General features: G+C 39.8%; 3 protein-coding genes and 1 pseudogene across 5 annotated transcripts; 2 read left to right on the forward strand and 2 right to left on the reverse strand.

Moving 5' to 3' along the window:
- Positions 1–9112: 9112 nt before the first annotated feature.
- On the reverse strand, positions 9113–26862 carry TRMT10A (tRNA methyltransferase 10A). 3 transcript variants are annotated; one of them, XM_036279581.1, is made up of 8 exons: positions 26756–26862; positions 18923–19119; positions 17888–18050; positions 16589–16660; positions 14983–15057; positions 12529–12678; positions 10644–10749; positions 9117–9462 (listed from the first exon to the last, which is right to left on the reverse strand). In XM_036279581.1, the coding sequence occupies exons 2-8, from the start codon at positions 19105–19107 to the stop codon at positions 9197–9199; spliced, it is 1017 nt and encodes a 338-aa protein (XP_036135474.1). In that variant the 5' UTR covers positions 19108–19119; positions 26756–26862; the 3' UTR covers positions 9117–9196. The 3 variants fall into 3 exon arrangements, with proteins under 3 accessions (XP_036135467.1, XP_036135458.1, XP_036135474.1); XM_036279574.1 differs by lacking the exon at positions 26756–26862 and having other exon boundaries at positions 9113–9462; positions 17897–18050; XM_036279565.1 differs by lacking the exon at positions 26756–26862 and having other exon boundaries at positions 9116–9462.
- A 6603-nt stretch (positions 26863–33465) lies between these two features.
- LOC118641935 lies at positions 33466–33993 on the forward strand (annotated as a pseudogene).
- Positions 33994–37990: 3997 nt separating this feature from the next.
- Positions 37991–85151, forward strand: LOC118641910 (microsomal triglyceride transfer protein). Its single transcript, XM_036279554.1, has 18 exons — positions 37991–38054; positions 44072–44259; positions 46019–46162; positions 52059–52166; positions 53362–53478; positions 53776–53915; positions 56094–56244; positions 58553–58710; positions 62057–62225; positions 63261–63368; positions 68294–68506; positions 70718–70929; positions 72912–73009; positions 73125–73246; positions 74830–75057; positions 80219–80343; positions 83462–83632; positions 84785–85151. The coding sequence occupies exons 1-18, from the start codon at positions 37994–37996 to the stop codon at positions 84960–84962; spliced, it is 2691 nt and encodes an 896-aa protein (XP_036135447.1). The 5' UTR covers positions 37991–37993; the 3' UTR covers positions 84963–85151.
- An 18360-nt stretch (positions 85152–103511) lies between these two features.
- On the reverse strand, positions 103512–119119 carry CUNH4orf54 (chromosome unknown C4orf54 homolog). Its single transcript, XM_036261814.1, has 4 exons — positions 119047–119119; positions 118191–118308; positions 112268–117717; positions 103512–104078 (listed from the first exon to the last, which is right to left on the reverse strand). The coding sequence occupies exons 1-3, from the start codon at positions 119117–119119 to the stop codon at positions 112305–112307; spliced, it is 5604 nt and encodes a 1867-aa protein (XP_036117707.1). The 3' UTR covers positions 103512–104078; positions 112268–112304.
- Between the last annotated feature and the right edge of the window lie 25060 nt (positions 119120–144179).

Below are 144179 nucleotides of genomic sequence, written 5' to 3' on the forward strand. Positions count from 1 at the left end.
CACTGGTTCCTTCCTTCACCTTCCTTAAGAACCTACTCTCTGTCTGGCAAGGTGCTAGGAAAACAGATAAACACTGCTATGCTAATTGAGACCCATTTAATAAGCGCTATAGGCCACTGCTCTCATTAATTCTAACCCCCGCCATTATTCTTCTTTTTAACAACTGCCGTCTATACACGTTCTCGGGTGCTCTGTGGACAAGCTTACCTTTTACCTGTTTCATCAGTGACCCTTTTCATATATAAAGTGAAATGATGCATCACATTACTTTGCAATTGTCAGGAACTGGTGGGTTTCATAACTATTCATTCATTAAAAGACATTCCTTCAGAATTTCTTTCTGTTTTCCTTTTTGCTTTTTCAGTTTCCCATATTTTCAAATGCTCCAAGATGGCAACACAGTGATCTCTCAGAGTCGGTCTAAAGCAGTGATTTTAAACTCGTGTGCCGCAAGAAATTTTTAAAACATGCAATACCTGACTATTTAGTCAAGGGCATGACCACTTTTCCTTTAGCTTGTCAAATAAAAAAAATGACAACAGCCAATACAACAATAGCTGTCCAGTGTGAATCAAAATTATATCAGTTATTCTGTCAGGTCAGCAAAATATATATTTTTTGGTGTTCCACAGAATTTTAGTAATTATTGTGTGCCATGAGAGGAAAAGGGTTGAAAATCACTGGTCTAAAGAATGCCCCTTCCCTTAAGAATGAGCTTGCTTTACGAAGACTAGATTTTTAAGAAATGAGAGAAAATCCTATTATTTCAGCAGGCACATCTCCTTTTGGCATACTTATTTAAATACTAACTGAATTTCCGACCTTTATTATGTTCCAATACAAGCGACTTTAATATTTATGAAGTTTTAAATAAAAAGGTACCTCAATAAACCAAAACAATGTTGAGAGAAAATACATAAAAAAAAAAAAAAAAAATTACGATTACTCGAAAAGAAACAAAACAGCGTTTTAAATGCCTCAGAAATTATTTCTAATTGTAATCTTCGCCTTCTTGTCATCAAGAGCCTAAATAACATAGGGACTTGTAGTGGAGAGAACTGTGTCCACCTGAAAGGTGTGTTCAAACCCTACTATCTGGTACTTGTGGACACAACCTTATTTGGAAAACAGGGTCTTTGTAGATGTAATGAAGTTAAGAAGAGGTCATGCTGGATTAGGGTGAAACCGAATCCAATGATTGGTATCCTTATAAGAGGGACACTGCCCTGATCGGCTTGGCTCAGCAGTTAGAGCGTTAGCTGTAGAGTCTCGGGTTCGATTCCTAATAGGGGTCGTGCAGGAGACAACCAATCAATGTGTTTTTTTCACATCAATGTTTCTTTCTCTCTCCCCCTCTCCCTTTCACTCTATCTAAAAGTCAATGGAAAACTATCCTCAGATGAGGATTAAAAAAAGAAAAAGAGGGACCCAGGAGACAGAGGGTAAAGGCCATGTGACAACGAAGCAGACTGGTGTGATGTAGCTGCAAGCCGAGGAACAGCGAAGATTGCTGACAACCACAGAATGCTAGGAAGACTACAAATAATTCTCTGCTATAGCTTTTGGAAGGAACATAATCAAACCGACATCTTGAGTGGTATTGTAAGAGAATACATTTCTGTTGTTTTAAGCCACCCAACCTGTGGTAATTTGTAATGGCAGTACTAGCAAACTAATATAGAGCCTTTATAATTAGTGAAAATTAAACTACCTGACATGATTTTTCCTACCTTTCCAAATTAAACTGTGCCTATTCCCTAGGAAACAAGTAAAAGGTATAGTATTTCATGCTATCGAACCCTATTTACTTAGAAAAACATGAACCTTTGAAAAATAAAACTTAAGGTGAAAAAAATGGCACCACAGTGAATGGAAGCTACACAAACAATCTCTCAGGACCAAAGGGAAATTACAACTAAAATAAAATCAAATCCTCGGAAAAAAGCAACAGAAAAGCAGCAGGATAGGACCATATAACCAGGGACACTGGTAGGATCTGCAGAGGCGCGAGAGGGTTGCTAGCTGGGAGCCCACAGACAGCAGTAGTCTTAGCTGTGAGCAGCCCCCTTGGGGATAAAATACCAAGTCTGCTCCACAGCGCAGAGGACCAGAACAGAGCACTGAATTGGCTACAGCCACTCACCTGGGACTCCGTCAGAAGGAGGGCCAACTGGACTGGAACTCTGTGGGGATACCTAAGATGTGGAGGATGCTCAGAGTTTTTGCTGAGTCGTGGCCACACAGGATGGTGGCCAGCTTGCTCCTTCCCAGAGCTGTGGGGAAAAGCAGCATCCCCTCCCTTGGAGATTCAACCCATCCCCTCCCTTGGAGATTCAACCTCTTCCAGGTGAGGCAACGAAATGCAAATGAGACTCATTACACCAGCATATGACCCACCCTCTGGAAATCCTCTTACACAGAACACCAGGGCTACATTCCAAGGCACTAAGTAACTGAGACTAATAGCCCCCAGGCAAAAACCTAGAGGATAACTGGACCTTTCTGGGCTTGCAATTCTACCCAGGAAAGTAAGACTAGACAGTGGTGTTTAACGTGGGCCCTCCCAGGCTCATCCAAACCCAATAGAGAGAGCCAAAAACATGAGAACACGAACACCCACAGGGAAAATTTGGCAGGCTCCAAAACCCACTGAAATAGCCAAAATGGTGAAACAAAGAAATAAATCCCAAATGAAAGAACAAGAGAACTCTATCGAAGATGTGATAAATGAAATGCAGTTAAGCAAGTTATCAGAGGTAGAGTTCAGAGCCGTGATCTTGAGGAAGCTCAAAAGTATGAAAAGGACATTAACACCATGAGTAAAGATAAAGAAACACTGAAAATCAACCAAGTGGAAATGAAGAATGACATAGCAGAAATAAAGAATACATTAGAAGAACTAACCAGCAGAGGAGAGAAAACTGAGGACCGGATCAGTGAATTAGAAGACAGGGTAGAAAAAACATCAACCAATCAGAAAACCAAAAGGAAAAAACAATTAAAAAAACAGGAAGACAGCTCAAGAGAAATGTGGGACAACTGGAAACGTAATAATATTCGCATCATAGGAGAAAATGAGCAAGGGTTAGAGAATATATTTGAAGAAACAGTGACGGAAAACTTCCCTAACTTGGTGAAGGAAGAAGGCATTCAAGTTCAAAAAGCACAGAGAGCCCCAAACAAGCCCACACCAAGACACAGTAATTAAAATGCCAAAAGTTAAAGACAGAGAATCCTAAAGGCAGCAAAAGATAAGCAACAGGTAACCTACAAAGGAACACCCATAAGGCTATCAGCTGACTTCTCAACAGAAACACTACAGGCAAGAAGGGAATGGCACGAAGTAATCAAGGTCATGAAAAACAAGGATCTGAATCCAAGACTACTCTACTCAGCAAGGCTATCATTCAAAATAGAAGGTAAAATAAAGGGCTTCCCAGACAAAAAAAGGCTAAGGGAATACATTAGCACCAAACCAGCACTGCAAGAAATGTTAAAAGGACTGCTGTAATTAGAAGAAGAAATAGGAAGAAAAATATAACCACACTAAACAAAAATGGCAATAAGTACATATCAATGATCACCTTAAATGTAAATGGTTTGAATGCTCCCATAAAAAGACACAGAGTAGCTGATTGGATAAGAAAGCATGACTCACATATATGTTGTTTACAAGATACACACCTCACAACATAAGACTCACATAGGTTGAAAGTGAAGGGATGGGAAAAAATCTTCCAAGCAAAGTGAAAGCTGAAAAAAGCTGGGGTAGCAATACTCATATCTGATAAAGTAGAATTCAAAATGAAGACCATAACTAGAGACAAAGAAGGCCACTACATAATATTGAAAGGATCTATCCAACAGGAAGATATAACCTGGGTAAACATATATGCACCCAATATAGGAGCACCAAAATATATTAAGTCTCCTGGAGGACTTCAAAGGAGAAATTGACAGCAATACAATCATAGCAGGGGACATCAAAATCCTGCTGACATCACTGGATAGGTGATCTAGAAAAAATTTAACAAGAAAACAGAGACTTTAAATGAAGCACTAGATCAAATGGATTTAATATCTACAGAGAATTACACACCAAAACTGCAGAATTCACATTATTTTCAAGTGCACATGGGACATTCTCAAAGATAGACTACATGTTAGGACACAAACTGAGTCTCTACAAGTACAAGAAGACTGAAATCATATTAAGCATCTTCTCATATCACAATGGCATGCAACTAGAAATCGACTGCAACAAGAACATACAAAAACATTTGAACACATGGAAGCTAAACAGCATGTTATTAAACAATGAATGGGTTACTGAGGAGATCAGAAAGAAATTTAAAATTTCCTGAAAACCAATGAAAATGAACACACAACAACACAAAATCTGTGGGATGCAGTGAAGGCAGTTCTGAGAGGGAAGTTCATAGCATTACAGGCTTACCTCAAAAAACAAGAAAAATTTCTAATAGACTATTTAACTCCACAACTTAAAGAACTAGAAAGCAAACAAAAAGAAACCCCCAGAGCCAGTAGGAAGGAAGGAAACAGTAAAGATCAGAGCAGAAATAAATGACATAGAGATCAAAAAAAACAATTCAAAGGATCAATGAAACAAAGAGCTGGTTTTTCAAAAGATAACAAGATTGATGGACCCTTAGCAAGACTCACCAAGAAACAAAGAGAACCCAAATACACAAAATCAGAAATGAAAAAGAAGTAACAACTCACACCACAGAAATACAAAGGAATGTTAACAAATACTATGAACAATTATACGGCAACAAATTCAACAATCTAAGCGAAATGGACAAATTTCTAGAAACACATAGTCTCCCAAAACTGGACTGGGAAGAGATAGAAAACTTGAAAAGACCAATAACAACAGAAGAAATTGAAGATGTAATCAAGACTCTCCCAGCAAACGAAAGCCCAGGCCCAGATGTCTTCACAGGGGGGTTTTACCAAACACTCAAAGAAGAACTAACACCCATTCTCCTCAAACTATTTTTAAAAATTCAAGAAGAAGGAAGACTTCCAAACTCGTTTTATGAGGTCAGCATAATTCTAATTCCAAAACCAGAAAAAGACACTACAAAGAAAACTACAGGCCAATATCCCTCATGAACATAGATGCCAAAATCCTGAACAAAATACTAGCAAATTGGATCCAGCAATACATCAAAAAAATTATTCACCATGACCAAGTGGGATTCATTCCAGGGATTCAAGGCTGGTACAATATTCGCAAATCAATAAATGTCATACACCACATAAACAAATGAAAGATAAAAATCATATGATCATATCAATAGATGCTGAAAAAGCATTTGACAAAATCCAGCATCCATTTCTGATAAAAACACTCAGCAATTTGGGAATGGAGGGATCATATCTTGACATAATAAAGGCCATATATGAAAAACCTACAGCCAACATCATACTCAAAGGACAAAAACTAGAAGCATTTCCCTTAAGAACAGGAACAAGACAAGGATGCCCACTTTTGCCACTCTTATTTAACATAGTACTGGAAGTCTTAGCCATAGCAATCAGACAGGAAGAAAAAATAAAAGGGATCCAAATTGGAAAGTAGGAAGTGTAACTGTCATTATTCGCAGATGACATATTATACATAAAAAACCCTAAAGACTCCATCAAAAATCTACTAGACTTAATAAATGAATTTGGCAAAGAAGCAGGATACAAAATTAACGTCAAGAAATTGATGGCATTCTTATACACCAAAGATGAACTCAGAGGAAGAGAAACTAAAAAAACAATCCCATTTACCATCATAGCAAAAAAATTAAGGTACCTAGGAATAAACTTAACCAAAGAAGTTAAGGACCTATTTGCAGAAAACTACAGGACATTAAAAAAAGAAATAAAGGAAGATATAGAAAAGTGGAAGCACATACCTTGTTCACGGATTGGAAGAATTAACATGAATAAAATGTCCATATTACCCAAAGCAATCTATAGATTTAATGCAATCCTCATCAAAATACCAACGACATTACTTCACAGAAATAGAACAAATACTTCAAAAGTTCATATGGAACCAAAAAAGATCCCGAATAGTCAAAGCAATCTTGAAAAAGAGGACAAAGTAGCTGGGATCACAATACCAGGTATCAGGTTATACTACAAAGCTGTAATCAAAGCAGCTTGGAACTGGCACAAGAACAGGCACATGTAGATCAATAAAATAGAACAGAGAACCCAGAAATGGATCCAAAACATTAGGCTCAATTAATATTTGACAGAGGTGGCAAGAGCACACAGTGAAGTAAAGACAGCCTCTTTAATAAATGGTGTTGGGAAAATTGGACGGCTACGTGCAAAAAAAAAAAAAAAAATTAAACTTACACCATATGCAATAAACTCAAAATGGATAAAAGACTTAAATGTGACTCATGAATCCATAAAAACCCTAGAAGAAAATGTAGGCAACAAAATTTCAGACATCATACGCAGCAGAATTTTCACTGATACATCACCTAAGGCAACAGAAACAAAGGAGAAAATGAACACATGGGACTAAAAAGTTTCTGCACTGCAAAGAAACCACCACCAAAATGGAAAGGCAACCCAGTCTATGGGAGAGCATAATTGCCAATGATACATCAGATAAGGGGTTAATTTCCAATATATGTAGAGTGCTCATACAGCTCAACAAAAGGAAGACAAAGAACCCAATTAAAAAATGGGCAGAGAAACTAAATAGACACCTCTCCAAACAGGACATACAAATGGCTAAGAGACATATGAAGAAATGCTCAACATCACTAATCATCAGAGAGATGCAAATTAAAACAACAATGAGGTATCACCTCACACCTGTCAGAATGGCCGCCATCAACAAGTCATCAAACAACAAGTGTTGGCAAGGGTGTGGAGAAAAGGGGACTTTAGTACACTGCTGGTGGTAATGCAGACTGGTGCAGCCACTATGGAAAACAATATGGTGTTACCTCAAAAAATTAAAAATTGAACTTCCATTTCACCCAATGATCCCACTTCTAAGAAAATACCCTAAGAAGCCTGAAACACCAATCAAAAAGAACCTATGTACTCCCATGTTCATAGCAGCACTATTTATAATAGCTAAGATCTGGAAACAGCCCAAATGTCCATCAGTAGACGAATGGATAAAAAAGCAGTGGTACATATACACAATGGAGTACTATGCAGCTGTAAGAAAGAAAGATCTCTTATCCTTTGAGACGATATAGAGGGACCTGGAAAGTATTATCCTAAGCTAAACAAGCCAAGCAGAGAAAGACAAGTATCATATGATCTCACTTATTTGTGGAATATAATGAACAGTCTGAAGAACAGGGTAGTCCCAGAGATGTGGAAGTGGGGTACAGACTGACAATTCCCAGAAGATGGGGTGGTGGGGAAGAGATAAACCACAGAACTTATATGCATGTACACATAACCAATGGACATGGACAACAAAACTGGGGACAGGGTGGAGGGAGGGGGAGGAGGGTGTCAATGGGGGAAAAAAGGAAAAACATCTGTAACAAAAATAAAAAAGAAAAATACAACTTAAAACATAAGCTGTGTTCTAGAACTGTAGGCACTTTTTATTTATGTACCTTGCTCACAGACTGTACTAAGAATAAAGCAACAAAAAATATGAGACAGAGAACACTTAATACTAAATCCAATAAACTTTCAACCAAATGTGTATATAATTTAAGATGCTAATGAAACTTCATTCCTCCACTCAGTGAAGGCTTCTGAAATCTTACTATAGCTGTGGCAAAGAACAATCACTTACTTTAAACATAACTGCTCTCCAGTTACTGGTAGGAAACCAAAACATCTCATTTAGCCCCATATTCCCTTGCCAACATCCTTATACAATATTTAGTTATAGGTTTTGTACTTTATGAAATTCTAATTCCTTAGTACTATTGGACACAATCATTCACACAAATAATACACATATACAGCAACTCAATCCTGTTTACTGTTAATTGAGAATCATACATGATGTGGACAAATGTATATACAGTTATATGCATATTTCCATACATGCTTATATTATTTACAGAAATATACATTTACATTCGCTTGCTTATATGATAGTAGGCAGATGCACATATAAATTTAACTTTATTTACTTTAACAACCAATGGATTTTTTAAAATATGTTTTTATTGATTTTTTAGAATGAGAGGAAGGGAGAGAGAGAAACATGGGTTGGCTGACTCCTGCATGCCCTCCACTGAGGATCAAGCCTGCAACCCGGGCATGTGCCCTGACCGGGAATTGAACGGGGACCTCTCAGTCCATAGGATGACGCTCAACCACTGAGCCACACCAGCCAGGGCAGATGTTTTTTTAAAAATGAAAGTATGTATGCAATGAAAAGATAGTTGTTGAGAGCTATTCCTTTTCTTTTCTTTTTTTTTTTTTAGGTAAAGATAAAACTGATCCTTGAAGAGCCTTTTAAAATAATCTAGCCTGAAAAATTAAACTTTGTAATTGAAATAATTTACCGCCATTGTTTAAGAAAATATATTAAAAAGTAAAAAATATATTAAACAGTTTAACTCTTCAGTGATTGCATCAGAACCACCAAAAGGCATCAAAAGGAGAAATGGAGACAGATCCATAGTCCAAAAAAATAAATTGCTGAGTTTATCAAGCTGATACTTCTTCCTAAAATCACTATGTTCCTTTGAAGTTATTAAATTGAACATAAAAGCTGCAAATATAAAACCTCTCATACTGAAAATGCTGGTAAACTTACAGGGAATTTATGAATATCTGCCTCCACAAAAAAGTAGGCAATAAATCAGAAAGACATTGATATAAACATAAAATAAGAAAACTAAAGGATCAAAAGGCACATTCTAAAGAATACAACCCAGTAAATAACAGAATGGTTTACTATTAAAGTAAAATCCTCAAAAACTCTTACTTAAGGCTTAGAAAACTATTTTTTTATTACATGTTTGAATCTTATGCAAAAACAAAAAGTGCTTTCTTACAAGAACTTTTTTATCTGCTGTATAAGTTTTAAAAAGTCACAACAGAAGTGAGAAAATAAAATTTTCTTCCAGTTTGAATATTCTTTGAAGCACCTCATTTTCTCCTAGTTTTTCCTTAACCAAAAAAAACGACAACATAAAAACAAGAAACCAACCAACCCAGGTGACTACTATGGTACTGAGTTCACTGCAGATTCAGTGCTGTTTTCTTTATCCTGCTTTTCTTCTTCGTGTGGTGAATCTAGTTCATTTCTGCTCGTTTCTTCGTCACTGGAATCACTGTCAAATCCACCTTCAACCCCGGCAGACTTCTTGTCTTGTGAAGAACTTTCACATACTTTGTCTGTGGGAACAGCTCCTTTCCTTTGGGGTAAGACAGTAAAAAAAGCTTCTTGCCAGTCTCTTGTTTCCAGGTATTCCAGAATAATCTCAAACACTGAAACAAAGACAAACTGTATACATTTCTTAGCCAAGTTCATCACAGTGTTGCATACGTATTTTAAAATGCATTGCCTTTGTGTTAAGAGTGCTAGTATATTCTAATAATTACTTTGTTCTTATCACTTTCTTCCCCTATTAGCTATCAGAGCCAATTCGCCCCAAAGCTCTCCTGTTACGTTTTCTTTAGTTCTTCCTCAATTCAGTTCTTAAGCACTCAGAAGTTTACCATTGTTCTTTGTCAATAATAATCATAGACAGAGAATCTTTTTGCTTCCTCCCTTTCACTTCTTTATCCTTCATGTGCTATCATAAAACTAAAAAAATAAATCAAAAGGTTAGGATTAACCTAAATTTCTTCTATCTGTCCTATAAAGGGCCTGGGGAGCATCTTGACTGCTTTTTTTTCCCACATTGGAGTTAAAATTTAATACTGTCTCCAAAGTACTATGATTATTACGTTGCTGAAGGGTTAATTTGGATTACTTCATAGAAAAGTAATTTCCACAGTCTATCAAAGGTCTTAGAGGAAGTTCAGTCCTTGAATCAGCAAATACATTTCTATAACTCCCTAGAGCATACTAAAGAGAAAGTTCTTAGCACATAAAAAGAGCTCAATAAACAGTTGTGTACCAACAAAAATCTCTACTAAAAAAACTCCAGGCAAATACTTAGGGTCTAAGAATATCTATTACAATGTTATTTACAATAGTTAAAAAAAAAAATCATCAACAAGAGAATGGTTACATTATATATTCAGATAATGAAATACTACATAGCCATTAACAATAATTAATTGACATGGAAAAATATAATTATAAATGGGGAAAACACCCAGATTTATAATATTTTATGTAATAGAGTAAGAATCCAATTGTTATAAATAATATTATATATGCATAGGAAAAGAACTGGAAGAACATACACCAAAAAGTTGATACCAAGTATCTCTGGGTAGTAAAATTATAGCTTATTTATTTTTCTTTGTTTTTATGAATTTTCAAATTTTTCTAAAATATGCATGTATTATGTCTATTTTCAAACAAATTATAAATCATTACATTGTATAATTTTGTCTCCAGCAAGGTATATATTTTCTATTTCTCCAAACATAAATGTAATGTTACTTTTCACAATGTTCACTCAGATATATTTTCACCTTATCCCCTTATAGCTTACCATGATTAATTGCCAAAACTTTTCTACTATTCATCTTCACAAAATTTCCAAGGGGGAGCTGTGCATGATCAATTCCATGATCTGATGCTTGTTTATATGTGAATCCCTAAAACAAAGACACTATAACTTGAACTAGAACATTAAATTGTTTTAAAGTCAATGACAGAATAAATCACTTTTAGGAAAAGACTTTAGTTCAAAGAATATTATCTGAAGTATGTGTGTTTGTGTGTGTCTGTGTTTAGCTGCTAATTTGGAAATATTCTCTTGACAATGAGGATAGTCAGAATGTTTAGGTATTTGTTTTAACCAATTTAAAAGTGAGGAAACTAAAGACATTATGTTCCCTACTCTGTCACAAAGTTCCTCAGTGGCAGAACCACAGAAAACACTTGGCTCATGCCTCCTGGCTCAAATACCTTCCCACCATTGCACACTGCCTTTCTCTTAGCTTAAAATACTCAAACGGATTTCCTAGAAGTACCATCATTCTTCCCATGAATACAAAAGAAACAGAGATAAAATTGTTTTAGTTATATAACACTAACAGGTACAAATGACAAAAACAAATCCTATGAAAAGTTGAATTGAAAAAAGTGTAAATGGTCTATAAATTTAATTTTTCCCTTTCTGTCAAAAGAATAGAGTATGAATTTTCTTTCTCCTCAAAATTAAAATCCTTAAACCCTGGGTGTAACTAGAACTGAAATAGTCAAAAGACAGAAAGAACTTAATTTTTGAACCGTAGTTTGCATATTTTAGGGACAAATAATTAATAATGATTGAGGCAGGTGCTTTTGAAAACAATTTTTTTTTAGTTCAAAGACACAACAAAGATAAAAATTTGGTTCTACATAAATAACAAAATATAATATTTCCACTAAGAAAACAATAAAAAGGCTAAAGATCATTCTGATAAAATGTCCTTTGATGCTACAGAGATGCACTGTCCAAGTAGAGTCACACGTGACTACTTAAATTTAAATTGATTACAATATTTTAAAATTCTGTTTCTCAATTATACTATATACATTTCATGCACTCAACAGCCAGAGGGCTACCACACTGGAGAGAATGATATAAATATGTCCAACTTTGGAGAAAGTTCTACTGCATAGTGGTGCTGTACAAGAATAATGAATTTGTATTATACTGCTGACAATATTTCCTTAGACACTTAGTAAACATGGTTTTTCTTTAGTTGGGTTGAATTTAACATATTGCAAAGTAAAAAATGATGTTTTCTGTTAGAAACTCTATTTCTGTAATTTTTCATTCAAATGAGAATAAGAAGGTGAAAAGAGACAAAAGTAGAAATATGAGAAAACAGAAAATACATCCCATGAAAATCACATATATAAGTTATAAATTTATCAGTTTTGTTATAAATTTTACCAGTGGCCTAGAAATTGATTAGTAGCAGCATCTGCTATCAATACAGCATATCATTTAAGCATCTGGCTCCAGAACAATCTGCCAGGTTTCAAATATCTGCTTTACCACCTACTACTATTGATCTTAGACTTAGTTTCTCTAGGCCTCCAGTTCCTCAGCTGTAAATGTACATAATAATGGCACTGACCTCACTGATTTATAGTGAGGATTAAGCATATTAATATACAGGATGAGGCAAAAGTAGGTTTACAGATGTGAGTGTGTGCAAGTTTTTTCTTGTATTATTAATTATTATATTATTTTCCATACAAACAACTGTAAACCTAATTTTGCCCCACCTTGTATATGAAATGCTTTGCTTAGCAGGCCCTCAATAGAGATCAGCTATCATCAGTATTGTTGCTACTGTCAAGAAGTATTATTTTTACTATTGAGAAAACTAATATATCAATTTTAAGTACAAGCAAAAGTAAAAATAAAAACTTAGTACCTTGTGATGATTGTGATCTACTAATCCTCCAATCACATAAGCCTTTGATTCATCTAATTCCTTCAGTACATTAGGTGAATCTGACGTAAGATAAATCAGGTCTTCTTTCTTTATGAATTCACTATAGTGTTCTGGTTTAATGTGGATATCCTTTAAGACACATTGGGACAGATGTTATTAACTAATAGGATTTTGTGAAAATTGGTTAATAATCATTTTGAAAGGAAGTAAATCATAAGAAAGGAAGTCTAGAAGAATGTTGTTACAGTGCATTATTTATAACCTACACTACTTTAACTCCTTATCACCTCACACCTCAATTATTTAAGTGGCCTCTTACTGCTATTTCCCAGTCTCTAGCCTCAGATCCCTCCCATTTACTTCCATACACTAAAGGCAAACTCATTTTTAAAAAACACCACTTTAAATGTTTTATCTTCACCTGTAGGATAAACTTGAAACTCCCTAACTTAGTAACTCTTTCCTGAATATGGCACTAGCCTACCATTTAACTTTATCTCTGCTCCAACAAAACAAACCCATTTTGTCACATATTTGCTCACATTGTTTCCTTTTTTTAAATTTATTAATTTGTTTTTGTTACAGATGTTTCTCATTTTTCCCCCATTGACACCCTCCTCCCCTTCCCACCCAGCCCCATCTCCAGCTTTGTTGTCTATGTTCATTGGTCATGCATACATACATGCATGTAAGTTCTGTGGTTTATCTCTTCCCCCACAAACCCCCTCTCCTCTGAGGCCTGTCAGTCTGTACCCCACCTCTATGTCTCTGGGTTAATTTTGTTCAGCAGTTTGTTTAGTTCATTATATTCCGCAAAGCAGTTTGTTTAGTTCATTATATTCCGCAAATAAGATCATGTGATATTTGTCTTTCTCTGCTTGGCTTGTTTCACTTAGCATAATACTCTCCAGGTCCTTCCATGCCATTTGAAAGGATAAGAGATCTTTCTTACAGCTGCATAGTATTCCATTGTGTACATGTAGAGAGTGAGAAGCTGTGGTGTTCACATTGTTTTCTGGCTAAATAATGCCTTGTCCAATTACTTCCTCTCCATCTACATGAATCATCAAAAGGGAGTGGATTATAGATTTATAAATTCCGTGCATCCATTCCTACAAAGATACACGTTTGAAATCTTCTTCATCAAAACTGTTGGGTCAGAGGTACAAAACCAAACAAGAGTTGGCAGTCAGAATTTTGCAAACTGTATCAATAAAATAAAATACATCACCAAGCTCAGATAACATTCAACTGGTGATTTTTTAAGGAAACCAAAAATGAAGCAGGATTTGCCTCACCTAAAATGTATAACCTACCAATTAGTCAACAGCCACTTTTCTGGAAATTATTATATCATAATTTTGGCCCCTACGCTTAATAAAGGCCCCAAGAGGGACTTAAAATTAGAGACCAGTGAACTTGTGTTTCTCTGGAAAGCTGATGGTATAAATAATAAATTTAACAAGCCAAAAAATAATGAAAGTATGGCTACTCGAACTTTATACATAATTTCTTAAGAAAATTGGCATGATCATAAAACTTGGTAAATATATTGTACTGTAAAACTTTAAAAAGCCTTTAAAAATGTTTTACACTATAGGCTATTAATAAAATAAATGTAGTCACTATGGGATTAGTTAGTGTAAGAGGAAACATTTGTCATGGTAAGAATGGGCTTTGAGAAAGAAAAGTACAGAAAAAACCCAGTACTTCTCTGAACAGGAAGGATTCCTCACAGATTGGTACTAATGCCAATCTATTAGTCATTTTTGCAAATGACTGAGAATGGTTTGGTCCTATAAAAAAAGTGAGCCACATATGTCATTTTAAATCTTCTGGTAGCCAGATTTTTTTAAAAAGGGGAAAGAAATAAGTGAAATTAATTTCAATAATATATTGCATTCAACACAATATACCCAAAATGTTATCATTTCAAAATATAATACTTTTTACATTTCAAGGAGATTTTTTTGGTACTAAGTCTTTGAAATCCAATGTATATTCACATTTATAGCACATCTCAATTCAAACCAATCACATTTCAACAGTTCAACAGCTACATGTGAACATGGGAGAGCACAGATTTAGAAGAAACAATGCAAGTACATTTTCAAATTTTAAAGTGACTTCACCCTTATAAATAATGCACAGCCAGTTTGCTAGGTAGAGACTGAATAAACACCTTTAAAATTTTTCATTTAAAAAAATATATGTTTTGAGGTTAGAGGCAAAATAGCAAGTGCAAATAGACATCTCCGTCTCTTTAGCCTCTCCCATTATTACCCTTAAACTTAGGAACGGTGATACTCAGGGTTTGGAGACTGGTGACTCCTGTATTTATTAACATTATGTAGAACTTAGGTAAAAAAAAAATGTAGACCTTCAAGCTTAAAACTACTTGGAATTATGGGAAAGTTAATCTACTTTAATTACCTTCCAGTTGATCCATCCTTTGTCATTTTCATCCATGTTCTTTTTCAACTGGCCTCCATGGCTTGTCAAGTAAAACTGATAGAGATTCACAGGCACAGAAAGAGAGAGCAAATGACTATTAAAGTACAATATTTTATTTCCCTCATACAATAATATGATCAATGAAACACAAAACATTTTCATTCTAGAAAAAAATAAATTTTGGCATGCTTTAAAAAGTGTAAGAATAAATTTGTGGTAGAACTGACATATTTTGTGTATTTCGTAACCCACTAACTTCCTTATTCCATCTACATTTTCATCTCATCTTTTCAAGCAGCTGTAATCTGCCTTTCCCTCAATGATCACTGCTCTACAAACTCCCTGCTCCCATGTCAAGTTTCAATTCCCTTTCTTTTGCCGCCATGGTTTTTTTTTTTTTAACCAATCCAGCCTCCATAATTCTTTGATTATAAAACCTGACACTATTTCGAGTCTAAACAAAGATGAGAAAAATATAAAATGTAAAAATATAAACTTACTATCACTTGATAACACAATATCTAACCAAAAATATATTAAGAATTTCTAGTTCTCAACATCAGTGAGCCAGTGTTAATTAGGTCACCTAGAATTCAAATAGCAGGCAACTCCTAATAGCAGGCAGGTAGTCTCACAAAGCATTCCTTCGCTCTAGCTAAGGAAGTACTTTTCAAAATTATCAGTGACTCAGAATCATTTAAGTAGAATAAATTTACAATAGGTAACACAGCACACATCACACAACACAGCACACATCAGTTCCCCCTACTCCTCAGAATGGAAGGAATGAGAGCTAAGAAACTAGTATGAAAATATGTGTATATCCTTTAATGAAGATGTTCAGCTTCGCAGAAATGAGTAAGTCAATGTGTGCAAGACTGATGATGACTAGGCAGTGTCTGAGAACAATATATTTGAAAAAATGTTTTAAAATATTTTACTATCTTTGTAGAAAACCTGTTTCAAACAGACATTTTGTTCTCTCAGGAGGATTATCTGTAAGACTCTTGTAACAAGGAAAATATAAGAAACCACAGTCTGTTTTATTTTTTTATTTTTATTTTTTTATCTTCACCTGAGGACTTTTTCTTTTTGGCAGATAGAGCAGGAGGGAGAAAAAGGGGAAGAGAAAGACAGAAACATCAATGTGAGAGAGACACATCAACTGGTTGCCACCCACACACCCCCAACTGGGGCCAGAGACAAACTGCAACCAAGGTAAGTGTCCTTAGCGGGAACCAAACCTGGGTATGTGGGTCAATGCTCTAACCGCTGAGCCAAACCAGCCAGGTCAGACACAGTCTGTTTTGTTTTTTTTTTTATCCTCACCCGAGGACATTTTTCGATATTTTTGTTCAGATACAGTGAGAGGGAGAGAGAGAGAGAGAAACATCGACGTGAAAGCGATACATTGAGTGGTTGCCACCCACACGACCCAACCAGGACTGGGGACAAACTGCAACCAAGGTACGTGCCCTCAGCGGGAACCGAACCCGGGTCTCTCCGGACCGCAGGCCGATGCTCTAACTGCTGAGCCAAACCGGCCAGGGCAAGACACAGTCTGTTTTAAATCTCTCAAACACACCTGTACAGGATGCAGTGCCCGTCGATTTTCTGCATAACATCGTTGAATCTGCTTATGAAGTTTCTTAATGTCCTATAAAAGAGTGCAATTTTTAAAGTAGCATTTGCAAAGTCATCTATGGCAATTCTACATTCTTAGTGGGACAGAATAAGGAAAAGGAATGACTAGACAGGTACATTTTTTTTCTTTTAAAATACAAGTCCTTTCTAATAATTTCCATTCAACTTCCTTATATAACTAACAAAATACTTACTATAAATTCAATACTCTGTAAGTGAACCATTTTCTCATAATTTGTATCCACTTAAAATGCTAGTTCATTAAAACATTTACTCTTCTTAAGAGTTAACAAAAGGGAAAAAAAAACTCTTAGAGCCATACTATTACTATTACTATTTTCCTATTACTATACTATTACTATTACCAATGACTTGGAAACTAATTAAAGCATGTTCTCTTCACTGGCATTGTTTAAACAACCAGACTTCTCAAACTATTAAATAAGAATTAATTCTATTAAGACAATCATATTTCTTCTTTTCTTTTTAAATGTTTTTATTGATTTTAGAGGAAGGGAAAGGGAGAGAGAGATGGAAACATTGATGAAAGAGAAACGTCAAGTAGCTGCCTCCTGCACGCCAGCCACTAGGGATCAAGCCCACAATGCTGGCATGTGCCTTGCCTATGACTCAAACCGGTGACTTCCTGGTGCATGGGACGATGCCCAACCAACCAGCCATACCAGCCGGGCATATTTCTTATTTTCTTAATTTTGATTAGGACAAATAAAAACACTCACTGATCTTTATGATTAATGGGTAGCTACTGAATTTTATAATCTAATCATTGTGTTTGTCTCTCCTTCTGTCAACATATATACATACACATAAAAGGAATTTATAATCTAGTTTAACTTAGGGGCTACAGAGTTTGAAAAACCTGATTTAAGATGCTTCCGAGGACATTTTTCCATTTTTTGTTCAGGTAGAATGGGAGGGAGAGAGAGTAACAGAGAGAGAGAGAGAGAGAGAGAGAAACATCGATGTGAAAGGAACACATCGAGTGGCTGCCACCCGCACAACCAACCAGGGCCGGGGACAAACTGCAGCCGAGGTACGCGCCCTTAGCGGGAACCGAACCCGGGTCTCTCCGGACCGCAGGCCGACGCTCTAACCGCTGAGCCAAACCGGCCAGGGCTAGTACATAAATTTATATGGAAGTGATATTAATTACATATTAAAGCAAGAATTATTTAGCCTAGTTTACCTACAGGATTTTTCTGACAATCACTCATGATACCTTTAATACCATCAAGCTGTCGAAACTGCAGTCAATGATAAGGCGAAGTGTGCTGTGAACAACATCTCTTCGAATACGTTTTCTATCATTTCCATCTGAGTTTGATTCCAGCTGACACTGTCGCTCTAATTGCTTTCTCTTGCGTTTTTCCTTCCGCTTTTGTCTAAAATTAGTAATTGAAATAATTTTTTATTGTTATTTATATTCAGATATTTACAACTCTTCTAAGTAGACAAAGAAACAATTACTTTTTGTGCTCAGCAGGCTGAACTACATAAAATCACCACTTCCGTGGATCAAAATTGGTTAAACAGCAGCAATTTTACATAGTCCATCTAAAAGTTTTAGAAAGGAAGAAAATGGGTTTGTAAAAAACAATATAATGCCCTTTACATAAATCCGAACTATACTACTAATAAATTCATTTATTATTGGTATCATACTATAATAAGAAAACTTTTTATAAATACTTAATTTGAGAGTTGTGATAAATTTTACTTTTATCATTCTTCCCTACATGATTTTCAAGCAACATTTATATGAAAAAGCAAAGTAAAATTGTTAGTGAAAAAAACTCATATACTTTTTTTTCCTTATCTACATCAACTGGAGTTTATTTTCTCCCAGTAAATTTTAGCATTATATATACAGTAACAACTTCGGCTTCTGTTCTCAACAAAACCTGCAACAGTTCTAGAAAAATCAATGTTAGGCCCAAATTTGATCTTTCTGAGGTGGTTATTTTCGTGCCACATCTAGGACAAGGATGCTACTTATATACCCTTTCTAAGTCAGTTATTTCAGAAATTGTGCTGCTACTCACAATAGATTTTGGGTGAGAAAAAGTGTGCAGTGTAAATTCATTAACACTGCTAAAATAATAATTCAAAATAAAGTTTTAACAGCCAAACTGACTGTTAGCTAACAATATACAGTCCCAGTTTTAATTAACACAACTTTAATGCGCTAAAAAACTATGAAAGGTCTAACATTCAATATTTAATAGGGGTAGAATATACGCATTTTGAAACATACTTGCGAAGTTCTCGTTGTTCTTCCCATTGTTTCTGCTTTATTAGTTTCTTCATTTGTCGTTTAGATATTGGTTCAAACTCTTCACCTAATCTTGGCTTCTGGCTCTCCTCTTGATCTTCACTTAAGTCTTGCTTTATTTCAACATTAGAAGTCTCAAAAAATGCTGGCAACATTTCAGATGACATTATTTGATGCCTCTGAAAAATTGAAAAGCAACTTTTGACATAGATGATTCATACAAAAGAGTAAACACCAAATGTCCAATATATGTGATTAAAATTAAACCATATCAGAAATGAATAATGAAAATTTAGCCCTGGCCAGGTGGCTCAGTTGGCTGGAGGGTCCCACATACCAAAAGGTTGCAGGTTTGATTCTGGTCAGGGCACATACCTAGGTTGTGGGTTCGATCCTGATCAGAGTGTACAGGAGGCAACCAATTGATGTTTCTCTCTTTCAATTTATCTTTCTCTCTCTCTCTCTCTAAAAATCAATAAACATATCCTCAGATGAGGAGTAAATAAAAAATGAAAAGTTAGACAATAATATGTAATTTACTGGCAAAGACCATGTGCTTTCATATTCTATTGGTAGTCATGGCACAATTTTTCCAGAAGGCTACACAGATCTGTTTCAAGAGCTTTAATATATTGATACCCTTGACTCAGTAATTTATTTCCTTAGAATAAATCCTGTAAATGAATCAGAAATATACACAAAATTAATGCAAAATGGTATACAGTAGTCCCCCCTTATTTGCAGTGGATACATTCTAAGATCCACAGTAGATGCCCAAAAAACAGATAGTACTGAACCCTATATATACTATGTTTTCCTATACATACATACAAAATTTAATTTATAATTTGTAGGCATTATATATTCATATTATATTTATGTTTATATTATACTTATAATATTTATAAATATCAGCATTTCTAAATGTTATATAATGGAATTAACAATAACTAGTAAAATAAAACAAGTATTACAATACAGTATAATAAAAGTTATGTGAATATGGTTTATTTTTCTCTCTGATAACTGAGGTGTTAAGTGACTAATGGTTGGGTAAACAGCAAGAATACGCTGGACAAAGGGATGATTCACATTCCGGGTGAGATGGATCAGGAAGGCCTTAGATTTTATCACACTATTCAGAACAGTGTGCAATTTAAAACTTATGAATTGTTTAATTCTGAATTTTCCCATTTAATATTTTTAGACTGGTTGACCAAAGGTAACAGAAACCATGGAAATCAAAACAGTGGATTGGGAGCAAGGGGAGAACCACTGTATGTACTGCAGTGTTATTTTTAATGATGAAAAATTAGAAACTACTTGAAAGTCAGCGAAAGGGATTAAATAAATCAGGTTATCTATGACAATGGCTGGGAATACTAAGCAGCCAGTAAAAATCATGTTTCCCAAATTTATTTAGTGATAAAGAAAAATGGTTATGTTAGATAAGAAAATAAAAACAAGAAATATATACATTACATCCAATTTTGTTTTTAAAAGTATATACACAAACATGCTTAATTCTTACCCATGGTATTCTGCATTTTCTAAATTTTATATATTGTTTTATAATATAAAAATATTATTTTTTAAAAAGAGATGAAAAGCACTTTTTTTAGTTGTCTTTAATGCCTAAATATGAGAGAAAGCTTACTTTCATTTTCTGGGTGTACACCCATAATTGGTTTTTGACAAAAAATATGCTATAGATCTGTATAGTTGGGATAGTGCAGAAAACAAACCTGGTTGTCCTCCTCCATATATTTCATTGTAAATATATAATTGTAAATATTCCACTTTAGTCATGGCTAAAACACAAATACTTAAGTTGATTCTGTAATCAGTTGTGTGATGCTTAGGGCCATCTCAAACATCTTTATTTGGATTTAACCACCCACATCTTTATATCTATTGCCTAGAACTGAACTTCCCTTCACATTAGTGAAAGGGGCTAGAAATACTGAGATTTCTCTTTAATAGATTATTAACATCAAAGCTTAAAATGTATTTATTATTTATTCCTACCAAAGACTAAGCATGAAGCTTGCAAATATTCTAATGGCCTGAAAGAAAATTGTATGATTCCTCCCACTTACAGAAACAGCTAAGAAGTCTGTGCAGAGAAGCTAACATCTAAACGAAAAAAGAAAAAAGCCCCACAATTCAGATAATGAAAGGACAAAACCTTTGCAGAACATAATTTAAGCAGCAGTTTTATTATATGGTTCTCGTTTCCTTTAAAAGAGTAATGTTGTAATACGACATATGGGGATAACTGAGCACATTTGGAAAGTTTACCAAATTTTGACTGAGAGACAAGAAATTTTAAGATGTGCTTTGGGAGCTACAGCAAAAACCCTGGCATTTTACCAGGTCACAAAATTACTAAGAAGGAGAAAGAATCATCTAGTAATCCAAGTAAGAATTCACATTTTCCTTAAACCACTAACCAAAGAGTATCCTTAGTTTACAGGAACACCTTCTAGGTATGACAAGTCACCTGTATGACTCTACACTGAAAACTCTACATGGTCAGGGATGATGGCTGCTTTTGCATTATATTGTCAGTACTAACATGTTGCCTGGCACTTAGCTACTTATTATATATTGGAGAAATAAATGAGTGAACATATTACAAAGAATTTTTTTTAAATAATGAAAATAGGCCCGGCTGGTATGGCTCAGTGCTTGAGCACTGACCCGTGCACCAAGAGGTTACCAGTTCAATTCCCAGTCAGGGCACATGCCCAGGTTGTGGGCCCAGCCCCCATTGAGGGGCATGCAGGAGGCGGCCAATCGATGTTCTCTCATCAATGTTTCTCTCTCTCTCCTCTCTCTTTAAAATCAATAAAGAAAAACTGTATTAAAAAATTAATAATGAAAATAGTAATAATAGCAAACATTAATTCTTACTGTGCTTAATAAAATATATTATTTAATTTTAATCCTTAAAACCAACCCTATGAGGTGGACAGTATTATGCCTACTTTACAAAGGAAGAAGGCACAGTGAGGTTAAATAGCTTGCTCCAAATTACAAAGCTACTCAATAATTCCTAAGAAAAAAGGCAGCTAGAACTAATTTACCACAAAATACTTGTTGGATGAATAGACAAATGAAATAATGTAGTTAAGATTCAAACCCAGATTTAACTCTATCTCCCAAGAATCCAAAATCTTATTTAGAAAATAAGGGTTTCCGAAGAACATAAAAGAGTTATGTTGTTTCAACCTTACTGTTGGAGGGCTCCGAAATTTGTGTCACTGAAAGATAAGAAGAAAAAAATAGCTCCAGTTTTATTCATATGCTAGTGAACCAAGAAACTGGGACAGATGTCCTAGAGGGGACTGCCTAAAGTTCATGTTTTGAGGCACCCTGCCTCCCAGTCTTGAAATACATGACAATAGTAGATAAAATATAAAACGGAAAAAATAAAAAAGGTATAGCTGATACAGTTAATAATCTGGTTAGTAAATAACAGGAGAGGAGCAAAAGGGAGGATTAGATAATATAGGCATGCCATTAATTTTGCCAGGAAACTGCAGTTAACATTCTCCAAGTCTGTTCCTCACAGATCAGTGGGGAAAAGGATTGGACAAAGGCAGTCTAGATGCATGTCCAGTTAGGTCTGGGTGATGTAGGAGTATACTTACCTGTCAGTCACATCTGGGAATAAGTCAGTGGCCAGAACATGCATGGCCACTGCAATGGTGCAAAATCTGAGATACATAAGTTCCTAAACAAAGAAAGTTCCCTCTCTTGGTGCTCTTGGCTCTTGACCCTCTTGCGCTCTTGGCTCTCCTACTGCAGAGGGCATGCTCCCCTGCCTTCGTCCACATGGCTCACAGCTACGTGGCACCCACACGATGGACTAATGGACTGAAGTAGCCTGATGCCTGATACATCAGACTCAGCTTCACATGGAACAGAAACCCTGCACACTGGCCTTGCTTCTAGCTCTGCTGAATCTACAACTGCCCCCTTTCCAGGACTGGAGTAAGGGAACTGGGACTTTACAACCCAAGGAGTTTAACTCCATGAAAATAAAGCTTTTTACCACATCTCATTCTCTGGTGTGAGTCTTAGAAAATTCATTTTCTCAAGATACTGCAAGAATCCCAATCTCACCAGTGACAGGGACATTCATTTCTCCAGCAATATAGCCTCTCTCAAAACCAAAAATAAGAACTAGAATGCACACTGTTCCTGCTAGGTCTGCTGTGCAAAGGCAACTGGGAGTTTCCCTAGCTTTAAAGTAGGGAGAATAATAATAACAAAAGACAGAAGGTAGGAGAGAGATGGGAGATAGTTTAAGATGAACCTTTAACCTAGTGTTGGGAGTGGGGCTCCTTCATGAAAAAAGCCTGAAAACAGGGAAAATGAGACTGGCTTATAGGAAACTGAGTAATTAGGGGAAACCTGAAGGCAGCAGACATAGCCTCTGTGCTACAACCTGGGCCAAGCCACTGCGGTGACATATGAACTTATAACAAACACTACATGATTAGAATTCTGAATCATCTGTATAAACTCTACTGTGGACTGAAGGCCATGAGCAAGAGCTACCACAAAATCAGTACTAAACAAGTGGTTTGCAAAGAGGAAATGCTAATTCCATTCAAGATTAATCTGCAAAGCAAAATTACAAAAAAAAAAAAGTAAAAATAAAAACAAAATCAACAATCAGGAATAAATTCATTCTATATAAATTGAAACTAATAGGGTGATATGAAAATGGCTTTAAAATAAGTTTGGTTAGGCTCTGGCCGGTTTGGCTCAGCACTTAGTGTCGGCCCGCAGTCCAGAGAGATCCGGGTTTGGTTCCTGCTAAGGGCACGTACCTCGGTTGCAGTTTGTCCCCGGCCCTGGTTGGTCGTGCAGGTGGCAGCCACTCAATGTCCCTTTTATGTCAATGTTCTCTCTCCTTCTCTCCCTCCCACTCTATCTGAACAAAAAATAAAAAAAATGTCCTTGGGTGAGGATAAAAAATAAAATAAATAAGTTTGGTTGAAATCTTTCGGAGACTATAACGAGTAAGAGCCATAAAAACAAAAGAGGAAATTGGGACACAAAAGCAGGCATAACAAAGACAAAAAGGAATCCATGAAAAAGAACCCATTTGGAAACCAAGAAATGAAGATATAAAAATTTCAATAGATAAGACTAACTCCAGATTTCCTGGAGTCCAAGAGGTAATTGATTAGAAGACATCCCGACTATCTGACTCAATTCTGACAAAGAAATAAAATTAAAAAAAAAAAAAAATGGCACAGCAGTTAAAAGACCTGAATTACAAAATGAGAGAAATAGAGGCAAAAAAGATAGAGATAAATGTTTAATCTTGAGTATATTCATTAACCATTTTTTTTTAAAGCTGGAAAATAAAGTAAGCATTCAATTTAAGAACAGAGATAGCCTTGGCTGGTTTGGCTCAGTGGTTAGATCCGTCAGCCCGCAGACCAGTGAGTCTCAGGTTCGATTCCAGACAAGGGCACATACCTTGGTTGCGGTTCGGTCCCTGGCCCTGGTCTGGGTCATGCAGGAGGCAACCAGCCGATGTGTCTCTTTCACATCGATGTCTCTCTCTCCCTTCTTCTTCCCTTCCTCCCATTCTGTCTAAGGATAAATGGAAAATATTCTCAGGCCAGGATTAAAAAAAAAAAAAAAAAAACAGAGACAGAGCAACTCAGTTAAGCCTGAAAATTAGAAGAAAAAATTAATATAAATATTAGGATCTCCAGGATCACTTTTATTTTACTTCCTTTCCAGAGGTAGTACATTAAATAAAAGTCAGCAATGCATGTATCCAAAACAATGTAAGGTGGAGAAAACATAAGCTAAACCTGCCCATTAAGCGAAACATGCAAACTTAAAAACACAGTTAAAATTCACAGGAAACAAAATGCTCTCTTTATGAAACAATAATTAACATTTTAAGAGAGACTATATCCATTATCACTGACATCATTTTTACTAGTTCTCTATCATGTTCAAAAACTGTTGACTGGCTCTGTAAGAAAAATTTTAAAAGCACATTATAGCAATATTTTACAACTCACGTACACCAGGGGGAGCTTTCGCCTTTCCTATCTAAGAAGTCTGAGTTGAATTTAACGTGGCCTATCACTGCATAGTAATGTTACAAACACCTTGTCAAATATATTGCAAGATCATATGCTAGTCAATGTCATTATCATTTTTAAAGCTCTCTTTCCAATTAAGAAAATGCACTGCAGTAAGTGAATTTTTTAAAGCTTTGAATAAGCTAGATACATTGAGGCACAGAATATAACAAAAACAATGCTGGCTTGAGATCCTACATATTATTGCTTACAGCACACTGTACATACAAGGATATGTACCAACTCCCACCACCTAACCTACAATAAGCAGTCCACTATGTACTAGCTTTTTCAGAATACATGTTAAGCAAAACATAAGAATATTTACTAGGTATACTTGCTTTCTAATTTTAGTGTTGACCAGTTTACAAGCTCCATGGCAAAGTTTTGTGTTCCTCCCTTACATGCAGTGACACTCTCACAGTACATTTTCATTCATTAACCACGTGCCACAAATATTTATGAACAGTGTGTTGTAGCAATCATAGAAATATTTGCGTGAAATTTCGGTTAGCACAGAATTTTTAAAAATGGTTCATTTAGTCACAAAGTAGGTTGTCAGGTGGTCTTATAAGTCTAAGAACTGGATAAATATGTCTAAGGCCATTTGGTGTGAGATGTATACACAAAAAAGTGTTTCAATATTTCTTGTATTTCCACTTCTTAACGCAGATTTCGGCAGGAAGAACACACTTTTAAAAAAAGAAGTCAGTGAATGGCCAAAGAAAAATTAAAAAAAAAACAAAAAAAACACAACTCATGGATTTTATTGATTGGGCTAAAATAAACAGTCTTCATAAATTATGCCACAGATTCCCTTCCAGGAAGATCCAAAAGAATGTTGAAATAACTGCAGAATGGAATTAAATGATCTGAAGGTGACAGGGAAGGAATAGATTTTTAAAACGCGCCGGCCAAACCTACAGTAGCAAAAGAGCTTGGTTCAGCTGTCTGGCCCCTTGGGCGGAGGACTGGGCAGGGATGGGAAGAGAGGGGCGGATTTAAAAACCAAGAAGTGAGAAAATCATCTGTTGCTATTCTCTTTATATCTCTACAAAAATGCCCGAATTTTAACACTTAAAATATTTCAGTGAAATCAAGTAACATCCCGCTCTTCTTAAAATCGTCCTGAGCTTGCCACGATGGGACCTCAAAGCACCTGCAACAACTGTGCTCTCTGCACTGCGGGACGCTCCGCTACGTCCGCCTCTCCTCGGGGCCACGACATAAGGAGGTTTCAAGTAAAGCGACTTGCCCACTGTCTCTAGTCTCAGTGGCAAAACCATAACTCGTTTCCCGACCCTTCAGACTCAAGGTTTCCCTCTCCCTTCGGTCTTTGAAAACTCACACTCTTCACAAACTAGGGCCCGGATCCCGACCCCCAAACAGACATCGACAGCTGCCGCCCCACCGTGGGAAGACAGAGACTCGTCCCACTCTCCCCTCTAGGGCACACGCCGACGGACGCATTCTAAACCAGCCAATCAGGAAGCTTCTTGGCGGGCCGCGGAGGCGCATTTTACCTGACGTCACTTCCTTCGGGAAGAGGGTCGCGGCTGCCATTTCCACAGCCTCCCTCTCTTCCCCGGAAGCCCTTATTGCTAATCGAGGGCGGCATTGGCTGAGCGCCCTTTTTGTGGACCGACAATACCAAAGGGTAGGCGAGGGCTAGCCTCTGCAGGGGACTTACCGAGCTGAGGAGTTTGCGGGGAACCAGAGAGCACGCGCAGAAAGCGTTTTTGGAGTGGCCTTCATACCACTCACGAGTCCTCCTTCGGAAACTTCAACTCCCAGAGGCAGGGATGGAAGCTGCACGTCAGAGGCTTCGGCGGTTACGCCTTACGTCATGTAACTGCGCCAGCTTCGGCCTCGCACGCGGAGAAGCGGGGCGGGGGAGTTTGTGTAGGGCGGGGTCAGGATTAGGGATTTTAGAGTGGGAGGTAGTTACGGTGATGTCTGTTTTTCCACGTTATGGCACGTGTGTACCTCCGGGCATGTATTCATTCATATATTCCTGTGGGGATATTGAGGGTGGTGGGTGGGGATTAAGACATTCCTACTCTTAAAAATGCGAAACAGTGGCAAAGGGCTCTTAATTCTTCTGTTAGAGATGAAAGGAAAGCATCACTTTCTTGCCTAAATTTATATAGAAAAAGGTGGTCATGATTTTACACAATTAAAATGGAAAATCAAAATGTAAAAGTGAGTCAAATTCCCAATGAGATGCTATTAAAGTAGAATGTTAAGACTTTTTTCTTGCTTAGAGCTGGAAATCTTACTCTCCATTCATTCGTTGAGTTATTTTTCCTGTGCTGTTTTTGCAAAACATCAGCTGATATTTCATTGTTTATAATACTTGACCTTATGTAATCTTTTTGCTATATATAGACCAAGTCAACTGAGAGAAAACTGAAACATAATCCTGTAGATTGTTGTCTTCTGTTTAGTTTTTTTTTTTTTTTTTTTGCTCCTACTTTTAACAAGTGATTATTGCAAACTTTGAAGAATAAAGTTTGAAGATTGCTATCAGTATGAAAACAATTCTGAAGCAAAGTTTTCTTGATATTTAAAAACATACTTGAATATGTTTAAAGGTTTCAGTGAATAAAAATTAAATTCAGAATTTGAGTTTTCTAAAAGAATTGAAATTTATCTAAATTTAATCACAAAAAATGAAGTTTCCCCTGCTTTAAACCCTCAAATATTTCTTGAAAAACTATGTCAGCTGTAACACTGTTGTGAGTCACTCTGTGTTTCTTCCTCATCTCAAATCTAAAAGATCTCTTAATTGAGCCTTGGATCCATTTCAGATTTGTTAGTAGGGCATCTTTTTTCAGCTGCCTCCATATCAGGGCAAAGAGTAGCTGAGGGAGGATTAGTAATTGGATATGTAGCCCTTCACATGTAGGTCATTAAACTCAGGTTGGCATAGTGATGTGCCAAATCTTTTAACAGCTGTTCAGTTCCTCAGGGATCTGTTTTATGAATAATTATATATAATTTTTTTTTCAGAATTAATACCTGGCATCCTTTGATATGTTTTAAAATTTAAGTTACTTTAAAAACCCTCTTAGAAGTCAATACGTTGTCTTTTGACAAAGCCATTTAACTTTGTAGCCATGGTGCAAAATTTGAAATTCTAGTATCCAAAGCAAACACTAAAAAAAAAAAAAAAAAAAAAATACCAGCAAAACAAACAAAAAAACGTGGGAGAAAGTAAAATCGTGATATGAAATAATCTCATTTTTATTGATTTGTAAAATTCATGTGTTTAACATACTTGTTGAGTTTCATATTTTTTGTCTTGATACTCTTGATACAAAGATAACTAAATCATGATTGGTATCTTTAAGGAATCCCTAGTCTAGTGAGAGAACCAGTAGCAAATAAATACCATGCAACATATAATATACTTGAGATGCTTGTACATGGAAAGGAGTATCTAAATGCTCTGGAAACAGGAGACATCGTTTCAGAAGTTTAATAAGTTTGTTCCCTCTTGGAAAGTAAGTAGATAGGAAGAAGAGAAAGATCTTTAAAATACTGGGAACAGTGAAAGCAAAGACATAGTTTGGCACATGATTGAAAAGTTTTGGTAGGATGTGGAAGAAGGAGAAAAGAGGAGCCCTAAGGCTTGGACAACAGGAATGTAATTGTGTTAGCTGGGTCATTTAGAGAGTAGTGGAAGAAAAATGGGTTTTGAAAAAAATAGTTTGGTTTTGAATGGGTGCGTTCTGGGAGTCTGTAGGACATTTAAGTAGAAAGAGGTTTAGAAATCACATATTTGGTAGTTTAAGCCAACATAAGAGTTGGAAAATCAAAGAGGTGTTAGTCCATGGTTACAAACCTATAAGACTTACAAGGACTAGAAGATAAGGAAAGACAAAAGCTATCTGGGTGACCATTGTCACAAACATGAGAGTACATTCCCTATTTAATCAGGGTACAAGTTCCAAGTAGGAATGTGGGCCTAATGACATGAGATCTTATTTTTTTTAGAGCAGCCAGAAATCTGAATCTTTATGTGAAACCTGGTTTTTAAGTGTTGGCAATGATTTTTTTTTTTAATACTGAGCAGGCTAAACAAAGCGTGCCTGTGAACCACATTCAGAAAATTGGTAGCCAATCTGTTAAATGAGACTATGGAGTGAGAAAGGAGCTACAGATAGAACCAGAATTTTAGAACACAAAAACATACTAATAAATAATTATGAGCTCCTCTAAATGTTTAACTTGAGAACATTGGGCAGTCATCACAAATTTCATTATGTTAAGCCTAATTCTGATACCTCATTAAGTTTGAGAGTACTCTGCAGCAAGTTGGGAGTGGGGAAGTGTGGGAATAGAGCAATACCTGTGAGTAGACTTGGCCTTCTGGATCATAGGTTCTGCATCCCCAGTGGGGGGTTGAAAATGTATATTTTTTAAGTTACATTTTTGCCCTGGCCAGTTTGGCTCGGGGGTTAGAGCTTCAGCCCTGGTCGGAGTCATGCAGGAGGCAACCAGTCGGTGTGTCTCTCTCTCATTGATGTTTCTCTCTCCCCTTTCCTTTCTCTCTAACCATTAGTGGAAAAAAATCCTGGGGTGAGGATTAACAAGAACAACAAAAAGTTACATTGTTGCTGATGGGTGGGTGAAAGTAGGTTTACAGTTGTGAGTACACAAAACAATTCATTCTTATTATTTATTCCTTATTGTATTTTCCATATTAAAACTGTAAACCTACTTTTGCCCCATTCTGTATGTAGTTAGGTCTGCGATGGTTGTGCTTTGCTGAACATGTACAGATGTTTTTTTCTTGTGATTATTCCTGAACAGTACAGTGTAACAACTGTTCACACAGTGTTTATATTGTACTAGGTATTAAAAGTAATCTAAAGATTATTTAAAGTATATAGGAGGATGTGCATTGGTTATATGCAGATACTATCTCATTTTATATAAGGGACTTGAGTACCCTTGGATTTTGGTGTCTGCAGGGTGTCCTGGAACTAATCCTCTGTGGATACCAAGGGACAACTGTATATTAATTTCCAGCTAGGAAAACCAAACATAAACTAATTTTAAAACATGACTTGAAAGGTATCTAAAAGCAGAATCAACTTATCATTTATAGTCATTTCAACTTGCATTTTGATTGATTTCAAAAGTATAGGAAAAGTTTAAAATGTTTTTTGTTTTTGTTTAATTCCTTATTCACCCCCTTCCAAGTAATACATGAATATCAAAGACTCTAGAAAGGTGACTGCAGAGGCATTGTAGTCTGAATCTCCTCATAAAAACAGGTGAAGCATCTAGGATAGAAAAAAAACACTAATGACAATATGCTCAGATCATAGCTACAACATAACTAAATGAAAAAGAATTCTTATAAAGCTCAAAATATGAGTGGGTGTAGAAAGAAATAGTGGGAAGACAACATAGCATCTGAAGGCTATAAGAATGGGAGGACCCAAAACTGCTAACAGGTATTCTCTGGAAAGCAAGGAAGACTAATGTGAAATCAGCAAAACTGTCAGACTATAATTTCAGGCTGGGTACAAAGGGATGAGCAGGAAAATCTGACAGTGTTAGAAAGGTGTATGGGGTTGGGGAGCAGGCTATGAATTCTCAAAAATTCAACGTGAACTCCCTTCTTGGACAAAGCCCAACAGTAAGGAGAAACTTCTGGGAGGAGAATTCAAATTTATCAGGACATGGACAACAGAGACAAAGGAAAAAAATGAAATAGGTCCAGATAAACATGGGAGAGAAGAAACAGAGCTCAGAAATAACAAGAAAACAGAAAAGGAAGCTCTAGAACCGCGAGACTAGATAATTCACCCCTCCCTCTTAAATGTACAGAATAACTTATTTAGCCTAAAAATATACCACAAAGTAGGATTATAGTTGAGTCCTATTAAAAGTTGTTATAATAAAAATGAATATGAAGCAGAGCAAAAAAAGATGAAAAGTATAGCCCAGTATTTCAAAATGAGAAACTTTTTAAATGATAGACAATGAAAAGAACAAACAACAACAAAAAACCTCATAAAGTGATTGGAGAAAAGATCGGAAGAGGAGTGACAGAATTCAAACAGAATATATAGCCCTGGCCGGTTTGGCTCAGCGGTTAGAGCGTCCGCCTGCGGTCTAGAGAGACCCGGGTTCGGTTCCCGCTAAGGGCATGTACCTTGGTTGCAGTTTGTCCCCGGCCCTGGTTGGTCGTGCGGGTGGCAGCCACTCGATGTGTCCCTTTCACATCGAAGTTTCCCTCTCTCTCTCTTCCTCTCTCTCCCTCCCACTCTGTCTGTATAAAAAATGGAAAAATGTCCTCGGGTGAGGATTAAAAAATAAATAAATAAAAATAATAATAAAAAAACCCAGAATATATAATATAACAAATACACAAATATACTCAACATCACACTGGCAGTCCAAGCTGTGCAATAAGGGAAGAAATGGAAATAAAAAGAAGTAAAACTGTTCTCAAATGACATGATTGTCTTTGTAAAAAATCCCCCAAAACCAACAACAACAAAAATTCTTATGAAACATAAGTGAGCCTGGCCAGTGTGGCTCTGTGATTGAGCATGGACCCGTGTACCAGGAGGTCACCAATTCAATTCCTGGTAATATAACAAATACACAAATATACTCAACATCACACTGGCAGTCCAAGCTGTGCAATAAGGGAAGAAATGGAGATAAAAAGAAGTAAAACTGTTCTCAAATGACATGATTGTCTTTGTAAAAAATCCCCCAAAACCAACAACAACAAAAATTCTTATGAAACATAAGTGAGCCTGGCCGGTGTGGCTCTGTGATTGAGCATGGACCCGTGTATCAGGAGGTCACCAGTTCAATTCCTGGTCGGGGCACATGCCCAGGTTGTGGGCCAAATCACCAGTGGGGAACATGCAGGAGGTGGCCAATTGATGTTCTCTCTCATCGATGTTTCTCTCTATATATTCTTCTTCCTTCTTCTCTCTCTAAAATTAATAAAGAAAAAAATTAAAAAGCTAGTAAGTGATTATAACAAGGTCAAAGGATACAAGTTTAACATACAAAAGTCAATTGATTTCCTATCTACCATCAGTGAACAATTGAAACTTGAAATGTAAAATAAATTAGAACCCAAAATAGAAATACCTAGGTATAAATCTAACAAAACATATATAGGATCTATATGAAGGAAACTACAAACTCTGAAATAAAGATCTAAATAAACATGTTCTATATTCGTGGGTGGGAAGACTTCATATAGACATAGTGCACTCTGTGCCCAGGTCTTGGTTTTTAATACCATTCTTCAATAAGAGAAACCAGAGCTTCTTGGAGAAATAATAAGATGAAAATGGAGCATTTTGTAGTGCCGGAAATTAAGAGTACACACACACAGATGGGATATGTCAAAGGAACACAGGAACCAATTGAAAGAACTCCCAACGGCCTGTAACAACTGTAAAAACATTAAATAAAGTAGTATTGAGTTATAACCCAAAATATAAAATACTAATGAATCCATACTCAAATAAAGGATAAGTAAATGGGGGAAGAAGAGACAAATCTCTCATGTAGAGGAATTCCAAATAATTTATGTATAGAGACACTCCCCCCTTAAGGAGGAGGAATATAACTCCCTAATCCTTAATATTGGCTGCACATAGTACTTCCTTGCAAAGAGTATAGTATAAAAATGTGAAAAAAGAGTAACTTTACAGCCCTGGCCAGTTTTCTCAGCGGTTAGAGCGTCGGCCCACAGACCAGAGAGACCTGGGTTCAGTTCCCGCTAGGGGCACATGCCTTGGTTGCAGTTTGTTCCTGGCCCCTGTTGGAGTCATGCAGGTGGCCACCAATCAATGTGTCTTGCTCACATCGATGTTTTTCTCTCTCTCTCTCTCTTCCTTCCTCTCTCCCTCCCGCTCTATCTGAAGATAAATGCAAAGATGTCCTCAGGTGAGGATATGAATTAAAAAAAAAAGAGTAACTTTATACTGGAGAAAGCTGACAATACTGCTTAGCCAGGTGATCAAGGTCAACATCAAGTTGATAATATGTACCTTTGAAAGGATATGATGAAAATGGCACCTCTGTAGTCTTCCTCCCCCAACCATATAAGCCCAGTCAAATAAGCCCAGTCAAATCATGGCAAAAACATTCCACAATTCCAGTAGAAGTCATAACCAAGAGGCACTTAAGAATATATGACAACTAAATGTAGTAGTATGTTCTAGATGGGATCTTGGAACAGAAAAAAAAAGCATTAGGTAAGAACTAAGGAAATCTAAATAATGTATGGGTTTTAGTTAATATAGTGATATTGGTTTCTTATTATTAATGAATCTACTACACTAATGTAAGATATTAAAATATGGGGCCTTGCAGACACCGTCGTACCGGAACCGCTCGAGCCCAACCATGGTGAACCCCATCGTGTACTTCGACATCGCTGTCAGTGGCGATCCCTTGGGCCATGTCACCTTCGAGCTGTTTGCGGACAAAGTTCCAAAGACAGCAGAAAACTTTCGTGTTCTGAGCACTGGGGAGAAAGGATTTGGTTATAAAGGTTCCTCCTTTCACAGAATTATTCCAGGATTTATGTGCCAGGGTGGTGACTTCACACGCCATAATGACACAGGTGGCAAGTCCATCTATGGGGAGAAATTTGATGATGAGAATTTCATCCTGAAGCACACAGGTCCTGGCATCTTGTCCATGGCAAATGCTGGACCCAACACAAACGGTTCCTAGTTTTTCATCTGCACTGCCAAGACTGAGTGGTGGGATGGCAAGCATGTGGTCTTGGGCCAGGTGAAAGATGGCACGGATGTTGTGACAACTATGGAGAGCTTTGGGTCCAGGAATGGGAAGACTGGCAAAAAGGTCACCATTGCTGACTGTGGACAACTCTCATAAATTTGACTTGTGTTTTATCTTAACTACCAGACCATTTCTTCTGTAGCTCAGGAGAGCCACCCCTTCACCCCCATCTGCTTGGAATGTCTGTAATATTCATGCTCTTGCCGCAGTTTGTTGAGTTCCATGTTTTCTTTACTCTTTCCAAGTCTAGCTGGATTGCAGAGTTGAGTTTATGAATAGGAAATAAAAACTAAACAATTGTCAAAAAATAAAAATAAAATATGGGACATGTCTGGACTATCTTTATAAATGAAATTATTCTGATCAAAATTTAAATTTTATTTTATTTACAAAACAAAAGAGAAAGAGAGCCATCTGTTCTCTCCTTTAAATGCTAGAAATTCAGTTTTGTGTGACTAAAGATAATATAAAGTTAGAGTCCTCTTAGGGTGGCTGTTATTGACCCATAAGACCCATTGACTGTTATTGACCCATAAGGTATTTTTGGTTGTTGGAAAAAATCACTATCTTTTCTAGAGAGTCTTTGATTACAACTGTTTTAAACCTAAGTCTGAAGTTGACTCTTGTTAAGGAAAGACATTTAGTGAGTATTTATTTCCTCAAACAGAATTCTTAAACAATACTTTTAAAATAATATGTGTATTCTATAACTTTGCCATGGTATAAAATATTTCATCACATCATAGGAATATTCCTAACCTAACACACTTTTTAGTAGCATTCCTTAAAAATGCTCATTCCCTCACTGAATTTAAACTAATATTTTATTGAGACCACTTAAGGATAACTTGAAGTGCCCCTCTAAAATATTTTTTTCATTGATTCTTTCTAAGAACAGAGTAAAGTGGCTTTGATGCTATAAAGACTTTTTATTCCTGTATTGCTATCATACATCCTGATTTACTGCATCTATATCTAGTTAGATAATACATTTTCTTCCACCTTTAGTGGGGTGAAATTCATTTATCTTCTAATCAAGGAAAATGAGTTAACTCCTAATAACCTCTGATACTTTACAACAACTGTACTTTGGAATTAGTCATCCATCTTTATTTCATAGTCTCTTATTTATCATTGCAATATAGTAGTACAGCAGTATTCTACAGTGACATGTACTACCAGTGGAATTTCATTGTAATAGCATTGTTTTAAAATCTATTATTTGATTTTGACCTGGCTAGCACAGATCAATATTTTCCCCTGTAATTTCAGCCAGGCACATCTAACCACAACAGTCAAGTGCTCTGTTAGCTTCCTTACAAAATTGTGATGGGCTTATCAAAGAACATACCAATTAATAATTCGATGTCATCCATAAAGGATCAATTTTTCCATTTTTTATCTCAAATATTTTTAAGTAAAGGAGAATATTGGGTCTAGATTTCAAGGTTTGTTTTTCTGTACTCCTTAAATAATTTTACTGAACCTGAGTCTCATTTTTCTAATATGTAAAATGATTGTTATGAGGATATACTACAAAAAAATGTAGTGCTTAGCATAGTAGTCATTCTAAGTGATTACATAGTAATCATTCCACAGAGGCAGCTCTTGTTATTTTTGTTATGTGCAGTGCTCTGTGTTGCTTCAGATGCTATGTGAAATAGCTGTGTCTTGGGAGGTAACCCACATATATTGTACAAGGTTTGCTCTGCTTGATTAACAAAGCAGCAGAGAGAATGCCTCTTCTTTGGTACCCAACATTCACTGAATATGGAGAGTGTTTGGCATTAATCCTAAGTCTTTCAAGTGTCTTTGTAAATAGAAAAAGTTATAAGCAAAATATAAAAGGATGATGTTATTTATCGCTAACAGAAGCAGCCGTATTTTAGCAATCTGTATTGAAACTAGTTGAAATGACTAATACAGTGACTTATAGGAGCTTTCCGGTGGAAAGCTAATGCACAAGTGAAATAGTATTTATTAGGCAATAGTGATATGCCTTTTATTGGTTGGACTCTGGTACCTGACAACAAATGGTACTTTTACCCGAGAGACACGTGTCATGCACCACTTAGTCTAACCACAAGCATTAAACGTCTATGTAACTGTAAGCCACAAATGAAAATACAAAAGACAGTTCTCATAGAATCACATAAGATTCAAACTACTTCTTAATTTAAATATATAAGAATGTAAAGTTTAAGTGACTATAATGGTTTTATATCCCTATGTATGTAACGCAGAAATTGTGGAAACACATATAATCTATTCAAATGTAAAGCAATGAAGGACTTTTACATCACCTTGTATTTATAATACCTACTATTCATAAAATCTTACATTTCCTCACCAAATATATTTTTCTAAGAATGGCCTTGCCTATTTACCCCAGAAAAACATACTGTTTATAACTTGAATGTGATAGTCACAACCAAACATTTTCTTTTTGTATAGGTACTTTGGCCATAATTTATACACAAAACTTATGCCAGCAAGTGCAGTTCTGATCTCAATAGATAATAAACATGAACAATGTTCAACTTCCAGTTTTTTATGTAAACTTTGCAGATTTAAAATCTTATATTTCATTTTGTGGCCCTACTGAGTTGGCTATCTTTTACTTGGGTTGCCTAAACTTAAGGTTAAGATTCCACAAAAGCATTTTGAGAATGATGAGGGTAAATTTAAGAACCCATTTTATAATGAAACATGGCGTTAAGTATTTTCAAGTTCATCCATACAGCTTTTCACCAAGTACTTTATTTCCCCTTTGCCAAAACCCACCCCACATGCCACCCATACCACCTCATTTTAGTAAGTTTCGTCCATATCAGGTCTCTTGCAGGAGTTTGCAAGGATAAATAAGTGTTGGTTCAGTTAGTGTGGCCATAGCCATACTAAGGTATTGGCTTTGATTCTAGATATGTTTCCTAACTAATTTTCTGTAGCAAAAGTGCTAAGGACTGGAATTCCCCCTCTGAATCTCTTTCTAAAAATGGGGTTCAGAAAGCACAGGGAATTCCATCCAGTCCATTTGGGGACTCAGACAACTAACTGTGTCTTGTCATAGATATAGCTAGAGGCCTACTATGATACACATAATCAACTGGCCTTCTAGCGTGTTAATAATAGGCAATGCTGATTTACTATAACCCAATACAGTTTCACACATAAGGAGAATCATTAAGGTTTCAGAAATGAAAGTTCTATCTGCTCTAACAGTATTTTGAAGTGATCAGTAGTGGTACAACTTAAAAATTTTAAATTTAATCCCTAAAATTCAAAGTGATTTCTTTTAATACCACGCACATACCTAGTATTAAAAAATTGAAAGATGAGCCCTGGCCGGTTTGGCTCAGCGGTTAGAGCGTCGGCCTGCAGTCCTGAGAGACCCGGGTTCGGTTCCCGCTAAGGGCACGTACTTCGGTTGCAGTTTGTCCCCGGCCCTGGTTGGTCGTGCGGGTGGCAGCCACTCGATGTGTCCCTTTCACGTCGATGTTTCTCTCTTTCTCTCCCTTCCTCTCTCTCCCTCCCACTCTATCTGTACAAAAAATATCCTCGGGTGAGGATTAAAAAATAAATAAATAAATAAATAAATAAAGCCAGAATCCTCTTTAAAAAAAAAAAAAAAAAAAAATTGAAAGATGAGCATGCAAAACGAAATAAAATTTAATTAAGTTTAGCTGAGTTTGGGAATCCTCACTACCCTCCCACATAAAGCGGTAAAACATGATGACAGGCATTTAATATCATAGGCGTGATTATTATTGAGCAGAAAATATCACCACCATTTATTTTCTGACATATCCCTAGTTATTTCTGAATTTACAAGAAGATACACTGGTTTAATTTAGCTCTGAAAATTTTCTTGATTTTCCTTATTGAGTAAAAAAAAATTGAAGTGTGAAAGACTGAAAACTATAGCCCACCAATGTTTAATCATTAATAGTGAGCCCTTTGGTGAACTTAGGTCCTGATTTTGGAGTTTGGAATCTGACCTTTCCCCAAAGATAAACATTATCATTGCAGGTTCTAAGGAGGGACATTCCCTCTCTGCCATCAGGAGAGTCCACATCTTAGTGACTCCTTGCTGGGTGCTGAATGCATTAGAGGGTGGCTGGTCAATATGATTCTTCTTGCTGTGCTTTTTCTCTGCTTTATTTCCTCATATTCGGCTTCTGTTAAAGGTAAGTTGGTGTTGCCTTTTGCCAAACTTTAGTTTTAATCACTGAGGGGAAAGTGTGTGTGTCTGTATGAATAAAGAGTGTCTAACTAAACCATCTTCAAAACCATGTAACTATGGAATGTTTGTGAAGGCATGACTGGGTTAGAATGAGAACCAAGTTCAGATTCCTCCATACATTAAGAAAACAGAGGTTTCTTTTAGTTTCAGTTCTCAGATTAGCGTGCTTCTTGCTTCAATTTCTCATTCAGGGTTGATTTTTAAAAGGGAGAAAAAGATGCCAGCTATTGTTACCTGCTGCTGCTGGTCCCTCACTGAATGCAGCTCCTTCATTTGAATTGTAAAAGAGGATTTAAAAAAAAAACAAAAACCCTTCTTAAATTTTCTTCTAGTTGCTTAGCAATGTGACATCAAGAAGAATTAGACCCAATAAAACACATTTAACTTACCAAAGAATTATGAATGAAATGGTAAAGCATGTATTTAATTTCACTACTCTTTAGAAGTGATCAAATCATCATAGTTGGTGAATTACAGAAAGTAAAACTACGTGATATAGGTTTAAGAAGATTAGTTATCTTGGGAAAAATAGTGTTGCTTGTTATCGTTTCTACTTTAAGATAAATTTTACTTTTAAAAACACCTATGACTTGAGACCTTTGAGAGAAGAAGACATTTTATGAATTGCAGTTTCAAAGAAAAGTATAAATTGTATGGAAGCTACAAAAAGTGTGGAATCTAGTTCATGCACTCCTTGGATTTGTAAATGTTGCACCTGTAAAATTACTACTTTTTTAGAGTCTCATAAGAGGGTGCACTCTCAAAGCTAATTGAGCTAACACATAACTTAGCATGATAAGGTCCAATTTTAATAACTAAGTACTCTGAGTAATTGATAGAAAACAGTGCATTTGTAAACTTCTAAAACCCTTTTGGGATAACTGTGGCTTTTGATGGTAAAGTGAAGTTTTTCTCAAGATTTCTTGCATGGAAAATTTCCACATGAGGAAAAGGCAGTCTTTGCAATTGGAACAATAAGCGGAGGGCTATATTTAAATGATTTTCCATTAGCAAATGACACTTTATGATTTTGAATTAAAGACAGCATTTCTCACCAGTGCCTAAAATGTTTGATATTTAAAGATACAGTCTTTACATGGATGAAAAAAATTTTCAGAAAAAAGTAAAGATTTGTAAATTATATCTGACTGAGAATTGTTACATAGAGAGCTTACTATTTTATCATCTGTCAAATAAACTCTTGTGTATTTGAAATGAGTAATTTTTTACAACATAGTATCAAACCTAAACCTAATATTATGATTATTTTGAGAAAAAATAATTGAGATATAGTAGTTATTCTCTTTTTCCCCACCCTATAAATAAGAAAATTAGATAACTTGATATTTTCAAATATATGCACTTATAAAGATTTAAAAATACACTCAGGCAACAATAACATGCAGGTTTAGAAGATGACAGATAGCTACAGTTTGTTGTGTACAAGTTCCATGGTAAATCCAGATTTTTAGAAACTGAAAATTATGCTACTTAGGGACCATTTTTGAGATAAGATTACAAAAACATCTTACTTTTGCAAATGTTACTGAAAGAAAGATTTGCCATCTGTACACATTGCTCGGGTCCCCGTCCAAGACCTTGAAATGAGCCCGGGCACGTGAAGGCCCCGGAGCTTACATGTCGTTAGCTTCGTGGCACGAGCTGCTGAGGCCAGATATCAGAAATAAAAAGCACAGGACTTGATGGCTCTCTCGCTTCCTAGATGTGATCACTTTTTGCATTATAGTACCTTGATTTAATAATGAACTCCTTGCTCTCTGTAATGATTTACATGTAACATGCAAACTACTTGTGAAGAATTTACTTTAAAATTGGAGCATTATACATTTTTGGAATCCTAGGCATCACCTCAAAACTCACCTCAGATTTAATTGTCAATACAGCTGGTTAGCAGATCCCCGGATTTGGAAAGATTTTGAGTGCAGGTTGGACTGTGAAGAGAATGGAGGAGGGGATTCTGATTAATATAGGAGAGGGTCTACTTAGAAGACACATGCTAAGTGTGAACTTTCTGGAAACTCAGGTTTTCCCTACTTTTCCTGAGACATGTTTTGTAATGGTGGATCTATTCTCAGTGCCTTCTTCAGATTTTCTTTATAGCACGTTTACTTTCGATAACCCGCACATAAACTTTCTGTTTAATCTTGTCGCCTCCAAACCTGAACTGTTTCCTCACTTCCCATCTTCCTCTCAGTCCCTGGCCTAATGCATACTTTTTTAACTCATTCACATTAATCATCTTCCCTTTTTCCCCTTCTCTTTCATCCCACGCCTACTTCCAGCCCTACAGTTTCCTGTTGGGATCCTAAATCCCATGACCTATCATCATTATCGCTATTACATGTCTCTTCAAACCTCACCTTTAATTCTTCTCTACTTTGTCTTCTTGCATAAGCCCATTAAATGTGCTATTGGATTCATCTAAGTATGATAGAAGATTATTTTAAGATATTTCCTAAAAGGTTTGAAACTATGTTTTGTTGCTTTTAAGTCACTTAAAAATCTAGATGCACTTGAAGGGGAGCATTGAAGAGGTACTGACTCTTTCTCTTCTGGTTTTATCTAACATCAGCTTCAAAAAAATGCCATTCTGCATACTCTAAAAAGCAACACCTTAAGAAAAAATATAAGTCAACCATATAAATAGAATATGTCCCCATTGCCCAGTGTTGCCAGATCTCTGAACAAATAAACAGAAATGTTTATCAAAGAGGCAAGGATAACAGGGACAGCTACAGCACAGTCCACTTATTTGAACCATTTGAGGTTTATCTCCTGTTGAAAGAGGTAGAAAAAGGCTCTAGGAGAACAAGACATTCTTCCCTGTGCTTTATTACTTCTGAGTCATAATAAAAAACTGATCTATTACCTGGGCGGTGTGGCTCAGTGATTGAGCATCGACCCATGCACCAAGAGGTCACCAGTTTGATTCCCAGTCAGGGCATATGCCCAGGTTGTGGGTCCGATACCCAGTAGGGGATATGCAGGAGACAGCCAGTCAATGTTCTCTTTCATCCATGTCTCTCCCTCTCCTTTCCTCTCTTAAAATCAATAAAGAAAAAAACAAAAAAAAAAACCCTGATCTATTATATGTTGTCCCTTTGCACATTCTATTGAACAGTAAAGTAAAAGTAAGAAAAAATGGTTGACATGATAGTTTGGAAAGCTTCAGAACTTTTCATAGTAACTTTGATCAGAAGACACGTTCACGTAGGCCACAGAACTCGGATCTCAGGAAATTTTAAATATCAGATTCTGCATTATATCTGCTGTGTTGAGTTGAACGCAGAGTCAGCTTCTTTCAGCTGCCATATAATGCTTATCTTTCAGAATTACTGTGAGGATTAGATAAGAAAACATGTATTTCCTGTATGCCTTATGTGGAACTTGATAGGTGTTATTAAAATAAGGCCAAAATATCTTTCCTGGTCAGAAAGTCAATGTTTGAACTTGCAGCGTGCCCCCAGTTAAACTGTAGAAGAGGTGGATGTAGGAGAGGCTGGAGGGGTCACAGACTTCATCTCCTCCAAGGTTTCTCCTAACCTTTTCTGCCTTCTGTACCTGAGGTTCTGCCTGACTTGTTGCTTGGACACAGTCTGTTGTGTGTCCATAGGCTTGGATACCAATTTCCACTCTTCCTTCTCCTGTTTTTTCCAGATTCCTAGTTCTTATTTCCTTATCCTTTTTCTTTGAAGCTTTATCAGATTATATAACTTTGCCACACAGTTACTCGGAGCCAAATTTGAAGTCTATGCAAAGGCCCCCCAGGTCTGCCTGCCACCCGTAGGTACCTGTTTGACCTCATCTCCTTCTGCTGTCTCCCACTTACTCAGTTCCAGCCTCTTTGGCCTCCCTGCTGTTCCTCCATTACACCTGCAGCAGCTCTCCTCAGAGCCTTTACCCTTGCTGTTCCTTCTGTGGGCGGTGGGGAGGTTGGAGTGTGGGAATGCTGTTCCCACAGACATCCATGTGGCTGCCTAAAACCTTTGCCCAGAATGTTACCTTCTCACACAGGTCTTTCTCTCGTTATCTCCATTTCCTTTTCTGTTTCATTTTTCTTTATATACGTACTTATATGACTTATAAGTATATAAGCTTATTGCCCGTCTCCTCCTCATAAACTCCATGAAGGCAGACATTTTGTCTGTTTGTTAACTGGTATAGTCTCAGAGCCTAAAAAGGTGCCCACCACCCAGTGGGTGCTCAGTACATCCTTACTGAATGAATGAATAAATTCCTAACTCACTCCCTAGAAATAGGAAAGAGTTCAACCTAAAGGTTTAGATGTTTAAGATATAGGTAAGAGCATGATCTCTAAAGCCAGACTGCCTGGGTTCACATCTGACTCCACCACTATTTGGGTGATCTTGGATAAAATGTGTAACACTTATGTCCTTTGGTTTCTTTATCGATGACATGCAATTAATAGTGGTACATACCCCATTCAGTTTTTGTGAGGATTAAATATATTGATGCACATAAGACTCTTAGTTTATTAGAGACAATGTATTTTGACCATTTTTTCCTCTGGGCAGTAGGTGCTGTAGTAGGTGGTAAAGACTTTTCAGAGGTTTTCTTAATTTTTGACTTTGCAGAGTAATTTTACTTTTTTTCTCAGCTGCCTCACGTCTGACCTACTCATCTCAACCTCCTTTCCTGACCTCCCCTCATATGCATATTTCCTGAGGGGGCGGAGTTACAGTTGCTAATTATTGTTAACTAGGCAATGAAACCTCACTAGCACTGGAGAAAAATGTATACTGATTTTTTTTTTTACCACTCCTGAGAGCTATAGATAGAAAATATCCAAAGAAAAAGTAGGTAGGACTGTAAACTCCCAGTCATCTCTAAGAAAGACTTGATCCTCCTCCCATATGTTTCTTTGGGAAAAATTAAATTGAATTAAAGAATGTGATCTCTTCCATATCAATTTTTTTGGCTCACAATACTGACTTGTATACTATTTGACATTAAATGGCCCTTGTCAAAGAAAGCCTGTGCTAAGATGTTATGTAGTAAAATATCATTTTCTTGAGAAACAGTTCATTTAAAGTTACATATGTATAACCTTGAAATGTCTTTTATACTAAAAGTTTACTAATTAAATTAACAGAGTAAATTGCATTGAAGGGATATTCTTTTTTTTTTTTTTTTTTTAATCCTCACCCGAGGATATTTTTTTCCCATTTATCTTCAGATAGAGTGGGAGGGAGGGAGGAAGAGAGAGAGTGGGAGAGAGAGAGAGAAACATCTATGTGAGAGAGACCCATCAACTGGTTTCCTTCCGCATGACCCAACCAAGGCCTGGGCCCGAACCACAACCAAGGTATCTGCCCTTGACCAGAATTGAATCCACGACTCTTTGGTCCATGGGCAAACGCTCTAACAGCTGAGCCAAACTGGCCAGGGCAAGAGAAATATTCTTTAAATATTCAAAATATCCAATTTAAGGAACTGTCTTCTGATCCCTAAAATAACTTTGGCAATGACCCATTGAATTTAATTACAAATGGTTTTTATTAATTATATAAAGCAATCCCAGGGTTGAACCCCTCTTGAAATCATATTTATTATACATTAGTAAAGCTGGAGTGGGATGAGGGAGAAATTATATTTATATCATTTAAAGCAATACAGTGACATTTCTTTAACAATATTTTATAGTTCAACCAGGGCGATATTTAGAGAATCTGATTATTAATTAGGGATACAAACTAAGGTTTATGGAATGTAAGTTTATTTGTTTATTGTTTTTGTTGTTCAGGGCAATGATTTTAACAGATGGAGAAGTAGAACCATCTTTCACTTAGCAAATATTCACTAAGCTCCCATTGGGCACCACTATGTTGGATGAGAATGCAGCGATGTCAACACAACACAGGCCTGGCTTGATGGATGCCTTACAACTAAGACTTGACTTGTGTCCCTATTTTTATGCAGGTCACACAACTGGTCTCTCTTTAAATAATGACCGACTGTACAAACTCACATACTCCACTGAAGTTTTTATTAACCAAGGCAAAGGAAAACTCCAAGACAGTGTAGGTTACCGAATTTCATCCAATGTGGACGTCGTCTTACTGTGGAGGAATCCTGATGGTGATGATGACCAACTGATCCAAATCACGGTAGGCATTTTCTACCAGAGATGCAGATATTAGATGCCAACAAGATCATTGAGAAATGTACCATTTGATAGCACTTGTTTTGTGTTCTTTGTTGTATAACCATTTAGTTTGTCTTCCATCACTAAAACATGTACTTCTACAGTTTTTTGGGGTTTTTTTTATCCTCACCCGAGGACATTTTTCCATTTTTTGTTCAGATAGAGTGGGAGGGAGAGTGAGGAAGAGAGAGAGAGAGAGAGAGAGAAACATTGATGTGAAAGGGACACATCGAGTGGTTGTCACCTGCACGACCCAACCAGGGCCAGGGACAAACTGCAACTGAGATACATGCCCTTAGCGGGAACCGAACCCGGGTCTCTGTGGACCGCAGGCCAATGCTCCAACCGCTGAGCCAAACCGGCCAGGGGGTACATCTACAGTTTTGAAGGTTTTGCTAATCAAAAATTATTGGAATCTTTCCAAATTGTTGAAATAGGTAAAAGAAGACATTTGCTGTTGAGTTACTGGCATATGATGTTTAGTTCTGTGTGTCATATTAATAGACACATTAAGTTAGAATCCTAGAAGTCAGGGGTCTAGAATTAATGTCATGTGAAGGACAATTGAGACTACTGTAACTGAAGAAGGAGCTAAATTGAACCTCCCAGTTTTCCTGAGCTTCTTAATATAACAGGTGGAATTACCACTGAGGGAGTAAACCTATTCTGTATTTTTTCTAAGAAAAAAAAAGGTGCTCCTTATCATGGTGAGTTATAACACTTTAGATTTATGGGTTGAGAAAGGAGGTGCAAGTTAGATAGTCTCTGGGTTTCTTTCCAGTTTATTGATATTAGAGATGGAGAGGAAAGGAGAGGGAGAGAGAGAGAGACATCGATGAGAGAGAACATCGATTGGCCGCCTCCTGCATGCCCCCCACTGGGGATCAGGTCCTCAGCCTGGGCATATGCCCTGACCCGGAATGGAACTAGTGACCTCTTGGTGCATGGGTTGACGCTCAGCCACTAAGCCACCCCAGCCGGGCTTTTTCCAGTTTTAATATATGGTGAGTTCATATTTGCTTTACCAATGTAAAGGCAATATAATTCTTTAGTAATGTCAGTTAATCTTTCACATGTCAATGTGAAACAGGTACACAAAACCAAAACTTGTTCCATTGTAACTGATAAGTGGTTGCTGTTATACTTTATAATGAGGTGTCATTGCAATATATTTATCAAGTGATCTTTGCTTCTTCGGATGTCTCTAACAGCTGTTGTGTCTTCCAAGTTGCATCAAAACTTCATCATCTCTCTCTCTGAGCCATTTCTCAATAGAAGAGCATTGTGGAGAAAATATTATGTACCTCTTGTCAGTAATTGCACTTTGCATCTTTAATTTTGTATATGACGATGAAGTACAATGGGGCAGGAATCTTCCAAACAAATGGAACAGAAAGGGAAGAAATCGGACAGATAGCAACAGTTCAAAACTCATGAATGACAATGACATAAAAGAGTCATTTTCTAGTCATAATTATTATAAACCCGAAGCCACAGATTTCTTTAAGTATCCTATTTTTACCTAATTCAAAAACCTAGTTGGTTAATGCCTTCTCCATTCTTTTAAAGTTTGTGGGTAGGTCCTCTGAATCATGAATTGGAAAAACAACAGAAAAAATGATGGCCAACCCTGTTTATTGCTTTACCATTTTATTTTCTAAGAGAATCTGATAAAAATAGATATTGAAAGTTTTCTAATAGGTTTCTTTCCATGTTACCAGATAAAAGATGTAAATGTTGACAATGTGAATCAGAAGAGGGGAGAGAAGAGCATTTTCAAAGGAAAAAATCCAACCAAAATCATAAGAAAAGAAAACTTAGAAGCTTTACAAAGACCTGTGCTCCTCCATCTAGTCCATGGAAAGGTAAAAGTGATTTGGGGTGGGGGGGCCTCACATCTTTTTTCTCCAACTTCATAATTCTCTTCTCTTTAGTAGATATTATTCTTAGGTGATCATGGTGTTGCTACTTTTATGTTAAGTAAAAAATTTTTTAAGAACTAATAAACAGGTTGCAAATTAAATGTTTCAAAAGTAAATCAAGACATTGAGTCATTTATATTTTCTAGCCATCTGTGTTCCCTATTTTATAAAAATCTTTATAGTAGAATCAAGTACTTATTTAGTGATAAGAGATTATTAAAAGGTGCAGTCTTTATTAAATTAAGGAGGATTAGAAAGATATTGTAATGTAAAAGTTCATCACAGATGGATTGAATAAATTCAAGAAAGTGGACAAATTATGAGAATGAAATGATCTAACTTAGATACATGATGTTAACTTATAAGAATATCAGTATCTGTTTAAAGTACAAAATTGAAGCTTTTGAAAGGAGGTGACATTTCTATGGTAGTATTGATTTTTTAAAAAAGCATTTAAAGATCATTTAAAAACTATGACTTTAAAAGGCATTTTATGCATAATGAATGGACACTATAATATCTATTTGAAAATTTGCTCAGAAAATTCTGTAAGTGTGCATTACTTGGGGTTTGATTCTAGTGTATTAAAATCATCTTAATATGTTTAGGATTGAGAAGCAATTGTGATCAGTGAATGATTAGGCATTACATATGTGGGTTTATGAGAAGTATAGATATTACATTGATATGCATAAAAACGCTTTAATAAGGATGAAAGCTCAATTTTAGGAACTAAAGTAGAAAAATAGAAAAGAACCCTTATAGTCAAAACTCTAAACATCTCTAAAATTTCTCTAGATTTAGAAATTCTAGATTCAAAATAAAGATGAAAACAAATATGTTAAAATATAAATTTTAGACATGCAATATATTTCTAATCATGGTACATGTTTTTATAGAAAATACTAGAAAGGAACTCCCAACAAGAATTGTTGTGTGGTCACCTGTCGTATAACCAAATATGAATCGACATCTCAAGAATGTTTCTCTTCCTTCTCCACTTGTTAAAATACTTACCATGCTTCAGGTTTTGCTTGGGGACCATTCTTTGATAAAGCTCACATGCTTCTAGCCAGCTGGAAATAACCAGTCCTTTTTGGAAACCCCTTAGCACTTTGTAGCTGACTCATAGCTCTGATCACTTTCTATTGGTCTTTTGTGTTCATTGCTAGATTATGGGTTTCCGTAGAGAAAATTCCCATTCTTTATATTCCAGCCCTCCCCTCACGTTCATGACTTTCAACTTCCTTCTTCCCCAAAGCACTGACTGACTTGGTGTTCCAAAAAGCCTTTCCCAACTTTCTCTCAAACCTCCTCCTCCCTTGGGTTTATTTCTATGAAAGCATTGATCACAGTCTATTGTAATTCTGTCTTTATTTGTCTGCATTCACATTAAGAGTAGGCTTCTTGTGGGCAGCAGTTATGTTTACCTTTATATATCCCCAAGCTTTGCTCACAGAGGGAATGCAATAAATGTGTGTAAACTAAAGGAATGAGCAAGTAAGGTTATGTGGAGCTAAAATGAGTCGGACTATGAGAAGGGTTGTGCTTATTGTTTGCTTTGTAATAGCTGAAAGTACCAAGCTCTCAGAGCCTGCACTGGCTGAAGGCATTACATGAATTATCTCCTTTGTCCTAGGAAGCTGGTGCTGCTTTATCATTCTCTTGTAATAGATGAGGAAACCAAAATTTGCCTAGGGTCACATAACTGGCAGGTAGTGGAACTGGAATTTAAAACAAAGGGTCTCTTTTTAGAATTTATGCTGCAAACCACTGTTATATTATCTTCTAGCTAAAGCATTTGGGGAAATATCACTTCTTTTGTTGACTTGTAGCATTCCTGTTTCATTCTTCATCATATCTGTTAACTCACTTGATTTTCACATCTCACAACGTTGTTAAAAACATGAAATACTGTTACTGTCTTCTCTGGCCTTCCAATGTGGCAAAACACTTAAGCCCATAAAATATTAATTGCATTTATAGTCTTAATGACAACCAATCATTTTATAGCCCCTCAGATGGCAATTGAGTACAAAGTCTTTGGTTGCGCACATGAAAGAATGCAGTGCCCTCACCGTTCAAAGGCTGGGACGGAGCTGCCACATCATTATTTCAGTGACTCCACGGTGCCAGTTCTATAGGAGTCACGACTTGTGATGATTTACTGCAGCTGCAGGTTAAAGTACATTGTATTATCTTTCTATTATATGATAAAGTAGTTACCGGAAAAAAACCCATGACCCTGGAGACTAAGAAGCTCTGTGAAATTGTCAGCCACATCACTATCAGAAAGATCATTGTTTAAACTCTTGCTCCAGCTCACTAGGAAAGAAGTTGTGAAAGGAAAGACTAAGTTGTTGATTGACAGTTTTCTTAAAGAGTGTTTTCTACCCCAGGCTCAAATTAAATTTTACTCCCTGAAATTTCTGTGATTTTCAAGGATTCTATTAGCATGTAATTTTTGTCTGTCCTGAGGTCCCTGTTTTAAGTTCCCAAATTTACATTACAAAAGAGAGCCAATTAAAATACTTTGATACATATTTATTGCACTTTTTTTTTTTATGCCCAATCATCTCCCCTACATAAGTGTTCGGGCATGACTTTAGTTTTGTCTACAAATCATAAATGAAGTTGGAAACATGATAGTTTTCTGGCTGAGTTGATTAACACTGACAAGCAAAGATGCCTCAAGTTACAGCACGGATGGATTCTTTCTTGGCCCGAAATGCTAATCCAGTGAACTGGATAATTACCAAATTTCCATTTCTGTTTTTCCCTGTCAGTATTGATTGAATTAACTACATAGCTGCTGAGTCAGCCCTTTATTTTGCGTTGTTTCTGGGCATTGATTTGTTCTTGGAATCTGTCAGTGTGGCTTCTGTACACACACTGAACCTCCAAAGGAAACGTGACACTTTGAAAATCTCGTTCTTCGTAGAAGTCTCCACATGTCCGTTTTCCAATGTGCTGGTTCCTACTGATGCCCTTTCTTAGATACATATCAGAGATCTGTTTAGAGACAACTCCAGATAAGTAGAAAAAAATAAAATGACTAATCTTTGTTTGCTGAGATCCTTTTAAAAATTTTTTTGCTGTTTAGTCAGTTAATGGAATTTTCTTTCTCTTATTTTTAAAGAATGTATAAATTAAGGAAATGTACAGAAGCATTTTTCCCCCCTTAAGGTAAAAATATGAATAATCCCTACTGATTCCAAGGGGAAATTGACCCTCAAAATTTGGCAGGAAGAGGCACCTCATCTCCTTCCCCAAAACCCACCCCCTTTCTTGGTTTGGCTTCCTGGGGTTAAAGGCTTAGTTTGTCACTAGGTTGTGCCACGGCCACTCTCCGGAAGCTCTGGGGACTGTGACTTTAGATAAGAGTCAATGCTTTCAGATATTCAGAGCTCATTTCAGAACTGAGTGAAGAAATCAGTTTTATGGCCTGAATATAATAAAACTTACTTAGTTCCTGCTATAATATAATAAATGTAAGATTACTGATGTGGCTCAGCTGGTGTGGCTCAGTGGATTGAGCATTGCCCATGGGCTGAGAGGTCCCTGGTCAGGGCACATGCCCGGGTTTTGGGCTCGATCCCCAGTAGGGGGCGTGCAGGAGGCAGCCAATTGATGTTTCTCTCTCTCCCTCTAAAAAATCAGTAAAAACATATTAAAAACAAAAAAAAGATTACTGCTCTGATAGTCACATGGATTTAACTGCAAAGTTCTGAGTTTATTACTATTTTTTTAATTATCAAAAGCCTGTTTAATTCTCACCATTTTGGCATTTAGCTAATATGGATACCCGTCCTGCCTGTTTAGACCTCAGTGGTCTGCACTAAGAGAACAGAATTTAGGACCCCAAGTAGCAGCCATACAAAGAAGACGAGACTTGACCACTTTTCTAGTCTAGAAAAAGCAGTAAAAACTAATAGAAGGAGTGAAAAAAAAACCAACATTCTCTTTATGTCTCACAGTCTACATTGTTTAGCCTTCCAGGAAAATAAAGACGTCTCCAACACCATTTTACTAGGATCCTAGTGGTCAAGATCAAATCTGGATCCATAGACGTGGGTCAGTAACTGAAGAGCACTTCACCTTGTGCATAGTCTGGAGGTTAAATCTGAGAACTGGGTTTTTTGAAATGTTAGTTCAAACTTTATAAATAGTTCAGGCATAGCATTTTTTAGCCTGGAAGGGAAAGTGAGGATACTGATGATAAGTAAAAGTATTTTTCCCTCTTAATGGCTCCTCTTGCTTTCTAAAGTATGTTAAACTCGGGCTTAAAATGTCATGGGCCGTAGGCACGTGAGCACTACCACTCAGGGGCCCTTCTGACTGGGCTCCCGTGATCCAGTTATGAATCTGTAATAGTCACGATATCTGGAGCGGGCATCCTCCGAAATATTTGAAAAGGAAGTTACACTGTAATTCCGAAAAAGAAAAAAGACCCAGTTTACAAACGAGAACATCAGAAACTCAGCTTTGGGTCCGAGAAAAAGTCAGTGATTTGTTGGAGAATCTGATACCATAGATTTTCAGACGCTGAGGTCACTGTTTCGGTTCCTTTTTAACCTGGACAAACATAATTCCAGCACTTATAGGTTTGTCCAGTGTAATGACTAAAACTGATTATAAGTCGGATAAAGTACCTTGTAAATCTGTCACTAGGCGGAGTATGTGTAGAAAATAAAAATAGAGATTTGAGGCACCTGTTTGGATAATTTGGGCAAAATACTCTCTTCTAAGTTATGGAGCGTTTTCATGTAGGCTGAATTGTTCAGATTGGTATTCATTGAATTCATTGCATAATTAATGAGCTTTCTGTTTTACTTGAGAAATCATGGTTGGTTTTAAATAAAAATAGGAAGGTATTCAGGATATTTCTAGTAGAAGTTCTCAGCTATAATTACTGTAGACTTTGGGAATTTTTACAGGGAAGCTACATCCATCCTGTAGTTCTAAACAGCGTGAAGCGTCCGGAGTTAAAACAGGGTGAAAAATGACAGCCTGGTTTCCAGAAAACTGTCTTTGTATTTTTATCCTTGTTTCTTAAACATGAGCTAAATTATGAAAATGGTATGAGACATTATTGTCCCCCCTGTGCCTATAATATCAAGAATGAAACAAAGTTAAGTAAGCCATTTAGGATCACAGCCAAATCATTCTGTCTTCTCATTCCACCCTCTTTCCCTGCCTTCCAAAGGGAAACCCACAGCCGTGCCTGGAGCAGGCCATGAAGCAAGAGCGATCTCAGCCTGGGGTCTCCCAACCCGCTGTATCCGCTCATACCGAAGGCCAGCCTGGTGCTGTGCAGGGCCAGACCGAGAACTGCCCCCCGTGGAGGGTTGTCCATGGGCCGCATGGCCGCTTCTGGGTGGCTGTGCTGTCTCAGTAGTTTCAAGAGTGGTGATTGCTGTTATTTTCCAAAAACCTGTTTCTTTGCTGCGATTTAGACCGCGGTTAGTTTTTGTTTCAAGCAGAGTCATAGGTAGAGAACATGGCGTGTTCAAAGAGAATGTGCCTGATTTCTCTTCCTTGGGCAGTCCTTGCTTTCTCCGAAATCCCAGCCTGCGTCTGCAGTCTCTCTCCTTTCCCTGGGCCGGCTCCACTTTGCACGGGGCCGTCATCATCCGTATCCTGCAGTGTCATACTCTGATGGTCTGGCTTCTGAGAAATTTAAATGGATTCTGTTCACAACAAAATAAATCCCAGTAACGGATCTCCTTCTCCCAGAATTGAGAGGGATGAGAATCTGAGCCTTTCCCGCCACTTATTTAACCAGACATGATACAGGATGCACTTTTGCATCATTTATATTTGCCCTTTTTTCTCTTAGGTCAAAAACTTCTACTCATATGAAAATGAACCAGTGGCCATAGAAAATCTCAAGAGAGGCCTGGCTAGCCTATTTCAGATGCAGTTAAGCTCTGGAACCACTAATGAGGTACTTACTAATGTTATTAAGAATCCAGAATCTTATTTGTCAATAGAGTTACCTAAATTGTTTGTATTGATTTCTATCTGTAGAAATTTAGCTAACAAGTTACTACCCAGAAAAGGTGAGCTGGGTGGTCAAGTGTCATTTACACATGAAACAAATCGCCATTTATACCAATGTGTCCTCAAACACAGGGTAAAGGGAATTCCACTCAGTGCCACTAAGGGGACTTGCAGAATGACTGAAAGACCAAGATGCAGAAAAACTTGGGGAGCATTCCCGTGTCATCACTTTGTGTCACTCTCTCATTGGGAGCTCATTAAAGATAGAGATTCCCAGGATTCACGGCAGAAGTTCAGATTCACTAGATTAGGGAGGACCTGAGCATCTATATTTTAAAGGTTTTCTCAGATAATTTCAGGGTACGTTATCAGTTTGGGGACCCATTGGTCTGTACCAACCCCCTTCATTTTACAGACAAAGGAACTGAGGTTAAACGAGAGAAGTTAAGTGGCTTCCCCAATACCACACCTCGAGTCAAAGGCAGAACTGAGTCCAAGTTTCCTGTCTGAATTCAGACAACCCAGGAGTGAGTGAGAAAATCTGATGGCAGGCCCGGGCCAGGGAATGTTAGTTCATTAGAAGGGAGGCGGGTGTGGCACTGGCAGAGGCCTGCTGAGAGGCCAAGAGAAGCTAGACAGAGTCTCTATTGGGATACATGTGCCTACACTCAATTTATTGATGTGACTATAATGAGTTGAATTAATTCAACATGTTTTTAAAGATTTCTAATCATAGCTGGTCAAAGGACACACACACACACACACACACACACACACACTCAGCCTAGATGTAACATTAAAAGTCACCTCCCCTTGCCACATAATTACCCATTTACCAGAGGTTTTGATTTTGACCAGGTCATTTGTCCAATTCTTATTAGACATTAGAGAGAAGTAGGCAATTCTTTATTATTCCTTGGGCGTTAAGAAGACACTAGTAAGATTCAACCAAAAAGGATGAAAAGAATCCACTTGCTGCAGGAAGCACTGAGTTCTTCCTGCCTTCCTAACTTGTCAGCCTGGACAAAAAGGCAACCCCCCGTGACACATTAGGAAATCCAATTTTCAAGCCAGTTCCCACTGGAATTGAGGTGGTCCATGTGAAAATCCTAAATACTATATTTTGACTTTATTTTTAGGTAGATATCTCTGGGGATTGTAAAGTGACCTATCAGGGTCATCAAGACAAAGTGACCAAAATTAAGGCCTTGGATTCATGCAAAATAGAAAGGTCTGGATTTACAACTGCAAATCAGGTATGATTGACATCACTTTTTTGAAGCATCTAAATACTTCCATTTTATAGAGTTGAGTTTAAAATAGTTGAAGAATAAAGTAATGATATAATTTGGGAACACTTATATTTTTAGTTTAGGGTATAATTTTACATATGAAATGAACAGGTTAATTTTAATATGCTATAGGTTTGAATGATGGGGGGTGGGGCGGGAAGGGGAAGCACCTCTGAAGATTAAAAGACAGTTTGGCATTTAACTTAATTCAAAGATAAAAAGCTGACTAAATGTTACCACTACACATGTTTACCTTATTAGGTCTTGGGTGTCTCTTCGAAAGCCACATCTGTCACTACCTACAAGATTGAAGACAGCTTTGTTATCGCTGTGGTTGCTGAAGAGACACGTGCTTTTGGGCTGAATTTCCTACGAAGCGTTGCAGGCAGAATAGTATCCAAGTAAGACAACGATGACATTTACATTTTTCTTTATTCTTCTTTTATATATTATTTCACTTGGTTTTTAAATGTACATATAGTTCTTCCTCATTTTGACTGTGAGCTCCTTGAAAACAGTAACTATATCTTGCACACATTTTATTTTTCACATTATCTACAATAATTATTGCATGCATTGAATACTATTTTAAAATAGAATTTTATTTAAAAATTAATTGTTCATTGAGTAGAATTTAAAATCTTAAAAGGCAATCTGTTTGATGCATTCTAGTTTCTTTTCTTTTTTTTTTTATCCTCACCCAAGGACATTTTTTTTTTTTTTTTCCGATATTTTGTTCAGATAGAATGGGAGGGAGACAGAGAGAGAGAAACATTGATGTGAAAGGGACACATCGAACGGTCGCCACCCACACGACCCAACCAGGACCGGGGACAAACTGCAACCGAGGTACGTGCCCTTAGCGGGAACCAAACCCGGGTCTCTCTGGACCGCAGGCCGATGCTCTAACTGCTGAGCCAAACCGGCCAGGGCGCATTCTAGTTTATTTTCTAATTTCTCTGTTAAATGTTTTCAGTGTCAGGGTATGAAAGATGGTGGCATTTGCATGTTTTCTTTTTGAGATTCTTTTTGTTACTGTTGTTAAGAAACACATAAAAAGTTTCACAGTAAAGTGATGTGACAGAACTTTTGGTGTGATTTATAGTACTTATATATTCAAGCATGTTATTTCAATTTGAGAAAAAATTCTCTGGTCAAAATACGTCTCATAGACCTAATAACTAGAATTTCATATCTAAGAGTGTGTGTTATTTTCCAATTTTAATTTAGAAGAACATCTCTCTAGCATTAACTGTATATTATTGTATGCCATTGCTTTGCAAATGTTTCTGCTAATGTAGCCGTCATGTCAGACATGAATGGATGCAAAATCTTGGGAGAGGTGCCTCAAATTCTTGAAATTTTATTGAAGTCTCATCTGGAGTAAGATACTATTCTCATATCTTTTCATATAAATTAATATATATATATATTTTTTAATCCTCATTCGAGGACATTTTTCCATTTTTTGTACAGACAGAGTGGGAGGGAGAGAGAGGAAGAGAGAGGAAACATCCATGTGAAAGGGACACATCAAGTGGCTGCCACCCACACGACCAACCAGGGCCGGGGACAAACTGCAACCGAGGTACATGCCCTTAGCGGGAACCGAACCCGGGTCTCTCCAGACCGCAGGCCGACGCTCTAACCGCTGAGCCAAACTGGCCAGGGCATATAAATTAATATTTTTTTTACTAAGCAGGTCTATCAGGTTTCCATTGCTCTATAACAAACCTCCCCAAATTTAGTGGTGTAAAAAACAACATTCAAGTTATTAATCTCTCTCAGAAGTCTGGGGCTTGCCTTGGCCCATGAGGCATGCCTTGCTTGGGGTCTGTTATGCAGTTGCAGTCACTGACCAGAACTGGTTCCAGGGTTGCTCCCTCACCTCTCTGGTATCTGGGCTGGAAAGACACAAACTACCGAGATTCCTCATGCATCTCTCTTTATCTCTGTATGGCCTCTCAACGTGGCAGCTTCGAGTAGCCAGACTTCTCACGTGACAGTAAGCCTACAAGGGTCCACGTGCTGGTGGTACACGCCTGACGAAAGCTGAATTCCCTCTTACGACTTGGCCTAGTAGACCCTGCCCAGGCTCAAAGAGAGGGATCTAGACTCCACTTCTTGATGGAAGAGAGGCAAGGATCTGAAGGAGCATAGCAGATAAAAATAGTATTGAGGCCATTTTTGGAAAATAAAGATTTCTGAATTGTCTTAGTTAATAAATAACATGTGATTGTATTGAAGATACCATTTCCGGAAAACTGAGCTACATTCAAAAGAGGTGACATTACATATCTTGTTAAACATCCATGCAGAGTTTCTTCTGTGTATTCTCTTGTCATTGTATTTTGAAAATCCACCCTTAAAATTTCCATCTTTGAATACAATGGTTGCTCCAGAAAGATTCTATCATTATCTTGAGGTTTGTGTTACTGTTAGAGACCTCGAAGTTTTAAAGGCATGACCTTAACAGCTTGCAGAAAGTAGTATCTTGTTCGCCCAAGAAATGGCAATTAGTAGCTTGTTGATTCAGAAGAATGCTGCTAATGTAATATTTCTCTTCCTTGCTCATATAGGCAGAAACTGGAGCTGAAGACGACTGAAGCAGGCCCGAGACTAATGTCTGGAAAGCACGTAGCGGCCATAATCAAAGCAGTCGACTCCAAGTACAAGGCCCTTCCCATCGTGGGGCAGGTCTTCCAGAGCGAGTGTAAAGGATGCCCCTCTGTGAGTGAACAGCCGCGTTGGGTGGCCACAGATGGGAATAATCACGGCTTAAAATTCTGTTTTACTTTTGTCTCCATTGGAGGCTTCAACTAATTTTGTGAAGAAAGTTTATAAAGATCTACCAGCCACCCCTGAGTTTTAAGGACAGTAGCCTAATAATATGCATCCAACAATAATAATTAGCAAATAATGACCATCCACTCACCTCAAATCAAAACTGTTATGACTTAAGGACAGCTTAAAAGTAGCACCTAGCATTCGGGGGTAATAATGGCCTAATGAAGTCAGAGGGAAGCATATGATATCAGGAGCATGGACAGGGGTCTGCATCCTGAAAGTTCCTCCACTTAGTAACAGTACATCCACAGGTGAAGTGTATTACTGAGCTAGCTGTGTTCTGAGTGTGGTGTGAGGGGGGGAAAAGGATACCTAGCCCTCTGCCTAAATTAAGGAATACTTTTTTTTCAATTTTTTTTTCTTTATTGATTTTAGAAAGAGAGTAAGGGAGAGGGGAAGAGAGAAACATTGATGAGAGAGAACATCGATTGGCTGTCCCCTGCATGCCCCCCACTAGGCATTGGGCCCACAACCTGGGCATGTGCCTTGACCAGGAATCGAACCGGTGACCTCTTGGTGCATGGGTCAACGCTCAACCACTGAACCATACCGGCCGGGCTAAGGAATACTTTTTTACCACACTCCAACCTCCCCTACAATTACAGCCAGAAATGAGATAGCACATCCCCAAGGCAAAGGGTAGATCATCTTGTAACCTTGTTAATCCAACAAAGAAAAATTTCATTTATTGCATGGATTCGTTGTGATGCCTGGCCACAGAAATGGCTTTAGGGTCCAGCATTTGCTAACACTTAACCTGTTGTCAAGAGAGAAAACCCATGGCTCAAACTCCGTTCGTAGGTATCAGAAGATACTCTTCACTTGGATATTATTAGTGTTCAGTAAAGTGGAATCACCAAAACTAGTAACGATGATTTGCTTAGAGTACAAGCCACTAATTTCCCACTAGTTTCTCAAATATACCAAAGCTGCATTTAAAGGAAAACAAAATGAAAGAAAATTGTTGCAAACTTTGTTTTTTCTTTCATTTGTTTTTCTTCCATATACCATATATAATGTCCCAGTGTGATTTTCTGATGTCATATGAAATGAAAATTATTTAGGAATGTGACTATGAAACCAATCGGCTTTTCTCATGTTGTGAACTATTAGTTTCTCCCACATAGTTATCAAACATTATGAACCATCTATGATTTTTGATAACTATTTCTTCATTATTGTAGAAAGGATTTATATATTTGAGGACTTTGCTTTTCCAACTTCAGTATAATGTCACCATTGTGACCCTTTGAAGAAAAAACAAACAAACACACACCGTGACTTTACACTGATATGTTCTCTGCTCTCAGAAATGATCCAGTAAATCTTCAGCTAAGTGCAGCTGGAATTTTTTTTTTTTTCAATATCCTCCTAAGATTAGATAACAGAAAGGAATTTGGAAAAGAACAAATTATATCTATTCTTATTAGAAGAAATAATTTAGAAACTGGTAGCATGCTGATTATTTCAGAGTTAGACTTAAAGATCACTAACAGGGTCTAACACATTCTTTACAACTAGAGGGAAAGTGGTAAACTGTGAAAAATAAGTGCTTTAGCTTATGTCAAAGCCAAATGATGTCATTAAATAGAACTATTTACTATTTGTAAAACCACAGTAACATAACAGTAGTATATGTGAGAATTACCTTTATGTAAATACTATTCTATTTTCCATAAATATAAGTAATGAACAATCCAGGCCTTAGCAATAGTAAAACATGGCATTTCAGGCAAACAACAGAAGAGAAAATAGAGAACTCAAATTATTACAAAAACTAATTTTTAGTGAGGTCCCAATATATAAGAAACCTGACACAAGTCTTCAGCAGTTCTAATTTGTTTTGCCCTCCAAAATATTCTGTTGTTAATGAAAATTCTGCACAATTTCCCTATAGTGGTCAAAGCCTGGCCTCAGATATGATTCCCTTGTTGTAACAATGCAATGACCTATGTGCCTGGGAGCCCCAGGTCCTTTGAGCTAAATACTAATAGACAAAAACAATCCTCCTGCAGAATAATCATACACAAGGTCAGCAGGCCTCTGTACTAGCCTCTGAGAGTCGCAGGAGTAGGCAGGAGGCAATCAGCATGTCAGATACAAAAAAACTTATTTCTAGGGAGAATATCTCTTGTAAATGTATATGTTCAAAATTATGAACGGGGTCCGAGCCTGCAGCCCTGTTTTGCAGCTCTCGGAGCACTGGCAGACCATCAGAAAACACCTGCAGCCCGACAACCTCTCCAAGGCCGAGGCTGTCAGGAACTTCCTGGTCTTTATTCAGCACCTCAGGACTGCGAATAAAGAAGAGATCCTCCAAATCCTGAAGGCTGAAAACAAGGACCTCCTGTAAGTTTCCTGAACATTGTGTGAGGTTGTCTGCAGGAAAGCATTTCTGGATAGTGTGTGTGTGTGTGTGTGTGTGTGTGTGTGTGTGTGTGTGTAGGTGTGTCTGTGTTACTAAGCAAGAAAACCCTCTTTTTAACCAAATCAATTATTTTGTTGTTTTCTTCAAACAGCTATGCCACAATGCAGTAATTTAATGGTGCCGTAACCAGAAAGGCAATAACAAGTTTTCGGCAGTGACTCAGAATGAACTTTTGTTTTGAGTGTTTATGAGTAAATCAGGTCCAGATTGGTACATAGATAGGGGAGGGCTGGGCTTCATCACAACCATGCTGCCTCACTGTTTTTGAAATTTTGTTCTGGGAGCTATTAATTTACGCTTGAAAAGATTTCAGAGTTGATGATAAAAACAAAAAAGTATGAATTTTTCAGACGAAAGATGTGCTTTTATTAAAGACCCAGTGATCATCCCAATCAAAGCCATTTTTAAAAACATAGAATAGTGAGAACTGAGGTAAATGGCTGAAAGAATCTAACAAAAAGAAATATGTACACAATTTGTATATTTGATGAATGATTATTTTACCTGCATAATTAAGAGTTGACTTATTCTCAAATTTACTTGGCCTATAAATATGAGTGTTTTTGATAGGTAAAATAATTTTTCTGTAAATACAGATTCAGCTATATGATACTAATTATCCTATTGATGCTACAGAACATGGCTCAACTAATTTGACAAACATTGAAAACTATCCATTAATGTAATAAAAAGTGGGAATTGGCCAAGTTACACACACACACACACACACACACACACACACAAAGCAGCAGTAGTCACTGAGTTCAAAGGACTTAATAACCCAAGGAGAAGAGGATTTAACTTTCTTCCTGAAGTCTGTTTTTTCTTGATTGTAAATATCATTTACTTGCCTTGGGGACATTAAAAAATTGATAGGAATTCCATAAAACCAACCACAAGCTGGTTGCTTTCTTCAAAAATAAATATTTGAAGCCAAAGTTAAAAGATATATAACATCATACATTTTCAGACTCTGTTTTAATACTAAAACTTGAAAACATATTGTCAGGGTGATTTGTCTTTATATCAAAGATGAAAACACTAACAAGAAAAGTGCAAAATTAGCTATAATTTATAATAGAGATTAAACTAAACCTTAACCTTATTTGTATCTTGAAAATATTAAGGCAGCAATAATATGGATGACTTCACAGTGTATTTTCTAAATCAGACTGTTTACACACTACTGTACCATATCTTATGTAGCGCACATGTAGCACAGGGTAGTAGAAAGGCATCAGATAAACTGCCATCAGAAGACGTGGTTTTAAATTTGACTTCTAACATCGTGTAAGCTTTAAGCCAGTCGTTTACATTTAGGCCCTCTGAGCTTCACTTCCAACGTCTGTAAAATGCAGAGAATAACTCCTTTTATTTACTTTAAGATAGTGAAAGGCAGGGTGGTGGAATGTAATATTTCCCAAAGCGTCTATTGCATGGGTCTTATAACCTGCAGAATATTAACAAGTTTGCTAAGAGAAAAAGATTCTGTGAAAAACTGAGTTTGAAAAACACTGAATGAAACCAAGTCAAATAGTTCTCTTTGCTGCAGACATTTGTTACATCTTTAATTTGATAATTTTATGTGTAAATTTCCTTGAACATTTCTTAAGCTTGCACGATCTTGAAAGTACCTGTTTTTAAAGTATTTTGTAGGAGTAGTTGCATGGAAGTCACTTTGGGAAACATCAATACAATTAAAAGACACTGAACTCCAGAGTCAGAAATTAGGAATTCCAATCCTAGCTGTACACTTACCAGCTATGGGAGCTTGAACAAATGACTTGATATCTCTGAATCTGTTTCCTTATATATGAGGGGGAATATTAGTGTTGAGTTGACAGAGATGTTCAGTGAGGTGATTGTATTAATAAGAACATGTGTTTATATAGCATTTATAATGTTCTAAGCTTTATTCTAAGTGTTTCACATAGATTATGTAATTTGATCCTCCCCAAATCCTAAAGTAACTACTAGTTTTAGCCCTATGTTACAGATGAAGAAATTACAGCAAAGAGAGGTTGCATACCTAACACTTCTAGTGCAGTGCTTGTATAATAGACACTTAATAAGTATCTCTCTCAGTTTCTCTTTGTTCACTGGGTGTTTGTTGGGTTCAAAATTATATAATATAAGTATGTCTATTTTTTTAAAATCCTGACCGGTGGATATATATTTTTTCATTGTTTTTTTTTTTTTTGGATAGAGTGGGAGGAAGGGAAGGAGAGAGAGAGAGAGAGAGAGAGAGAGAGAGAGAGAGAGAGAGAGAGAGAGAAAGAAAGAAAGAAAGAAAGAAAGAAAGAAAGAAAGAAAGAAAGAAAGAAAGAAAGAAAGAAAGAAATAGTGATTTGAGAGAGAAACATCAATTGGTTGCCTCCTGCACAACTCACCAACCAGGGCCCAAGATCGAACCTGGAACTGAGGTACATGCCCTTGACCAGGAATCCCCGAGACTCTTTGTTCCATGGGCTAATGCTCTAACCAACATCTGAGCCAAACTGGCTGGGGCACTATGTCTATTTTAAAGTATAAAGCAGTAAACACATGTGTGGTGTGTTTATATGGATGTAGAAAAAAATATTTACATACATACTATGTTCATTAGTATGACAACAAGTTTCTGAAATTTTGCCATCCCAGACTTAACAAACCAAAGATGCTTGATGGCTGGAATATTAACTAGAACTTTCCTGTAGGACTTTTGCTTTGCTCACACATAATCATATGACTGAACACTGAACTATATCATGGTGTTTTCTATTTATTTTTTTTAAATGAGGAAAACTTTCTCCCTTGGATATAAATCAAAGTTAAAATAATTTCCCAGCTTTCTATTAAATAATACTGCCCTAGTTAAATTAGGCATTTGAAAAATGAGTATATTCACAAAGCTAATTAGAGAAAGAATCAATTTGAGGGTATTTCATGTATTACTCATATAGAAAAAAATTTGAACCTAATTTATAATTTTATTTATATAATTTTATTTACAAATCTCCAAATTATATTTGGCTTAGGTTAAAAGAGCAAAGCTAGTTTGCATTTTCTGAATATACATTGAATGAGAGAGAGGAAAGTTAAAAGAGAAGTTTAAAATAAAATGGAGGTGGTCTTTTGCAGACAATTATTCTTCTGTTCAAATAAGAAAATTATCACTTCTTTAGGAAATTCAACCCAATGGAGAATCTGTAAATGGTAGAGATTTTAAATAGTTCCTTAAGCACCCTAAACATTGATATCCATAACTATGCCTTTTTTTTTTTATAGACCTCAGCTGGTGGATGCTGTCACCTCTGCTCAGACCCCAGACTCATTAGTTGCTATTCTGGACTTTTTGGATTTCAAAAGTGATAGTAGCATTATCCTCCAGGAGAGGTTTCTGTATGCCTGTGGATTTGCCTCCCATCCTGATGAAGAACTCCTGAGAGCCCTCATTGTAAGTCAGATGGACACTGGGAAAATTAAGGCCCTCCCCACTGAAAAGCAATCAGGAACCTAAGCAGTATTTAAAGGTTGTTTGCACCAGAAGGAAGGCTGAATGAGAGCCTTCTGATTATTCATATTCAAATTCTGTTGAACTATTTCCTATCCATTAATTATTAACTCTAAAGTAAATTATTTCATATAGTGTCTTCTTTGCAATTCTTCTAAATAACAAAGTATACTTGACAGAAATTTAAAGATTGTGTTTACCTATCATATAATATGACATAGGACAAAATTTCAGTGGGGAGAAGTCTTGGTTAGTTCAAAAATGGATCTTAAAACATTTGTTTTGATTTCAAATATCTTCATGGTATTTAATACACAGTATGTTGAAAAGGTATTAATTAATATAGGAACGAAAATCTAGACTTTTCTTGGGTCCAAGATTTTTTTTTTTTTTTTTCCTCACCCAAGGACATTTTTCCATTTTTTGTTCAGGTAGAGTGGGAGGGAGAGAGAGAGGAACAGAGAGAGAGAGAGAAACATCGATGTGAAAGGGACACATCAAGTGGCTGCCACCCACACAACCGACCAGGGCCGGGGACAAACTGCAACCGAGGTACGTGCCCTTAGCGGGAACCGAACCCGGGTCTCTCAGGACCACAGGCCGATGCTCTAACCGCTGAGCCAAACCGGCCAGGGCCAAGATTTTTTTTAAGTACATTTATTTACTTACAATCTAATCAAACAGTTCATAATCTTTTTGGAAAATGGGCCCATTTAAGAATCTGATAAAAGCAAAGAAGCCCCTTTTCACCCATACACAAGATTTCACAGACCTTTTGTTGCTCACTGGCCCAATGAATCCAATCCACAAACCTCTAGGGAGTTCATAGGCCAATGTTAAGAATATCTGGAAAAAGGAATTTGCAATCTAGGAACATAATTTCCTCAGGCACTGGTTACTTTGTTTCTTAAGTAAAATATATCCCTTGGAAATGTTTCAACAGTTTGGTAACTTATTTAATCTCTTATTGGCTAATAGAGTAAGTTCAAAGGTTCCTTTGCGAGCAATGACATCAGAGAAACCGTTATGATCATCATTGGCGCCCTCGTCAGGAAGCTGTGTCAGAACGAAGGATGCAAACTCCAAGTAAGTGTGAATCCAGTCTCAGGTTTGACATGTGTAGTTCCAGACCATCCCACTTCACACCCACCATGCCGCCACCACCGGGGCTCCTAATCCCCCTTACCCGCTCGCTCTCTCTATTTGCATAAGCAAGTATTGCCATCTAGCGTACTTTAGAATTCATTATTTCTCATGTTTATTGTTTACTTCTGTCTCCCACTGAAATGTAAGCTCCATACAGAGTTGGATCTTCCTTTTTTCAACACCAAATGTTTAAAGTGGTGTCTGGTACATAAATAATGCTCAATAAATACTTGCTAAAGAGTAAATAGTTTATTAATCTCCCATCAATATGTATTTATTGAGTGTCCACCATGTACTCAGTTTTGAATGATTTAGTTCTAGTTACTGGAAAAATTAATTAGACTTTACCACTACCTCCGAGAGCAGAACTTCATCTACAGTAATTGTGGTTTGCAGTTCTGAGTTTTGATGGTGGAAATGATTTACTTCTATTTACTTAGGACTTTACATGTTATTTTTAATTCCATTTTCTCAAAGCTTCTCCACTTGCCTCCTCAAAGCTTCTCCACATCTTTTTCATTAAACTAAAATGCTCATTTGGTAAGCATAACTAAATATGAAAAATCCAAATGGATTAATATCCAACATAGCCCACCTTTCTATAATTCAAACAGATTAAAGATGCTGAATACATAAAAACATGGTCTTTTTTCTGTCCTCATTTATTAGACAGCCAGCCAGTCAGCATTTTTCTTCTATCTTCAGAAGACATCACTATATTATTTTGCGTACTGAGTACTTGGTATTAAAAACAATAGAAAGTTCTTAAAACCAAATATTTCCAAAAGAGACAACTCATAACTAGAACGTAAGCTAAGTGTAAAAAAAATAATAAAAAATAGCATTGAAAATGTTTGAGTATCAGCTTATTAAGATCTGGCAGAAATCAAATTTGTATAATTTTTATGATATTAAAGAACTGTGACTTCTTATTATATTTCCATAATTATTTGATTAGCTGGTTTACTTCAGCAATAATATATCAAATACCTTGTTTAAAGACAAAACTCACATATAAAAACATCCATTCAGCAGTATTTGATGAGTGCTTATTTTATGCCATGTATGATGCTAGTTCCCTAATACAAAAACACATAAGCTATTCTACCATCCAAAAAGAACTAGTTTGTTTATAGAACACAAACAGATGAATATAATACTATTAAAATGTGAAAAGAGTGCTCTGAGAATATAGAAGATGTAACAAACTACTCTGTTTGGGGTGCTGGGGAAGCTCCCACCGAAATGGTAATATTTGAGCTTCGTCTAGGAGAGCTTTGCAGGTGAAGAGATGGTAGTATAGAATGAAGGACATTCTAGGAAAAATACAACAATGTATGAAAAGGGCCAAAGTCAAAATGTGTCTGGTGTGCTTGGGAACAGTGAGAAATTCTGTGGAGCTGGAGCAGAAAATATGTATGTTTGTGGGCAGATAGGTGGGAGAGGAGATGCGGACAAGAGGGGAAGACAGAAGACATAGGCTGGATCTTTACTGATGACCAGCTAAGGAGGTTGGTCTTTATTCTATAGACAGAAGGAAGACCATTTGTAGTTTTTAGGAGGTAAATGCCATGCTCATGTTTTATTTAGAAAGAAGCCAAATAGTGTGTTGGCTAGATTAGAGCTCGTGAGATCTGATTAGAAACATTTGCAACAACCTGGGCAAGAATTAGTAATGGTCTGATTAATGTGGGAGCAGTAGGGTGAGAAGAGACAGTTTCAAGAGCCATTTAGGAAGCAGCGTCAATAGTATTTAGTCACTGATGGGATGTGGGGAATGAGAATGAGGGAAGAACTAGGTGACTATTCAGTTTCCAGGTTAGGACACTAGATGTGTTAGTGATGTCATACAGTTTATAGAACCTGGTTTGGAGGCGAGAAGAGGGTAGAGCTATTAATTTGCTTTGGGCATGTTAAGCTTGGAATCCTTTGGGCCACCGAAGTTGAGTTGTCCAACAGTCAGATGGCCGTACCCGTTTGCAGCCCAGAGAGGAGTTAGCACCAGGAATAGAGAGTGGCTGAAACTTTGGGAGAGAACGGGATTACCCAGAAGAGGCATGGAGCATGAGGAGGAAACTGAACAATAGATTACATTTAAAATTCTTCTGATAATAGGACAGCATAGTTCTCATCACATCTTCAAAGTTAGCTATAAACTATCCACTACCACTGTCACTCAAGTTTGTCCATGTTTTTGAACAACATTTTTTTAAAAAACAACTTTGAAGATAGTGTGTCTTGACCACCAGATGAACTGTAGCAAATGTTCAAGTTTTCTTTCTAACTTTCTGCTGTGGAATACTGCTCTACCTTTGGCCCAAATCAAAGACGCATAAATGAAAAGAAAATGATGTATTCAAAGTACAGATTTAAGGTACCTCCTGATTATACAATACTTATACTGCCAAGGTGCCTGCCATTCTATTCATGTGCTATAGGTTTTCAGCATTTACTAATATAAAAGTCATTGCCCTTTGACAGTCAGAATGTCAGCTGGACAAGTTTGCAATGTGTATTAAGCCCCCGTTTCTTGTTTCTGTTTGCTTACATTTTTATTTTCTTGCATTCTAGTTTCTTTTTCCCAAATTTGAAAAATTCAAACCTACAGAAAAGTTATACAAATAGTACAATTCCACAAACATCTGTATACCTTTCATCTAGATTTCCTGCTGTTAACATAGTGCCATATTTTTATTAGCTCATTCTGTTTAACTTCACTTTGTTTTATTTTGGTTGAACCATTTGACAGTGAGTTACAGACATCTGACATTTTACTCCTAAATATTTTTACTTCTTACTACTTGAATGTCAGTGCCTGTGGGCTCTAACAATGAACATAATATATATATTTATATTTATTAAATGGTGAGTCCCTACTGCCTTTTCTAATTCCAATCCATATACTACAGGATTCTCTCTCTTTCTCCCATTCTCGGATTATACCTTTCTTCTCCCACAGTGAGAACCCTGGTTTTCAAGAACATCACTCTATCATTCACTTGCTCAATCTTAAAACTCAAAATAGTTGTGGAATTACTACATCAATATCATTACAAAAAATAAACTAACTAAATACATTTCAAAACTCCGTCACTGTTTTTGTTTTGTTTTGTTTTGTTTTATCTTTAGACTATAGTCCAGAAAAGGTATACTGTCCGAGTTCTTGGTTGAAAGTTTCTTGGGTTAATTCTTTTTCATTCATTCCTGTTTGATATACATTTATGTTCATTTGTTTCTGTTTGAATTCAGTTTTACCAATCTTTTATCCTTGTTTACTTTTTTTTTTTTAATATATAAAATGTTAACATGGTTCAAAAGTCAAAACTCCATTTTAAAAGTATTCTCAGAGATATCTCATTGCCTTCCACTCACTCTCGCTCACCTCTCTACATAGTTTCTGGTTTCTCCTTCCTGTGCTTCTTTGTGTAACAGTACGCAGATGTACACACACATTCGTATTTACTTTTCTTGCACAAAATATAGTATTCTAAATACATTTGTCTTGTATTTTTTTTTTAAACTGGAAATCACCCAGTGCTGGTTTACAGAGATCTTCCTGATTCTCTTTCACAACTGGCTAGCAATCCACTCCATCAGTGTAGCTCAGTTTATGATGCATCTCCTACGTGTGGTCTTTAGGTGGTTTCCACTGTTTTGTTATTACAATAATGCTAAAATGAATAATCCTTGGTAGTTCTTCTTCTCCTCCTCCTCCTCCTCCTCCTCTTCCTCCTCCTCCTTCTTCTTCTCCCTCTTCTTCTTCTTTTTGTATTGTTGGAACTGTAGCTTCAGGGTTAGAGTTGCTGTATCAAAATGCAGATTTGTTAGTTTTGCCAAATTATCTTCCATAAGAATCATACCGTTTTATGCTTCCGCCAGCAATGTATGGGAATACCTATTTCCCCATAACCTCAATAACCAGGTATGTTATCAAACTTTTGAAATTTTTTTATCAGTCTGATAGTTGGCATAGGTAATCGACATGATTAGAGAACATTAAGTGTAGTATCTTTTTTCTAGTCAGAGACCCTTTCTGTCTCCCCCAGCCTCTCACCTCCTGCCCCCGCCCTGATTTGTGCATCGTGTTTGTGTTTGAGTGTGCCTGCAGCCTAATTTCAGAGTGCCCAAGTCCTATAGATGAATTAGATCTTAGGAATCTTTATTTTAATGATGAAACTGAAGCCCCTAAAGCCTACATTGTGGCAAAGATAAAGCCGGAACCCAGGTGTCCCTATTTCTAACGTGCTTTTCCATCAAACTACTAACTTATACTCAATTCCTATTTTTCTAGGCCAGGAAAAAAGAAATTTTCTGATTAAAGAACATATTTGAAAAATACCTAGCAAAGTATATGCTACGTAGAAGGCATTCAAGAAATATTGTTTAACTCTGTGGCAGCATTAATAAAATTTGAAGTCAAGTGGAAATAAACACTTTTTAAACATTTAAACATGGTCAACTTGTAAACACGTTTGCCAAAGTTGTTACTTAAGATAACTGTTTCCACTTAAGCACCATCTAATTGTTGCTTTAGAAATTCAGGGAGTGGGCAGCTTTATATATAATTGATCACAAGGGAATTTTTAAAATGACTTTATACATTCAAAATATGTTCAAAAGTGAATATGTCCGTAAGTATACCCATTGCTTCCTAAAATTTGTTAATATATGCATTATAAAAAACAACACATCACCTTTTTCAAGTTTTACTTTTTCATTTTCATTGTGTCCTCACTCATGCAACCAGTGCAAAACTTTCTAAAACTTAAGTTGTTTTCTTGGGCCCCAAAGTGAAGCCTGTCACACCCAAGCCTTGTTTAATGTATGGCTATGCATATGTCTGAGGCAGTGTGTGATTTTTTTAGGCAGTGGTAGAAGCCAAGAAATTAATCCTGGGAGGTCTTGAAAAAGCAGAGAAGAAAGAGGACATCATGATGTACCTGCTGGCTCTGAAGAACGCCCTGCTCCCAGAAGGCATCCCGCTCCTCCTCAAGTACGCAGAGACCGGAGAGGGGCCCATCAGCCACCTGGCCACCACCGGTCTCCAGAGATACGACGTCCCTTTCATAACCGATGAGGTAAATTCCCCGAGAATATCTGCAAAATTCACAAAAGGAAAAAAGCGTGCCTAAACATGAGTCAGATGCAAACCTCTCTGAAGTCATCCTATTTTTCCTGAAACTTCCAATTTGTCTTTCGTGTTTAGAAATACCTGCTAAGTTGGATTTAAAGTTATTCTGAAGCAACCTCACTCTTGAATAGAAAATGTCCTATATCCTTAAGCATAAATATTAAAACATATTCTTTTACATTAAGAAACAAACTATTGCCCTGGCCGGGTAGCTCAGATGGTTGAAGCATCATCCCGTGCACCAAAAGATTGCAGGTTTGATTCCCGGTCAGGACACATACCTAGGTTTCAGGTTCCGTCCCCGGTTGGGGTGCATATGGGAGGCAATGGATCAATGTTTTTCTCTCATATTGATGTTTTTTTCCCTTCTTCTTATCTGGAAATCAATGAAAAAACATTTGTTCAGGTGAGGATAAAAAATTAAAAAAACAAAACAAAACAGAAAAAAAAGTATTTTCAGAAATATCTTTATTTCTATAAATTTTAAGATGCTGTTAAATATTTTGACAGCAAAATATCTTGGCTTAAGTATTGCTATATTGGCTCCTACAGCTACATTTTCAGGCAGCTATCTAAATTAAACTTTTATTAAGGCACAGGTTTGTAAACCTCAAGCTACACAACTACCTGTTGAGAATGATGTTTCCAGTTTGCAGATAAACACCCTTCCATTGGTTTTGTGTCATAAGCTGCAAAAACATGATGGTTAGGGTCAGAGGCTTTTGAGACATACAGACCTACATATAAATTCTGGCTTTATCTACTCCTTCCTAGTTATTTGTTCTTAAGTGAGTCACTTAATTCCTATATACTGAGAACAAGGCCAACATTTGGGGGAGAGAGAAAAAGGCAGAGGGAAGTAGAATTGAAAGAAATATCTATGAATGCCTAGTATGGAACACCATACACAGCATATTATTAGGCAATGCCTGTAACCAATAGAATTATTTGTTGCTACAGAATACAATTGTATTGGCAAATTTTCTTTGGTGTTAATGTTTATTTGTTTGTTTTTTAAGTTCCCTAATGTAACCTATGGACTTCCAGTGATAATGATGTGTCAATATAGGTTCATCAAAGGAGGAAGAGGTTGTGTTGGGTAGGGGAGGGTATATAGGAACTCTCTGTACTTTCAGCTCAAGTTTTCTATGAACCTAAAATTTCTCTAAAAATAAATACTATTAATTTTTTAAAAAGGAGAAGGGAAGATTCTGAAGTTCTTCATTGTAGGGAAATACCAGTTCTTATAGTCATCTCTCCCCAGAGCCCCATTGCCACATGGCAGTAGTATCTTTAAAAAAAAAAAAAAAAAAATCTGTATTGCCCTGGCTAGTTTGGCTCAGCAGTTAGAGCATAGGCCTGCAGCCCAAAGGGTCATGGGTTCGATTCCCATCAAGGGCACATACCTGGGTTGTAGGTTCAATCCCTGGTCCTCGTCAGGGTCGTGCCAGAGGCAACCAATCGATGTGTCCCTCTCACACCAATGTTTTTCTCTCTCTCTCTCCTTCTCCCTCCCTTCCACTCTATCTAAAAGTCAATGGAAAAATATCCTCGGGTAAGGATTAACAACAACAACAATCTATATTAGTTAGGTAACATCACGATCTGCTACAATAACAAATGATCTTCAAAATATCAGCTTATCACAAATGTATTTCTCATTCATGCTATACCTAATGTGTGTAAGGGAAACTGTGGCCTTAAATTCACTACAGTAGTGAAAGAGAGGGGAGAAGGTATACCAGCTCTTAACTGCTTCAGCCCAGAAGCTACGCAGAACTGTGGCCCCTACCTAACTGCAAAGGAACCTGGGAAATAAAGGCATGTGTATTTTTTAAAATTATTTTTAGTCTTCTCTAGAGGATTTTATTGATTTTAGAAAGAGAAGGAAGGGTGAGGGAGAGAAACATCAACATGAGAGAGAAACATTGATTGGTTGCCTCCTGTACATATCCTGACTGGGAATCAAACCCGCAACCTAGGTGTGTGCTCTGGCTGGGACTCGAACCCATGTTCTTTTGGTGTCTGGGATGATGTGTCCACCAAGTGAGCCACCCAGCAGGGCTAGGAAGGTGTATTTTAAGAGCACTATGTTTGCCATAGTATCAATTTTACAAATCTGGATGTGTACTTATAAGTTTGAACATCTTATGAACAGGTGAAGAAGACTTTGAACAGGATATACCACCAGAATCGCAAAGTTCATGAGAAGACCGTGCGCACTACTGCAGCTGCTATCGTTTTACAGAACAATCCATCCTACATGGATGTGAAAAACATCCTGCTCTCTATTGGGGAGCTTCCCAAAGAAATGAATAAATACATGCTTTCCGTCATTCAAGACATCCTACGTTTTGAAATGCCTGCAAGGTATGATACACTGCACTTGTCCCTTTGCTTATTCAGGTTTGTCTGTATATTTGTGTGGTACACATGTGGATGATGATAATGGTGAGGTCACTGTGCTGGGTTGTATTACAGTAAATAATGAGTTTGCCAAATTTCCCGTGGGAGAACTATTGAGTGGACCAAGTGAAACAATTTCATTTTGGCATGATGATTTGGAGTTCTGGGTGTGATTTCACTCTGGTGTGATTTCACTCTAGTGTGATAAACACATATTACCAAATATTAGTTGTGTTTTAAAATCTAACTCTATTTTCAATTGGACTCTTTTTACAAATAGTACTACCAAAGGATGTTAGGTTCTCACAAAATGGTCCCTTGTCTTAACTTTCCAAATGTTAGAAATCTTTGAAGCCTCGTATCACAGATCAAAAGAATTTACCATTTAAATGCAAAACCTTAGGCGTGGCCCACCTTTAAGGACCACTGGAGGGATGAAGAATGGGACTGGCCGACTTCATTGCTCTGTTACTCTTCCTGGACTCATCTTGCTGTTGGCTCCCAAGTCTCTTCTGAAGTCACTGATGTCCCTCTTCCAAGTGGCTCTCCCCAAACTCTCTACACCTCCTCCCTGAAACAGAGGGTCCCACAGGGAATTCCCGTTTCCCCTGAGTCACATGCAGAGCTCTGCCCCCGGAGAGATCCCATCTGGGTGTGACCAGCTGCAAAGAAAAACAGAAATGGGGAGGGAGGAAGATGAAGAGGAATGGGAAAAAATAAAAGGCAGTGAAAGATTGGAGGAAGGAAGAACAAGAACTGAGAACAGTAAAGGAGAAGAACGGGGGCTGGGCGGGGGGGGGTGAACAGGTGAGAGTGAAGAGCAGGAGAAATAAGGCAGAAGAAGGAGCCGGGGTGAGGGAGGCAGGAAGCAGAGGTGCATCACCGGTCGGGGACCTGACGGCTTCTGTCGCTGTGTGTCCTCTTACGATTCTCAGAATCAAGAACTTCAGAGATGAAAGGGACATTAAAGCTATCTTGCTTGCGGTCTCACTCCAGTGTGGGGGTCTAGTCTCCTGGCAGATGGTGCCCAGACTTTGCTGGTGCCTCTCCAGGGGCAGGAGGATCACCTCCTCTGAGGGAACTTGTGTCGTTGTTCAGAGACTTACCATTACTTTTTTGTGTAACTGAAGTCTTCCTGTTGGCCCTAGATTTATCCCTGGAGAAAAACAGAACAGGTATGCTAACTTAGCCACATGCAGGCCCTTTCACTCTTCGAGGAAAGCTGTCATGACCATCCTCATCTTTTCTTCCCCAGGCTGAAACCTTCCACTTAGTGATGACAGGGGAGAAAAGACTCTAAGGTCACCATTCCCTCCTCTAGGAATTTTCTACCTCAGATCTAGGTCCAGATCTCTTTAGCTGATTTTTTTTTTTTCTGTACTGTTACAATTTTAGAATTACTAATATGATTAGTATTAAGCACTCGGGAACGGAAAGATCTCAACACTAATTAGATACGTAGACAAGTAGAGGCATGGGATAAGGTTCAAGACTTACTTTAGAGGAAACAATGGTTTCTTGTGGATGTAGCTGAGATTTTTTAAAACTGCGTGAACATGAAATACATTTCTGGAAGTTTACTGTTATATACAATTAGCCAGTGATAACATTAAGGGGTGCAAGAAAATGTTTAAGAAACTATTGGCAGCCTCTCCAGTTCAGTACGGCTTTCTTTAAAAGTATACACTGTTTAACAAGGAAACCAAGATGATTAGAAGAACCAGTGTTTTCCACCCCTGAGGTGTGTCCTCCCGGGCTCCAGCCTGCGCACAGCGGGCGTCCTGTCCTCCGAGGAAGGAAGGGGGAGCCCTGACCTGCCCTCCAGCTGGCACCGCCCAGTCCTGGGGCAGCAGGAGGCAAATCCGGCCCCTGCTTCTTCCACCGAGGATTTGGGTTTTTTCCAAATCCTACTTGGGAAAGCAGCTTTTTCCTTTTATGTGTTGCAGCAAAGTGATCCGTCGAGTTCTGAAGGAAATGGTTGCTCATAATTACGACCGTTTTGCCAAGAGTGGATCCTCTTCTGCCTATACCGGCTACATAGAACGTACGTAACCCTAAAGGGGCTCTCGCCCGGTCCCCTCCCCAGCTTGGTACTGTGCAATGGTATTCAGTTACAGACTTGGGTTTGTTTTGTTTTTTTTTTCTTTTTTTGCCATTAGGTGGTCCCCATTCGGCATCTACCTATGGTCTTGACATTCTGTACTCTGGCTCTGGCATCCTAAGGAGAAGCAACCTGAACGTGGTTCAGCACATTGGGAAGGCTCACCTTCATGCTAGCCAGGTAACTCGTTATCCATGGATTTTGCTGGATAAAGTATGTAAAAAATTAATTCGAGGTAAAATAAGATATACACTGATGGTAACACTATAGAATGCGTAGGTGAATGGTATGTCACCCATGGTTTAATCATCTGCAAGAGGCTATATGGGTTAGAGTCCTAGAGAGAATTTCAAATATGAACTGGAAATCTAAGTGTTCCATTCACTGGGCTTGCCAAAAGCCCATTTGTCTTTTCAAAGGTATACATAATCACAGAATTGAAATTGTGCCAGTATTTTTCACGTGTTTTTGTTTTTTATTTTTCTTTATTGATTTTGAGAGAGAGGAAGGGAGAGATAGAAACATCGATGAGAGAGAACATCAACTGGCCGCCTCCAGCATGCCCCCATAGGGATCGGGCCCACACCCCGGGCATGTGCCCTGACCGGGAATCGAACCTCCTGGAGCATGGGTTCATGCTCAGCCACTGAGCCACACCAGCCAGGCTCACATGCGTTTTTAAAAATATGTTATTTTTATTCATGGATCTATATCTTAGAGCTCCAGATATTTAATTCTAGAATATATTTTCTTTCTCTGGGTGTTTCTCTGAAGAGATTTATTCCCCACAATAAACACTTTGATAACAGAATATGGCTTTCTAAAGAGTCCATCTATGCTTTTCTGATACTGCTAGGAGAGAAAAGATTAAAGTGTACGCATTTGACAGCTTCCTTTCGTTTTATCTAAAGTTTGGTGACACTTTGTGACAGCTTTCTAATTTGGAAGTATGCTTTCTTTTTAGTTTTCATTTATATCAAACAATAGCCCACTAAATAAGCTCATTTAGGCTTAAAAATGATCCAGTGCTACATAACTCGAGTTCCTATCAACATTATATTACTACACCCTTTGATAGAACTCTAGTCAGAATACCATGCCCTTCCGTTTTGAGGAATCACCATCTGTTTTCTGCTAGGCAGGCTGAAATGCCACACACCCAGTGGCGAAGGGCTCGGCAGGGAGGACAAACATATGTCGGATGCCTGGGTGTGACAGAGATCAGGGTATGAGCCCCCTCATGGTGCTCATCGTATTTCCTTTGAGCTAGAGAAGAAAGGTTAAACCGAAAGGTGTCAGTCATGGCTTAGAGAGACCCACACCCTCTCCTCGAAGCAGCCTTAGGGTGACTCTACCAACACCGCTCCACCACCTTTCAGGGGCCCGACACCACAGCTGATCCATTCCTTACGACTGTTCTGGAGACACTACGAGTCTCTGGATGACACCGAACAATGGAAAGCCCGAGGCCTTTGCAGTTAGTCACAGGGGTTTGAATCCTGCCTCGGCCATTTGAGCTTTTTTTGGTGTCTCTCTCATCTACAAAATGGATCAAATCATATGTACCTCAAACGGCGCCTGTGAGGATTAAATGAAGAAAACTCACTCACTTTATCTTCAGGCGTAAAGTTGTTTCTTGTTTTGGCCTAGCTGCAGCAGAATTTTTCATTATTAACCCCGAGGAAAGTTCTAGCTGTAGCGCACCATCACTTACGGAGCAGGCAAGGAGCTTATGTTATGAATGTTATATCCATTTTCCTTAGGTGGTCATTGAAGCCCAAGGACTGGAGGCCTTAATTGCCGCCACTCCCGATGAGGGGGAGGAGAACCTTGACTCCTATGCTGGCCTGTCAGCCATCCTCTTTGACGTCCAGCTCAGACCTGTCACTTTCTTCAACGGATACAGTGATTTGATGTCCAAAATGCTGTCTGCATCTAGTGACCCTGTCAGTGTGGTGAAAGGACTTATTCTGCTAATAGATCATTCCCAGGTAATTCATTTATTCTGTAAATGTTTAGTGAATTCACCAGGTACATTTTAAATGTGGCCTATGCTTGGAGGTTCCAAGACACAGTTCCCCCCATTCTGGAGCTTGAATTCTAAGCATTCAGCCTCTTGGTATTGTTGCCTGTTCTCCTTTGCTATAGGTAAGCAGGGTTTTCTTTTGTCTTTATTAACTGACTAAGACATCTCCTCGCTGTTGAGGCGGAAGAGAAAATACTCAGTGTAATATGAGTATAGTATAATGTCAGTTATATCTCAATACAACTGAAAAAAAAAATACTGATGCTAACATAAACAAGAAATTATGGAGGAAATAACCTAAGATAAAACAGAGCAGACATGGCATTATCTGTTCACTTGGCTTTCCTGGGCACGAGGGCTTAGATATTTATTCTACAGGCAGGAGCTAAAGCACATGGCTTCATAAGTTACTGGTGATATTTGTCATGATAACGATTATGAAGCTCCATGTAGTACATCATTCTGACCCTGCCAAATTCATAGAGGCACAACCAATCATTGACACCAGCCACAGGTTTCATGGAGACTTTTTGCCCCAAACTCTCATGTTCAAAGAATCATAGAAAGATATAACCATTAGTTAGTAGAGAACAGGAGAACTTTCATTCACTTGAACTGCATTCTTCAGAGTGTTTTTCAATTTCTCACCCCCAAATCTTAAGCTGTTGTGATAAGGTATGACAATACTGTCTTCTGTGCAGTAAGATTGAGGTGACCAAGACACTATGGACGGGAGTGGTCTGTCTCAGTGGATTTTCTGGGCAATGGAAAGAGTTGATCTGAATAAACTTTGCGTTGAAAGACTTGATGGTTAAAAAAAAATTTTAATGGCTTGACTCATTTCCTGCCTTACTAAGCATAGCAGTATAAAAATATTTGTAAAATAAGGGTCCTAAAGGAAATCCTCAAAGTGATCACTTTGTACTCTAATTCATATTTATTATATTAGAGATATATATGAGGAGATTGGATAAACATTTATAGACTATAAGACTTGCTTGGGAAGTTTGCTATTGTGGTTTAGTAAATTCATGAGTAATAACCCAGGTTTGAATTTTGCCCCTACGAATTACTTTCTGTGTGCTCTCGGGAAGGTCCTTGATGGCTTTAAACCAAATCTCCTTCTAATGAAGTAAGGCATTTGGAACAGATGATCCAATGCTTTTACCAGCTTTATTCTTTGTCAGATAATTTGAGGATTCTGTTTTGTTGGGTTCTGGTTATGAAATCATAGATTTTAAGATCTGTGAGAGGCCTTAAATATCAGATTTTACTAAAACTCCTCCAAAACATCATAGGTAGAAACTAAATGTTAATTTCTTATCTTTACTATTGCTCATAGCAATTCAGGATATCTGTATATAACAACAATAAAAAATAATTTACGGTAGTGTAATCAAATAGTTTGATTTTTCTCATGCCCCAGGTATTTGGAAGTTGTAATCCAGTAGGTGATGCATCGATATAGAAATCCTAAGTTATTATCAGGATCCTGGCTCTTTTTCTCTGAGCTCAGCCATCATTACTTGTGGCTTTAAACTTGATCTTTGTCACCTCATAATTATCAGATGGCGGCTGTACTTCCAGCACTATTACCTCAATCCAAGAAGGAAGAAGGGAAGGGTAAAGGGCAGTAGATTCTGAGTCTTTTTCAGGAACTTCCCTGAGGCCCTATCGATTCCTCCAAAAGCTAAGTATGTACAAAAGGAAGCCCTTTTGTTATTGACTGAAAGTATGTCATGTGGATGTCTCTAGCTGCAAGGGAAGCTGGTAAATATACTTCTTCGATGGTTGAATAGACACCCTGAACAAAACTGTTTCTGTTACTGCAAGTGCAAAGAACAACCAGCAGAGCTTCTCATATCTCTGAATCCTGAAGGTCACACATGTAAAAACAATTCTCGTATTATGTACATTTCTTTTGCAGTATTATCTCTGGGGAGATTCAGTCTTAATGAAAGAATCTCTGAAGATGGCATAGGAGTGCTGAGGCTCTAGTTTATATTTTCAGCCATAGGAATAATAATAGTTTGACACCATCTGTATGTGCTCAGCTACCCATCAACAATGCCTAATGGACTGAATCCAGATATAAAACTTGATATAAACATAAGTAGTAACCTAGATCAAGGTTGGCAAACTTTTTAAGTAAAGGGCAGAAGGCTTTGTGGACATGTCTCTGCTGCAACCACTCAGCTCTGCCATTGTAGAGTGAAAATAACCATCAGCAATGTATTAACAATGAGTGTGGCAGTGTTCCCAAAAACTTTTATATACAAAAACAACCAGTGGGCCTGCAGGCCTTAGTTTGCCAACTCCTGATCTAGATTATTTTATAAGTTTTTTCTATTCATTATAAGGTTTTTCTTTTCATTTGATATAAGGTTTTTCTATTCATTAAGCTAGGGCTCCTACGGCATAGTCTAAGAGAAAGATTGTCCCCAAGCTATTAAACATAACCCAGTGTCTGTATATTTCAGATCGGAGTATTTGGCAGGTCTGGGTTTATTATACAATAAGCTGTTTGAGGCTCCCTGCCCTGCAGGGCACCCAGTAATGTCATCCCAGCTTCAGAGGCACATGGCACTTTAGGTCAAGTGCTGACATTGAAGGAAACGTTGGCAGTGGGTGGCTTGTCGCAGCCACTAGGGCAGATGGAATTACCCCTGCTCACTCTGCTTGCAGCTAATTGGATTACTCTGCAGAGAAGGATGTCTGATGAAGTCAGCTTAGTGGGAAGGGGGTGGGAAGAGCCTCTGTAGTCAGCAGAGAACATATTTTCCTGAATGGAAGCAGTGGAATGAGTTACGAAAATATCAGTGTTCGAGCTGCAGAAAAAACCTTTAGGACCAAAACACCTTTAGGACCAAAACTGAAAGATCAAAGGGGTCACATTAGCTACAAACACAAAGCTTCAGCATCTTGTTTCTGTAGTTCAAAGGTAAAAGTTTAAATAAATGTGCACTCTGGGTCAAACAAGGATATAAAGCTCTGTGTTAACGTTTTTGCATTATTTCTTAGAACGGGCTTCCTTGTGGACAAGGAGACAAAAGACAGTTATGATTTTGTGATAGCCATGCATGGGAATAGAATAGTCTCCCCAACCAGACACAGTCTGGGTGCTCATTCTGGCTCTACATGTGGCCTCTAGGCCTGAGGCTACCTTCAGATAGAATGCCTACCACGGAAGTTTAGTGGGGAATTACATGAGATGTCAAATGTAGTTTTTAGGACACAGTTGGTTTTTAAAAACTGTTAGTGCCACTTATTTTATACCCCTGAAAAATTAGAACCACTGCACTATGTGGTTTCATCCCTTTCATGAAGTAAAAAGTAGTTTGACCTTCCACAGGGGTCAGTAGTCTGTCCTTCTGTGACTGCACATGAGTTCTTCCATGATCCCTTTACATGAGAAGTGGAATCTTCCCCAAAGGCCAAGGCACCTTCAGAACCCACACGGCAATGCAAATGCCCTCTCCCCACAAAAGGCACAGGTCTACTCACTATGAAGTGTTCTTTTCCATGGCACTTGGTGTGTGTTGACATCCACCTAATGTATGGTCCACAGGAAAGCCCAAGTCCACATCACAGACTTCTGCTGAGGTGGGTGGGCTAAGAAGATCGTAATTTTTCCGACTGAGAACCAAGAAGGAGATACAGACAAAGAAATGCTTCTGAGGCCAGGCACATAGTAGGGCTCATTTAGGAACAATCACAATTACAGAACTCTGATATTTTGGTTCTGCTGTTCATAGGCATAGGTGCAACTTTGGACATGATTATTGGGGTTTTATCAGGATAATGTGTGTTCCTTTATATCTTTATATTAGTGTGTTTAGCTCTATGTTGAGAATTTCATTCTTTCATCCAAGTGACTTTCAGACTAAAGGTAGCTTCATGCCACCATGAGACTTTTTTAGTATACTTGGTTGTAAACCAAGTTCTTTGACTGACATTCCCTTCCACGTTTTTTTTTTTGTTTGTTTGTTTTTTGAAAAGTGGAGATAATTCAGGGTGATCAATAGTATCCTTTTTAGAAAGCAAAACTATGCCATTTACAGTTGGTAAAAACACAGTTTGATCCGAGCAGTGCAGTGACATAAAGTTGTTCACCCTGCCAGTTGCCACAAACCTAAGATCTTTGAAGGAATCTCAAAATTAAGGATACTGAGCCTTTCCCCACAAACCATTATCATTTCCAACACTGTCTCCAGGCAATCTGATTCAAATCCAACTGAAGAAGTTTTCAGCCAACATCACCAGAGCTAATGTACATAGAAACTGCAAGACTTAGAGACTAAATGCTGGCACAAACAGCACAAAAAATAAATAAATTTCAGGCAGCTCGGAAGTTGCTTAGGAGGGACTATGTTTGTAAATGAGCATTTTCCCTCTGTGATACGTTGTTGATTTCATGATGGACTCATGTTAATTTGCTGTCATTCTAAATGTCGAACACTGAACAGAGCATTACGCTTAGTTTAATTGCCTTTCCTTCCTTTCCCAGATTGATCTAGGCAATTCCTGGAACTTTTATATTGTACTGGCAGTTTCAGTTGTTTACATTTGACACAGCATATAACTAGAACAGTGGTAAAGGACTTAAAAGAGGTCATCTAGCCCAACCCCTCATCTCTACCCCAAAGCCACAGCTGGATTCCTGATGGAGATGCCTTCATTTTCCCTAATCTGGTGGTTCTGAAATTCGGATGCATCTGAATCACTTGAGGATTTATTACAACATAGACTACTGGGCCCCACCCTCAGAGTTTCTAATTCAGTAGGATTTGCATTTCTAACAAGTTTCCAGGTTGTTGATGTTACTAGTCAGGGGACCACACATGTTAAAAACCAGTTCCTCTCCCAATCACTGTGAGGCAGTGATCGAAAGAAAACACCCTTGTTAATTGTCATGTCCCTTTTCTAGTATTTTAATTGACTACATACTTTAGCAAAGCAAGAATCTACTTCTGGTGATCAGAATTAGGACGTGTTTCCAAGCCTAGAGAAAGATGCCAACATTAACACAGCTCGAATGTTATTATGTAAGCAGGAGGTTGAATGTGCTGTTTGAAGGGGGTTGCTAAATTGTGATTATCATTACTATTATATATTTTTGCTTCTAGGAGATTCAATTGCAATCTGGACTGAAGGCCAATATGGACATCCAGGGTGCTCTAGCCATTGATATTTCGGGTGCAATGGAGTTTAGTCTGTGGTATCGGGAGTCAAAAACCCGAGTGAAAAATCTGTAAGTATATGTATTACTCTATTCAAAGAACTGCAGAAAGTAGTTTTTGGAATTGTTTAACCTTCTGACTTTCCAAAATCTATGCTTTCTCCCCCCCCCCCTTTTTTTATTTGTTTGTTTGTTTGTTTATTTATTCATTATTGAATTTATTGGGATGACATTGGTTAATAAAATTATTTAGATTTCAGGTGTAAAGTTCTATGGTACATCTTCTGTATATAGTTGTGTGTGTTCACCATCCCAAGTCAAGTCTCCTAGCATCACCATTTATCCCCACTTTACTTGATTCTATTTTCTCCCACCCCATTTTCCCTCTGGTAATTATCATACTGTTGTTGTCTGTGTCTGTGAGTTGTTTTTGTTGTTGTTGCTTAATCCTTTCACCATTTTCACCCAGCGCCACAACCCCCTCCTCTATGACAGCTGTCAGTCTGTTCTCTAGCTACGAGTCTGTTTCTGTTTTGTTTGTCTTTCTCTAACTGGCTTATTTCACTTAGCATAATGCTCTCCAGGGCCATCCATGCTATCTCAAAAGGCAAGGTTTTCTTCTGTTTTACAGCTGCATAGTATTCCATTCTGTAAATGTACCACAGCTTTGTTATCCACTCATCTACTGACGGGCACTCGGGCTGCTTCTAAATCTTGGCTATTGTAAATAACACTACAATGACTACAGGGGTGCATATATTCTTTCAAATTAGTGTTTCAGGTTTCTTCAGATATATTCCCAAAAATAGAATCACTGGGTCATAAGGCAGCTCCATTTTTAATTTAATTTTTAATTTTTTAAGGAAGCTCCATACTCCTTTCCACAGTGGCTTCACCAGTCTGCATTCCCACCAGCAGTGCACGAGGGTTCTCTTTTCTCCACATCCTCACCAACACTTGTTTTTTTATTGACTTATTGATGATAGCCATTCTGACAGGTGTGAGGTGATATCTCATTGTGGTCTTATTTGTATTTCTTTAATGATTAGTTACGTTGAACATCTTTTCATATGTCTATTGGCCATCTGTATGTCCTCTTTGGAGAAGTGTCTATTCAGATCCTTTGCCTATTTTTAATTGGATTGTTTATTTTCTGGTGTTGAGTTATATCAATTCTTTATAAATTTTGGATATTAATCCCTTATCAGATGTATCATTGACAAATATGTTCTGCCATTCAGTGAGTTGTCTTTTCATTTTGTTGATGTTTTCCTTTGCTGTACAAAAACTTTTTAGTTTGATATAGTTCCATTTGTTTATCAACATTGATATTTTCTCTTTGTAATCATTAAATCATAGAGTAAGAAATAACCATGGGAAGTCATTCTTTCCATAGCTTCTTATGAGCAGGTCAGTACCTAATGCAACTCAATTAAAAATCTTGATCTTAGATAGTGTGTCCAGTGGATGAGAGGTTCATCTCCTCTTGGTGTTCTGCTTTAATCGTTGACAATGCTGTTAGAAAATTTTACTCTGAAGCAAACTTTTAGCTTATCTCTTTATTTGGGATTTCAAATCTTTTCTCTTTTGCTGTCTTTAGTAGATAAAAATTTTTAAATGGTCACTTTTAGGAAGAATCTAAGTATGAAACATTTAGTCCTTAAGTTTTGTGTTGGCATTCATTTTTTCTAAACAAAATGTTCTCAGCTCCTTTAGTTTTTTTAATGAACCTCTGAGATTAAATGAAAATGTTTTATTTTGAACATAAAACAGTGTCTCTGAACCAGTGTAATAATCAAAGTAAGTATTCTGTTTGCTATAACATTGAAGAAAAGGAAATTGAAAGGCAACTGATTTTTATCTTTTTGGATATTTAAAATATGACGAGGCATAAGTGAGATTGGAGTGATAAAATTAAATGTTTTGGTTTAATTTGAACTATGGATGAAGGAATTAAGAGCAGCTAAAAGGTGGCCCATTGGTGGCCCATGGTGTTACTAAAAGGAACCTAGGAATGAGAAGTGGAGCGGGCACTCAGGGGGTCAGCAATGTAATGTAGGGCTGCCCTTGAATTAGTCATCTGTTTCCTCTCTCTGAAGTATTTCTAGACAGAAGTTCCCCCAAATTACACTGAATTGAAATATTTTGCAGAAAGAAATCAACAATAATAACAACAACAACAAAAATCTGGATTTTTAAAAAGGACACTGTATCCCTAAGAATCTATTGGTATCCACATTGTAGCCAGTGTATTTTCAAATTTTCATTTGTTCATTTAAAAAAATACCTCTTAAGCCTTTGTTGAGTGTAAGATATTAGAAGGTACAGTGAGGTGTTGAGGGATTTAAGCGGCCCACCTCTGACCTACTTTTACACCGACAACAACGGCAGCCTACGTATGCTTTCGGTCGCACAGCAAAAATGAGCACCTCTGTCAAAAAAGCGTGGCCATGCAACTCTAATTCAGTTGTAGGAGTAACTTCCCACAGTATCATTGAAAGTCTACAGTTATTTCGAGTGTTCCTAGAAGTAAGTCTCTACTGAGATTGTTTATCCCCTTTATTTTCATCCAAGCCACGCTCCCTAGCCTATCCGATGTCTGTCCAGTCCTCTGGGCGATTGTTGGAGAATGCAGTCACTCCTGGGCCACCCATTGTTCATGCCCCACTATAGGAATTTTTTTTGTGTGTGACATAATATTTTTTCAAATGGACTTATCTCTCTAAAGACCCTTTGGAGAAAGTGATAAAATGGAATTAAAATAGCTGCATGGAAGCCAACAGAGAAACCAAGAAGGCAAGAAAAGTGTGATCAGCATCAGCTGTCTCCTCGCTGAGTTTAGATAACTCAGGTTGTTTCTGACTTCCTGAGAAGACCAGGTCCCAGGCATATTCACCTCCCGGCCCTTGGTACCCATACCGAACAGTATACCTGACAGACGTTCCATTCCCTCATCTAGAATTGAAGGCTGGGCGCGGGCTCGGGGAACCTTCACTGCCCACTCCTGGGACTAGCCCGGCCCTGGTTCCCAACAAAACTCTAAGCACATTTAGGTCCCATATGAGCTGGCCCCTGACGTGGTTCCTTACAGTCATCAGCATCATGAGTTCAGATGCCGTGAAATTATAGCTGTTAGTCCAGCTCGGTTAAATGTGATATTAACAGGTTTTCTTCTCCCTCAAATCTTTAGGTTGGCCGTAGTAATAACTGGTGACATCACTGTGGATTCCTCTTTCGTGAAAGCTGGTCTGGAAATCAGTGCAGAGACAGAAGCCAGCATGGAGTTCATCTCCACGGTGCAGTTTTCCCAGTACCCGTTCCTAGTGTGCCTGCAGATGGACAAGGCCGAAGCTCCGTTCCGGTGAGAGCAGCGCTGTGGACGGCTCCGGGGCCCCCCCGGTGCGCCAGGAACTTGCTCCCAGTTTTGAACATTCAGTTTCAGAAATTAAAAGAAAATGGTGAAAATCTAGTGAAACAAATGATCTTTAAATTAGTAACAGGATTATTGATCAGGCTAAAAATTAAGTCAGCGTCTAGGATACCGAGAAACTATAATGACTGGTTCATTTGATTCAGGAGATATTATTCTACCCAGAAATAATTCACCAAGGAAATAAGGGGATTTGATGTACCGTAAGAGTTGCCATGTCGTTTCAGTAAAAATGCTGGGCGCGTGTTTACTGTCCGCTATCTTCACAGTTGTCTCCTGGACAGAGTTCAAAACAAAACATCTAATCATTTACCATGGTTTAGGAGCTCAGGTGAATTCACAGCGTTTAGGGAATCCACACACAGCAACTCGACCTTGTTGAAGTTTTGGCTAAAGCATGAGACTTTGAAAGTTTGAATTTTTTTGGAAATGTTTTCAGTAGAATTCTTAGTGTCTCAAAAACAGACTATATAATTGTTCGTGTAACTTTCCCAACACCTCTTCCACTCTAGAGCTTCTCGTTGACACTGTGTCCTTCGAATCTTGTAACCATATTTGTAACAATCCTGTTGGTGGAAGTAGAATGCTTTTGGTCTTGGTAATACTGTTTCCCTGACACATACTACTACTAACAAAGGCAATTTGTATGCTTAAAACAGCAAGTCATGTCTTACATCATCTCCTTTGATAAGTGCGCCAGAGCTGAGCACCTTATACACATTACTGACATTTCATGGTCCACATAAAAACGTATAAATGATATAAGTATAAATATGAGTTGGTTCTATTTCTACAGAATTAAATAGAGTGGATTATAGTCAGAATATTAAACTGTTGCTAATTTATACTCACTTATGTGTACAATAGATCCCCATTAATGCGTTTTAAAAAAATCAACCTTCCAATGGTCAAAATGCAGTAACCACCAATCCAGGCACAGGGCTGGCTGCTTTGGTTGTCTTTGGCACGCCGATCCTTGCTCAGATTGCTTTGAAACAGAAGCTTCAAGTCTAGGCTCCTCGCTGGACTCTGATGGGCGTGAGGTGACTTTAATATGTGTGTGCCGTTGTTCTTGTCATGCAGGCAATTTGAGACCAAGTACGAAAGGCTGTCCACGGGCAGAGGCTACGTCATGCGGAAGAGAAAAGAAAGGCTGGTGGCAGGATCTGAATTCCCTCTTCACCAGGAGAACGCTGAGATGTGCAAGGTGGTGTTCCCCCCTCAGCCCGACAGTGCTGCCAGCAGCGGTGGTTGGTTCTGAAACTGACCGGTGACGTTTCACGTGGAGTCTTCGCCCCCGGAGGGATATGATGTGACACACCTATGTACTTGCTCTCTGAGAGCACAGTGTTTACATATTTACCTGTATTTAAGATTTTTGTAAAAAGCTATGGAAAAACCTCAAACAATCAAATTTGGGCCTATTCAGTGTACTAACCATAGTGTCAATTTTGAGCCAAAATATATGATACTTTTAGCAAATTCTATTTGATATAGTGAGAATTGTTCTTCCCTAAAAAGAATCTATTGTTTATTTTTTTAAAAAACACACACAGACTCAGAAGAACCCAGTTCTGTTTCAGTCATTTTCAGTGTGTATGTAGCCCTCGATAGAACCTTAAACATGGATTGTTTCTAACAAATAGGTCCCCCAATCAGGGAAAAAAACAGACCTTTTTGTGGGGGGCGGGGGAGGATGAGAGTAGAAAGCAAGACTTTTTAAATACTCTTTTCAGTCAGCTTCATGTTGTTCGTTTTACTGAGCATTATGGGAGAAGGCACGCGGCATTAAAACACCATGTCATCTTTCTGCTGACCACGCAGTCCGTCCCCTGCCTTCTGTCCTGCAGAAACGCTGGACCTAGCACATAAGAATTAAAAATACTACTTTCAGAAACTCCATTTGATTTTTGTGTGCTGTGTCTCTTTGAGACTGTAACGTGGTACACTGTCCTTTGTAACGGACATCTTCATAGAGCCATCATTTTATCTTTCATTCAGTTGTTTTGTGGCGAAAGTTCCAGTCTGTTTGCCTATAATCTGTACAAAAGCCAGAATGAGCTTTGAGAAACTGATGGATTTGGACTTCTAAAATATGAAATCAGAAAAGGTTTTTATTAGTACGAATAAAAAGAGGCATGCTAAACGTTTTTAAATATTTATTAATGAAACACATGTTTATAGTAATAAACCCCAAACAGATAACAGAAATTAATTTGTCCATTACACACACACACACACACACACAAGTTTATCTAACCTGTCATTGGCTGTAGATTTAAAATGATGTGTGATGAAATAAATATGTGGAAATCCTATTGAATTCCTTTTGTCTTCTGTTACTTCAAACACCATATTTCTCTGTTCTTGCCAATTTCTCAGCCCAGACACATACACAAGTAGCCTTTGCAGCCCTATGGAACAGGCCAGTGACTAAAAGGAGGTCAGAGCCCTTTGGGAACATGGGCCACTGAAAATAATAGCAGTCAGAACCTCTTAGGACCCATAAGGTTGAAAATGAGCTCTAAGCCCAGTTTTCATGAAGCTCTGGACCAACACCCTTACTGTCATGTTACTGAGAGGAAAGAAAGGAATAAAAAACTGAACAGTGCATGGGGGTGGGTATCATTGCTGGTGGCACGGGCCTTGGAGGAAGCATCTATAAAGATTATAAAGATAGTCCTGCTACAGCAAAAGCAACTTGATCTAGGGCACTAAGCTGAAGATGTTGTGGGCTAAGCAACCTCAGCCATGTGACATTTAACAAATCACAGCTGCTTCTGTGAAATGTAAGACAATAATTCACTTAAGAGTGATAACTGGGGTGTCCTGGACTGTAGTTATGCTACATCCCAACTGCTCGTCTTTCTGGATGAGTCCAACACTGCCACTCATTTGGAGAAGGGATAGTGCTCAGCAACCAACATGTCCCAAAGAAACAAGAAACCTGAAGCATAGAACAAACATTAACTCCCTTCTAGAGAAATGAGATAGAAGGTGAAGAGGAGTGGAGGGATGGTCCGCACTTTGCAATGACATGTGGGAGCCAGAAAGAGAACGGGAAGCTTCACTTGCAGTCCTCTAGCTCTGACCGACTCACTGTGTCAAACAGCAGTGTCCACGTGGCATTGTCCCCTGCAAAGACGCTGTCTGGGAGCTGCACAGCCCTCTGGCCAGTCAGCTCCTTCCTGCAACCTTGCAGGGCTTAGCCTGGCTGCTCCTCCTCTGTGAAGTGCTACTGCCCTTCTCTGTCTCTCCGGGGTGCTGCCTGTGACAAGTTGCTCCCTGCCTTTCTGCCCCCGACCACCTTTAAAAATATTTTTAAAGCTACACGTATTTAGTGCTTATTATGGGCCAGGTGTTTTAAAGGACTTTATGCCTATTAAATAATTTAATTCTCACAACGATGAGATTTAAGAGATAGCATTATTATTTTCATGTTAAAGATCAGCACGGTTCAGTAAGCAATTTTAAATTCCTAGTAGCCACATTAAAAAAATAAATAAATAGAAACAAGTGAAATAAACTTGAACAATATATTTTTAATTAAGTTATCCAAAATATTATCATATCAACATGTCATTAATACAAACATTAACGGGATGTTTGATTTTGGTGGGGGAGGTTCAGGTCTTTGAACTGTGGTATACATGTTGTGTATACAGCACATATTGGCTTGGACTGCCACATCTCCAGTGCTCCGCAGTCATATGCTGCTAGTGGTTCCCACACTGGACAGTTACAGAGAAGACATTTGACCCTACAGAAGACACTTCTCCACTAGAAAGCGGTAAAGCTAGACGTCAAATATAAGTTGTCTCCTCCGTTACCAGAGGAAATGGGTTCTTCAGCCATGTCACAGGAGAAGAATGTCAGGGACACTCACGTAGGAGGATTTTAAGTGATAGTAGCAAGATTTATTAGAGCAAAAAGTGCTAGTACACTCTCAGGGAGGGAGAGAGCAGCTGCCCCGAGGTGCTGGCTAAGCCTCCGCACATTTCCTGGGGTTCGGAAGGAGCGGGCTTTCTTTCAAACTATCCAATTTCTTTCTGGGCTTTTCCAGGGCCTGTACCCTTCCCCATCGATATTTTCCCCGGTTCCCCCACTATTTATTTATTTATTTATTTATTTATTTATTTATTTATTTATTTTCTTTATTGATTTTAGAGAGAGAAGAAGGGAGAGGGAGAGAGAGATAGAAACATCATGAGAGAGAACATCGATTGGCGGCCTCCTGCAGCCCAACCACTGAGGCACCCCGGCTGGGCTCCTTCCCCTTTTATGGTCAGCATTTTGGCCCCTCCTGCACAGGACTCATAGTTGTGCTTCATCAGTGCCTTCTACCTTCATGCGCTCAGTAAAAGAGATTCCTTTCCGCTGTTTTCTCCTCCAACCAACCCGTTAATGACGCTTAGTTACCCCTTGGGGTGACTGAAAATCTTTGAAATATACATTTTGTGTATATAGCACATACCAGTTTGTATAAACTTTTGAGTGGGTATACTTTTCATTTCTCTTGGGGATATACCTAAGATTAGAATTGCTAGGTCAAATGGTGACTTCATGTTTAACTCTAAGAATTGGCAGATTATTTTCCAAAGTGATTACACCATTTTAAATTCCCATCAGCAGAGTATGAGGGTTCTAATATTTCCACATCATCTATAATATGTGTTATTACCTTCCTTTATTATTAGAAGCATCCTAGTGAATGTAAAGGGGTATTTTCATTATGGTGTGACTTGCATTTGCCTAATGACTAATGATGTTGAAGATCTTTCAATGTACGTACTTATCAGCCATGGCATGTTATTGCATCTTCTTTGGAGAACTGTTTATTCAGATCCTTTCGTCGTTTTAAAAATCAGGTCATTTTTCTTTTTATTATTGAGTTATAAGATTTTAAAATATATCTTAGGTATAAGTCCCTTATTAGATATGTCATTTGCAAATATTTTATCCCATTCTGTAAGATATCTTTTTACCTTTTTTTAATTTTGGTGAAATCCAATTTATTTTTTCTTTTGTTGCTTGTGCATTTTTGGTCATATCCAAGAAACCATTGCCAAATCCAGGTCACAGGGATTTACCCCTATGTTTTATTCTAAGAGTTTTAGTTTTTAATTTATGTATTTGTTCCATTTTGAATAAATGTTTGTATGCATGTAGTAGGGGGTCAAAATGCATTCCTTTGTACATACATGAATATCCAATTGTCCCAGCAGCATTTGTTGAAAGATGACTCTTTCTCCATTGAATTGTTTGGGCACCCTGTTGAAAATCAACTGACTGCCCGGTCGGTGTTGCTCTGTGGTTGAGCATCGACCCATGTGTCAAGAAGTCACCAGTTTGATTCCTGGTCAGGGCACATGCCCAGATTGTGGGCTAAATCCCCAGTGGGGAGCCTGCAGGAGGAAGCCAATTGATGTTCTCTCTCATCAATGTTTCTATTTCTCTCTCCCTCTCCCTTCCTCTCTCTCTAAAATCAATAAAGAAAAAACATTTTTTTAAAGAAAATCAATTGACTGTAAATGCAAAGGTTCATTTCTTAATTGTCAGTTTTATTTCATTAGTCTATATATTTGTCTTTATGCTACTACCATACTGTCTTAATTACTGTTGTTTTGTAGTAAGTTTTCAAATTGGGACATGTGAATCAACCTACGTTTTTTGTTTTTCAAGATTGTTTTGCCTAGTCTGAGTGTCTTGAGTTCCCTTTAAATTTCAGGATTAGTTTGTTGTCTTCTACAAAGCTACCTGGGATTCTGATAAGTACTGCATTGACCCTGTATATCAGTATTAGGAACACTGCCATCTTAATTAATATTAAGTTTCCTGATCTATGAACATGGGGCATCTTTCCACTTACTTAAATCTTTCTTACTTCCTTTCTATAATGTATTGTAATTTTCAGGGTATAAGTTTTGAAATTCTTTTTTAAAATTTATTCCAAGTGTTTCACTATGTTTGATGTTATGGTAAATGGAACTGTGGGTTTTTTTGTTTTTTGTTTTTTTCATTTTTGGACTGTTCATTGCACGTGTATAGAAATACAAAAGATTTAGAACTTTCTGTATAAACAATCATGCCATCTATAAACAGAGTTGTTTTATTTCTTCCTTGCTAATCCAAATGTGTCTCATTTCATTGTATTGCTTAATCTCCCTGGCTAGAGCCTCCAGGACGAGGTTGAATGGAGTGGTGAGAGCGGACACAGCAAGGGGAACGGTGCTGCTGAAGGTGCTGATGGGGTGACAGCAGTGATGGACAATGATGACCACAGAACGTGAGCAGAAGGCCCAGATCATTTCTCAGTGGTTCTAGTTCTATTTTCATGAAGCAACATACTTGAAATTTTATAAAATCTTATTCAAAAGCTCAAAGCATTTAAACAGTCTAAATGCCCTTGGAACTTGAAGTGTCCATCCCAGCATTAAGAATCTGTTATAGATTCAGGTTGATTAAAACTTCCCTGCTCCTCATCGATGTCGTTGTCAACCAGGAGGCATCAGGGAGCAGGAGAGTGAGACAGAGAGGTCTGGCTTGAAACCCCAGTTCCCCTAGGGTGAGTGATCTTGAATACATGACTCGATCAATTGTCTTCTCTAAAATTGATATGGTAATCTCTATTTCACTGGGTTGTTTTAAGGATTTGTTGAAATAATCCATGTAAAGTACAGCGCCAAAGCACATAGTAGCATTTAATAAATGTTAGTTCTGCCCTGGCCAGTTTAGCTCAGTGGTTGGAGCCTTGACTCATAGACCAAAGAGTTTTGGATTCAATTCCTGTCAAAGGCATGTACCTTGGTTGCAGGTTTGGTTGTGCAGGAGGCAACCAATCGATGTGTCTTTCTCATATTGATGTTTCTCTCTTTCCTTCCTTCCCACTCTATCTGAAAATCTCAATGGAAAAATATCACTGGGTGAGGACTAAAATAAAAAAATAAATAAATAAATGTTATTTCTGCTCTCATTCATGATGTTTTAAATATTAGAGTGAGCAATGTTCTTATTTATCAATGAGCAGCTTTGATCTTATTTATCAACAAAGAGGTTCGTTTGCACTTTATTCTACCTCTACTTTGCAAACAGTTGGGGAGCAGAGTGGCGTCTCCTCTCCATCCCTCAGGTGCGGTGCTGTATGACTTGGATGACTCGGCCTCTCACACGCAACATCCAGGGAGGTGGGAAACGGGGGTGCAACAGGGAGGGCGATTTGGAGTAAGATACTCCTGCACTTCTGAAATCTCACCTTTTCCACGTACTGCTGCTACATAAACCTCCGAGCCTCTCAGTTTCCACAGCAATAAAATGAGCAGCCCTTGTAGGTTGTTGTGAGGATGGAGTTAGGTGACGGGCTAGTGCCTGGCACGTAGCAAACTCTTAGCAAGTGTTCACGAACAGAGACCTTCTGTGTGTGGTCCTTCAGAACTCTAGACTATGTTCTGACTTCGTGGAGTGAATCTATTTTCTGGACTTTCACCCATGAGCACTGTAGGTTTTAGGAAGATTACCATGTTTATCTATCTGCTTATCATAAAAATACTACTTTTACATTATAAAATTTTTTTCTTTATTGATTTTAGAGAGAGAGGGAGGGAGAGGGAGAGAGAAATATCGATGAGTGAGAACACTGATTGGCCACCTCCTTCATGCCCCCCACTGGGAATCAGGCCCACAACCTGGGTATGTGCCCTGGCCAGGAATCAAACCTGACCAGGAATCAAACCGGCGACCTCTTGGTGCAGGGGTGACACTCAACCACTGAGCCACACCGGCTGGGCTAAAAATTATTTTTATATCTGGTAAAAATATGCCTTTCATCCATTTCTCTACACCCCCATGTTGACTTCAGATTTTACCAATCCTTTCTTTACCAAATTCCTTTGCATTTGTTATCTGTAAGTGTGATAATTACCAAGAAGAAATAATAAGTATTTTCGCGAGGAAGCATGGAATGAATTTATAATTCATCCATAAAATAAGCAAGTTCCTGTATAAAATGCTTGGGGGAAAATACTGAGCGTGAAATGGACAGCATTTTGAGAGGGAAGAAAATACCAGAAGACTGCATCCCAGCTCAGTCATTGTCCTTCCTCAGACCTTCTCCCTGGTTCTTGGTCACCATCTCCCTACTGTCCGGGTCTCTTTCTTCGGCGGGGTTCCTGCAGGAGAGAGGGTCTCCGCATGAAACGGACGGCACACTGGAACTGGGCAGTTTGAGGAGAGTTCAATACACTTAATGAAGATAAGGGCAGGATATCGAAAAGCGGAATGGTGCAGCACCCTGAGACTCATAACAGGGAGCCCGAAAGGCCAAGGGAGAGAGTGACCATTGGAACCCAGAGACCATAAGCTATGTGGAGAGATGGCCTTGGATGAAGGGACAAAGCAGCCCTTACCCCCCGCCCTGGGAGGGAACCATGGGAACAACACCCTGACTGCACTTTCTTTTCTGCCTCTGGTCTCCTGCCTGTGGTACTCACTGACGGGGACAACCAGAAGCCAGAGGCCAACAGTGCCTATTGGTCCAGATTATCTACAGCGGTGGACAGGGTAGTGAGGGGCTTGGAGAGGAACAGAAGAAATCCAACACAAGCTAATACAGTCAGTCCTCCCTTATAATTTATGAATTGATTTAATCAGTCATCTTACACAAACAACATGGAGGGTCTAATTAGGATCAAGAAATGCACTAGGTTTTTAAAAAGTGAGCTAGATTGCCTCAGCTCAAGAAACTCAATGAAGTAAAGGTGGTAATACAACTAAAAATAATTTTAGTACAATGGTATAAATATTGTAAAAGAAATGTGTTCAAAATCCTAAGAGGGCATAAGGGAGAGAAAGGTAAGGAAAACAACATCAATGAGGTGAAATTTGAGTTACACCATGTGGTTTTTTTACCTCTCTCTCTGAATGACTGCTTAACCAAAACTAGCCTCTTCCTTTGGCTGTGTATCAGATTTCCTGACTACCCGTTATCTTTAAAGTGAAGTGTGGTTGGTTTGCCTTCAGTTTGAGTGTGCAGACCAATGATTCTCACTCTCAGAGAGCCAACTGCACAATCAGGTGTTCTATTGGATAAGATTATAAAATAACATAATAGTTTAAATTGATAAAAAGTCCACCACCGGAGGTACATTAGCTAATCATTTACCTTCCATCATGGGATTGCAGTTAATCTAGAATGAATTACTAATCCTTTGCTACCCTCCTATTTTAAAAGTTCAATTTATTCACAGTTGACTTGGAACATCACATAAACCTGAAAGCAATTTTCATCCTTCTAATTTTACTAGAAAGATTCCTGCCACAATCGTCTAAGATTACGTGTAAAAATTTGGACGTTCTCTTTCCAGAATAGGCTTTAGGTTTAAACTACCTGATGCTTTTTGTTAGTAAAAATTAGTCACCTCCATCCTGTTCTGAGGTACCAATCCTCACCTTTTTTATACTTCTGCCACTCAACTTCCCTGAATACTAAACATGTAAACAGAGTCGTGGAGTAAGATTTCAGTGTGGGGTGAATCTTTCAAATGATTAAGATACAAAGAATGCTTAACATTGAAGATGTTCTAATATATTTCTCAACTAGGTTCTTTATTAAAGCTGATTCATTAGCTCCTTAATGAAATCTGAGGGGTTGTGGTGAATACAAAGCACTTACTGGATGGGCAGACAATTCCTAAGTTACAATTATTTACTCTCACCCAAAGTTTTCCAAAGTCTCATCTACTTTTATTACTTATCAGGCACTTTCTAGTGCCCTTGTTAGGTGCCACGCACTTGCTCTAGGCACATCATAGGTATCCAGCCATTTTATTCTCATAACAACCCTATAAGATCTGAACTATTATTATACAGCCTTTGTATATGGAGAACTGACGCACAGAGACATTCAGTGACTTGTCCAAGATCTCACAACTCATGAAGGGCAGGTTCAGGATTTAACCCAGGAATCTCCCTCCAGAGTTCAGGCACCTAACCACTGTACCTACCCACCGTGTGTACTTAACCCTGGCTGCTCGTTCCTGGAAACTATGACTTTACGTGAAAAAACGTGCAAGGAAACCAGTGTTACCACAGGCCAATGGCTATAAACAAGAGTTAAGCCACACAAAAACTCACTAAACTTATAAATAAAGACCCAAAATACTTTGAATATAAAACATCGAAGTAAATGTGAACTATACGTACATTTAAGAAAGATAAATAAACACAAGTAAGATCATTCTTTTCCAACCCGCTTGTTCCAGTTCAGGGTGGCCAGCGCTTGGAGCCGCTCCAGGCAGCTCTGGGCCAGGGCGGGACCCACCCCCACCCCCACCCCCACCCCCACCCCCACCCTGCACAGGACACGCTTCCATCACGGGGCACTTACGCAGCCGCACTCACACTGGGAAGATCTAGACACACCCACTTATCTTTGGGATGCAGGAGGAAACCAAAGTTCCGGAAAGAACTCACGCAGCTGTGGGGAAAATGTTCAAACTCCAGACAGTGGTCCCGGCTGAAAATAATGTCTTTTTTTATGAATTATTTATTTATTTTTTTGTTACAGATATTTTACCTTTTTACCCCATTGGCACCCCCCACCTCACCCCACCTCCACCCCGTCCCTGGCTTAGTTGCCCATGTCCATTGGTCATGCATACATGCATATAAGTTCTGTGGTTTATCTCTTCCCAACCCCCCACCCCCCACCCCCTCTTCTGAGGGATGTCAGTCTGTACCCTACTTCCATGTGTCTGGGTCTACTGTATTCCTCAGACTGTTATGTTCATTATATTCCGTATATAAGTGAGATCATGTGGTATTTGTCTTTTTCTGCTTGGCTTCTTTCACTTAGGATAGTACTTTCCAGGTCCCTCCATGTCGTCTCAAAGGATAAGAGATCTTTCTTTCTTACCGCTGCATAGTACTCCATTGTGTATATGTACCACAACTTTTTTATCCATTCGTCTACTGGTGGACACTTGGGCTGTTTCTAGATCTTAGCTATTGTAAATAGTGCTGCTATGAACATGGGGGTACATATATTCTTCCTGATTGGTGTTTCAGGCTTCTTAGGGTATATTCCCAGCAGTGGGATCACTGGGTCAAATGGAAGTTCAATTTTTAATTTTTTGAGGTAGCACCATAGAAAATAATGTCTTTTAAATGTTATAACGAATCCACATTGAATGAAAGGATGTTATTCGAGGACCTGCTGTACTCTGCTCTTTCTCCAGGGTTCAGCCTGAGCTCCTAAATCTGGGAGTCAGTGCCCTCTCCAGACTCAGGGTCAGCATCTCACCCCAGCCTCGATGCACTGCTCCTCCTGAACTCCAGCCCCGTGCCTGCAGCGCGCACTCTCCAACACACCAGCGTGGGGCCCTTCCAGTGTCTCTGCTCTCATCCTCCCGCAGCCCTTCTGCCCGGACGCATCTTACCAAGCCTGGCTCCCGTCACATTTCCTGCACACAGAAGCTGCCAGCTGCTGAGTATCCCTGCTTCCCGGGTACACTATTACACATACCACCCACGTGGGAATTAACCACACCAACTTGGACAACTACCCTTCTCCAATCACCTCATGTCACTAAAAACTACTTTATTATGTAAATATCTCATCTCGCCAAATAAAGTGTGAGCTCCTAAGCTCACCAATGGTCATCTTATGATTTTGAGTGTCTTCCTTTTTCTCAAACTGTGGTCCCCATGCCAACCGGGTGGGCTTCCCCTGGGAAACCCTACCTGTAAGAGCCAAGGCGGGAGAGGAGACTGCTTGGCTGCGAGTCACTGAACACTGTATAGTCCTTAGTGGCCTCCACGCCGGCGCACAGTTGGTGTCAGAACTACGGAGCTGTCCCCTAGGATGGCAGCGGGTCCCTCAGCTGCAGGATGCTCACGGGGCTGTGAGGGTGGCCAAGGAGCCACCTGAAGCAGACAGACCTCTGGCCGAGCCCCCATCGCAGAGCAGCCTCCTCTCCCGTCTTGGCTCTTGCACTCCCCTCGGAAGGAAAAAATAAAGGCTACGTTAACTTTGCCAGAAAAGGAAGGAAAGCAATATTTCTAAAGCACTAGCTTTTTCAAATGTTCACAAAATCCCTGAAACAAGCATTTATTGTCTTCATTTAAAAAATTGTTGAGGAAATTGAGGTTCGGAAGGGGAATATCCCCCTGGGAACTGATACACAGAGCTCTCTACACAGAAGCACTAGCCTTCTTGTTCCCCTCCGAGAGAGTGGTCACCTGTGGTTGCCAGGGCCCTGCGGCCCAGAGCAGTTATTCTCAAAACTGTGTCCGTGAGAATCACATGGAGCACTTCTTAGAACAGATGGCAGCAGCTCCCCTTCATTTTGGATTCAACTGGCCTGAGGTGGGCTGAGGATTTGCATCGGAAGCAGGTGGAGTGTCCCAGGGGAAGCCCATGAGGTTGGTATGGGGACCACACTTTGAGAGTCTTGTCCTAGAAAAAAAGCAAGACACTCAGAATCATAAGACCATTGGTCTCTCCTGATGCTTGTAAATCTCTCTCTCCTCTCTCTTTCTGAAGAGTCTGTACTTTCCCCAGAAAATCTCTAGGAGCCTCTCATTCCTCCGTCTTCAGGATAATTTCAAACAAGTGAAGTGTTAAGATATGAAGTTTCTAAATAGTGTGTTTGCGTGTTTGGGGGTAGCAGAGTTGGGCTATGGGAGGTAGGAAAACATCTCAAAATCTCATGTGTCAAAAGTTTTAAGAATGTTTATATCCTTTTACTCAGTAATTCTACTTAAAGGCCTTTAGATCAAGGAAATACTCAGAGATGCCTGAAAAGATCTGTGTTCAAAGATATTTGTTGCAGCATTATTTTCATAGCCCAAAAGTATAAAAAGTAAATATTTAAAAATATGAGCTTGAGTAAACATATTCTGAGGCAGCAATATGAGGAGGTAAGATAAAGCTGTTAAGAATCATTCCTCTGAGAAGATTGGATGGAGGTAGGTTTATAATTTTGTGAAGTAAACAAGTAGTCTACAAAACACAATTACAAATATTTATTTTTAGAGGTAATCTGTGGATTAAGAATTTGCCCTACTTTTCAGTTTTTATAATATTTTAACATTTTCTAAATTTCCTTCAAAGACCATGCTAATAAATTTGAGTCCTTTTAAGCAACTGTATAGCAATGAATTTGAATTTTTCAGAAGTAGAAATGCTATAATGGAAAGGTATATCACAGTAGTTACTATTTTTTAAATGCTAACTACAGGCCAAGGGTAACATTATCTCCTTACGATTCTCGCATTATAATAATCCATATAATATAATGTTATTCTATAATACTATATCTTGTGTGTGTTTGTGTACATTACATATGTGTATAATAAAAACTGTTCTTTATTTGGTATTACTGAAGGTGTATAAGCTTTCAGAGAAAACTTCACTCAAGGGACAATCTGTTGATCAGGTTGTAACTTCAAGGGGCAGAAAGAAATACCAGTTTTTTGCCATGTCTTTGATGACTGTCTTTCCATGACTTCCTATCAAAGGGCTACTTCCCTCTGCACCCTTATCACCCTGCAGTAGCTCTCCTGCCCCTGACACACATCAGCAGCTTCTTCACTTTCAGTCTCTCGCTCTAGCTCTGGCCCTCTGGGTTCTCCGCTCACGCAGCCCTGTTTGCTCTCTGCCCGCCCCATGCTGGGTCATTGGCATGGATCTCTTCTTTGTGGCCATTAGCCAGTTTTCTCTTTCAATCTCTGTGCCTTTGACAAGGCTTAGACTAGCGAGCTTCCTCCGCATATCAGGCATTCTCAGCATGTTTAAAGGCTTCCTGAAACCCTAGCCTCTTCACGGATCAGAGCATTTGGCATACAGTAGGCTTTTTTTTTTTTTTTAATTATTCCTAAAGAACATTGATATCCCCCACACTGAAAATACAACACTGATTTCTGCCCTATGAGACTCCAACATATGCCCAACACACACACAGAAAAAGCATGCCTACCAAAACTTGTATACGTTACTCTCATTCTAGATTTTTTTCTAGAATCTTTGACTGAGCCCACAGCACTTCAGGAATGGACTTTAAAATTCTTCTCTAAAAAGTATCTATTTAAAAACACCCCTTAATGAGGATGATAATTTTAAAATATGTCCCCAAATTACTTGACACTCTTCCCACTGAGAGATGGGATCTGCGTTTCTGCCCGTTGAATCTGGGCTCTGTGATTGCTTGTCGAATAGAGAATGGGGATGTGCTGCGGTGTTACTTTCTGAGTTAGGCCTTAAGAAACCGGCAGCATCTGTTTCCTGTCTCTTGGGATACTCATTGTTGGAACCACCCACCATGTTCTGAGGAAGCCCAAGCAGCTCATGGAGAGGTCCAGCCGAAGAGGGACCGAGGCCCCCAGCTGGCCAGCTGATAGCTAGCATGGACTCTCCATCACGCAAGCGAGCCATCTTGGAATTAGAGTCTCCAGGCCTTTGTGGAGCTCATGTGTGAGGCAGAGCCAAGTCTTCCATGCCTAACCCTGTCCAAAGTGCAGATTCATGAGCTAAACACACAATGTTTGTGGCTTTTAAGCTATACTTTTTGAGGTGGATTGTTCCTCAGCAGTACACAATTGGAACAATGGCCATGCTTGGTTGTGAAGATGAGGTCTTTTGGACATAGTGTAGTGTTAGCAGGGATTCAGTAGGTGGCAAAATTGCCCTATGTAAGAAACAGGAAATTAGAAGACCCTGAGCTTGCAAGCTGAGGACAGGAAGCAGAGGATGAAGAGAGGGAGATGGCTCTAGCAAAAGGGATGGTGGCTAAAGCACAAATGAACTCAATAACCAGTGAAAAATTTCTAGTGCCAGAGATAGCACAGGGCTATTTAAGAACACGTATGTAAGTGGTTCAGGTTTAAAGTGTTTGCTAATGTAGCTGGTGGCCATATGATAAAGCACCTGCAAATCTCTATCCCAGGTAGCCTAAACCTTCAGCAAAATCCTGCCACACATAGAGGCTTGAGTCAGGAATGCTCAGGATGGGGGTGGGGAATGCAATGCAGAGTAAGACAGTGCAGGCTTGAGGCACGATGGAGAATGGAATATGAGAACTCACCGGAACAAGAGATGGAAGTCAGAGGTGACTTGGGAACACATAAGGCCTGAGATTGCCCTCATTGTTCTCTCTTGCCTGATCACCTGGACATAGGTGAGGTATCCTGGGTGTACCTCTTTGTGAAATGTGGGTTCAAGTCTTTTTGGGAGCTTCAATCTTAAGGTTTATAGTGACTTCAGTTAATTGTGGTTGACTTAAGGGATACATTACACATTGATCCTCACTGTGCAGTAGGTCTTCAAAATGTGTGCCTCTTCTATTCAGGTTTTGAAGGGGACAACTACCGTGACTGTCCTGGGCCTCGGTGTGGGACCTCAGGGACATTGCTGTTCAAGTTGCTCTTGGGTGCCAGTCGAGCATCACACACCTTGTAAGGTGCTCCTTACAATGCTCCTTAGTGAGGCGAGCAGTTAGATTCCTTGGGATGGATTCGGGGAAAGATCCATCCCAGACTTCTAACCTCCAGAACTGCAAGATAATAACTTTGTTTTGTCTTAAGCCACTAATTTTGTGGTCACTGCAACAACAGAAAACTATTACAACCTGGATGTGAAACCTTAGAATATTTGAGTGAAATGAAGGTTTTAAGTTAGAAGATAGAAGGAAATGAAAATGTTCAAGGCTTATTTCTGAGTTAAAATAAAGACAAACAATGTGAGTTTTCTTTGCAGTTACTTTTACTGGAAAAACAACAACAACAACAACAACAAAACAATTTTTCTCCAAGAGTCAAAATAAAAGACCATTACACACGATTGCACAATCACTTACAAATGCTGGCAATTGAGACCAGTAGGCTAGTCTCACAGAGTCCTCGTCTAAGTAGTTTCCTCCATATGCAACACACGGATAAATTCTCGGAGCTGCTGGGCTGGATTCACAGTCCCATTGGCAAGCTCGGTGCATTCTATAACTGAGTCCCATCAGACCTAAGGTGGGAATGCTTCCACCCAGATTTCTATCTTGAGAGCAGTCCAAATCTTCACATTCTTTCCACTGACCACTGGCCTTTTCCATAGCCAGGGGAATAATTCAGCATTATCCAGTATCTCTCTTCATTCATCATACAATTTACTCTTCTTGTTTTGGGACATAACTTCCTCAGTCTTCACATTCTTTTCAACCACCACTGCCTTTACTGTACAATAATATGATTTAAATGTAAATATAGAAACCTACATCTTCCAAGGGCGAGGGGGAAAAAGGACCACTTGCTTGAAAATAGATACGGGTTTGATAGGTAATTTCAAAGAGCCCTGGAAAGGACTTTTTGCCATTAACACGAGCTTGTAAGAAGCAATTATGAAACTTAAAAAAAATCAAATGAGATGTGTCGTGTGTGTGTTTTATTCTGCACCATCGTGAATTCAGGAAGAATATGCTCTAGTTGCGACATGAACGAGAATGTCAACAGCTTACAAATACCGCTGGGAGTGTTCGGTCCTCTTCTGAGACACAGAGCACACAAGGCCGATTTTCAGAACCCTCCCCTGGGCCTTGTACTCACACGTGCCACAGATAAACACGCTTTTTTTTTTTTTTTCCACCCCAGAGTCTGCAATTCTGATTAGATTCAAGCTCAAGGTACAATTTAGCAAATGCTACATGCTTCATTAATGATTTTATGCACCTGTGAGGTCTACTTAGGACCCAGAAGTTAGTTAAGAATGTAGAAACAGTCTCTTGAAAATATATATCATATCTATATGTGTATCTCCTTAGGAATTATGTAAAAGCCTAAGATATTTTATGGATTGGATTTTTCTAAAACACACCTACACACAATTTATAATTTCTTTCCTCAACAGTACTGATAAAATACAGGGCACCTTTTTCTTTCAAGTATTTGGGTAAAATAGCATACCCTGAGAATTTGGGGTGCAAACCTACACCTTGTAAACTGTAGAATGAAACTCCTCAAGCACCACGTAGGAAAATGTATACCATGATAGTTTTTAAACACAGAGACTATCATTGAGATTAGCATGAGAGACTAGCATGAGATTATAGTTAATGTACTCAGAAATCAATACTGTCCTGCAGTCCAAAGTATTATTTCAGGTAGCATGAGCATTCAATTTGTAACAAACAAGATGAAAATAATTCACACACATTAAATGTCTTTAAGAGGCAAAGATGATAAAGTCAAATCTGAAATCAAAGACTATTTATACTACTAGGCATTTCCTAGTATTCTAAGGATGAATTTGAAATGTGTGTTAACAATTGAGATTTATCATAGAGATGTCAAGATGTAATTTGTTTTAACTTATTTACTCAATGATATACAAACAGCCATATACACAGAGACACACACAGACATACAGACAGGCTATAAGTGAAGTCACCAACTGCGTATCTGGGCTTTATTTAACCCTGAGGGCAATTTCAGTGAGTGCTTTTTAAAAAATACATTCTGGTGTATTAAATTTTCATACTGGTTACAAATGTGTTCAGATTTCCAAAAAACAATTCAAATAGAGCATATTTCAACCTGACCACTTAACCAACAGGAAAAAAGAGAAAGTGGGTCAAGATTTCTGCACGCAATGCCCTATGGTTCCTCTGGAAAACTGAGTCACAGTTGTAATCCTGAGAGAAAATGGCAGAAGCTAGACCTTGAAAATCTGATTAGATTCGAGCTCAAAGCACTATTTAGGAAATGCCACATGCTTCACAACTCATTTTATGCACCAAAACATAAGAGGGTAGTTCAGTAGCTAAAGGGACGGTGATCAGGTGAGATAGTTTTATGGATTGGAAGGTTCACAGACTCTCATTCTACTTTGGTTGAAAAAGGAAGGGCACCACCACTTCATTCAAACATCAATACAACCTCAGGAAATGATAAAACAGTGGCGATGAGGATTTAGATTGACCTCAAGTCTTTAAAAATGTTCCTCACTATCATTTGAGGTAGTAAATGGCCTAGCAGCTTTGTATGGTTTGAGGAAATAGAGAACCACAAACTTATCAATAGATAGTGTCATATTCATAGAATATTATTATAAAGTTACATTCTTAACTGCTTAGACATTTACTACATCCTTGACAGTTCCTCAGAGGACTTGGCCCCTCTGATAGAACCAACAAATGAAAAGTCCCCCTCTCTCTCCTAACGTCTGTCCTAGCTTACCTCAATGTGAGAATTTAAGGCTCAGATCTGCTGGTGATGACTAATGATAAGCAGCTTACGGGGACTGAGACCCTTGGTAGATGAGAATTCTACCACATATTCTATGAAAGGACAGTCTCTCTTTTTGGAGAGCTGGCAAGAAGCTGAACTACTCAGCATGACCTCTGGGTTTTCCTCAAAGTCACACATAGTTTTAAAACAATCTTACCAGTTCTGGTACTACCCATCCAAATCCTATGTAAGTTACAGCAGATGTGTTCAAATACTGGAGGGTTCCTGGTACTGTTTCGAGTACTAAAGATTTCAGATCTTTGAAATTGATTGTACTTTCTCGTTTCAATATTGGGTGACCTCATACCCAGCCAATCTCTATTGAAAATGAGGAAGGGCTGATGCTGTGACTGGTTCCCCAATGGTGAAAAGTTCAGGAAGTTCTGGGGCGGATGTGTTGATGCACCTGGGTAAAGAGACCTCTAGGCAAAGGAATACACTTTTCCTAATATTGTACAGGCGCATCTTTTCCACACTCAGAGGCTGCTTCATACTTCATGTCTCACAGAGGCTATCACTGCACTTCATAGCTCATCAGCCCAATGATTGAATTGTGAGCAGAGCTGATTATTCCTTCCTGATACCTTTCCTTTTATACATTTTAATTTATTTTTAGGAAAAATATTCCTTTAAGAAAGGCCTTGAAGGTGAAATTGAGTTTTTTAAAAAGAGTCTGAGATAGGAAGCATAACTACAAAGTAATGAGACTACATAAATCATGCAAAAATCAGTCTCATCATTTTTTACCCATACCTGCAGTCATGAACAGCATAAAATTCTGTGGTTTCAAGAAGCATTTTTAAGCAGAAACCAAATACTGATGACTATTAAAATCAAAATACGTTTTAAAAAAAAATTACCAGAATGTTTTATCTCTGAACAAATCAGTAAAGAGGAGGAGATTCCTTAAATTAGAAAACCTCTGAAAACCTTCAAGGTATTCTTTTAAATAGTAAGGAATATTCCAATGTCATATTTGTCAAATATACACACTCAGTAATCCTGACAAGCTAAATATTTATCTGATCAAGCAACTCTTCAAGACTCGCTGTGAACACTCACAAGGACCTTCAGAATTGGGGGACAATGGAGGCAGTATTGCATGTTGGTGAAAGAGTCTGTGATTTGGACTCTCATCTTCTCTTTCAACCCTAGTCACTGTGTATAACCCTAGGTCACCACCGCTGGCGTGGCTCGGGCTGGAGAGACTGAGCCACTGAGGAAGAGCTCACATTCTGCTCTATCACCCCAAACTGGTCACTCTTCAGATTCCAACCCATCTGTGGGAGACAGGAGTATGCAACTATGGGGGGAATCATTGAAAAAGACAAAAACAAAAACAAAAACAAAACTATACACTCATAACAAAGTTTGGGTTGCTAGAGGGAAATAGATATTTTATACCTTCCTGAGACTAAGAACTTCATTTTAAATATACTCACTAGCTCTTCAGTATTTTAAGCCATTCTGTCTTAAGGCAACAAATAGTGTCATGACATTGCACAAACAGAAAAATTAAAACAAAGCACAAACGTTAATACCACTATTTTTCACAATCACATCTGAAACTGTGTTAAACCCAATACAGGAACATGTAGAGTGTAACCAAGAGAATGACTAGGCTTGGCTGAGATATGATTCACAGTGAGAACCCATCATATTTAAAATCCAAGCATGTGCTGCAATTTTCGTCCTCACGTGTTCCAAGAACCTATAAGGAGATTTGGGATCCAAGTTACTGATGTACTGGCTTGGATTAAAACAGAACAAATCCCATCCTGTTGTATGGTTTGACTGAACGGTAAAAATACTTTTTTTTTTTGTCTACCCAAATGGAAGAAAAGATAAATAGAAAGTTTATGTCCTGGATTAAAGCATAAGAAGAAATAATTTTACAGGGGAAAAATGCAACCATTCAATCAGCCTAGTAAAACTAAAATAACACAAACTGTCTTAACAGGGTTGTTCAGAGAAATACAGAAACTTACACACGTGGCTTATAAGAAGCAAAAACTAAGAGTAACACATGTAGAGGAAGTTTTTCTGATGGTTTCTTAGTGCTGTCACAATGCAACCTTCAGATTAAAGAAGAATCCATCTTTCTGTCTTGCTCCTATGAACAGACACAGATAAGAACTGATGGTTAGTTCCAAAAGTAAAATGCACTTTTAAAGGAGCAAGAAAAATGTCAAAATACATTTTATTTAACTATTTGTATACTTTCAATATTAATAATGACAAATATCGCCCTGGCCGGTTTTGCTCAGTGGTTAGAGCGTCGACCTGCAGGCAAGAGAGACCCAGGTTCGGTTCCCGCTAGGGGCATGTACCTCGGTTGCAGTTTGTCCCCGGCCCTGGTTGGGTCGTGTGGGTGGCAGCCACTCGATGTGTCCCTTTTACGTCAATGTTTCTCTTTCTCTCTCCCTCCTGCTCTAGCTGATCAAAAAATAGAAAAATGTCCTCAGGTGAGGATAAAAAAAAAATGACAAAGATCACATTTCTTTCTTTCTTTTTTTTTTTTATCCTCACCCGGGACATTTTTCCATTTTTTGTTCAGACAGAGCGGGAGGAAGAGAGAGAGAGAAACATCAATGTGAAAGGGACACATGGAGTGGCTGCCACCCGCACAACCAACCAGGGCCGGGGACAAACTGCAACCGAGGTACGCGCCCCTAGCGGGAACCGAACCCGGGTCTCTCCGGACCGCAGGCTGAAGCTCCAACCGCTAAGCCAAACGGGCCAGGACCAAAGATCACATTTCAAAATGTGTTGGCAAATATGTTTCTGAATTTACTAGACATGATACTGACTTCAAAAAAGTGCCCAAAGAGGAACTTCTCTTTGGAAATTGAATAAATCCAATGAATTATACAAAAATGATTTTAGAGTGAAATGTTCAGTTTCATTGAAATCATCCATAGCAGAGATGAACAGTGTAATAGATACGTTCCTAAAATATCATGCAGAGATTGAATTTACCTTGAGTTAGTAATCTAGTTCAAAGAGTAAACTCTATACTGAGAATTTTTGTAAGCAAATGATCACTACCTAAATGATGTAGAATTTCATCGAGTACCTTTTGTTTAAAATGAGAGATACTGGTTAAAGCCTATAATTTAGAATGGAGTTAAATCCATTTTAAGACGAACACTGACATGGTCAAAAGCTTACTAAAACCTAGCCCTCTGCTGATCTCTCTCTCTGTCAGTTTAGTATATCTGCTAGAACTTTGCCTAAAGAACTCTTTTTTAACATCTGAAGGTTGATATTTGAACATAATATTATGAAGACAGAAATAGAGTGGCCTAAAGATAATAGTTGTGAGGGATTAAGAAGACTCTATCATGTGAAAAGTGACCTCCAAGAAGTATCAAATAACAGTTATCTAATCAATTATATGCAATCGCAGTAGCTAGCAAGATATTTTAATCCTGTCATTTAGAAAATGACCCATTAAATAAATGTTTTTTTAAAAAAGTCTATAAGAATAATAATAATTTCATATGTATAATACTTCATGTTTTAAAAATTGTATTCTTTCTTATTTTATATTAAGGAATAACTTTCTAGATGAAAGGGACCTTTGTGAGTTTAAAGACTTTTCATTTGCTATATTTAATTTTTTCTACCTGATGACACATAAAGTAGCAACAGGAAAAGGAAATACAGTTACAGAAGAAGGAGAAGAAAATAGAAGACCACAAAGAATATTTCTATATGAATCACAGTGGGGGACACTCCGGGATGCTGAGAAATGGAGGGAAAATCTGTTCCTACAATCTACTGAGACATTTTCAGGGAATCCATCATCCAGACACTTTTATTCATTCACAAGGTATTGCTTCTGCTTACATTAAATTGAGAGGAATTTTATTTGAAATCTTGAAAGTAATAAAATGCTCCAATTCCTAACAAGGATAAAATAATAAAATCACCAGTTTGACAGATAAGAGGATCGTGAAGAACTAGCAAAGATGAGAGGGGTGACTAGACTGTGTCACCAGACAACCTGGCCTGGGTGATTCCCATGATTGCAGGACCAGAACACAGGACAAAGTTCAGAAGGGACGTTGGGTCAGATTTTCGCTTGCTCCACACAGGCCTGTGCCCAGACAGAGAGGAAAATCACCACCATGCAGCTGGCGGTGGAGGCCAGAGTTGTATAACATTCTGGAAAGCCTTGGGGGATACTAGAGTACCTTGACCCGCAGCCAACTGTTCTGGCCCAGGAGATCCGCCAGCCCTGGCTGCAGAGGGCTGGATGCGGCCTCTAGTTAGAGAAACAGAAAACAATCCTGGGTGAGGCCCCTGCCGCTGCCCTGGGAGTCTACAAGGACAAGGCCCACTTTTCTGCTCTGGCGAGGGCCTCTGAGTGAAGGGAGGGTTCGAAGGTATTTCTGAGGTTATAGTCTCCAAGGCAGATGCAACTCTTACCACGTACTGTGGAGTATTTGATATATCCTTTGTAACAGTCTTCTAATTCGATCATCACAACATTCCTGCAAGGTATCCCATTTTAGAGTTGAGAAAACTGAAGCCCAGTGAGAGCAAGCCACTTGTCTAGGGTGGTGAGAGAATTCAAAGTGAAGCCAGGGCAGCTGGACTTCAAGTGCACACACTTGAGCTTTAGTCAAAGCCCACAGCTCCCCTCCAACTAAATACATGAACCAGTGGCATCCAGGGGGATCCCACTCTCAGGTGGACCCCGCCCCCCCCCCACACACACACACACACAGAGCCACAGCCCTTAGAAATTCTGACACTAGCGCAGATTCCTCTTTGGGTCATAAAACACTAATAGCTAAGGACAGCTAATTTTTTAATCAAAAGAAAAATGCACATGGAGGTTTGATATGTGCTAGACGCGAACAGATTCAGGGTCAATGTCTGACCTCATTTCTCCCTCTTTTTCCCAGAAGACAAAAGAAGGACAATTTACAGGAAAGAACTGAGACCTGCAGGGCAGAGAGTAAGAAAAGGGCAGACAAGGGGCCACCCACGAGAGTGCGGCCACAGGGCACGAGGGGCCTGGGTTTCGGTTAATCTGCTGATTTGGGACAAGATATTTCTTCACTTGTCAAATAGAGATACAAATAGTACCTCCTTGTTGTAAGACTCAGATAGCATGATGTCAAATCTTGGCATATAATAAATGATGTATATGCATCAGCTATTCCTTTTTTCTTTTTATTCATTTTATAGAGGGTAGAGAAGAAAATAATAAAGGCAGTCAAGTTGTAAAGAGAGGCACACAATTAAAAGCAAAAGGAAAGCTACAACCCAAGAAAAGAGAACGAGAGAAAAAAGGGCAAAACTAAATAAAAAAGACATTAAAAAGATACTAAAATAAAACAAAAGCCATCTATAGTCATCGGGAGAGGAAGACCCAGCCAAGCCAGGGAGAAAGAGAAGTAAACACATCGGGTCGGGAGTGTGATGATGGAGTGAAGGGAAGATGAAATGTTGAGCCTGGGGCCACCTGGCCTGCACGAAGGGGCCCAGCATGTCCCCGTGGGGGAGCTGGCAGGGAGCTCCGGCCCTTGAAGCTGTTCAGTCTGTGATGAAAAACAACCTACAAACAAAAATGTGAGGAGGGAAGAAGCAAGGTGAGACATGACACTAAAGAAGCTTGCAGTGAATGGAACAGAAAAAAAAAAACACAATAAGGAATAAAATGCTTGCCACCCCTGCAAAAAAAAAAAAAAGCAAAGAACAGAAAGTAAATTCTCAAACAAATAGCAAAGAAAGGAAGGAAAGTGAACTAGTGGGACAGATGCCAGGGAGGAGGACCACCAAAGAAGAGGGCCTTAGGGAGAAAAAGAAGGCACTGAAGGAGGATAAGAAAGAAGCAAACTGGAGAAAAAGACTCTGGAGTGGGATCATTTGGGGGGGGTCCCAAGGGGACATTGGGACTTAAGAAGAGCCACTTAACCCAAGACCCGATTTCCTCCTGCAACTTTAACACAAGGGGGCAGGGTTTGAAGATCTAAGGACCTCTCTAGGACCCCCTAGAACGCTATAGAAATAGCTCCCCTAAATCCAGCCCCCTTTCTCTCCACTTCGGTTGCTGGCCTGTGGGGCTCTACTCAGAGGGTAGAAATAACTCTGAGGAAGTAAGTAGAAAGAAAGACCAACATGTAGGAGCCACATAAGGCACACGCGGAAATGAAGAGACAGACTGGCAGCTGTCAGAGGGAGGTGGGAGGGGACTGGATGAAAGAAGGTGAAGGGATTAGACAAAGAACATACATGCATAACCAGTAGACACAGACAAGAGAGTGGTGATGGCCAGAGGGAAGGGGGCGGGGCTGGGTGGAGGAGGGCCAAGTGGGGGAAAATGGGGACATCTGTAATAGTGTCAACAATAAAAATAAAGAAATGAAGAAGCAAATGGATAAAATCTTACAGAAAAAAGAAGACATTCAAGTGTAACAAAATAATTGCAGTACCCACTGCATAGCAGGCATACGGCCAATTAAAGTTTTCTTTTACAGCACATATTTATTTTCTCTTTATGCCCTTGTAAATGGTATTTAGTACCAAGTCTCAATAAAAATTTCAAAACAAAAATATGGCATCTAAGTAGGTGGGCATCTAAGTAGGAAAGCATGAGAATGAATGTGTCAGAGAAGAAAAAATATAGCTTCGTGCCTCTAATGATAGAAAATTAAAAACAACAATAATCTCATTGGAAAAGGCATCAAAGATCCTGTGTAGCCGGGACTTTCAAAACAAAAGTCAACAAACAACAAAGATCTAAAACAGAAAAGCCCTAACAAAAAAGGAGAAAGTGGTGAAGTTTGGCAACCCGAGTGCACGCTGGTAGGTCACAAATGGGTTCCTGCTGGAACTCTTGGCCACAGGGCTACTGGATGTACAGCGCCTCATCCATTTCTCACAATCTGCCATGTCGTTACTAAATGATAATAAAATAAATAACATGACTAATGATCTCCTTAGAATGGGAAAGTCCCACCTACAAAAGCAAAACTAGACAGAAATTCATAACAGAATAATCAGAAAGAAATAACAGCAGCTGGCTACGCTCAAATATATACAGGGGAAGAAAGCAAAGCTCCCTGTTACAAGGTGCGGCTAAAAATAGATGGTGAGATCCTTAGTCTTTGAGCTGGAAGGAATCTTAAAGGTTAAGACAGGGCTTGAAACAGGAGTTGCAGTTCTATGTGTCTGGTGTGTGTCCTCCTGCTGGAGTGCAGGCTCCTTGCTGATGGGACGGTAGCAGGTCACATGGGGTTAGAGTCACAGCATAGTAGTACACTGTGGCTGGGAGAATGTAAACATGCAATTCCCGTTTGTTAAATGAATGAGGGTTTTAGTGCATTTCCTGCAAACATTCGTTTTACAAGTGTCCAGAGAGGCAGAGCGCAGGTCCCAGGTGTCCTGGCTGCCCGCTGAGCTCTCACTGACTGCCCTCCTCTGCCATGCTTCCTTTGCTCCATGCCTCCTACCAAGCAGCAAATTCACAGAGCAGCCCATGGGGAGCATAGTGTGGCCCAGGAGCTAGGAGCCCCCCACAGATCCTGGCTCTCTCACTCTCTGGGGACTTCAGCAAAACCACCTCTAAGCCCCAGGTTTCGTCTCTGAGAACTGCTGTGATTGGATCAAACCACTGCAGTGACTTCATTGAAAGGGGCACATACAACCGGACCCTACCTCAAGGAAAATCTCTGGGACAAGGCTGGTTTTCAAAGGAAATCTCGAACTGAAACCACTTCCCAAGACTTCTCATAAGGACAGTTTGTAGGAGCATCGGTTGGTGAATGAATGTGTACAATAGTAATTTTTTATATAACTGAACAGTGTTTAAAATTTCACGTGAGAACTACACACTTGTTTATGTGTGTGTCTGACTTTTCTTTGGGGAGTGGCACAGAACTCCCAGGAAGGTGAGTTTTGAAGGACTGTTGTTAGTTATTTGAGTTTTAATAACTAGATTTTGCCTGTACACAAAAAGCTAATCATTAGTTCCTCACTAGTCTTAAATGGTGAAGCCAGCTTTCGATTTCTGTCTATCTTCAGGGCTGTGGACTAACATACAGGTTGTGCTTTCAAAAAGCAATCAACTTCCAAAAGAATCACTGTTCAGATCTTGAATACTAAAAACTCTGATTTATGTTTGTGCCTGATGGAAACAACTCAATAACCTCCCCAGACTCGGCAGACAGGAGAAAGACCAAAGGCAGCTGCCAAGGGGCGTGCAAGAGCGTGTGTGCCTGGGGCCTCCCTCTGTCCCTGTCCTCCCATCCCCTTGTGTCTGCACCTCCACAGCTCACACAAAGGCCACGCAGGATTAGCTGCTCCGAAATAGCCTAGGTGAACGCACCACCTGTCCGGGAGATCACAACGCTTTTGTCTAGAGACCGCTCGTCTTCTGCAAAACGAACTCTAATTCTGAGTCTCCTCCACATGCAGACTGAATCTTTTTCTGCATCAGACAAAAGATGTGTTGTTTATCTTTAATCTTCCCCCTCCCTCTTGGTGATCATCACTGAGTGCCTGTTGCAAATACTTGGACAGAAAGATTTCGAATCATCTGTTTCTAGATTGCAAGTAAAATGAGGCTTGTGCTTTCTCCGAATTCTTCACTCCCAAGGCTTTTTTTTGTTTTTGTATTTCAGGGATTCCTTGAATTGTTTTTATTCTTTAAAACAATCTTGTTAATATTCTACAATCTCAGTGTGTTATTCTTGGTGCCTGGTGCATGCATTTTTAAAAATTTATCTTTATTGTTGAAAGCATCACAGATATCCTCCTTCCTCCCCACCCCCATTAGCTCCTCCACCCAGCTACCCCCGTCCCAGGCCAAGAAAGACTCAAGGATATTTTAACAGTAGACTGATATTGTCTTGTAGTTCAATAAATGTAATAACCTTTTAATTTGAAAAGGGTTTTAAAATTTGCAATACACTGTTATATCATCTGACATTCAGATACATTTTGAGGAGGAGAGATTCTTGACACATGACTGTCATGAGAGTTGGAGAGTTTGCAGCCCATGAGCACATAGCTGGTGGGAAGAAGAAGCTGTGACTTTAATCTAATGATCCTACTTCCTAATTTAAGGCTCTTCCACTGCCCAATGAAACAACGGTCCTCTGTTCTTTTTCAGTTCAGAAAAGAGAGAAATGGCTTATTTTTTATATATATATATGCATAGAAAGGGTTTCTGTCCTCTCCATCTCCTTTCTTGGTTCAGTATAATCTTATGAAGGAGTGAAAGTCCAAGAAACATTTATAATGTCAACCCTTCCTAATCTGAAAAGAACAGAATGAGGGGCAATGTGTCCCCACAGTGCTGACATTTCTGTGCTCGTATCTGAAGGCTGTCACTATCTTTCTTTTGTGTGTGACCCGAAGTGTCCTGATTCAGGCTCACTTTTCCTATCAAGTTCTGTGGACTATATTTACAGCAAGGATCCCTGTCCGTGAATTTGGATTAAGGCAGGTGTTAGGAATCTATCTGATTTCCTTAAGAGGGAGGCAAGTGGAAGTTGCTTCCTCTCTGAAGGGAGAGAATGCAGATATGAAAATGAGCACTTTGTAGGGACTGGCAGCTGAGACCGAATGACTGGGTCAGACACAGCAGCCCCCCTGGAGGAGCCCCGGCTCAGTAATCTCCCTCTCACAGAGGTCGTGTGTGTGTGTGTGTGTGTGTGTGTGTGTGTGTGTGTGTGTAAGATTAATAAACTAAAGACCTTGGATTCATCTAAAAAAATTCTGATTGTCTGAAAACAGAAAAACAAGAGCTTAAAAAATACACCCTCTTTGTATAAGAAACCGCAAGAAGATATGGGAGAGATGCTTTTCTGCGGATTTCAGAAAAAAATCCTCATAAGAAAATGTCAGTCTTTGACTCTCCTCACTTCTGAGGAGCAAGCTGATTAACAGTGTTCCCCACAATCTCGCAGGGTGTTCTGCCTTCTGCCACTGGGGTTGCCAGGAATAGGGCTCACTCCATGAAATCCGGACCGGCTTTTGTTTCTCTCCCCTGTCAACCTTTGCCAAAGGCTAACCTGACAGATCCAAAGTTCACACCCCTCCCACTCCCAGGTGAGAAAAACACACCGGCAGGGGGGACAGGCCACAGGGACTGAGGAGTGTGGAGAGGAGGAAGGTTGGCAAGAAAATTAGCTTCTTAATAATTTCGGTGGGGTTTTGTTCTGTTTTTCCAAAATGCCCATTCTAGAGAGCTTCCTCTACTGTAAAACTGCCACTTCAAACACAAAGAAACAGATTGCTCTTAATCCCTTAAACCGGATGATCAAAGACACACTTACTCACCAGCAGCGGCTCCACCCTGCTCCCTGGTGACTGCTCATCATCTGTGCTCCACCACAAAGCTCATGGTGGTGCCATCAAAGGAGGGGGGCGCAATGATCCTCGGCCCCAGGGGCTGGGAAGTGATGCTGATGACAGGCTTGCTGTGCAGCTGGGCAAAGCCCTTGGCCCCCACCAGCTGGGATGTGGCTGCTGGGGCTGAGGAAGAAGCAGAGGTGGGAGACTGACCAGAGGCCATGAAGTATGGGGCCTCTGTGAACTTGGCAGCTGCCTCTTTGCTGGGGGTCTCTGCAGCCATCTGGGAGAGCTCACTGCCCCCTGGAGTGTGAGCAACTGGTGTGGGCTGCAGGGCACTGGTAGGCAGCACTGTGGGCAGAAACCCAGGGTAGATCATGTAGGTGGGTCCATAGGCTCCAGGACTCAGGGCCAAGGGAGGCATAGGGAGGGACATGGGAGCCACAGCTTGCTGCTGGGACGTCATGGGCACATCCACATACTGCCCTGTCTCAGGATCAAACAGTCTGCGAGTCATGGGCTGTACTGGGGTGTCCACCAGGTAGTACTGGCCAGTTGTCACATCCAGGAGCATCTTGCGCTGGGTCTGCTGAGGCTGTGGCTGCTGGAAGGCGTCTGTGGGGACCGGAGCTCGGCCTGCAGATGCTGGGGCAGGCATGCCAGGTGGGGAGAAGCAAAGGACCTGGGGCTGGGCCCCCTGCAGGGTGAAGGGCAGTGGCTGCTGGCGGTAGATGGCAGTGGGAGGATGCTCGGGGCTCTGGGGCCCTGGTGGGGCAGCTACCGACTCCCGCGGGTTGTCAGGTTTGGTAGTCCAAGCTGGCCGGCTGGTTCCACTGACCTGGGTACCTTTGGGGCAACTGGGGACCTGACTGCGAGCACTCAGGGGGGGCAAGCTGCAGAGAGTGGCCACTGAGGAGGCTGGAGGCCCCTCCCTCCTAGCCCCAGGCCTGCCTGGAAGCTCCCCAGCTGCAGAGCTTCCTTTAAGGGGGATGGTCAGGTAATTTTCACAGTCACTATTGTTCTTTTCCAAACTGCTGCCATTTTTCCTGTTGGTCACCTCATCAAGTGGTGCCCGGGTGGCTGGAGAGATCTTGAGGGACCGGAGTCCCTGAGATTTGCTGCCCTTTGCTGCTGAAGGACTCTCTGGAGAAAGCCCTTGTGGGAACTTGCCAGCAACACCCCCAGTTTTCTGGGTGCTGCTGGCACTCACTGTGAACACCTTCCGGTTGCTGGGGAGTGGTGGGAGGGGCTGCAGGGGCTGGGTTCTCTCCACATCTTTGTGGACTGGAGGAATATAGAGGGATCGAGGCCTTTCCCTGGCCAGGTTCTCAAAGGCAGCTGCACGGGCAGACACACTCTCAGAGTTCGGGTTGGAGTTTCTCCGCAGCAGACGCTCCATGGGGGCCCCTCGCAGGACCACTCCGTCTTTGTTTCCTGTGCCCCGATCTCCCACCTCACCCAGCCGTTTGGCCAGCTTGTCGGGGTCCCCCTCAGCACCCCCAGCCCCTTCTCTCTCCTCACTGGCAATGAGAGACAGGACATGGCTGTCTGTCATCATGGGCAAGGGGTCGCTTTTGCGCTTCCACTCATTCCTGTTGAAGCTGTACAGCTCCTCCATGGACCGCACTGCAGCAGTCAGCTTCTCCAGCGCATTCCGAGATGGCTTGGGGCCTTTCCCTTCCTCCTTGACCTCCTCGTCCTTGGCCTTCTCCGGGGTCTTCTGAGCAGAAGCCTTGGAGATGATCTTGAGCACGGGCAAGTATGAGCCCTGCTCAGGCTTATTGGGGGCAATAGTGGCCACAGGCAGCCTGCCAGATGCCCTGTGAACCAAGACTGTCCCTTCTGGGGAGGTGGGATTCAAGCCACTGTTGCTGCCACCTTTGCCCACGCTCTCCCTCAGCTCCCGGTCCATGCTGTCTTCCCTCTGGTTCACCACGGCCTGGCACGTAATCACCATGGGGGACAGGGATCTGGATCCGCCAGCAGCAGCAGCCAGCTGCCTGGATTTGGGCCCCGACAGCCCCTGCTCGGGGGTAGCACTGCCCTTGTCACTGCTCTCTCCTGACCCTTTGATTAGTTTTCTGACATCCCTCACTTGGTGGAGGGGGCCCTGAGCCTTGGACTTCTCTCTGACGTCTCTCACCTGGAATTGGGGCACTTTTTCCAGGTTGTCCCCCCGGAAGAGTTTCTGTTGCACCCTGGTGTTGTCCTCAATGGTCTTGAGGAGGTTAGAGGCACTGCCACTGGCCAGTTTGGGCGTGAGCAGCTTGGCAATGTTGAAGTCTGAGCTTGGCTGCTGCACACTCCCCAGCCGGATCTTGATTTCCGGAGCCTTGGGCCTGATCACAGCAGTGGAGGTGGCCTGGGCAGCAGGGTACTTGGTGGCCTGTTTCTCCGGCTGCTTGTCCTTGGGTGTCTGCTGGATGTTGGGGACAAAGAGCCGAGACATGATGGTGGACTTGCTGGCAGAGATCTCCCCGAGATCAGCCCTCCAGTCACCCCCTTTGGGGAGTTTCAGCTTCCCGATGGGGGCTTTTTCTTCCCGCTTCTCAGCCTCTTTCTCCTTCCAGGACCGGAACGCGCTGTTCTGACTGCGGAGGAAGATGCCCTTGACAGTCTCTGATGCACTCTTTTTAATTTCACACACTTCCTCTGTTTGTCCATCGGCGACATTTCGGCCGGAGCCTGCGTTGCTCTCCCGAGGAGCACTGGCTTTGAAAACTGGGGATTTAGAGCCCACCACGGACCCCTCCCCACCTGCATCAGACACGCTGAGCACCGTGTACTCGGAGCTGGCCTCGGAGTGGCGGGAGCTCTGCCTCTGCAGGCCCCTGTCCCGCTGCTTCTCGCCTCCAGGGGAGCCCTCCGGCTCCTTGGACGTGCTGGAGAGGTTACGGTGGGACGTATCAGTGACTTCACCCCTCTCCATTTTGAACTCATGTTCCCGCTGCATCTTCTTGGAGATGACATTTTTGAGCAGACTGGAAGCAAACTTGGACTTCTGGGGGCCCTCCGCCCGGGAGGCGGGCTTGCTGCACTCGGGGGTCTCGGAGCCGTCATCTGTGTACACTGACCCCGGGCCCTTGCTGGAACCTTTGCTGGCCCTGCAGGGCCCCGTGGCGGAGCTGGCTTTGCTCTCACTGCGTAAATTCAGAGGCTCGAGAAGGGTGACCACGCGGGAGCCTGTCTGGACCTGCTTCTGGAAACACAGAGGTGTCTCCACATGCTTGATTTCCCCCTCGACTTTGCTGACCACGAACTCCAAGGCCTTGGTCTGGGACTTCCTGGAGTGGATGTAGAGCTGGTCTGCGGTTGTCCTGGCTCCACAGCCCTTCCTCAGCCCTGCGGCCACCGAGGCCGCGCTGCTCCGCAGCAGGCTCTGCTCCACTCTGGCTCCAACGCCCCCGCATTTTAGGTCTAGGAAGGTCGACCAGCGCCCAAAGCCAACTTCGGAGAGCGTGGAGGACTCCCGGGAGCTGATGTTCAGAGCCTCAAAGTACGGGTAAGCGAGGCTCCGGAAGGCGCGCGAGGTCAGGTTACCCACCTCTTTGTCCGCATCGTCCAGCTCACTCACGGCGCTGGAGGCCCCGCTGGAATAGTCCACCAGCTCCTTGGCCCGAACGGCTCCGCACCGTGTTTGCAGGCGAGCAGGGACAGCAATGAATTTCTTCGCATGGTCCTGAGCCACGGCTGCAGCCGGGTCTTGCTTCAGTGAACTTGAATGGTGTTCAGCAGCTGTAGAGACGCGGAGGCTCATGTCGCCTTCATGCTTGGCAGCATAAATAATGTTTTGCTTTGCACGCACGTTGCTAGGCTCATTTATAGCCCGGGAAGTCGGTTTGATTGATAGGAGGATCTGGCTTGCTGCACTCCCACAGCTGCCTCCCGCGGCTGCTGCCCCTGAGGCTGCCTCCGGGGGCTCCGGCAAGGGCTCCGGCCCACTGGCAGTGCCAGGCCCAGAGGGTGGGGGAGTGGGGCCACTGTCAGAAGGGCCACTGCCCACTTCCGTGCTGCTGGTGTCCCGACCACTGCTGCCTGCGCAGGGGCGGGGAGGGTCACTGCTGAAGGGGCTGGGTGTCCGGGTGGCGTTGGTGCTGGGAGTGGTACTGAGGTAGCAGCTGTTGTCCTCCTCTTCGGTTGGGGTGGTGATGTCCCCCGGGGTCTCGTCACTGCCACCAAAGGAAGCATAGTCCACGAATGAGTAGATCACGTTGTTGTCCTCGAAATCCCAGTGGGAGGCCAGCCCCACGTCGAAATCCATGTCCTGCTCCACCTCGCTCAGCTGGATCTCGTGGGTGGTGATGTAGTGAGCCTCCTCGTGTTTTGAGGGGCCTCTGCTTCCCTGAGACTTGGCAATAATGTCCCTGCACTGTGTTCCATCTTCTTCTTCCCCTCCTTCTCTTCCTCCCCCACCTCCTCCTCCTGCTTTTTCCTCTCCCTCTCCTCCCCTGGGCTGGCAGCTCACTGCGCTCTCGCCACTGTCACTCTCAAAGCCTAAGGAGGAAGACGAGGTGGCCAGAGCCCCTGTCGATGCGGTGGTCTCATCCAGCTTGAAAAGGCCACCTTGTGTTTTTCCCACTGGGGAGGAGGAGGAGGAGGAGGAGAAGTTGCTGCTCTCATCTGTGCCGGAGAGCTGGGATCTGGAACGTTCTGAAGAAGCAGGATTCTTCTGGGGGGTTAGAGCCTTACACTCTTGACTGCTGGGTTCATCTTGGGCTTTCTCCTTGGGACTCCTAGAGGCACTCTGGTCCCCAGACGAGCCCTCCAGAGTCAGTTCCATGGTCCGGGGACTTTCCCTCTGGGCTCCAGCCGAAGTGCACATCTCCACATATTTCGCTTCTTGCTGGGAGGAGGCTGATGGCTTGGGCAGTGGCTGCAGCTGCTGTTTTAGCTCCTGGCTATCTTGAGCTCCGCTCTCCCCGTCCCCCACCTCCCTCAGTCTGGCCTGCAGATTCAGCTCAGGAGTGGCAGCTTCCATTCTGAGCCTTCTCCTAGGTATCAGCGACAGGAAGAGACAAGGCTGAGCGTTGAGGCTGTCCTGGGTCCCTCCCTGGCACTGGAGGGGCCACAGAGTTGCCCGGAGCAGGGTCCTATGCGCCTGGACTGGCCCCAAGGCTGTAGACACCACTGCCCCCGTTGCCACCACCTCCCAGTTCTTCAGCCCCTGTGCCTGGGCCGAGGCAAGCCTGAGGGAGGTGGGAAGGCTCCAGGGTGGGATGGCAGAGGTGGTCTGTGACTGGGGGGCTGCTGCGCTGGCCGAGACTGTGGCCACCTTCCTGTAGCTGAGCTGTCCAGTCCAGTGGTTTGCCTGGCACCGTCGGCAGCTAGGGGTCCGGACGCCATCGGCCATGGAAGGAGCAGCATCTGTAGGTCGACCCCAGGACTCCCGGGAATGAAAGGAAAGTATGTGCTGTTTCTTGTGAAGCCTTGTCCCTTTCCTGGATGGGGGAGAGTGGGTCACGTCATTCCAGAAATATTTTTAGTGTCTATTCCCTAGTCATAGTGAAACCACACTTGAGGGTACAGAAGAGGCCCTAAGATGAAAAAGAGAAGGTTGGCGGTGGAGGAGGTGTGTGGGTTCCAGTTCGAATCAACCAAATGCTCTATGCGTCTATCACAGTGATGTCCGAGAAGTGTGAGATTACTCTTCCCTCGCTGCCACTTTCACTCCCAAATCTGATGCTATGGGTTTTCCCCCCTTGTCCTTAAATAAAATCCAAATTCTGCATCGCATTGCAAATCCATTCAAAGACCATCCAGAAGGATTTCAGAATCTCCCTTGGACATACGGTGAGCTTTACACTTGCTTCAAAAGCTGAGCATTTTCTTCTCTTTTATCTCAAATCAGATGAATTCTGATTTTAAAAAATAAATAAATAAACCTTGCATAGGAAGAAAACATTCCACCCACCCCCCTTTCCGCAAAGTTACACTTCGTGAAACATAATCTGTTTGTTTCAAAATAGGAAGAGTCCCTTCTACAGTCCTCACTGTGCTGACTTGAAGCACAAAAGGGCGATTTTCAAAGGCTTAAAACGTAAGGATTTAAATACGCTTTTAATTACAGTCACCAAAAAGGAGCGCCTGGGGTCAAAACTGACACTACTTCAATTCCCAACAATATCCAATCGATCTCAAAAAAAAGTGCCCTGATCTTCTAAAACCGTGGCAAGACAATAAACCTGCAATTAAATATAGCCTGAGCTGCAGCCTCCTGCTTCGGTTACGCTGGCTGAGTTCCAGACCTGCAGGGCCCCGAGTCCAGAGGCACGAAAGAACGGCGAACACACTTACCCTTCATGAGTACAGTGCTGCCTGGAGGGAGGTTCAGAGAGGAAATGTGACCCGCTGGCATGCCCCATGGACACGCAGCCAGAATCCCAGTTCACTGGCTCTGAGGTGCATCCATTTCAAACAGTTCAGTGGTTGTGCCAGTGAATTTTCCAGGCAGCCACAGTGGGGGTTCTGTGCCGGCCATCCTCAGGAAAGACCCCTTGGGTGTCATCCGTGGAGAACCACGACTCTTGGTGAGATCTGGCCCTCATCACCTGCCAGGCCCCGCTCCACCACTATACATAGTCTATGTGTCACTTATGCCGATTGAATAAAGCACTATTTTAAACATCCACATTTGTGGGGCACAAAAATAACACCGTCAACCATCCCCTTCCAACATGAAAGCCACCCCCGCACAGAAAAATGTTCCTTCCTCTGTTAGGCATGGGGGTGGGTATGGAGTGGGAGCCCCTGACAACCGAAGCATTTACCTTTTCGTACTTGAGATGTGGACAGCACAGCCCTGCCACTGTCCCCACGACAACTCAGATCTGCCCACCTCATTGCCATTATAAACACTACCTAGGGAAAGATTGGAAATGTCAAATATAGCCACGGGGAGATGGGGCATGAGTCCCAGGTGAAGAGACTAAAAGAGAAAAGTCAAGAGAAAGAAACAGAGAGAGGGAGAGAGGAAGAGAGTGAAGGAATAAAGAAAGAGAATTTGCCAAATTTGCGATCAACTTTTTCAATACAGAGAACTACGTTTAGTGGTGCAAAATCCTAAATTCTTAATGATGATAACATTTTTGAAATAGTAATTATAGCTAAGACTTATATAGTGCCTACTATACCCAAAGTACTATGTAAGGCCCTTTTAAATATGTATATTAATTCATTTACTTCTCAGAACAACCTGAAGCGTTAGGTACAATTACTGTAGTTATTTTCTAGACAGGAAAACTGAGGCACAGAGATGTCAAGGAATCATGGAACAGAATAAAAACCCAGGCAGTCTCGCTCCAGAGGTTGCCCCTTAACCATGATACTGCAGCGGCTCCCACGCTCAGATACTCTCTGCGCACCTGACGCTCAGTTAGAAGGGAGCAACACGTCCAGTGGGCAGTTTCATCTACCTGACCATAAATGCATCTACAAGCGTATCTTGGTCTTGTTTTCTTTTTTCAAATCATCAACCTGTGTGCATATTATGCATTGCAGGGATTAAGGAAGCTGACACTATAAATAAAGAGAAATGAAATGTCATTGGCTCCCTCAAGCAAACAGTCTATTTAACATCCCATTTTAATTTTGCGTTGAGGCCTTAAACAATAAGCCCTCTTTAAAAAAAAACAATAAGCCCTAAACACGGCCTCAAGCACTGTGGGCCATACACATACCACAGCTGATAGAAGGCAGAGTTTCTGCCCATCGAGGCAATTATAGTCTAAGGAGGAATTTTTCCAGCACTTTCCATATGGCCCTGTCTGTCATGACAGCTTGAACAGATTTCAGGAGTTTCCCCCCTGTATTTGGCAAAGTACAGCATTGGAAGGTCAGATGCTTTGGGCACAGTGCATAATTGCTTAATGCCCAAGTTCTGGAAACCTACTTCCAGTCTTGCTTCTTCCAGAGAGCACACCCCAGGCAAAGCTCTCCAGGAGACACAGAGGTTATCCCCAAAGAGCTACTTACCTCCAGAATACCTGCGGGGCTCCTTTTCTCTTTTCTATCTCAATGAATGCCAGTGTCGAAAAAAGTTTGTAGAAAAATAGTTTTCAAATAAAGTCAATTTTCAAAAATGGGGTTTAATTCAAACCTTGAATTCTATTTAAAAATCAAACAAGCAGAGAATTTGGAGTAGGATAGACTCTATTAAACTATACCAAAAACAAACAAAAAAGAAAGACAGAAACTCATAAATGGCAAAACAGTGATCCATTGCAGGGTAAAGTAAAATAATTACGTAAACTGCCTGTCCCCTGGCATTTCAGAGTTCGGAGCAATATATGTTGCTATAAAATACTCTCAAACCTGATGAAGTAATTTGCAGTCATTTGGTAGCCATGGAGCCTTTTATTCCTTAGCATGACCACAGTCATTTTTTTTTTTTACAGATGAACTCAGTGATTACCTACCTGATCTCAACTCTTGAGCAATTAACGGTGACTAATATCACAAGCATTAACCCATGTTAAGCAGGCACACTTGGTAGACCAGGCTAGGTATATTTGGTTGATAACTTTATATGGGGATTCAAAAAGCAATGAAGGAAATGACTCAGTGTCATTATTTTTGTCTGTGCACAGAAAGTATCCTCTGAAAGTCTTGTGAAATGGAATCATAGTATGGAAAACTTTTACATGATTAAAGAAATTGAGAATGAGGGTCAGAGTATTCACCAACTGGTAAAAGGGTAGAGTTATATTTCAGGTCTCTGACAGTGATGCAATAGAAGAGACAAATACAATATGTCATTCAAAAGGAAGAACAGTTGATCAGAAGTAGACAACTAGACTAGAAATGAAGAGATAGGTTTAAACTCTGACTCAAACTAGCAGTCAGACAAAAAAAATTGTAACAAACACAGACACTCTCAGGATTCTCAGGATTTAGCCCTGGCCGGTTTGGTTCGGCAGTTGGTGCATCGGCCCGCTGGCCAGTGAGTCACGGGTTCGATTCCGGTCAAGGACACAGACCTCGGTTGTGATTCGTCCCTGGCCCTGGTTGGGGTCATGCAGGAGGCAGCCACTCAATGTGTCCCTTTCACATTGATGTCTCTTTCTCTCTCTCTCTGTTCCTCTCTCTCCCTCCCACTCTATCTGAACAAAAAATAGAGAAATGTCCTCAGTTGAGGATAAAAATAAATAAATAAACTTTGTGTAAGGCTTTCCACAAACACCTGCACACCTATTTTTGCACACTGAAGTGAAGGAGGCTTTTCTGTTGGCCACCACTTAATGCTCAAGGTGTGGCCAACTACTTCTTCGGTAGACACACCTAAGAATTACATCCAAAGGAAAGATACCATATTATTTATTTTTGTGCTGGGGTTTCCAAAGAGTGTCTGTTTAATTAATGAGGTAAATGTTTTAACTATTTTAGCTCATTTAATGTTCTCAGAAACACTTGATGAGAGAGCAATTATCATTCCCATTTTCATGGATAGCAAACTGAGGTTAAGTGAAGACGTAGACACTGTATGACTTTTCACAGTTAATCAGTGCTGGAGCCCTGACTGTCCAGCTCTGAGTGACTGACGCCCACACTCAGTTGATGATTAAGCGCTCAGTCCATGAGGTGGAGCTCACAGCCTCATCCCCACTGCTGGCCAATTAGCTGTTCCACAGCCTCAACCAGCTGCCTGCACATGGCACCAGCTGGTCACCATGGAATCCAAGGAAACGGAGTGGCAGGATTAGTGTAAAACTATCCCTGTGAATAGAAAACAGCATGTCCCATGAAGATGAATAAGTAGCGCTATCTTCTTGTGCAAAGAAGAGCACGTTACTGTAGAATCATGCCATGCGCATCGCAGATGCAACCCCTTAGCTATGCCCTTAAAAGTTGGAAGGACAGGAAGGAACAGTTCACCACCAGAAATAAAACGTTGACACTCAAGCCTGCACAGGGAGGGCAGAGGTGGTGCATAAAGGACCTTTACTTTTCCCCCAGAGTCAGGATGTGAATGAAGGGGTTCCTCTCTCTGGTCTCCCTCCCTCCCTCTTTCCTTCCCTCAATGGTCTCCTAGGCATTTTGCCCTCCCTTTTCTCAGCCCCAGTCCTCTTCTTCTTCCTCTTGATGAGAGTTTTCATCTGGCTGTCTCTTGAGACAGCGGTGGAGGTTTTGGTGTTTCAGATCTTATTGGATAAAGAAAAAGTATCCCTTCCAGAGCAGCCTCAGAGTGAAACACTGACAGAATAAACACATCTTCCTCTATGGGATACTACCAACTGGAAGAGCCTAACTGTAACTGTCTGTTGTCCTAGCTTGCAGGAGGTAGGGTCCTGAGAGGGTGTGGGATAGGGTGCCTCCTTGGTATGGGATAGCAGGTCAGGAAAGATGCCTCATTAGCCTTTAACAAGTTACTATAAGTTTTTCCAGGTTGATGTTGAAACAGAATTTAACCAGTCAACTCAGCTGCCTTTCTACAGAATAACATGAGTGAATTATTTCTGTGATTTTAGAAAGAAATCTTTCTTTGGGGGGACGGGACTTTTATTCTTGATATTGCATTTTGGGAGCTAAAATCATGTTTCTGGTTTGTTACTTGGGAAAATATTTATTCTTCCCACATTTCTGATTTCAGACTTTAGCAATTTCAAACATGAACCTTTTAGTTATGCTCAATGTTTTATTTTTCAGTTTTCGCTTTTCTATAAATATTTGTCATAATTATGAAAATTAAGATCTTGTTTTTTCTCTTGCTTCAAGTCTCACATTTAAATCTACTCAAAATTTAAGTATTAAGATGAAAATGAAACAACATTTTAGAAAAAAAAATCTGACAGTTTTTATCCAGCAAACAAAAGGAGAATATTGGGGTTTATAATACGTATACAGGGATGTTTATTGCAACATGTTGTGATAGCATAAAATTAGAAAGCACCTAAATATCAATTAATAGAGTAATGGTTGATTGATTATAGTTCATCAGTGGTATGTTACACTGGGCAGGCACTAATTCTGCAGACAGTAAATGAACAAGAACATATATTCCAATCTTGAAAAAAATTCCCATGAAAAGAAAATGACAGAATAAAATGTATTAGTATGAGAACATTTCAAAAACAACCACAATAAAGCTCATTAAGTGAAAATATAGTTGTAACAACAGAAAATATGTAAAAGAATGAACACCAAACTAACATTGCTTTTGTATATGTGGGAAAGTAAGCTCGAACAATTATTATTAGATTCTCCCTTGTGTAGTTCAGTGTTTGAACTGTTACAGTAAACATGTTGTTTTTTTATAATAAAAAAAATTTATCTCGGAAAATTTTTATTTCCTGTATCAACTTTCCTTAAGTTAAGCCCATTCAACTTAGAACTGAAGCAAAGGCAACTCATACTGGGATAGATCAAAGAGATAGCTTTACTTCCTTATTTTATGAATGTAGGAAATGAAGTTCAGAGACTTTAAGTGACTTACTGAAGGTCACACAGCTATGAGCAACAGAGGAGGACTAGATTTCATTTCTCCTGACACCCAAGTCAGTGCTTGTTCCTGTGTTGCTCAAGCTTTGCCATCACAGTGACCAAAGGCAAAAGGAGACTAAATTGCTTTCTCAAAAAATGTGGGTGTGTTCTCTAAAAGAACACACAATTTTGTTCTGGCATTATTAAAAACGAATGTGAATTAAGTAAACAGGCTACTGCCACATGCAACAAGGTAGATGAATCTCACCAACGTAATGTTTGGAAAAGAAGACAGCTGCAGGGAGAACTTACTAAATGATTCTATTTATATAAAAATCCAAAACAGGACGAACTAGTCACTAGTGCTGGAAGTCAGGATAGAGGTTACTCATGGTGGAGGTGTCAGAGAAGGGGCCGATGGGGACTCTGCAGTGCTGGAGTGTTCTATGTCTTCATCTCCATCCTGGGTGCGTGAATGCGTTCACTGTATGCTTATGACTGGTCACGTTTCTGGATATTTGTTATAAAATATGTCTATAAACAATTAATGTGATTTTTATAACCATGAATCCCCATGTCTATTTTCATATATTTTTTCCCTCAAATCTTGAAATAAAGTTGATAGTTATTAAAAGATGCAATATTTATTTTGTCACTTCATGTACCACGTGGTAAACTCCAGAGGGGTCCATAGCTCTGGTTTTGATGGAAACGTGGTGTCATGGCATCTCTGGCCACAGCAGGGGTCAGGATATCCCGCGTGGTCAACAGAGCATCCCAGAGCTTGGGCCCTAGAGTTACTCTGCGGGGGTTTGAACAATAACTCCCTTTTTCTTAGTCTGTAACTGAGGACAAGTCATTTAACTTCCCTTAAATCCAATAAAGTTCAACTCAATCGGGTTATAAAGATCAAATGGGATAATCCATTTATTTAAAGCACTTAGCACAGGGCCTGGCCCAGAGCAAGTGAGGAATAAATGTTAACTATTGCGAACGATCGCTATTCTATGTGGAAATTTTAATCCTTTCCCCCTACATGTGCATCATACATCCGACCCCTGCAGTTGGACACAACACATTGGTTTATATGTATCAGATGCTCACTGGTTTTGTTTTGTTTTTCTTTATTCATTTTAGAGAGAGAGAAAAGGAGAGGGAGAGAGAGAGATAGAAACATCAATGAGAGAGACATCGTTTGACTGCCTCCTGCATGCCCCCACTGGGGATCGGGCCCACAGCCCGGGCATGTGCCCTGACCGGGAATCAAATCGGCAACCTCTTGGTTCATGGGTCGATGATGCTCAATCACTGAGTCACACCGGCCAGGCGCTCACTGGTTTTTGAATTGAATTGAATCCAATAATTCTTCATGATCTATAAGAGAAAGTCCATCTCCTTAGTTTGCATTTAAGTGTGTCCTGGTTTCAGTGCCCTCCTACTTTTCAGCTTCAGTTTCTTTGCTCTTCTGCATTAATCCCGGCCCCAGTCACACAAGTCTACAACCTTCTCCAAGCATGCCTTGCATTTCTCTCTCAGAATGTTTCTTTGCTTATCTTGCACTCTCCCCGCTTCCAGAAACGTCTTTCCTCCATAACTTACTATCTACTTCCATAATTTAACCAACTTTTTAAGACCATTATTAATTGATTTCCTATGGTAATGTTTCTAATCTCTTTTGATTTACAAAACCCTTCAAGAATTTAACAATTTCAACTTGACAATTTTCTCTTCTAGAAAAAGAAAAAAAATAGGTACAAACCGTCTACTTTTGAAGGTTTTACAATCCCCCTGAATCTTGGTCGGTCCCCCACCTATGGTCTCAGACTATCGTCACCATGACACAGTGACTCGTTCTCGATGCCCATCGTAATTCCTCTTTAATTTAAGAAAGTATCTCTCCCCGTTTTTTTACATTCACGTTCATGTGTTTGTTGTTCACACCCAGAATGTATCTTGAGGATAAAGGCTTTGACTTACACATCTGTTTGCCCACACAAATATGCAGTATGCTGTGTACATTAGTGAGTCCATAATTTTAAAAAAGCCCTGGCCGGTTTGGCTCAGCAGTTAGAGCGTCGGCCTGTGGTCCAGAGACACTCTCGGGTTCGGTTCCCGCTAAGGGCATGTACCTTGATTGCAGTTTGTCCCCGGCCCTGGTTGGTCGTGTCGGTGGCAGCCACTCGATGTGTCCCTTTCACGTTGATGTTTCTCTCTCTCTCTCTCTCTCTCTCTCTCTCTCTCTCTTTCTTCCTCTCTCTCCCTCCCCCTCTGTCTGAACAAAAAATGGAAAAATGTCCTCGGGTGAGGATAAAAACAAAACAAAAAAAAAACATAATTAAAAAAAAAAAATCTGGCTGGTATGCCTCAGTGGTTGAACATCAGCTTATGCACCAAGAGGTCACTGGTTAGATTCCTAATCCAGATACATGCCTGCGTTGCAGGCTTGATCCCCAGTAGGGGCCGTGCAGGAAGCAGCCAATCAATGTTGATGCCTGTCTCATCATTGCTTCTATCTCTCCCTTTCCCTCCGTCTCTCTAAAGAATAAATAAACACATTAAAAAAAAAAGTGAGCCCTGGCCAGTTTGGCTCAGCGGTTGGAGCGTCGGCCTGCGGTACAGAGAGACCCGGGTTCGGTTCCCGCTAAGGGCACGTATCTCGGTTGCAGTTTGTCCCCGGCCCTGGTTGGTCGTGCGGGTGGCAGCCACTCGATGTGTCCCTTCACATCGATGTTTCTCTCTTTCTCTCTTCCTCTCTCTCCCTCCCGCTCTATCTGAACAAAAAATGGAAAAATGTCCTCGGGTGAGGATTAAAAAAAAAAAAAAATGGGTTGACTAACTGCCCCCTCGTCATCTATTGCCTTTCTGTGGGTGATCTCATCCTGGCCTATGGTTTTAAATGCTTTACATTTGCTAGTGACGTCAATATCATGCCTTCAGCCTAGACATTGTCTTTCAATTTCAGATTCATATATCGCACAGGCTTTAGGGCACTTTCGTGTGGATGTCCAGTAGACATCAAGATGTAGCATGTCAAGAAGTGAACTCATGGTTGTTCACAACACCCATTTCTTTCCCCAGCCAACCTTGTTTCTATCCCAGTCTTTTTTCCATCTCAGTATTTGGTACTTCCATCAACTAAGACCTGGTTTCTCCTTTCTACTCTGTTCATCCCCATCCCATTCTTAAATAAATCCTCTGAAATCAACCTCCAAAATATATCCCAAGGCCATTACCTCCTCTCCGTCTCCTCACTGGTCCAAATCCTCCCCATTTTCGCACAGCCTGCAAACTGTTCTCCCTGCTCCCACTTGCCCGTCTGCCGCCCATTCTCCAGGTGTGAGAAGGACTTTGCAGATACAGATTAGTGTTGCCACTCCCTTTCATAGAACCCTTCCCTCTGTCCTTGGCATAAAGGTCAAACCACGCATGACCTCACTCCCACCGGGGACTCCAGGGCTGCTCACAGCAAACTCTGCTCGGAGGAGCGGTTCTCTCTCTCTCTGTCTCTCTGTCTCTCTCTCTCTCTGTCTCTCTCTCTCTCTGTCTCTCTCTCTCTCTCTCTCTCCAGCAGCAAACTCGTCCTTGCCTTGGGCTGTCAATCTGTCTGAAAAACTCTTCCTCCCTTCCCCTGGCTTTTAAACACCTGACTTTTTATCCTTCCTGGTTTAGCTTAATCTCATTTCCTCGAGAGATCTTCCCTGAGCGCTCAGTCTAAAATGGGCCTTAGAATGACCACGTATACCATCACCCGTATATTACATTACAATACAATCACCTTTGCAAAATTGTCATCCTAATTTTTTGCCTATCTTTCCCACCAGAATTTAAACTCTCTGTAGGTAGGGGTCATGTCTGAGTTTTTTATGGTTTTAATTCCAACCTCTAGGAAAATACAAGCTCCATAAAGGCAGAAGTTTCCTTTTCTTTCTTTCTTTATTATTTTTGTTCTTTGATATCATCCCTGGTGCCTACAAAAGGGCCTTCCACACAGGAGGCACACAACAAATCTTTGTTAACTATTGAATGAAGGGTAGGAACCCAGTAAACACTATTTTGTCTATGTTATTAATCACTCGTTTATTACTTTTGGATAACTGGAGAGAAGCTATCAAAACTATTTAAGGAGAATTCTCTTTAAATGAATTGCTAAAAATGACATAACTAAGAATCAATGCATTGTAATCTATGGGTATTACTAATATATTGTTTATAAATGGTCATATCTAAAGTCCTTAGAAACACTCAGCACTCCAAAGTTAACAACCATTCCAATTATCTCGTTAACCTTATAAATTTGCTCAGTAACAAACTTTTAAAAAAATAACACAAAAGTAAACTTCCAAATACATTTTTTATCACATAATATAAATTCAGAACAAATAAATCCTAAAACAATGACTTTTGTTTATAATTTCACTCCATAACAGTCGATGAGGTAAATGCAAAACGCGTCCTTGGCACATGCCATAGTGCTTCGTTAAATTAGTCATCGTCTCCAACACAACTCTTTGCTGCTACAGACTGGCCCATTATGTCATGCAAGAGCCTCCTGGACCAAAAGAGGTCTCTGAATATATAGTCTTTAAAAAGTCAGGGGTCATTAGTCCAGGAAGACTGTTTACTTTAAGCTCCGAAAGCTGACGGTTCCCTGCCAGCAGCCACGGTGACACAGGGTGCGAGGACATCTGACTCACAGCTGAGCTTCTGTGCTTAGTGGGATTACCAAGGAAGGAGAAATCAGATACATTTCAGGCCTGCAGACCCTTCTTATATTTACAGCAAGATGTTTTCCTAGTAACAGTTTATTTTGCTAAAAACATTTAAATAAAAACGTCCAGAGCCTCTTTTGAAAAGATGGGTTCATATTCCCCAGGCAAGCACCTGCATGATTTTCATGTGCTTCTGTTTCAGACCCTGTAAACATATATCCCTTTCCACAAGACTTGGGTTGTTCTCTGCGTAATTACCACGCACACAGCCTCTAAGAAGAGAGTAGGTGCAGAGGAGTTTTCTGGCTAACTCTGGTGAACTGTCCTCTCCGTGTGTTCTCAGCAGTTGGAAAAGCCAGCTCATGGGCATGAAAAGCATTTCTAACTCAACCCAGCACACTTCCAACATGGCAGCTCACAAACACTCTCTCACTGACTTTGGAGTATGTTCCCTATTTTTTTTTTCTTTTTTTACTTTTAATGAGATTTAATTTATTTTTTTCCATCACCATTTATCCCCCGAATGCCATCTTCTACCTCCACCCCCGCCCCCGCCCCTGCAATCATGCAATCACCATACCATCATCCTTGTCCATGAGTTCTCTCTCTTTATTTTTCATGTTCCGCTAGTTTTTAAAGGTCTTCTCACCTAAGTTTTTCCCCAATTGTCTTTTTTTTTTTTTTAATCCTCACCCGAGGACATTTTTCCATTTTTGGTTCAGGTAGAGTGGGAGGGGGAGAGAGGAACAGACAGAGAGAGAGAAACATCGAGGTGAAAGGAACACATCGAGTGGCTGCCACCCGCACGACTGACCAGAGCCGGGGACAAACTGCAACCGAGGTACATGCCCTTAGCGGGAACCGAACCTGGGTCTCTCTGGACCGCAGGCTGGCGCTCTAACCACTGAGCCAAACCGGCCAGGGCCCAATTGTCTTAATGTGACTAAAACAACCTTTGCAGCCCAGCTGGTGTGGCTCAGTGGTTGAGCGTCGACCCATGTACCAAGAGGTCATCAGTTTGATTCCCAGTCAGGGCACATGCCCAGGTTGTGGGCCTGATCCCCAGTGGGAGGCATGCAGGAGGCAGCCAATTGATGTTCTATCTCTTCATTGTTTCTATCTCTCTCTCCCTCTTCCTTCCTCTCTCTCTCAAATCAATAAAGGAAAAACAAAAAAACAAAAAAAAAACTTCTGAGTCATTTTGACCTCATTTCCTTTTCTATTCCTGGTGAATTCCAGTATCTGCCAGAGAGAACCCACCTTAATAATAATCAGATCTCAACTAGTACTTGGAACCAGGAGATATCTATCCCATGGGCCTTCTCACTCATTGAGGGTCATTTTAATTCACAATGGACTGACAGGCTGGTTGGGCTTCTAAGACTATGCTCAAGCTAAAATGCAAGTAAGGTCAAAATTACCCATGGAAATCCCTTAAATTGCCCACAAGTATTATTTCATGGTTTGAGTATATAGCCCTGTATAATATGATATGTGAATGTGCATAATTATGTACAATATATAATGTATATGTGCATGTTTATTCAGTATATAATAAAGGACATATATATGCAAAATAATATTTTATAACATTTTACTTCCCAGTCTCGCACTCCCATGAATAGGGTGGTTGCACTGGCTTTAGTCAAACACATTTGCATTCCAGGCTCTCTGTTCCAGAGGTGGAAAGCACCTTTTGGCCTCTCAGTTTGATCCTACAGCTTTGCTTCCTGTTCTATGCTTCAAACAAGCCCTTTGGAGCCAGCTGTACACCTTAGATATTGTTTCCATGGAAAAAAATGTTAATAAATATTAACAACCTTACAGAAATAAATCAAATAGTCACAAGAAACCTGTATCTAGGTTCCCATCGACCCATCTCATTACTGGAAAGGCAGGTAGGTTTTTCTTTTCTACACAGAACCCTGCTCTTTTCAAATTTCTGTTTGCTATTTGCTGCCTTTCTTTTATAAACCAATTCATTCACCTGATTGACTTTTAGTGTGAGACTGAGTTTCTTAAAAAGCCGGTAAACATAAAATATGTTCCATTTCTAATATTGTAGTAGGCAATCAAACTTCAGTTATTTAAAATGGCTGAAGCAAATGACTTGTGTATGTATGTGTTGCATGTGTGTGCTGTATGGCTGTATTGCATGTGTGGTGGGCGTGGAGGGTGGGGAGGACTAAATTTTACAACTTCCAAGCAAAGCGTTGTACCTCACAAAATATACTTCTAGACCACATGTTTACCCCTTTGCTATGAACAATGTGTCTTACTCAGTTCTCACTTTGAAGGACTGCACTTCTCAAAGTTCAGCTCCTGTTACTGGCAGGAAGAAGACTATGTTGATGACTCCACGGAGAAAATAAGAATGCTCTCCCCTCTGCCTGGTGAGTGAAGAATGAGATGCCAGGCAACTCTGTAAACAGGGAATAACAATAACTAATAGGGTCAAGGTGAGGATTAAAGGAGCTGAAACACTTGAGTTGCTTAAAATATTGCTCAGCATCCAGGGAGCTCTCCATTGTTGTTGATCATGTTTCTCGTGCTGGTGTCAGGACAATGGGCATCCTGGGAATAAGTTTAGATCTTTTTGGAACCATCTAGTGAAGTTTTTTAACTTCCTGACTAAAGATACTCTGAAAATATATAAAAGGCAGATAGATGCCCAGCCAATGTGGTTCAGTGGTTGAGCATCGACCCACGCACTAAGAGGTCGCTGGTCAGGGCACATGCCCAGGCTGTGGGCCTAATCCCCAATGGGGGACATGCAGGATGCAGCCAATCAGTGTTCTCTCTCATCGATGTTTCTCTCTCTCTCTAAAAATAATAATAATAATAATAATGAATAAAATAAAAGAGTTCACCTTTAAGAAATAAAGATTCAGCCACATTTTTTTAATCTTTATTAGCCTTTGGAGGGAAAGAAGTGAGTTTGTGAGTTCCCCAGCTGGAGAATAAGTAGAAATCTGAAAAAAGAATGGCTTTGTAGGTCATTTAGTTCAATCCAATTACTTTAAACTTGATAAGATTTAGAACAATGGCAGCACCAAGGTAACAGCTACTTGTCACTATCAGCAAGTCTACTCTACCAGTAGGTCTTCTTTCCTCATTTGTCAAATTCCATTAGGAAAGCAAAACCAATGTTACCTTTGACCATGAAATGAAAACATAGCCTAGTGTTCTTTAAATAAAGCAAACTCTTTGTAATTTTAAAAATTAATCCTATTATGGATATTTATTTAACTCACCCCACAAAGTTCTCTGATACGTGGCCTAAGCGATAATTATATGTCTCTACAAAGAGTTGAATAGTTGCCCTGGCTGGTTTGGCTCAGTGGTTAGAACATTGGCCTCTGGCCCTGGCCGGTTTGGCTCAGCGGTTGGAGCATCAGCCTGCGGACCAGAGAGTCCCGGGTTTGATTCCCACTAGGGGCATATACCAAAAATAAAAAATAAAAAAATTAAAAAAAAAAAGAACATTGGCCTCCAGACCAGAGAGTCCGGGTTTGGTTCCCACAAAGGGCACGTACTTCAGTTGCAGTTTGTCCCCAGCCCTGGTTGGAATTGTGTGGGTGGCGACCAGTCGATGTGTCTCTCTCACACTGATGTTTCTCTCTCTTCTTCTCTCTTTCCCTCTCACTCTATCTGAAGATCAATGCAAAAATATCCTCAGCTGAGGATAAAAAGAGTTGAATAGTTGAACAATTTATGCATTTTTCTTATAGATTTAATAATAGGTCACCTACCTGTAAAAAGAGTAAGCAACAGAAATATAAATAATCATCAAAATTAAATTTATTGCTAAAATTAGGCTTTAATTGTCTGAGTAGTTGTGCTTCTATCATGTAACATGCTTGCTTTATTGTAGGCTATAGAAAAGGAAGTGAACAAATTAGAGAGATATGTATGTTGCAAAATTAAATAATGATTGTTATAGATGTAATTACATATGTGCAGGAAGAAGTAGAGGATAATAACTGAGACTATATAGAATTCTAAAGTTTGTTTCACTTCATAAAGAATTTACCTGAAACTTGAAAACAAGATTTTTACTTTCTCCATCATCTTCTTTCTTATCATTATATCATCACTCTCATTATTATTATCAGTAGTTTTTATGAGCCAGAAATATGCTAAGTGTTTTACATATATTATCTAATTAACCCTTACTCTCATCTTTTGGGCTAGGTTTGTATTATAATCATGATGCTGACGAGAAAACCGAGGCACATTTTCCTGTGGTCATATGGCTAATGAGTGGTGGCAGGACAGTGATTTAACTAAAGTCTGTTAACTCCAAAGCCCAGCTTCAGAACCACTAAGCTCTATCGTTAAATGTCGACAAATATCAAGGTAAGGGGGTAAAATGTCCAGAATTCTGGGAACATTTTCAAATGAAAATTAAACTGTACATTGAGAGATCAGCTCAATGAAGTTGCTTTTAGCTCTCTAGGATTTGAGGAAGGATAATATGACATTGTATTCACTACCAATTGCTGCATAATATGTTACGCTACAACTTAAAACAAGAAATATCATTTCAAACATTTTTTGTGGGTCAGGAATTTGGAAGGTGCTTAGCTAAAGCATTCTGGCTCAGGAACTCTCCTAAGGTTACAGTGAAGGCGTTAGAGGGGCCTGAAGATACATGAAGAATTAGCTGGGACTGGAAACTCTACTTTCAAGATGGCTGCCTCACTTGGTCCCTTACGGCAGGAGGTGGGAGGGCTCAGTTCCTAACCACGTGGGTCTCTCCATAGGGCTGTTTGAATGTCTTCCTAACATGACATCTGGCTTCCCCACAGGAAGTGATCCAAGAGAGAGAGCAACACAGAAACCAAAATGCCTTTTATGACCTGGCTTTGGAAGTCTCATACCAGCATTTCTGCCTCATTCGATTGATCACGGTGCTGGAGGAGCTATAGAGGAGTGTGAATAAGGGACAGATCATCGAGGGCCATCTTGAAGGCTGGCTACTCAGACACCTTCCAAAATTCTCCATCATTGTCAACTTAATAAATGATACATTTTACACATAGTTTCTATTAGGATTAACCTAATCACTGTGGTCATTCTATGGTATTATTTTTAGGGGGCTTTCGTAAAATATTTAGATTAAAGAAGATGGACAAAAAGAATTAATTTGAATTTTCTCTGTGGATAGTATTCTTTAGCAATTATTATTCAACAACTGTCCATTCTTATCCCATCATTTCTCTATTTTTCTTCAAGGGGATTTAGATTTTGCAATCTATTACCATGATCATCATTACGGCTCCAGTTTGGTATCAAATAAAGCCATAACATAAGGGCCAACATAATTCCCTGAAGAATACTTTTTATTATGTTTCTTTGGGTGACAAATATCTATAGGAATCCTCTGACCTTTATATCTGTGTGTTCTTAATATTCAGCATAATCTGGCATATAGTGATGCAAATAAGATGAATATTAATGCTACTCTTGGTGATAAGAATGTGGTGGAAATTCCCATATGGGATGATCTTTGAAAGAGAGAGTTCCAAAATAGCTTCAAAGGAATTCAGAGGAAGACAGGCTACTAGAGAGAGAGAGTTCTTCATGAAAGCCACATGGCCAGCTCAGTTTGGTGAGTCTGCCTCAGGAAAAATGAAGCAGACTGAGTTAAGGGAAGAAAGACACTTGGTAGGATCTGTGCACCAGGAAAGCTTTGCCAACCACCCAATCTGTGTAAGTTCTTTGATACTTGTACCTGGTACCATCTGACGCCAGGATAAATTCAGGAGCAATAAACCATGAAGATAATGTCAGGATAGAAAAGGTCAGGAGTCAAAGTTATAACCATGAAAATGGGGCCAAGCACCAAATCCAAACCTGATATGAGGACAGAAATGAGAAAACAGCAAGGGAAATAGGCAGAAGAATAAGACACAGGGCAGAAATGGGAACAGACAGGGGAACATGGTTCCGAAACAGACTGCAAATGATTTAGTCCAATCAAGCTTTGCCCTCCCCTTCCATTAGAACTACTCTTGTAAGAGTAACCAATGAGTCCTTGAATTTAACAATAAGCTATACACTGTTAAACACAAAGGCCAGTCCTCTGCTTTTTTTCAGTAGCACTGGACATAGTTAACCATTCTTTCTCCCTTGATGGTAATTTTCCTCATGTGGCTTCCAGGAAACTACAATGCCTGGTGTTCCTCTTCAGTGGTTACTCCTCAATCTTTTATGCTTGTTCCTCTTTTTCTCAGTCCATGGTCTTCTTTTATTCTCTCTGTATATACATTCACCTTGTAATTTCACCCAGTGCAATTCAGTACTTTTCATACAATTTATATAATTTCCAAATGAGTATCGCCCACAAACTCAAATCCAAGTCTCCATGGGGTATCTAGTAAACATCTTAAACTTCATAGGTCCAACCTCTAACTCCTTATTTTATCCCCAAATCTGTTTTACCTTCAGCCTTTCCCATGTCAGCTGATGGAAACTCTATCCTTCCAGATGCTCAGGCCAAAATCCTTGATGTCAACTTTGAATCCTCTTGCTCTCTCACCTCACAGCCAATCTTACTGACTTTGCCTTCATAATACCTCCAGAACCCTGCCTCTCTTCACCACTCCGTCCTCTTATTCCCTGCTTGCAGCCCCGTCTTCTCCCTCAGGGGCCACTAATGCAGCCTCCCAAGCTTTCTTCCTGTTTCAACATCCTCTCCTACAGTCTACCCTCCACACAGCAGCCATGCTGTTTCTTTTTGATGTCACTCCAGTGCTCAAAACCCATTTCCCACATAGTAAAAACCAGATGCCTTGGAGAGCCCAAATCAACCCTTCATAAGGTAGACCCCCATGACTTCTCTGACTGAGCCTTACTTCTCTCCCCCTTGCTCTCTGCTCCAACCACAACTGCCTCTTAGCCGGTCCACCTTTGCTGTGTACATTGGCTGTTCCCACTGCCTGTAACACGCTTCCCCAGTTATTCACATGGCTAACTCTTCCACTTTCTTTAAGTTTTTGCTTAAATGTCCATTTCTCAGTGAGGTCTACCTCGGCCCCCTGATTTAAAGTTTCAACTTGCTCCCGCTTGACTATTTCTGATACCCTCTCTCTACGCAATTTTTAAAAAGTGCTTACTTCCTTCTAATATATTCTAAAATGTATTTATACTTATTATTGTGTGACTATTTCCTGCTACTAGAAAATAAGCTCAACAAGGAGAGGGGTTTCTGTCTGTTTTGTTCACTCACCTCTTCCAGGTGTCGAGCAGAGTGCCTGACACACAGCAGGTGGTCACAAATATGTGCTAAGAAAAGGGTCATCATATTAAAGGGATACATCTTGATGCTCTGCGGAGAAAAGACTTCTACAGGAAGGTAAGAAGTGAAGCAGGAAGACCAGCTCAGAGCCTTAGCGTTCCGGTCCAGGTGAGAGCTGGTGGGGGCTTGGATCAGGTGCCAACAGCTGAGGGATCTTGTCGCTGGCCCAGCCGCCACGTCTGAACAGAGCTGGTCTCACTGCTGGGCAGTGTTGAACAATATGTCCCCATTCAGCCCTGGCCCTGCTCCTGAATCTTGTTGAATAGTATCTCTTTAAAGCCAGCTTAAAGTTAATATCCCTGTGAAGCTGTAACAGGCCAAATTCATTGCCTGCCTTCTTGTTTCCACAACATCTTGCCCACACTTTTTATAGAATACTTATCACCCTGTAAGAAAATTAAAATATATGTCTTTACATAGTTGTAAATTTGCGCTGCCCTTGTTAGACTATGAGCCGCTGAGAGCAGTGAATATGTTTTATTGGTCTTTATCTTTGTGACTAAACCAAAATTAATTCCTGCTCAAGGTAGGCAGTCAGCAAATAAATAAATGACAATTTCTTAGATTCAGCTTGATGAATTTCATTTTAAAGAGGGATATCCTTTTGTCTTAAACAGTTACTAACAGATGCAAAATAATTCTTCCTTAGAGAATTATTTGAACAAATATTACATTTTAACAAATAAAACAATTTTTTAAGTAAAAAAGAGGAACCACCATTTTTAAATGCAGACTCATTCAAGCATAATAGCTTGTTTGGGGGTTGGTGTTGTTTTTCGTTTTTTTTTTTTACCAGAAAAAAAAACACCTCTGAATTTCAGGCGATCACTCATTAAGTCCCAGCCTTCTGGCCTTCAGAGTTAAGCACGTCCTCAGCAGCTCTAAAGAAGCAGATTAAACCAGTTGTGCTCTGGGCTCGAACCGTTTGGAAGCTGGCCAGACTGCCTAAGAATTATTTTTTTCCTTCTTATTCTCTTCCTTTCTGCCAGGCTCACTCGGTGAGTTTATTTGCAGAATCAAATGAAAATCAATCCCTTTTATGCAAACCTTCCTGAAGCAGCAGGGCTATGTTTGGTCACAAGAGCGGAGGTTCGTGCGGTGGAAGACCTGGTGGTGATTTCTCCCCGCCCCGGGCTCGCCAAGGCCCTCTCTGCCACGTAGCAATGAAAGGGAGGATCACACAGCTCTCTCAAAGCCAAGCTTCATCAGACTTGCCTTTTCTAAATATAGTCACTTCAATAAACACCATTGTGAATTTGCAGTTGGCTCGCTGCGGAATATAGTGCCACCTCCACCAAGATTTTATGCATGCATGTATATGTGTAGTCTCATTGGACCTCTTTTTATCAACTAAAATACTAAGCAGATTCCCTTTTTATTTTAAAATTTGACATTCAATCAGTTTCTGCTCAGCATTTTAGGTAAGTTAACTTAAGGATAAGGGCTCTGAATCAGATACGGTTGAATGAATGAAGTTTAACCCAAGACACGGTTAAAGTCTCTGAAAATTTTTAAAGTACCACTGGAGGCCATGCGGCTGAGGGCCACTGCCCTATGTCCGTGATGTGACACTGCCACCAGTTAAATGAGGACTAGGTTGATCAAATTAGGACAATGCATTGCTTTAGACCAATTCTCCTGAGCTGCGTCTGCTGATATAATTCTAAAGCCGTGTTCTGATTTATTGTCTGAAAGACCCTGAGGGGAAGGTGCTCTCCTTCTTACTTTTCATTTATGATCACCTTTGATCTCGAGGGAAACCAAACATCTCTGTTGTGCAGCCAACACCTGATCCTTGGGTTTCTGTTCACCCTCACCTAAAAAAAGATCAGGAGGGAGAGCACACAAAGTGTACAAAGCTCAACAATGATTTAGGACAGGAACCAGGAACATGATCTCCAGTTGGAGCTACAGGGAACACCAGCAAAAGAGGTGATGTTTCAAGCTCACTCTGGCCCACGAAGCTCCCACGCAAGTGGAAGAGACATGGAAATCTGAGTAACCATGCATGGGCAGAGCCCGCTCTCTGAGGTTCCTCCGAGGGGTGAGACTTCCTGAGATCAGCTTCTCTCACCGTTGAGCTCAACAGCTTCAGTTTTTACACAGAAGAAATCTGGGAGCCCCAGTGATTGTGACTCTTTCCATCTATAGTTTCCAATACCTGTGATTTTGCGGGGAGGTTTTTCATTCCTCTCTAGACCAATTTCTATTTCATTAGTTTATCAAGTCAACCAAACAAACTAGATCCCCAAATTTAGAAAGTAAATCTTCCAGTCTTGAATCAGATAGTAAAGAAGTAAAACATTATACAATGCTAGTTAAATATGAGAGAAGTAGATTCTAATAGACAGGACAAAAAAAGAGGAAAACGTTTTGTTTTTGCATTTTGCTCTTTTCTTTTTGTAGCCACCAGCCATTTGCGTATTTTTATGGGCCTTGGATACTCTATTGTCAAAATGAGTGTAAACTAGGGATTTGTGCATTTACAAGATGAAAATCCGAAATAATACCCAATAAAATGACTAACAAAATATACATTTGACATGGTTTTCTTTTTTATAAGAGGATTCCCCAGTAGGTTCCTTTAAATCAGAATTATGCAAACTAAAGCTTTTACAAGCAGCTGCCGAGCAGCAGAAAGAATCAAAAATCTTAAATAATGTTCCAGTTACACTATTTACTAGCTGTATGACCTTGAACACTTCAGTCAGTTAACCTTGTGGGGCTTGTGTTTTCTCTTCTATAAACCAAGATAACACCTACTTCACAGGTTTACTAGGATCAAATGAGATCGTAGGTATAGAAAAGCTTAGTTAACATAACCCATCAATTTGTGATTTCAGTGGACATTCATGGAGCATCTACCACGTTCTAGGAGCCGTGAGGCAGATGCCATGATCTGCACAGCCTGTGCCGCTTTCATTTGCAATTTTCATCGTGTTCAGACTTCAAATTTGCATTGAAATTTGAGTGTATAGTGAAAGACAATTACACACATTCATTTTCATCTTCCTATATTTCATATGCACCATGAATTATGAACAAAGGCTCTATTTCTAGAAGACTTACCATCCTTATTGGCTAATGTAAAGCAAAGGAAAGTGCATGAACCTCAGCCTTACCTAAACAGAATGGAAAGAAAATGCCTCCTGGTATGTGGGCGCAGATGCTACTATAGGGCTTGGCATTGTGGACACTGTTCCAAGTTCCTCTGCTGTCCATACCCCGAGCCCTTGAATTGGGCATCACAGCCACGTGTCCTTGGGGGGGCTGGTTACTGTGTTCCAGAGCTGCACCATATTGGTGGAAGTTCTGCCAGAGTCTGTTCTGAGGACAGTTGCTTTACACAACCTCCTCATTTCTTCCCCAGCTGCCTCAGAGCCTCCTGCCACCTACACGCCTGTCATCTCTCAGCACCCATGTGAAGCAAGAACTGTGTTAGTCTCATTTTAGATCCTAAAAGCTACCACTAGTAATCTTGCCTTACCAGACCTCTTTTGTTTAATGGGTTAAATACTCTCCATAACAGTTCTCAAGAAGTGGTGTAGACTATCTATGGAAACTTTCATTTGTGCGACTACAGGGAGCAGGATGCTAGCATTTATTGCACAACTTGAAGGGGTTTCAGATACACTGCAGTCTAGTCCGCAGCATCTTCTGGAGTTGTGCAGTGTCCAGCTATAGTTGTTAGCCCTGATAGAAAAACTAGAAGCTCTGGAATAGTTCCTGAAGTTCAATCTGAGCTTGTCGCATATGAAATCTGTACACTCTTTCATGCCTCCCAAATTGTTTTTGCCACTTTAATCTAGTTTTCCATTCAGCTTTGAAAAGTATTCTAAGTACAGGCATTCTTAATGTCTTGGAGTCTATGTCCTCCACTCTTTCAACTTGTCACTGCCTTCGTTCAGTCTCTATCATCTTTCCACTGAATCACTGTAGGCACCTTCTATCTGGTCTTCCACCTCTAACCACTTTCTCTTTTCTAGGGTTGAGAAGGTGACCCCTCTAAGTCACAAACATGGTCATGTCATCACCCTGCCTGCAACCCTTAATAACTTTCCATTGCCTTCAGGGTAAAATCCAGACTCGTTCACATGGGTAGAAATAAGATCCTTCATGGTCCCTGCTCACATCTTCTCCTTCTGACACACTGTACTAGCTCAAGTCAAGGCCTTTGCATTTGAGATTTGCTCTGCTTCGAATGCCTTCCACTCCTCCGTCCCTTCTCCTGACCAAGCCCAGCTCAGATTTACCTCCCCTTAAGGCAAATGCAGGGACTATATATTTAGCAATTCTCATTGCTAAACAATAAAAATCTTCAGCGCAAGAAGTGTTGAAAAGTAGCAGTCTTGAAGAAAGTCATGTCTGGCCCACCATATACTGGTTCACAGAGCTTAGATGCTGGTGTCTACAACTTCTGGGAGCTCTACAGACAGCAAGTGCCGTGCTGAACACGTTCCAGTATGTTCCTTCCTGGGCTCTGGGCTGTGACCCGGAGATGATCAGATGGCAGAAAGGCCTCATGAGGGGCATCCTCAAGTTGCCTGCGAAAGAAAAGATAGAAAATGGAGCAAAAAAAGTTTAAGCTTAGGAACCAGAGAAAATGAGTTCTGGTTATATCTTTAGATCTCAGTTTATCATTTTATTATACAAGGACTGGATTCTGTCTGAGATTTTCCTATTGTATTGCACACAGCCCTAAGCATTCCAGATGTTCTTCAAGGGCCACCTCAGGGGAAGAAGAAAACTATATGGGGATGAATCCCCTAGAGTAATAAACAGCAGACCTTCTGTGAACTGACCTATGCTTCACCTTCTTCCAGAATTAAGTAAGACCTGTTGACCGATGCCCTCAGTGGCTAAATGGGCTAAATGGCTGCTTCTTCAGTCACCTACCTTCCTCAGCTCTCTCTAGCTGGCCTGCCCATTGTCCAAGAATCACTTGGATTTTTGTCCCCAAACTAGTCAATGCCGGTTGTAGTCATTATTTTGATTACATTCTTTTAATTACATAATATATAAGTCAGTGAAACGAGAGTCCCTTTTTTCTATGAAAACTACAGAAAATGCTTCAAAAAGACTTAATAAAAACAAGTCACTACAAATATTACTGTGGGATTATGTATGAATGAGTTAGCCCTTTGGGGAAAGATTATAAAAATCTAGACGGGATCTACACTCTGTTTCACAAGTATCTTGGAGTTCTAATTTCACTTTAAAGGAACTCAACTTGGGAATTGTACATGGTGTGTACAAAAGTGTGGTTCACCCCAAAGAGGCAACAACACCACTCCAAACACTGTGTCCACACTCAGATTAGGCTTTGGCCCTACATTAGATATTGGAAAATAGACATCTATGTTTTAAGATGAAACAAAATGTTTAAATATATGTTATTTTTATGACTTCCCATTTGATTTTTTCAATGACCTGCTAGTCTAACCATCAATGTGTGTGTGTGTGTGTGTGTGTGTGTGTATAAAGAGACAGGCCACAAAAAGTATTTTTTCTGCCAAAACAAACAAGCCTGCAGCCACAGCCCAGGATCTGAGGTTCTGTTGGTATTTTTCTTCCTAACCGAGAAGATACTTCATTGAAGTGGACCCTGACTGGGCTGCTTTGTGCGGCTGTCAGGCTCAGTGGTCACTGTAACAAAGATGACACAGCCATTTCCAGTTACAAGAGGTGTCCCTGATTTTTAGTCTTTTTAAAATTTCAGCAGAGATGGCATAATGATCATGGAAAAAAAGTAGGACAAGAAGAAGAAAGACAGTCGGGGGTACAGAGTGAATGGTGTGACCAGGAGGCTCTAACGGCTCAGTATGTGTGTGGTGCAGAGATCTCTGCTCAGCAAGCCCAATATTACAAAGTTTTACTGATTCTGCTTTCAACTGTGATCAGTCACTTAATGACTTATCTCTTTTTTGCTGGGTAGCGACAGGATTCTGACCACACAAATCCATCTTCACCCAGTGACAGTTGCAACAGTGTTAGGAAACTGAATCACCACATGTAGAACAATGAAACTATATCACTATCTTGAACCATACCCAAAAAATAACTCAAAATAGATCAAAGACTTGAACATAAGACCTACAGCCATAAAGTTCCTAGAAGAAACAATAGGCAATAAGCTCTTTGACAATGGTCTTAGCAATGTTTTTATGGATCTGACTCCAAAGGCAAAGGAAACAAAAGCAAAAATAAACACATGTGACTATATCAAACTAAAAAGCTTCTGCACAGTGAAGGAAACCATCATCAAAACAAAACGGCAACCTACTAAATGAAAGAAGATATTTGTAAATCATACGTCCATTAAGGGATTAATAGCCAAAATATATAAAGAAATCATACTATTGTCCTGGCAGGTTTGGCTCAGCGGTTAGAACATCGGCCTGTGGCCCAGACGGGTTCGGTTCCTGCTAAGGACTTGTGCCTCAGTTGCGGTTTGTCCCCGGCCCTGGTTGGTCGTGCGGGTGGCAGCCACTCGATGTGTCCCTTTCGCGTCGATGTTTCTCTCCCTCTCTCTCTCTCTCTCTCTCTCTCTCTCTCTTCCTCACTCTCCCTCCCACTCTGTCTGAACAAAGAATGAAAAAAAAATGTCCTCAGGTAAGGAAAAAAAAAAAAAGAAATCATACTATTGAAAAACAACCCAAAAACCCCAACCTAATTGAAAAATGGGCAGAGGATCTGAATAGACATTTTTCTAAAGAAGACACCTAAATGGCCAATAGACACATGAAAACATGTCCACCATTACTTATTCTTATGGAAATGCAAATTAAAACCACAACAAAATATTACCTCATACCTGTTAGAATGGCTATTATCAAAAAGACAAGAAATAACAAGAGAGGATGTGAAGAAAAGGGAATCCTTGTACACTGCTGGTGGGAATGTAAATTAGTATAGCCACTATAAACAGCACGAAGGTTCCTCAACATTAAGAATAGAATTACCATATGATTCAGCTATTCCACTTCTGGATATTTATCCAAAGAATATGAAAACACTAATTTGAAAAGATACATGCACTTCTATATTCTCTGCAGCATTATTTACAATAGCCATGATATGGAAACAACCTAAATATCCACTGATGTATAAATGGATAAAAATATGTGAGATATATATATATATATATCTCATATATATGATATATATATGTGAGATATATATATGTGATATATATATATATATTACTCAGTCATAAAAAAGAATGAAATATTGCCATGTATGACAACATAAATGGACCTCGAAGGTGTAGTGCTAAGTAAGATAAGTCAGAAGGAAAAAGACAAATGTCATATGATTTTACGCATGTGGAACCTAAACCAAATAAACAAAATAAAACAAAAACAAACTCATAGATACAGAGAAGAAATTAGTGTTTATCAGATGGGAAGATGGTTTGGGGGTAGACAAAAGGTAAAGATGGTCAAATATATGGTCATGAGTAGTAACTAGTATTTGGGGGTGATCACTTTTGTATGTATACAGATGTCAAATTATAATGTTGTATAGATGAAACTTCTACAATAATTTTTTAAAATATCTCCAGACATTGCTATCTATCCCGTGGGGGACAAAACTGATCCCAGTTGACAATCGCTGCTATTGACCAAAGAACATAAAAAAGTATATCCCCAAGGAAGAGACTCAGCACCCAGACTCAGTCTAATATCAGCACCTCAATTACTGGAACACTTCTGAGTGCAGATTTTTCTGTCACTCAGCTATGACCTCCAGTCTAGCTGTATGTGGGTGGCCCAAGGGGGAAAGACTCTAAAAACTGGAAAGATCGGCTTTCACTGATGTCTCTACAAGACATGGTGAAATATCAACTTTATCTCTCTCTCCCTTGCTAATTCCACTCTGATTCTTCTGGACCCCTTCATGTTCCTCAAATATTCTGTAGTTTTTTGATGCTTTGACATCTTGGGGCTTGCAGACTCTGGAAGGACCCCCATCCCAGGGCTAGCCAATTCCCAGAGACAGCAAACAACCTACCTTCGAATGCACCTTTCATATGCAAATCAACCAATCCAGAGCTCACACCACCAACCGCCTCCTCTTTGGGCTCTCATACTCAGCACTGGACAGGTACCAGACAACTAAGGACAGCTGTGCCCCAGAGCCCGCTGAAACTATTCAAAATAGCTAGTCTTAAACCTTGCCCATTCCCTCCCACAGAAGCTACAGTAAGTCTCTTGCCCATGTTTCTCCCTCACTTTCTCTGCTCTTGACAGACCCTGGTACTCTCCTATGTGCCTTTCCTCTTGGGATCTGTGAGTATAAGAAATGATCCTTTCAGCCCTGGCCGGTTTGGCTCAGCGGTTAGAGCGTCGGCCTGGGGTCCTGAGAGACCCGGGTTCGGTTCCCGCTAAGGGCGCGTACCTCGGCTGCAGTTTGTCCCCGGCCCTGGTGGGTTGTGCGGGTGGCGGCCACTCGATGTGTTCCTTTCAGGTCG

Source organism: Molossus molossus, unplaced genomic scaffold (genome assembly GCF_014108415.1).
Source record: "Molossus molossus isolate mMolMol1 unplaced genomic scaffold, mMolMol1.p scaffold_m16_p_1, whole genome shotgun sequence".
Classification (NCBI taxonomy): domain Eukaryota; kingdom Metazoa; phylum Chordata; class Mammalia; order Chiroptera; family Molossidae; genus Molossus; species Molossus molossus.

Bases quoted from the DNA above. Each gene is read 5' to 3' on its own strand.
- TRMT10A (XM_036279565.1), bottom strand. From the start codon at position 19,107: ATGTCATCTGAAATGTTGCCAGCATTTTTTGAGACTTCTAATGTTGAA. The intron at 10,750-12,528 runs GTACTAAGTTTT...TCTTTGTTTTAG, and splicing joins TAGATCACAATCATCACAAG to GGATTCACATATAAACAAGC. The intron at 9,463-10,643 runs GTAAGCTATAAG...TCTTTGTTTCAG, and splicing joins AGTTTTGGCAATTAATCATG to TGTTTGAGATTATTCTGGAA.
- CUNH4orf54 (XM_036261814.1), bottom strand. From the start codon at position 119,119: ATGAGGTGGGCAGATCTGAGTTGTCGTGGGGACAGTGGCAGGGCTGTG. The intron at 118,309-119,046 runs GTAAATGCTTCG...TTACGTTTTAAG, and splicing joins CACATCTCAAGTACGAAAAG to CCTTTGAAAATCGCCCTTTT. The intron at 117,718-118,190 runs GTGGGTGGAATG...TCCCCCATCCAG, and splicing joins GTAACTTTGCGGAAAGGGGG to GAAAGGGACAAGGCTTCACA.
- LOC118641910 (XM_036279554.1), top strand. From the start codon at position 37,994: ATGATTCTTCTTGCTGTGCTTTTTCTCTGCTTTATTTCCTCATATTCG. The intron at 38,055-44,071 runs GTAAGTTGGTGT...ATTTTTATGCAG, and splicing joins ATATTCGGCTTCTGTTAAAG to GTCACACAACTGGTCTCTCT. The intron at 44,260-46,018 runs GTAGGCATTTTC...CCATGTTACCAG, and splicing joins ACCAACTGATCCAAATCACG to ATAAAAGATGTAAATGTTGA.